This window comes from Nuphar pumila, chromosome 5 (assembly GCF_984573655.1).
Source record: "Nuphar pumila chromosome 5, dmNupPumi1.hap1.1, whole genome shotgun sequence".
In the NCBI taxonomy this organism is placed as follows: domain Eukaryota; kingdom Viridiplantae; phylum Streptophyta; class Magnoliopsida; order Nymphaeales; family Nymphaeaceae; genus Nuphar; species Nuphar pumila.
This window is the reverse complement of record NC_143253.1, coordinates 67,822,473-67,966,651: the sequence shown is the minus strand read 5'-3', so window position 1 is coordinate 67,966,651 and position 144,179 is coordinate 67,822,473. Positions and strand designations below refer to the sequence as shown.

General features: G+C 38.3%; 2 protein-coding genes across 6 annotated transcripts; both read right to left on the bottom strand.

Moving 5' to 3' along the window:
• Nucleotides 1-11,484: 11,484 nt before the first annotated feature.
• VIP4 (leo1-like family protein) lies at nucleotides 11,485-24,978 on the bottom strand. Its single transcript, XM_090006200.1, has 11 exons — nucleotides 24,785-24,978; nucleotides 22,403-22,761; nucleotides 20,898-21,012; nucleotides 20,518-20,703; nucleotides 19,430-19,606; nucleotides 18,621-18,752; nucleotides 18,144-18,323; nucleotides 16,397-16,528; nucleotides 15,726-15,836; nucleotides 15,358-15,636; nucleotides 11,485-11,839 (listed from the first exon to the last, which is right to left on the bottom strand). The coding sequence occupies exons 1-11, from the start codon at nucleotides 24,908-24,910 to the stop codon at nucleotides 11,705-11,707; spliced, it is 1,932 nt and encodes a 643-aa protein (XP_089862326.1). The 5' UTR covers nucleotides 24,911-24,978; the 3' UTR covers nucleotides 11,485-11,704.
• A 40,742-nt stretch (nucleotides 24,979-65,720) lies between these two features.
• Nucleotides 65,721-131,144, bottom strand: LOC149837744 (uncharacterized). 5 transcript variants are annotated; one of them, XM_090006196.1, is made up of 11 exons: nucleotides 131,031-131,144; nucleotides 129,755-129,844; nucleotides 98,406-98,552; nucleotides 98,058-98,309; nucleotides 95,049-97,963; nucleotides 94,801-94,949; nucleotides 92,488-94,611; nucleotides 92,243-92,291; nucleotides 91,889-92,136; nucleotides 91,631-91,738; nucleotides 65,721-66,101 (listed from the first exon to the last, which is right to left on the bottom strand). In XM_090006196.1, the coding sequence occupies exons 4-11, from the start codon at nucleotides 98,257-98,259 to the stop codon at nucleotides 65,816-65,818; spliced, it is 6,081 nt and encodes a 2,026-aa protein (XP_089862322.1). In that variant the 5' UTR covers nucleotides 98,260-98,309; nucleotides 98,406-98,552; nucleotides 129,755-129,844; nucleotides 131,031-131,144; the 3' UTR covers nucleotides 65,721-65,815. The 5 variants fall into 5 exon arrangements, with proteins under 5 accessions (XP_089862322.1, XP_089862324.1, XP_089862323.1 ...); XM_090006198.1 differs by having other exon boundaries at nucleotides 95,049-97,936; nucleotides 130,811-131,131; XM_090006197.1 differs by having other exon boundaries at nucleotides 130,811-131,130.
• Between the last annotated feature and the right edge of the window lie 13,035 nt (nucleotides 131,145-144,179).

Genomic DNA, 144,179 nt, shown 5'->3' with positions numbered 1-144,179 from the left:
CTCCAGTTCATATTATTTCACTACCAAAGACAAAGGTTTTGACTTCTTCAATCCCCAACCAAAACGGCACAAATTGAAAGAAATGGTTGGTACCATCCAGATCAAATAGCAAAAGTAAATACATGTATAGCCAATTTATGCAAGCAAATTAAGTGGGTAACAACTAGCTTTCTAGGCACTTAAGGTTAATCCCCTGCCTGTTTATTCCGAGAGAGAATATGTGTACATAAACTTTCTTATGAAACATCTATTGATGTAAGTCAGCAGGTTACACTTCAAATACATACACTCCACACGACCAAGTTCACAATTTGTCCGTCATATACCCCAAAAGAAAGAAGTGAAAAATGAATCACAGAAAAGCGAAGGGACTACTATAGGAAAATATAATAACAATAATAAAACACACACATGATAGCAAGATCATCAAAATCCTTCAAACCAACAAAGCAGTCCAAATTTCTAAAGTAATTAAGCCAACATGGACATGAAAAAATATACCCTTTTCTTCAAAAGAAACTCACGCTTAATCTTCCAATCCTCTTCAGCTAAAATGAAGCAAAAAGCCACAGTCACTCACCAATATTGGAAAAACACGCATACTTAAAGAAAAGAGACCACTAACCAAAAAAATAACAAAAAACCTGGAGTTTTTGCAGGTTTTATTGCTGCATTCTTTACTGTCAACGATCTTGAAGCTTCAGTTCTCTTCAGGAGAATCACTGAAGTTTTGCAACAATAAAATATGTGGCTGGGATTGGCAAAATGGGTATTGGAGCATGGAGCAAATGAGTGAGTTGAGATTTGGATAACATGCTTTGGGATCGGGCCATCGGCTCGCCGGAAATCGCAGAGGGGCCTGAGGGAAACAGAGAGGGGAGGGAAGAGGGAGCAGGCGCAGTGCGCACGACCGACGATGGTCGTTACGAGAGGTGAGGAGCACGGACGGCGATTGCCATTACGGGAGGTGAGGAGAGGAGCACGGTCGGCGATGGCCGTTACAGGAGGTGAGGAGCACGGCCGGCGTTACGAGAGGTGAGGAGCACGACCGGCGATGACCGTTACGAGAGACGAGAGGAGCACGGCTGACGATGGCCGTTACAGCCTACAGGAGGTGAGGAGGAAGAGGGAGGGCGGTGCAGGGAAAGGCATTGTCCCTTCCCCGTGACCCTACTCCCTTAACCCTATTGGGTTCTCGGATCCAGTTCGGGTCCGGACCCGACCCAGATCCGATACGAATTTTCAGGGTGGGCGACCACCCACCCCTGGCTCCGCCACTACTTTAATTTATGACGCACAGTTTTCTTTTTTGCCTTTTTATTTGTTCTGAAGGGAAGTTGTGTGATGAATACTATATGAAATCAGTGTGCATTTTTTCTGTTGATTTTTATGCTAGAAGCATTTCATTGATGCCTCTGTTTGGTGGTCTAATAGACATACTAAATGTTGGCTGCTTTTGTTTCTCAGATATCTGCTTTGTGGGACTTTTTTAGCTTTAATGTCAGTGGGGTAACTGCAGAACAATGTCGTGGAACACTCTGTCCTCTGCATGGTTGCAAAATCATCAAAAAAGATCTTTTGTTTTCACTTGCAAGAAATCATAGATATTGGCTTTGGACGCTGGGCAAAGGGGGGTCCTTTGCTTGCAAGAACTGCATGCATTGCACTGCAAAGATTGTCTGAAGAGGATAAAGAAAAAATAATGTCTAGTGGTGGCAGGTTCTTTAGGGTATTGCAGAATCTAGTTAATGGTTTTGGGCTACCAGAACACATCTGGTATGTAGCTGCAGAAAAAACCATCACTGCTATATATTCCATTCATTAGAGACCTGAGATTTTAGCTGCTGAAATTGTGAAAAAGGATCATAATTCTGTTTTTGGCTGCAATGGAGGTGATAATGGAAATCCTATGTCACATGGGTGCGGGTGCGGGTGCGGGTGCGACACGGGTGCGGCACAATTTTAAAATTTTTGGACACGGGGACTCGGCAAAAAAAAAAAAAAAATATATATATATATATATATATATATATATATATATATATATATATATATATATATATATATATATATATATATATATATATATATATATATATATATATATATATATTTTATTTTATTTTTAAAATGCCACAGCACAGTCTGTGTGACTGTGCACAGGCACAGTCCACAGCACTGTGACTGTGCACAGTCACAGTCACAGACTGTGCGACTGTGCACAGTCACACAGTCACAGACTGTGCACACTGCACAGCCTGTGACCGTGCACAGTCACAGTCTGTGCCTCTTAAATATAAAAAAATGATTTTTTAGGGACATTTTTGGACTCGGTCAAAGTTGACCGAGTCCAAAATGTGGACGGACTCGGCCTGGACTCGTTGACCGAGTCCGGGCCGAGTCCGAAGCCGCACCCGTGTCGGGGCGTGTCGACTCGGGTGCGGCACCTCCTTAGCCGAGTCCGTGTGACATAGTGGAAATCATGCTGAAAGCATGAGTTCAAATAGCCATAATTCAATATCGGCTCTTCAAGTTACAAAATTTAGCAGATTCCTTTTTATTGTAAGTCATGTGGCATTGAATCAGTTTGTTTACATTGAGTCTTGTGTTAGAAAAGTCCAGAAGCAGAAAAAGAAGAAAGAGAAGAAAGAGGTGTCCACGTCTGAATCACAAACTAACTTAAATGGACATGCAGTTGGTTTAGGAAAGCATGTTACATTGTGTCATTTGTTCTTTATTTATTGCAGTGCAGTAGCACAAGCTGTTTTCAAGATCAAAATAATTCATAGAAGAGTCAAAGGATTCGTATTTGAGTCAAATGGTACAGAGATGTTCATACTGTACAATGACATGAAGATTCTGGATTAGTCTATATGGGGTTTGTATGCATCAGTACATGTGAGGCAAACACATGAAGGGATCAGCATATATACAATATCTTTGGATTTATTTACAGTACATGGATGCACAAGCTTTGACAGAAAATATTTATGTTGGCATATGATGGGATATTCTTATTTTTGACATTTATCTAATCATGAAAACTATCATAATCTGGTAACTTTGTGTTTAGACAAAGTTGTTGCAGGAAAAGTTTTGCCGTTTTGCAACTCGTTTGGGTGATTTCTAATAAACTGTCCAGTACTGGAACAAAACATAGTTATATTTTTTGGCATACTTTGTGTGTGTGTGTGTGTGTGTTCAGATAAGGATTGGATTGTGCATTTTGGCTGATTTTTGGTTAGTGTGATATCTTTAGTAGAGACTCAACGTGTACAAATTTGTGCCAAGAGATTCCTTGTTTTTTATGTACTTTTGTTGTGTCAAAGTGAGGCTCAGAATAAGTATGTGTAATGTATTTTCTATTTGTTGCTAAGCTTGTAAAGTGTTCGATAATTTGTTTTTGAGTTTGTAATTGTAGTGTAGATTGGCCAAGTGTGGCCCATTGTGATCAAAAGGTCTCTAATTGATTAAATACAGTTGGTTTGTTTTGATTACTTCTTGAACTAAATTGGTAGTTGTTCTGATTCTGGTTCCTTTATTTCTAGAATACAATTGGTTTGTTTTTCAAAATGAGTAGCAAGTGATTTGCAATGATTATACTTCCTATGTAGGTGTTCTTCTATCCTGATTTTTTCATTGTTGCTGTGGAAGATTTTAGGTTTTCTTTTTTCACAGTAATAATCAAAGGGTCTCATGTTTGAATGGGGGTTAAAAAACTCACATTATCTCTTGTTAATATATATATATATATATATATATATAATATTTTGTTTTAGTTCTTCTACAATGATGTCTCTGTGTTGACCGACTCAGGCGGGGTCTCGCTCAGATTCGGGGTCGTTCTCTCTCTAATCATGACCCAAAAGAGGAAGAAGGCAGGAACCCTAAGTTTTTTTGGGCAAAAATTCATATTTAGAACAAAAATCTAATTCAAGATCTATATTCACAGCAAAAATTCATATTCGGGGCAAAAATCCAACTTGAGATCTATATTTAAATCAAAAATTCATATTTGGGGCAAAAATACAATTTGAGATCTATATTCGGGACAAAAAATCATATTTTGGGCAAAAATTCAATTCAAAATCTATATTCAGGCAAAAATTCAAGATTTTAGATATAATTTCGTAATTGGATTCATATCCAAGCAAAAAACCATAATAAACTTGTTAAAACATATAAAATGTACGGTTCAAAATTAAGTAATTCAACCCCTTTACCCTAAGGGTACATTTGATGGCTCTTCCCATGTTGCACAAAACCAAAAGGCATTGATAATATAATTTTTAACAAACATTGGACATGGCGTTCTTTAATGGTTTATCTAGACAAAACATTGGTTTTGTTCGTTCGGTAACAATTGTTTCAAGTCCAACGTTTGTTTGGACGATACTCAAATGCTCAAATGCTATGTTCCATGACGATGTGCAGACAACTTGAACAGTGAAAGAGAAAAGAAGGGCGAATATGAGGACGAAGTGGGAAGTAGCAGCGACGCGGGATTTCCTTCAATTCTTCCTCTTCATCGAGCAATCCTTCCTCTTCGATCGCATGGATTCTCCTTCGAGCAATCCATCAGAACAGAGAGAGAGAGAGAGAGGGCCTCGCCCTCCCCTCCCGAAACAGGGAGACAGGGTGCCCCTCCCCTGTCAAAAAGAGAGGGCCCTCCCCTGCCGCATCAGGGAGACGGAGGGGTTGTGCCCCTCCCATGTTGAAAGAGAGGACGGAGAGAGGGAAAAAGGGGGGTGCTCGGCACCCTCCCTCCGGCTCCGGCAAGAGGGGGTTGTTCCAGCTCCGACAAGAGGGGGAGGCGCAGGGAGACAGGGAGGGGCTGCACCCCTCCCCTCTCGAAAGAGAGGACAGAGAGAGGGAAAGAGGGGGGGGTGCTCGGCACCCTCCCTCGAGCTCCAGCAAGAGGGGGAGGCACAGGGAGACAGTCCCCTGTCGAAAGAGAAGACGGAGAGAGGGAAAGAGAGGGGTGCTCAGCACCCTCCCTCCGGCTCCGGCAAGAGGGGGCTGCTCCGCAAGAGGGGGAGGCGCAGAAAGACCTTGCCCGCCCTGCCACTGTGGTCGATCTGTAGAGGTGGATCGAGAGAGAGAGAGACAAGGTGCCCCTCGGTCGATGCATTTTTTTTATGTTTCAATTATTTTTGTAACGGGGGCAGGGTGGAGCAAAAATTACACATCAAAATGGACGTGACGGAAGCGCCGAAAGCCGTCCACCTTGAAAATCGTTGTTCCCAGCGTGATTCGGAGCGGCGCATCAAACATCAAACGTAAATGTTAAAAAAAGAACAGGAACGGAGGGAAAGATTAAGAAAAAAAAAACATCAACGGGCGCACCGTGCCCGTCGTTGCGTCTCTCTCTCTCTCTCCACATCGGCATCAAGAACGCCGAGCACCACAATAGGAGCAATTTATCGGCGAGGCGATGCCCTCCTTCTCCGAGCTTCTTAAGCGGGGACGACGAGTTCGAGACCGCTTCCGATAGGCCCTCCTTCGCTGAGCCCGAAGCCGAGAGTTGGGAGCTGCCCATGGACGCGGAGGATGGCGACGGGGTGTCATCCCGATTGTGAGGAGCGACGCCGGTTCTTCGTTTCTCGGCCGATTAATGGTGCCGATTGCAAAGGTGTCGGAGGAGAGCGAAGATGGTGAAGGTGGGGACGGAGTTTCGAGTGATTGGGGCGAGTGGTTTCTCCGTGTGGTTAGGGTTTCCACTGAACCAGGGAGTAGAGGGTTGGTGGGTGATCGGTTTGAAGAGATGGGTGTTGGGCAGGAGGGGAGTTTTGAATCGGAGGCAGTGGGTGGTCGGTTTTAGGAGGTGGGTGTTGGGCAGGAGGGGAGTTTGGAATCAGAGGCGGTGGGATCAGGGAAAAAAGAAAGAAGGAGAAGCTCGTATTGGAAAGTTGGTGTCAATTACTCACTCATCGTGACGGTGAATAAAATTTTCGGTTATTTGTTCCTTCTTTGCGAGGAATTTTCAGCACCCTTTTGGGTTACTCTTGGCTTTTTGTTAATTTTGCTTGTATATCTTATCATAATCTGAACTTAGCTCGGGTTTCTTTCTTTTCTGGAATAACTGTTGCCAATAAGAGTTTGTTGTCTTACGAGTTTTTTTTTTGAGAGGTCTCTGTTTTTAATTCGTAAATAGTATCATTTTTTTCCACACTAAATCCATGGATCTATGGTCTTAGATTTATGCTCTTAATGCAATTTCACTTATACACTTCTCGTTTAGGTTCTGTTTGAAGATTTATGTTCCCACTTTTTTTTTGTGTGTATTAGAAACTAGTTTTGGGGCACGATGCAAACAAAATTTATTTATTCTTTCCACAAGTGGCTGGTTAAAATCATGGTGATGAGTATCTCCAGTGTTTTTGAATGCATTGGGACAGTATTACAATATCTTGAAAGCCCGATGTTAGTGTGTCTGAAATCACGATAGATAGAGCTTGATATGATTACTGTGCAAATTGGCGAAGGAAGGACGCAGCAGCGGAGGAACGGACGAGGGAAGAGCGAGAGATAGCTTCTGAGTTCGGTCCTCACATCGTCATCAAACAACGGACATTGGAACATCGCTTTTGAGCATGGTCCAAACAAACGTTGGACTTGAAACAGTCGGGAATGAACAGAACTTTCTGTTCCATTTTTTTTTTGTTCATTTCGTTCAACCCTGGACAAACCATCAAACATACTCTAAGGAAGCAGTCCCCTTGGAGAACGGGACAGCTGAATTTGGTTGTGGATTTTGACCTGTAGGTACACTTTGAATTAAAGCCTTATCTTATATCACAACCACACGTGCTTGTTTGCATGTTCACGAGCACTAAAGACAGTTTGGGGCTTCGTTTGGGAATATGCATTTGGTAAGGACTTGGTCAAACTTCCTTGTTGGTGGTTGCTTAGGACATGTATCTGGAAAAGGAGGTGAAACCGACCCCTTTTTGTATTCACACTACTTAGTTTGGGAGATGGTAATTGAGCGAATTTGATTGAATGAGTTAGAGGGAAATAGTGAGAAATGAATTTAGAAAGAATGAGAGGAATTCATCTTATTTGGCAGCACTTTCAATTCTTTCAATAACTCTCTTTGTTTCTTTATCTTGTTTGGAGAAATCTTTTTGTTGATATAAAAATGAGTCGGTGAATAGTAAATTTTACCATTCTTATTATTTACTGGTTGAAAGTTTCCTATTTCAAGTGGTACTTCTATAAAAAGGATTTGACAAATACCTCCTCCCGAACTGAAATAAATAAAAAAATCAGAAATGACTGATTTATGTGCCTCTTGTTTTTAAGAGAAAATTCTATTTAGGAACCAACCTTCTGTCCCTATTTCAAATATGGCCTCATGTTTCTGAAATTTAGAATACGAAGAAAAAAATTAAAAAGTCAAATAAGGACCTTAGGTCAGCATCCATCGTATTGGAAAACATGAGTCTTTTTTTTATTTCTTTTAAAAATTGAAAAGTACTCATTTATCCTCATAAAATAAGAAACAGTAGACTTTGAACTCTTATGATAAAGAAGTTTAAACTCTTATGATAAAGGTCACTGTTGTAATTTGACTAATGATTTAAACTGAGTTTAAAGGACAATAATAAATGCAGGCCCTTGTTTCACAGATTCCAAAAAACAAGCGCTATATTTTAAAATACCAGAAACGTGTGCCCCATGTTTGGAATTAGAGCCAAAAGGTTAGCCCCTAGTGAAATTTTTCCTTTTTCTAAACAAATCTATCAGTCCCACCTTCTCAAACAGGTTAAGATGGCAATCTAAATCAGTCATTTCGCTCCAGTTGGTATCATTTCTCTGGGATTGCCATTTTCTATTCAAATTAAAAACTAGATTTGGTAACTACCTCATTCTAGAGGTAGTAGGCTAGTAGCTATGGCATCTACTACTTTTATAAGTGCATAAAGACACGTTTGGAAGTGAGAAAATAGTAGGAAAAAAAATACAATTTTTTGATCATTCCAAACTAGAGAAAAAATTAAGTTTTTATAGGTGGGGGAATCTCTCTCTCTCTCTCTCTCTCTCTCTCTCTCTCTCTCTCTCTCTCTCTCCCCGGTGTGGAAGTGCCAAGGCCAGTTTGCTGCCGGAGACATCGCCATGAATTCGAGGCCCATCATCGGGAAGATCGCCGAGATGAAGCTGATGGTGGTGATGGGCTAGGTGGCACCCGTCGACTACCATGCACTGCTGGGGCTCGGGTACAGCTGCACCCGATTGGAGCTCGAATGCACCCACCGGCTGCTCTGCCTCCAGCACGAGTCAGACCAGACAACTGGATTCATCAACCACTGCAAGTTCGCTGACGAGCGTGACTTCGATGCAGTGAGGGACTAGGTGAAGATGTCAGTAGTGCTGCTCTACAGGCTGATCCAGGAAACCTATACCCATGTCATGGCCACCATCATGGAGGATGAAGCCGTCTATGTGGGGCCTGCACTCGCTGGGTTTTGCCCATCAGGCGCACTATCTTCACGAAGCTCCGAGCTGCTGATGCTCGCCGTTTCTCTTTTTGTATAAAATTGGCTGATTGAACCACCACCACCACCGCGCACACACACACACACACCCCTCTCATTTTTCGTTCCTGCACAAACAAGTGAAAATTTTTCATTTAGAAAAATTATCATATCAAAACTTCTCATAGGTAAATTTTTTTTCCTGTAAAATTTTTTCTTGCTTCAGAACGTGCCCTAAAAGTCCCATCCCAGCTACCAGTCCCAAACAGAACCGTAATCCCGCAAGCAACCCCTTGAGACATGCATGTAAATTGTAACGCCTTGACCATTTGAACACCGTTATAGTAAATGTTTATTTTTCTAGGGACAGGTTTTATGCTTCATTTTTGCAACTTACCATGGATTTGGATTGCGTTCTTTTGCAAAATATTCTCTCTCTCTCTCTCTCTCTCTCTCTCTCTGTAACTTGGAACCAACTAGTGAGAAAAAAATGACATTATCAACAATATAAAGTCTTCACATGCTAAAAAAATCCTTTTTCTTTTTTAATAGTCAAGCTGAAGGCTGGGCCACATGGACACGGATGACAGATTCTAGACTTGGATGCATGGTTATGAAAAGTTGGACACGAGGACACATACTGTTTTAATATATAAAAATATAACTTTAATAGGTATAATTAAAAATACATTTGCTACTAAAAATATGGAAAATATAGAACATAATAAATATATTTAAAATTATTAAAAACATGTGATGTGTCACATGGCGTGTCTTGTGTTGCATCCCCTGGACACGCCCCAAATTGCATCACCTTATGCTTTGGTAAACTCTAATCTAATTTGACGGTTAGTCTGTTTTCTATTTGGATCTTTCTTGGAAATGGGTAGTGGACATCAGGTCAGGTACCAAGACCAAAAGACGTCCGGCTTGAGCAGCCTAAGCCTGACAAGAATCAGACGTTCCCCGTCCCAACTAGCTAAACGGAACCAACCCAAACTGAAAATTTTGAAGTGCCCAGTCTCGGCCCAACCTCTTTATAAACTTGGATCTTAATGTGGACAATGGACACTGATCCACTAAAGGCCAAAGTTGGACATGGATCAACCATGATCCATCCAAAAACATAGGAACAAAACTAAGGTACATGATTTGACACGAGTGGAAGATTTCTAATGTGTTTATAACTAATGGGACTGCTGAAGACTTGATTTGACAAGGGTTGCACTAATCAATTCTCTCACTAGAAAGTTGGTCAGCCAACTCTTGTTTTCTTCTAGGATTCTTTTTTGTGGGTCATCTGTGGCAGAGAAAAAGGAAAGCAACCGGAAAAAAGAGACACAGAGTTTGGCAACTTTAAGGGCATAACCCATATCTTTTAGGGTAAACAAATTACAATCTTAACGGAACGCATGTATTGTTACAGTTTACTATAAAAAAAAATACAGTACCTTTTCCAATTATGGCATTTATTGTGCATAAATTTAAATTTAATCACTATACATAAAAAAGATAGTTACTTTGTTCAAATACAAGGGAGATTCCACCAACTCCTAGCATTCTTACAATGCATGAATTCAGAATAAGAGACAGCTAACGTCCACAGTGGATTCTCTGTATAATTTAGCAGTAGGCAAAAGAGGACCATCTTTTCATGCAATACAGCCACATCAAACAAGTTTGCTTTGATCACGAGTGGGATGAGTAACCACAGTTATGAATCAAAAGCTGTGATTGTTGGTTACAAGGTCCAGTCATGCGACCAACTTTCACAGGATTTAAGGGAGATTCACAATCACAACTTGCACTTTCTCATGTTTCACTATACTTGAGAAAGTGCTGTGATTGTGATTTGCAATCACAGGAAGCTCAGAAAAAACAAGAACCACAGCACATTGCAAATGCCCTAACGTGTGGAATTCAAGAAGTATTAATAAACAATTTTCTTTACCCTTCCATGTTGCTGCAACATGCTCCTTCCAATTCTATTGTTCTGCACTAAATGAACTAAACCGTCCATCTGGGGCTAACCCATTTCAGATACACAAGCAGATAGTTCCTTCAAAAACTTGAAAGAGGAAAACCAAGAAAAAAAAAACACAAGCAGTTCAAATCATTCTCATCCAAACACATTCACATACATATGGGCATAACACACTCAGAAGCTCGAGTACATCCAAACTGAAAGGTGACAGAAAATCTTATGAATAAATCCAACATTGTTTATAAGAGACTATATCAAGCCAAATATGACAAAGGGAAATGACTACCTGCCTGTTGTATTTGAAAAGCCAGCCCCAATAGATGTTAGCTTTGATGCTCAAATTGCAAGAGCTTTTTTTATTTTTCCCTCTTTCTTCAAAATCCCCTTCCCTCCATAACTAGTTCCAAAGAATCGCCTTTTTTACAATGGCAACAGGCAACCCGGCTTGCTTATTAGATTCTCAAAAAGACCACCGAATCACTAATATAAGACAGTTTTCATGACATCTGTATTTCTTGGCATGATTTGGACCTTTTCATTGTTTGCCCCCAACATGATTAATCCTAGCTGGATGATAAATAACCTCCCCGTCTGTCACATGGATACTCCATTTTGGCCTCCATACATGTCCCCTAATGTACTAGTCGTATTGAAAACCTCATAAAAATGGCCTTATCTCCATATCCACAGCCATATCCATGTGGCTCTCGTACATATTGCAGGTGTGAGGAGGTTGGGTATTTTCAGGCCAAGCTCAACACAATCAGATGCAAAAGAATATCCATATCCACGTAACACTGGCATTCACAAGTTAGGCTCTGATATGACACATGACTGCATGCATGCAATACACTGGAGATAACCAGCTCATCTAGAAATTAAAAAGACATTATTAACATCAATAATGCAACCATGTATAGCTGCAATGACAAATTGCACGCATGGTCTAGCACAATCTTTTATCAGATAATGATCATATAGATAATAATAATCACTATATTACATCACACTAATGCCACCACCTTTTTATACCCAAAAATGCATTAAATCTGTAACAGTAAAGATTACCACAATAAAGAGAACGGACAGAGAAACGGGCAAATGAGCTGCCCATGTGCTGTACAACTTTACCGATGTATCATTGCAAAAGACAGAATAACAAAGATTTATGTTAACTAAAAGAGAGGGAAAATCAACCATAAAAATCCTCTTACAACTTAATTGCACGGCTCTGGTAAAGTTTCTAATCCTCTTCGTCACTGGTATCAATGATTCTCCGACGTGGTACTCTTTTTTGTTGAGACTCTTCATCATCTGACTCCTCATCCCTGCGCCCATGAAGACTATACCCCGACCCCTTACTCCTTTGTCTTGGTTCCTACACATCAGAGGCCAAAATAAGCACACAGCATATAATCATGCATGCCAATAAATACATAAACATACAAGAATAAGCAACCACAAAATACAGAAATTCACTGTCCATGGCACACACGTTTGTCCATCTAAAGATTTGTATGCATAAGTTAATGACTGCTATATCGATGATGCATGATTTGCATCTGATGGTGCAACAATGCCAACTGTACAAAATATGAACTATGAATGTCTACTAAATATTTGGTAGTCAAAAATATTCCTCAGGTTACTCAAATAGAATTATAGACACGAATAATAGGGGAAATTAGGCACATTCCATGTTCTTGAATGAAAAAATCTCCCAACATATAGAGAAAAAATTAGCCATCTGTCTAGCATTTGGCTCAGCCCTATGAACACCAAAAGAATTTTCTATATAAAGTGATGAATCTGTAGGGGCATTTATAGCTGAAGGCCAGTTACACAGCTAGCATTTTTCACTGGGTGGCACTAACGGGTGGTCAAGATTTGGCTTTCACTAGGCAAAGCTTGTCAATATCAAGATCATAGAGCTTTACTGGTCTCAAACAAGTCTCAGTTTGCAGCACAAGACAGTATAAAATAGTATAATTATGCCCACTCTTACAAGAAAAATTGAGTCTTCTCCACATGAAACTAGAGCAGTCATATAGATTTGATATTCTGGATTATTTGTATGCTCAAGTTTATCATCAAGCTATGCTACCTGGACACTCCTACCAACTAACCAAGTCTTTGTTTGACACTTGGTTCCTCCTAAAACAAGACCAACGCCTCTAGACACTTCATCTTCATTGACTGTTCAAGTCATTCGTCATCTACCAATGGGTGCTCTGCTTGTTTGGTAGGAGCTGTTAGTGTAGGTCACCTTGTGTTAGGACGTTACAAGTTCAAAACCCAATGGTGTGTTGTATAACTGGTGGGGGTCTACCAATTATTCTTTCAAAAAAAAAAAAAACTGGTGCGCGCCTACCGGTCTACCTAACCCCAGCTTGCCTATAAAAAAAAGTCATTTGTCATCTCTATAATCGCAGGTTTAGGCTTTGGATTTGAACATATTATAATTTTCTGGTTAATTCTGTTAAATTCATTTGCAAGCATTTAGATGACTTCATTTTGGCTGTATCTTCATGGTTTTATTCAAATCATTAAACAAAGAATTATTATTCAAATCATTAAACAAAGAATTATCATAAAATACAAGTATTTTTATTGATCATAAGTCCTATACATTGCATTACTACCTTTGGCACCTTCTCTTTTTATAGTTAAATGTTCAAACATGTGTTACCAGATACATATATAGGGCAACTCCGTACATTAAAAAAAATACTAAAACATGTCATGCATTCCCAAATTACAACTACTACATATGTTTTTCCCTCTCTATAAGATTATTTTAAAGCCAGTGGTGAAGAAACTAACTATAAAACCACTGACATTTCTGGATTGATAAAGTAAAAGAAGTGGTAAACTTCTTCACAAAGGACAAGTAAACCCCCACACACATGTATGTATTGTGTTTGGTCATTATTGCTAATGGTACTCAATAATGACACACATACAGGATGATCAAACAATTATTTGGATCTATCCACTTTTTTTTTTGGATAAAAGAATATATATATCTATCCTACTGTCATATTCTATTAGTACCTATTAAAGTTGAATCCGAGTAGATTGGTGCAGACTTGATTCGTTTAAAAAGAAATTAAATAGAAATCTTTTTGGTCATTATGTCATGTTTTTTGATGGATTGACATAACATGTCCATATTCTTTTTAGTATGACACCCGTGGTTAATAAAAGCTTGCTTATATCTTATGAAGCTTGCTTCCTGGGAAGCAGGCATCCAAGGACATTAGATTTTTGACACAAGAATTGCACTTCCATTAAGAGGCAATACATTCACACAAGTAATGAATTGCAATTCCCGTGACAAAGGAACCATGACTAAGCTATTCTAATTAGATTGAAGGATAACTAGTACATGACAATCAATTTTCTATAATTCCTTCAAAAACAAAAAAAAAGGTATTTGTTTCCATTAAACTCAGAACTTTTTAGGTTATCCATTCAAAACAATAGGTCAAGGCAAAAATAAATAGGAACCGATTAGTCTTGGCTCAGACAAGCTCTCACAGGCCAAGGGGAGAGAGAGAGAGAGAGATTCTTTCATAAGTGTCAGTTCTTTTAATAACTTAAGCGAGCCTACATCAAAAGCCTGCATATCATACTACCAGTCATCAGCTAAGATTTATGTTGTTTTAAATAAAAATTCAGGCCCTTTTTTCATGTATTTATATTTATTGTTCGAAAATAATAAATAGGAAAGTGTTTAAAAATTTTATAAACAGTAACGGAATCAGGTCATTGTTGCTTCCACAACAAACTTTTTCAAAGGACCTTTGAAAAATAAAATGTGCTGGGAGGCATATGGATTTGCATCCAGGCTGGATCTGCTTGGGTCAAACGAGATTACTAGATCTAAGATTCACACAACAAACCTAATATGGGTCTAAGAATGAGGATCTAAATCGAAAGTAACTGGTTTTCCTCAGATTTGATATTAAATGAGCTGAATTCAAATCTCTGTGTGGCTCCATTAGATTTAGGCATGGGAACGAGACAGGTTTGACCTGATCAAAACCCGGATCAGACCAATAGGACCTGGGTTCAAAACAAATGAAATAATCCAATTAGTTATTTGAGTTGGACTTGGAACCATGAATTCTGAGACATAATGGACCTAAGCCCAGTTTATGAAATTCCATACCAGACCTGGGTCCAACCTGAGTTTGCACAAATATCCAACGATTTCAATGTAAAAAGTTTAAAAAACTAACATTCTATGATATGTATTGTTGGGCTGTGATCTCGTTCTGCCCATGCTAGGTCCGGTTGGAGACACACTCAGATCCAATACACAGACATCTAACCAATTGGCATGACTAGTCAGATCCTATTTAAATTGATGCACCAACCAAATGAGTTAAGGTTAGGCCAAAAACTGAGGTGAGCTGTATATGACCACATTAGACATATTAGACCCATAAAATTGCATCTGGGCCATTTCATGGGATCATAGTGGTCTGGAATTGAATGGTTTTATGTCAATCCATGTTATTTTGTCTACTCTTAAACCAATTCCGAACGAAATTGAGTTGAATTTATGTTGATAACACAATTTAAAAAGAAAACACAAACATAAACTGAAGAAATGAACATCAACCCTGTTTATGATAATTGAGGTATTCTTGTTTCTTTTTTGTTTTTGTTTCTTAAACAGAAAAAATAAACGGTCTATCCAAACAACACCTGTCCTGTTTAAAATAAAAACAAACAGAAATAAGCATAAATTAAATACATTCAAACACGACTTTATTTTATTGTAGAACTTGAAGAACAAAAATTTGGGATTATTCCAAATATTTCTAAATGCGTGCGATACAATATTAACAAGACATTTATGCATTGAACTCGAAGGGAGAGACTTACCTCGTCAGCATCTTCCTCTAGGACCTGCTCAGCAGCTTCCTCTTCCTCTTCCTCTTCCTGATCTTGTTCTTCTTCCTCCTCCTCCTCCACCTCTTCTTCTTCTTCTTCAGGCTCTTCCTCTTCCACATGTTTACGTGTTGACATTGTATCATTTTCATTGTCATCACTTTCATATTCAGATGCTTCTCTTTCACTCTCTGAAGATTCTGCCTGGCGCCTAAGTGGACGAACAGTGCTTATAGATGGTTTTCGTGGAACAGGTCTTGGAATATGTGTAGGCTGTAATTAGCACCACAGAGTTCATGAGAAGCAAACAAAAAGGAAAAACAGCATCAGTAACATTTCATGATGAGAAAATGTTAACATACCCTCTTTGCATTGAGGATACGTCTCTCTGCACGCCCTTCTACTTCTAGCTCTTCCTCAAAGCGGCGAGCAGCAGATCGCCGTGTATCAGGGTAATCATCAGCCTCATCCTCCTGGGGAAAAAATTAACACAGAAGCATATTCAGAAATTAGAACACATTGCTTGGCAGAAGAAGAAGCAAAATACAAGGGAACCAAATATGTCTCAAGCTGCTTGCGTCATAGAGACCCAGTGTGGGCGTACAAAACTTGGATTGAGCAACCAGCTGCCATTGCCAGAATCTAGCTCACCTCATGCTTTGAGAGCACAAGGAAAACTTTATCAATTGAAAACCAAGATTGATACAAAAGCCTGTACAAATTTGTGCATTTCTGTGATGACGCATGTGTACCATGCACAGGGAAAGCATAAGGTCGAAAGGAGCACAGCTAGAGGAGTTTGACAGAAAGCAAGCTAGTCTGCCAGGGTACAAATATAGTATCACCACCATCCATAAATCTTCATGCAGTCACCATGAGATGCTAAGCAAACAAGCTGCAGTGTACATGTAAGCACACATGCAAGCATGTACAAAGGCATATTTTTTACTTTTTAATATGTATCTGCCTCAAAGGCCAAACTTCGTGCATGCTTATATGCCAAATAATAAAGACTGTTAAATCAGTTACAAACCTCTTCTAACGCCTCCTCCAAGTATCCTGGTGAAAGCTGTGGTTCCTTCTCTCGAGGTTGGACATACTTCCGAGCTATCTTCTCCTGCTTACGGAGTAGATCTTCCCTACTTCTGATAGTTTGATTTAATGCCTGGAGGGTAACAAAAAATTGTTGTTGTCACTAATTTATAAAAATAATTATTATTGTACAGAAAACTAAAAGAATAAATAATTAAAATCAGCTGCAAATTATCACCTATGCACTATAATTATGAACATTTTCCATTTGCTTAAAATGAGCCTCCCACCTTATCCAGACAACTTGATTATCTTTCTTTCTTTTTTGGCAATTGCACAAAAGATAAATTGAACCTTGTTTAGATTTCAAAAGTACACTTTTTGAAGGCTCTTTGGAGTACTGTAGATCATCGATTCTATGTGGTAAAGTTTTCATATTATTTTGTTGGTTGAGAAAGTAATTATGTCTCTGAAGTTTCAAAATCCTTGATATTTGGTTGATTCAGTTTAACATTTGCAGTTCATATATAGATTGAACAATAAACCTAGAGGATGCTTTCACTGTCAAGGATGCCAGGCAATGAGTTGATATATTTGAGGACTTCAATATTTCTTGGATACTGAGATTTGTCCGCCCACCTTATGGTAATTCTCTACTATATATGAAGGATAGACTAAACTCCGCCAGCATTTCTGCTAGCAACAGTTTTCAAGGTAGTGTAATAAAGTTGATGGCCATTAAAGAGGCTGAAATCTATATATTGAAACTTCTTTCTGATCACATTCTTCAAGTATGGTTTGTTGAGAACTTAATTTCTTTTTGCAGTTTTTGGGCTAACAATCCTCTATACAAGTGTGTCATACCAAAAGAAAGAAACAAAAAGGGAAAAAGAAAATAACAAAGAAAAAAAGACAAAAGTGATGCTGCCCTAACCACTATATTAGTACAGTCAATATATTGGTATAATCAATAAAATCGGAACAATTAAGTACCCTTGATAGTTGACCACCACATGTACTAAGAGAGATGAGATAAAATGAAGTAATAGTTTCATTTCCTAAAATAAAACAACTGAAAACCTCCTGTAGTTGCTTGAAAATGGAATAATTGGTAAGTCACAACACATAGGCCATCACTAGCCTGTTGATAATTAGTTTATGAGGTCTTCAACCAACCAGTTATAGGGCCCTAATCCCAATTCTTCAAGAAAATATAGAGGCGTAATTGAAAACTCAAGTACAAAGCAAGTCTAAATTGGCAGTTGGCAGTTTTCAACTAAAAGTTGTCCAAGTTCACACAAGAAGGTTGAAAAAAGCAACAGGAAAAGTCTGAAAGAATTGAGAGTCAAAGTGCAACCCCATAAAAACATCTCCAGAAATAGAACAAGGGTTCATTTATTTTGAATGCAGAGGTAATGAAATAGTGTCCTCAGACATCTCAATCAGTCAAATTCAGACCAATTGCATGTTCATTTGTTCTTCTCATAGCAGAAGATTTGATACAATAATGATAAGTTCCACACTGTTAGCCAGCAGGACATGTATGCAGACAATTTGCTGAAAAAAATATCTTGCAAAGGAAAACCAGTAAATATGGTAACCAACCCTGTGCAGAGACGAATATATGAAATGGAAAACAATGATGTGCTGATTCAGCCAATTACCCAGGGAAAAAGCTAATTGAGGCAGACAACTATGTCAATGACAAATTAACTAGAGACATCAAAGAGGGTTAAAATGTAGTTCACCTTTTCTTTTTCCTCCTTCTCTTTCTCAGGATCAATGTTTGTTATACAGTTTTTCACCTTGTAAACTTTCTTATGTCGTGAATCCACAAGTGCAGTCAACAGACGATGTGATTTTGAAGACAATGAGGAAGGCATAAATCTCATTTTGCGTAACAGCCTTCCTTGTGATTGTAGAATACCCTAAACCAGTAATCAAACAGCATAATTATAGTTATCAGTCAGCTTACAATTCCTTCATCAATCTATTTGAATTCAATCAAATATGGCAAATGCACTGGGAGTAAACATAGCTTTCTAAAACATAAAAAAAAGGACTTACAAGAATTTTTTTTCTTCCTTTTTACATATTTTACATATAATCTATGTTTAACTAGCAGAAGAAATCTAGTAATAAAAAGTTATAACTTGCAAGATATAAAAAACAATGAGCAACTGAAGCTTATGGAATTAAACATAACACATGATGCATGAAGCCACCTTTTCATGACGAAGAAAAAGATGTGCTTGGTCATGATGTGAGTCCTGCACAGATATGTCAAGAACCTCGTTGCCAATCAACAATTGAAGACTTCCATCTGACCACTTCACAAAACGCGCATTGCTTTCATACTGCAAAACAAAATGTGCCAGTTGCAAAACAATACTTCAGCTGGATATTAATATTCATACTTGGAACAAGAGAACTGAAAAGAAGTAAATGAATAAACAAAGATTATGTACAGAAAATCCATGAGAAATGCAAAAAGGAACTGCCATTTTGGAGAAGAATCACAGTTTACTGATCAATGAAGCTATCCGCATCATGGACTATTCCAGTCAATCTCAAGAATTGATGCAGGTAAGAATAATAATAAACAGGATCAAGGAGCAAACCAGATCATAGGATCCTTCTTGCTTGAATCTGCAATCTATCTTTATTTCTGAAATAGCTTTACCATTCACATTCATTTAAAACATAGAACACTAAAACAGTTTATTATACAGCTCTAATAAAGATTGTGCACCACTACGATATTTTCTAATAGATGTGATAGCTGAATGCAATAGGAATATCTGCAGAGAACAAGAACTAAATGATGTGCATTAATAAAAGATTTGCATGATCAAAGACCAAATGTACACTCAAGCTCAACCAACTCTATAAGTTCTTATTTTTCTTTTCACTTTCTTTGCAGATCACCTATGCCCAATACGAAACCACAAACCACATGGTAAGCTGCTAAATCTAATTCAAATGACCAACAAATGAAGGCGAAGTTAGCAATGCTACAGAAATCATCACTTACAGACATTGTACCATCACGATTCCGAACGCTCCTCCATCGCACAATGTTATCTTCTAAACGGATGCGTTTCTTTGAGCCAGATTCATCAGTTACAAATACATCCTCCTCCACATATGTTTTAGGGTCAAATGGCTTTGGCTCAATGCCCATGATGTTTGAAACTCTTATCATATTCATCTGCAACAAGACATCATCAGAAGAGATGGGGCAAGGGACAAGAAGATGATGCTAATATTAAATTCTAATTTGTAAGCTAATCGGGTGAAGGACCTAAATAGGTTCACAAAACATATGCCAGATCATCTCCTCGTTAAATGCTATAAAATACTTGCACTCCTAGTGAAACATATGGCAGTCATATCTTTCCGTTGGGAAAATGCCCTTGTCAGAAACTATAACAGATATATCAGAAATTTATGTTGGATAAGGAAATCCCCTAAATAAATGAAAAAAATTCACACAAAATAAACTCAGAGATAGGCTTCTCATGCTAAAAATCACAGAAGACCAAATTTTAATATGAAAAAAGGGAAACATACAGAACTACTGGTTTTGCTCTAATGAATTGATGCAGTATATGTGACACACACACACACACACACACACACACACACACACACACACACACACACACACACACACCTGCAGCTCTATATATCCTTCAAAGCCATAATTTAGAAACTAGTGAATAATGTAATATTGAAGATCTTTCAAGAACAGTGACAAGTAAAACTTCAGCCGATGCCTAAAAAAATTTTCAGTTGAAAATCTACACACATAAGCATGCACACACAGACACACAAACACACCTACATAGATACATATCCTTCAAAGCCATGAATTTAGAGACTATAGAATATACAAGTTAATGAAGATATTACATAAATTAGTGACAAGTAAAACTTCAGTCGAATACCAATTAGTAATCCACTTTAACATCCTGGAACTTTAAGGGAATAAATAAGCTTGAAAATGATAATAGTCCAAATTAATAAAATCAATATACAAGACCACTACTTGAGAGAAATCCAGAAATAAACCACATGTTTCTCATGCCACATATGGAAAGAGAGAAAATACAGAAACACCTTATCTGGCTGTGCAGGTGGAGGGCGGAGAGGAATCTCCAGGTCCAATGGTGGCCCAACAGGTTTCTCCTTCAGTTTCTGCTCAAAGTTGTCCTCTTCCGACCCAAAATGTTCATCTTCGTCAGGCACCATATCCTCTGGTCCTATGTCTCTATGATCACTTTCTTCATATTCAGCAGGGGATCTCTAATGATTGGAACAATACAAGTAATTTGTCCAAGAATAAGTAATATCAAACTGCAACAAGACAATGATAGATGCAACAGCTGAAGCAGAAACATTTCTATCATAGCCTAAATTCTCTTTCTTTAAGCAATTCAAGCATAGGAAGCATGACATTGGTTCCAAGCGACTTAGCAAACAACACATCTTAGACTTACATGTGAAGCATGATCTAGGTCCATCTGTGCTTCATAACCAGCTGGTTCATCTTCATCAGAGTCTCCAAAAACATCTCTCATCTCGGTTGCTGAGTTCATAACATGGTCGTCACCTCTGTGGGAGGATATTATCGTTCAGTACTTCTAGCCAAGGATTCTCAATATGCTTAACTATTGGAAAGGATGCTATAGGTGTAGGGCTTACAAACTACAATAATACTCAGACTGAAGCAGAAATATAGCATACATCAAATTTAGAGCTTCAGTTGAGGATAACATATACTGATAAGAAGTAAAGTGTCATGAGAAGACATTTTCTGCAAATTTTATATGCTAAATAACATAAATTATTCACTTTGAGCTCTAAATCTTGGAATAGCTTCAGAAATATAAAAAACATAAATTGCAGCGAAATGCATACATGAGCCTTAAAGGTTAAAAAGCAACAGAAAAGATATGAAAGATGGCAATCAGTATCCCAAATTGTTCCAATATATTCCATCCTCCAGGCTTCATGAAATGATTTTATCGATGATTATAAATAGCTTACTCTCAAGGTATATATACAGTGCCCACAGATTTTAACAGACATTAAAAGGCCTTCAAATTTTTCTGCCTAGTATTCTTGAAATAAATGGTGATGCCTTTTGTCAGCCATCATCAACATAGTATCTAAATAAACATAGAAATTATATACCAGATCTTCTAAATGAATTGTTAACATTCAAAGAGTATAAATCAGAAACATGATCTATATTTTCTATAAAATTACTAAAAACACTAGGTTGTACCAACCAACAAAAGAAAGAACAATGAATTTTTAAATATTGTTAGGAAGGAAACGGAATATTTAGCAAAACTTGTTACTGCCACTCAAAACTGTGTACATCAACAACTCATGCATGTGTGTGTGTGTGTCATAGTCATGGATATAGTCATTATTTTGAGAATATCAAGGTACTCAGGCTACAAAATAAATATTTAATTTTAAAGGAAAGATTTTGTGATACTCTGAAAATATCAGCACATTTAAAATATCATGACAATATCAGGAAATTCCCAGAATATAATGAAAACATCTTGGAAGTATACCTTTATCTCATAATGTTACAGATGCCATTCAAAATTTTTTATACTGTTTTTTTTTGGAAAAATACTAACAGGAGACATCTTACATCATTTTTCTTTTTTATTTTAAAATTTTCCATTTTACCAAGTTTTCCAGAGTTCTATAGAAAAAATGAATGTCCCAACAAACAAGATATGGCAGACTCACGCACACACATGCATATAAATGTACATAGCTATCCATGTATGCACATGAACACATATATACATAGTGTACATGTGTCTGCATGCATATGGTCTCCATTATGGATGCAGTTTGTAACTGTGCATGTGCGTGGTCTGCCTACATATGTAGTTTGTGCATATATGAGTGTTTGTCTCTTCCAAAATGAGCTAGCCACTTAAGCAGTTAAAAAGTTTGCAGGCTCGGAACCTACCTTTGCCTTACACCTTGCTCGACCTCTTCATCTTCATTTTCAACAGAATGGTTCTCCTCAGATCTTTCAGATCCGCTAGCTATTATCTCGCGCCGCCTGCTTGTTACAACTCTTTGAACATACTCTCCTTCATCGCTTTCTGCATCCTTCCCATCACTTTCTAGCCTCTCACCACTAATATCTCTTTCCTGAGAGCTCTGAACCCTTTCACCTTCACTCTCCAGTTGATCCGGGTAAATTTCTGGCCGTTCCCCTCCACTTTCACTATCTGCTTCACCTTGTCCCTCAGTTTCAGCCTCACCTTCCCCCTCAAGCTCAGCCTCACCTTCACCTTCACCTTCACCTTCACCTTCTTCATCCTAGAAGATAATACAAGAAGGAAAAGGATCAAGTTACAGAAGAATCCCTTAAAGCTACACCCTAAAATTTAAAACTTGTTTTAACAGCATAAGAATGTATTCAAGAAATGAAATGCAAAGGAGGAACTCCACATTTGCAAGCCAAATAGCAACAAAAAGGACTATACCAGCATGATCACCAAAACAAGCGATGTTGTGCCTTAACTCTGAAAGGTTATCCACTCCAAAACAAACTAGCCACATAAACTCTCTATTGAACCACAAACAAGGAGCAACATTGACTAGCACAATAATCACAAATTTGGCAACTTATAAATTAAACAAAAAGATGGGTGGCTTGGTAAATCTGTCAAAAGGAAACCAAATAATCAAGGCTTAACAACAATCTGTGATATGTGTAGCAGTGTTCTCAAAAAGAATCACGGTATGAAAAACTTCATGGGAAATCCCTGAACATTGATGGTGCAGGAGTATCCTATTCCCACCCTGTCTAGCCCATCTGCCCAAGATATGTGTATTCTAAACAATGAAATACACTGTCCCATAAATAAGTAGGCAATGATATATAAAAGATCACTATACAGATGAACTGCACTCAGAGTAAAATAGAAGATAATATTCAATTCAAATCTCAGTCTAATCCTTTTCTATCCTCATGCAATAAAACAAGGACTTGAAGAGAAGATTCTGTCATTTAATTGTATGTTCTCAAAATAATGCAAATACTGAAGGCATATGCTGCTACATGTTCACTTCACATAAACTATGTGAAACAAACTTGCTCTTGTAAGATAACCTAATCCACAGATATAGATTGCTAAAGGGCTTGATATTCTCTGCAGACTAATTGAGGATAATATACTGACTCCTTGCTTTCAAGATGAAAATCTTCATATTTATCTAGGGAATAATGCTCAAATACTTTTTATAGGTACACTCCTCAAAATAAGAAAAACTGGAAAACAACATCAAATCTGTTCATTAAATAAGATTTCAATATTAATAATTAAGTACATGAAAAATCAAATCTAAAAGAGGAAAAAAATCACAATAATGCATATTAACATCTTGGCATCAGTCAATTCAATAAATTAAACAAGACAATTTCAAATGCTCCTCTCGAGATGAAACCTGAATCCCTTCCAGTCATATCATCATTTTGTTCCTTTGAGCACGACCCTCCAGAAAAAAGGCGTAGCAGTCATAGTACCACCTCTTGTTACTCAACCTTCCTCTAATAACAACATAAAATCTGTGAATAGTGTGGCTAGTTCATGTTCAATCCCGTACACATCGCAAGGTGGTTATGTCATGTTTAAGTCCATATAGTTATAGCCTACTTTAGGCTGAAAGGGGACACTTCTTTCCTTTTAACGGGATCATTGCTCCATATACACACATACATGCTGAAACATTTTTTTTCACCTAAACAAGGTGATTGTTCCAATAATCCCAAATCTCCATTACAAAAACCAATAATCAAAGAAGACCCAGGATCACCAATTTCAATTACTGATGTATCCATGACCACAAATCTCCATGACAAAGATCAACAATCAAAAGTTACCAGGATCACTAACCGGACAGAGAATTGCTTATGCAACCATGTCTAGTTCATGTTTTCCGAAAAGGTCCCCAAGTCGGCTAGTCAGAACAAGAGAAGCATGTCTGCAACTTGTTCTATAGATTACCTTGTTCCGAACTGCCACAAGGAGCATGAATAAACGATAACAAAGGCTAAAAAATTATGCAATAACGTTATTTTTTGTCCAAATAACATAAAAAATTAACATATACGCGAAAAAACAAAACATGGGTATCTCAAATTTCTGCGTATTCGAACAATATAAAGTGATTTCAGTGCATAAAAAGTAAAAATTAGGAAAAGAAGAGGAAGGATGGCAATAAATTCCACAGAAATACTTGCATGCACGAAAAACTTGCAGCAATAGCGAATCAAATGAGAAAGAATACCACATAATAGCAAGAAAAAGAAATTGGGGAGGAAGGAGGGAGAAATTACAGATGGGTGATCGGATAGATGAAGGTTTTCATGGTCGGAGGCGACCTCCTCCTCTTCTTCTTCCTCCTCCGATTGATCCCCGAAGAGGTTCTGCATCATCTGGTGCCTCTTCTCCTCACCACCCATCTCTCTCTCTCTCTCTCTCTCTCTCTCTCTCTCTCTCTCTCTCTCTCTTGTAACCGGAAGACAGTAGCAAAGGGGGAAGGAAACAGGGAAGACAGGCGAGAATAAATTGGGGGTCGAGTAACAAATATTGCCGATATTTTGAAAATAACTTAGTTTTAACGCAAATGCTTTCAATAAACGACGTAATGTGTTGGACAAAATTGCTCGACGTTATTTACATGATTTTACCACGTTATTAATGCGTTATTATTTTTATTCATACTTATTATATGTAATTTTATACTTTTACATATATCAGTATTTCTTCTAGATTTTCCTTAAAACCCGTCATTTTTTTTAAAATATCGTGATATTTTCCCTCTCCCAGGGTTGTTTGAGAACGAAATTTGTCCCTTCATTTTGAGATTTTTCACCATCATGAAAGAGAGGGTGGTGTATGTTCTCCCCCGATGATTCACTGAATCCCACGTCTGTGTTCGAGGGGCGAATGAGTGCCACGTATTTATGCACATGGGGCTCGTATTCACATGTATGTTGACATAACTTTGCATCGAACTCTGGTGCTGTTGCAAAGACCTAAACACCCTTACTTGCTTTTCTTGCCCTGAAATGACGCTTTGAGGAAATGACAAAAATATCCTTCATTCAAAAGTTGTGAAACTACAGTTTGAGAAAAAAACAAAAAAGTCCTCCATCCAGAAAGTTTGATGTTAACTATTTAAGGTGTAGGCGTTCGTTATTCATTAAACTCTTGCGCCATCTGCTGTAACAGTAGCTCCTATTGTCAACGCAAGCTTTGCCTTCATCTCCAGTGGAGGTTTCCGCCTTGTTTTGTACAACACATTGTCGCCTTCTCGTGCCTGCCTTGTGTTACAAAACATTCTCATCTCTTCTCTTCATTTTTGTTGTCGTTAGGCATTATGGAAGAAATCAATGATGCACAAACATTCCAACCAGTGTCATTAATGCGTCGTGAGTAGTTTTTCATCTCATCATGCTATCGATGAAGAACGCATGTCGTCTTGTGTGCCATTAAGGCATTGTTTTGTTACTGCAGGTAGATCTTGTTCTTACGATGGTTGGAAACTTATTGATATTTGTAAGACGCTGGGACCTGTTGACAAGAATACTTGTTTACAAATGCTAGGAAGGACCTCCAACCCATCAGGTATCCTACATTCTCTCATTATATGCTTTGTATCTCAAACCACTGTATTAGTAACATACTACCGTATCGATTTGTAATTGTTAGTTAGTTAATATCGATATTGTTTTGTTAGTTAATATCAATTTGTTTGCTATTATCCTCAATTTCTTCTGTATCGATTTGTAATTTATTGTGCGATATATTTATCGACCCTTTAGATATTATGGTTTTGTATTGTCGATTTGTAAGTTATTATGTTGAACTGACGTATCGATTTGCAATATATTATTCGATATGTACATCGATTTGTAAGATATTATATGTTTTGTAATATGTATTCATAAGATATTTATACACAAACATTGAAAACGTATGCGTGCAGAAACTCATCATTACACGCATTCAAATCGCTGCTCTGTTAGCGTTTTGTATTGAACTCGTTTCACAGCCTCTTGGATCTACTGACAGTGTTATCGTCAACACACATGTACGACATTTCGTGTCTTTTATTGGCATGGTAAGTGACAACTCGATGCTCAGTATAAGCAGATATCAAACCGCAGTTGCTTTTATACTGTCATTCTTTAAATCGATTCTTTGACTTGATTACCCTTATTGGTATCCGTTGTTATATGCATCCTGATTAAATCGTAGTAAACGTATGCGCTTGCTAACGCAACATGATATATTGCTTACAAAACATTTCTGTGTCTTCTCTTCTTTTGCGTTGTCGTTAGGCATTACGGAAAAAAGCAATGACGCACAAACATTCCGACCAGTGCCATTAAAGCGTCATGAGTAGCTTTCCATCTCATCATGCTATCGATGAAGAACGCATGTAGTCTTGTGTGCCATTAAGGCATTGTTTTGTTACTGCAGATAGATCTTGTTCTTACGATGGTTGGAAACTTATAGATATTTGTAAAACGTTGGGACCTGTTGACAAGAATGCTTGTTTACAAATGCTAGGAAGGGCCTCCAACCCATCAGGTATCCTACATTCACTCATTATATGCTTTGTATCTCAAACCGTTATATTAGTAACATACTACCGATTTGTGAGATATTATTTTGTTAGTTAATATTGATTTGTTTGTTATTTTGCTGGCAACACAAACTAATATATTGCTTATAACATTGTTGAGCTTATCATCAGGTTGTAATGAAGACGATGTAGCTAAATCAATTGAAAGTTATGGAGAATTGAACATATGCACTAATGATGCACATGATAAGAAGGGTGTAGGCATTAGACCCACTCTTGACTTGAATGTTCCAGTAGAAGAAATGTAATTCAATAATGAGGTAGATTATCATGACAGTACACATAATAAAAGTGTAGGCACTGCGAATGAACATGGAAGTACACTTGACTATGTTTCGGTAGAAGGAATGCAATTTAATAATGAGGAAGTTGCATATAAATTTTACAATGATTATGCCCTAAAAGTTGGCTTCAGTGTGAGAAGGTTTTCTTGGTCAAAAAAATGCACAGGGTGTCGTGGTGAGAAAGACATATGTTTGTTCCAAGCAAGGTTGGAATAAATCAATGGGAAATCCAACAAGAAGCATGCCAGAATCAAGATGTGGATGTCAAGCGAGAATGGTTTTGAGAAGACATCTGAATGAGAAGTTTCTAGTTCGTACTTTAATCAGTGATCATAATCATGATTTATCTGCATCATTTATGACTCCTATGTTAAGGTCACATCGTAAAGTAATTGTAGCGCATGCTGCAATGGCTGAAATAGCCGATAGCGCTGGCATTGCACAAAGAAAGACATACAATTTGTTTGCCTACATAGACGGTGGTCGCGATAATGTGTCATTCACACCTTTCGATCTAAGAAATCACTTGAGAAGGAAGAGGACAGATAACATGAAGAATGGAGAAATATGTTCTTTGGTTGATTATTTACAGAAGAAATCAAGCAATGACCATAGTTTCTTTAGTGCAATGCAACTGGATGAAGATGGATATGCTGTGAATATGTTTTGGGCCGATTCAAAGTCAAGAGTAGATTATGAATGCTTCAATGATGTGTTTGTATTTGTCGGAGTGAACCATCACTCACAGAGTTGTATATTAGGCGGCGCGTTTTTGTATGACCAGACCAAGGAAAGCTTTGAATGGTTGTTTAGAGTATTTACACAGGCAATGAACGAGAAGCAACCTGGAGCTGTACTTACAGATGGTGATCACGCAATTGTGGTTGCAGTGCTTCATGTGTGGCCAGATGCACATCATCGGCTATGTTTGTGGCATATCTTTTAAAATACAGCAAAGAACATAGGACACATATTTAATCAGAAGACAGAGTTTGATAAAAAGTTTACTAGGTGTGTGCTTGAGAGCATAGACGAGATCACATTTATGTCTGATTGGGAGGAAATGATTCAGACATACGACCTTGAAGATTGTCTGTGGTTACAAAATTTATATGCAGAAAAAGAGAAGTGAGCATTGGCATATGGAAGACAATACTTTTGTGCTGGTATGATAAGCACACAAAGAGCTGAATTTATGCATGCCACTTTAAAGAAAACCTTGTATTCATGTTTAACAATGTTTCACTTCATGGAACAATATGAATTATTTATAGACGGTCTAAGACAGAATGAGCTTGAACAAGACGTGAAATGCTTCAATACACGACCTCCAACTTTTGGCATGAAAATATTGATGTGACCTGCAGATCTGTATACACTAACTGTATTTGAATGGATCAAGAAAGAGGTGTTTCATGTCATGAATTGCAATATTGAAGGACCCGTGCAAACCGAGAATATGCGCAAATACCATGTTTTATGGGAGGGCGAAAAGCATCACAAAAGACAAGAAGCACATATCACGTACAATGTGGACAATGGAAGAGTTGAATGTTCGTGCAAAATGTATGAATTCAAAGGTATTTTATGTTGGCATGCATTAAAGGCACTTAATCAAGAGAAGATATAAGAAATACCGGAGTATTATGTAATGCTAAGATGGAGAAGACAAGCAAAGATTGAAATGCTTGATATGGATAATGTGAGTAAATCTGGTGTTGACGAGAAGTGCCACATAGCCTTACGTTACCAACAACTGTGTAGGTCATTTGTGCATGTTGCTGATTTGACATCGAGAAGTGAAGAAGGCTATGTATGCATGAGAAAAGCGTCAAGGGAGTTACTTGAAAACATGCAGTTAATTAACCTTCAGTCTGTTGCAACGAATGAATACTAGTCGAAGATAATGAGATCGAACAGCGTAGGTGAAAATCATGCTTCGCTTGACACTCCGGAGAAGTTGCGTTGTAGCCTAAACATCATCTTCAACAAGTCGGTAGTAAATGTTGTTGATTATGATGGACATATTCATGAAGCGAAGGGTATCAAAAGAAAACCTGCCTCTGATCGCAGTTGTCGGAGGACAAGGGGTGCACTAGAATTGGTTGGCAAGAAAAGGTCTAAGAAACAACCAACCTCTAATCAAAAGCAACAAAGCCCTTCTCATGAACAGGTATGTAAGACATTATATTGCTTCTCATTACGTGAAGCTTGTCAATATCTAACTCGTGTAATGTCCAACATGCAACAATACCCTAAAGACGTAATACCCAACGTGCTAACCTTCATTCCTCCAGACCAGATTTCTGGCAACGATAGCTTCAGTTTTACAAGTCTTTTGGTATGTAATCAATGTTGGGATAAGGTTTGCATTTTCTGTGAAACTTAAGGCAGTGTTTTATATTTTGTGTTTCATGACAGGCTCTGATGAATTCGCAAGAGAAAACTTGTACAAGGAATCTCGTTTGGGCTATTAATTAAGTTGTCATGCCTCTTTGCATGACTCGATTACCACATTGTCGGATTTGTTAAGATTTTAGGGTTTTCAGCAGAGCTCGTTTACTGAGAAATTGTTGGGTTTTCCTTCTTATTCGGACCATAGCAGAACTCTTAGGACGTCCACTGATCTTGTCGAGGAAGTCTTTTGTAATCGCTGGATTTTGATTTGTCGGTGACGATTTGTGGTCCGTGGTTGGTGGTGCGTGAATCGATTTTGTATTCGTTGTATAGCAATTTTTGCAGTCATCCGGCTGTGATTTGTATGAGTAATCTATAACAGTCAGTCGTATACGCTTAATACATATTTACAATGATTCGTAGTTCAAATCATGTGCATTGATTTTATGAGAAATTTATAACAAAGTAACGATTTCAACACAAAAATCGATGTACGTACAACATAATACAATACAAATCGAGACGAAAATTGAACATGAATCCTCAACATGAAGCCTATAACATAAACCCTATACCCTAAACTGAGTGAACATCGGTGAACACATTTGCGATATATGCGATCAACACAGGCATGTAATCAACATTCGGAAATGATAAAAGTAAAGATCTATAAGAAATGATTGGCGTTCACAAATCGTTGTAATTCTCTACCTCCTGTACTAAAAATCGCAAAATAAATTTGCGTTGTATGCTGTAAAAAAAATATGGTAATGTTCCCCGTTGAATGATAATAGTCAGCAGCGATAAGGTACGTTTGCCGTTCAGAAATCGCAATTTTTATCGTCATCATTGAATGTAAATCGCAGGACACATATGCGATTCGTATGGTCAACATAGGATATAGTGGAAAATCTTTCATTGATCGTACATTGTTCATTGATCACGGTGGTTGAGCAGTAGATCTTTTAGCTCATAAATAGTCGCACAAGTACTGGACGATGTAATTATCTTCTACTTCGTGAACCAACAACAGTCAAACCGACGGTTCCTTTATAAACCTGGAGTTTCTCACTCGAATATCTAACCAGCTACATAGCAAATTGTGGTCGATGAGGCAGACGAAGACAGTTACACGACCAATAATGGCGAATCATGCGTATATTGTCTACATATCGTCTCCATTTTCATCAAAATCCGTCTCTTTCATGTCGTTTTTGAGATTTGTGTTGTGTACTATATAATGTAATTTCAATATCGTTCACTGCAAATTCCTTATTCATTTCAGTAGAACATCCACCGACGAAGTTGGGCGAAAACTTAGTCAATCACTCCTGGAGGACATCAAACGAATGCACGATGAATTCGCACAATGCAACATGATCAATAATTTTGTTTGTATGAAACTAGTAGGAGTTGTTTATATACGTAAGTCATGTGTACGTATGTTACCAATATCATATTTGTTGCAAACAGACTATATCTGATTTCGTCAGTTATATTAAAAGCAACGCAACAAGCAAAACTATAAGCATCGTTAGCCCGTATTTCATGGTATATCGGTTATATTTTATGTTGTTTTTGGTTATTGATTTAGTCCAGTTGAGTCGTATTTTAACATTGTTGTTAACAATGTTTTGGTTTGCAGACTATCTTACGTCGTTTGCCATACTCTAGTGGATTTAAAGACGGCCTACTTTACTGGGTTAACGGTAATCATTGCAGAGATCTTTTGTCAAGTGAAAAAGTAAGTAAACATTCCTAGAGTGCAAGGTTACAACATAACAGTGCTAACAACATTTTTACGATCCATTTGCAGATATGATATACGTTATCAGCTTGAAACGCAGATAAAGAGAGAGCTTGCTCTGTGGCCAAAATACTAGTTGTTCGACATTTACCACAAAAAATACAACATCAATTATAAGTCACATCCAAAAGAGCGGCACAAAACACTTAAAATGTTGACAAAATTGCAGTTAACAACTCCTAGGTGACGTAAAACTAAAGCAGAATATGCAACAAAGGATGAAGAGTTTGTTGCCACAATCATGTCTACCATCAAAAGCATCTAAGGAGAGGCAGGTGGCAGCGAACAAGAAGTTTGATTCATGTGCTTACTTTGAGGTTGTTGATAACCTTAATGATCAGATAGATGAAATTGGAGATGCGGCCACAGAGAATGTGGATGATAGAGGGGCGGAGGAGGCACCTCAACAATGAGAATGAGACAAGGCACCTTAGCAAGGGGAGGGGGAACCTTAGCTAGGGGATTGAGAGGAGGCACCTCAGCAAGGGGAGGATGCGGAGAAGAAACTGCAAGCTCCAAGGAACAGATCGAAGTAGGGAAGAAGGTTCAATGCTCTTGGACAGGTACTTTAGTCATTTATTATTTTGTATATAAATGTTTCTAAGATATTTGCAATCATTTTCTATTTTACATTCAACCATTTATTAAATTATCACATATATATAGTAGAAATCAAAAGGCGAGAAGAGTGATCATACAGGCTGCATGCACTAGTGATATTGTAGTTTCAAGCACATTAATAGTTCTTACCTCTATTAAAGGATGTGAAGGATAGGATTGATCGTGTGCATTTTCAAAAATTCTTAAAGATCACACCATGGAACATCAGTCACTCTCTCATAGAAGTTGTGTAATTCTAGAACATGGCAACCAACACATTCTAGTTCAAAGATATTCTGATGACCATCACGTCGAAGGACGTGGTACGAATCACTGAATTTAAGCGTCATGAAGAGCCAATGAGAGACATCAATAAAAAGATTTGAAAAACATGTGTGATTTGTATTTGAAAGAGAAATATAATGTTCCTAAGAGAAAGACTAAAATTATCATGCCATAAAAATCACTTTAACCCCAACAAGGCGAGGAGAATGAAGGAGAAACTACCGTGTGTTAGAGGGAAGACCGGTACTAGTAATATCTTGGATAAGGAACCGAGAACATTCTTGCTCTATTTCTTTGGCACATGTAATTTTATCGATACTGGTAGAAAGTTGATTCATATTATGTATATTGAATTGGTGAAAGACTTGAATTAAGTCGAGCAATACACATGTGGAGTTGTTACACTTGCACACCTTTATGCAAGTCTGAGTAGTGTGAGGACTAGAATAATAAACATCACTGGCATGTTGATGTTGTTGGAGGTAGTTATTTCTTTATTTATACCTAAATTATTGATTTAAATTAAAATATTATTTAATATTTTTATATAATTTTTTATGTATTAATATATGTTAATCCTTGTATGAATCCCTATAAGTTTTGATACAAAAGCACATATCTATTTTAAGGCCTATGAGACGTGACACTCTCCCTGAATTTCCACGTGTTTCAATATGGAGTCGGTCAAGCAACAAAGAAAAGACTGGTCAAAGAACGTCTGGTCATCACATGGACAATATCTGTTACTTAAATTTATTGTGAACAATGGCTGAGGTAAATATAAGTTTTTTTATAATATTTTATTATTTTTTATAAGTAATGCAATATAGGACTAATCATGAATGCATGTTTGTTATATAGGTAAAGTGGTGCCCCAAACAAGATGTGAAGCATGAAGAGGAGAATCAGTATATGGTTGTGCAAACAAAGGTCATCACAAAAATAAACATTTAGTTGCACAATACGAATGAAGTTGAGAGCCAAATGGCCTGTCGAGTGGTCTGACAATTTAGCTATATTCAGCAACCAACCTGTTGCCTTGATGTAGTTAGCAAAATAGTCCTACTGACAATAAAGGATAGGACAAAGGATTACACCATCCTACTCTTCTCTGAACTTGAAGATTGGTGTGACAACGATGAAGACATCAGCTTGTCTAACGCCCCAAAATTTTAACCTGAAAATATGCTTCAATTTTTTTTTAAACGTAGTGAATGATACAAGGCCCCATCGATGGTAATGCAATGCTGACTAAGTACTAAGGGGCTCGCTTGAGTGCATGTGTGAGCATATATTAGCTCACTAGAACCAACTCCACGAATAGAACAACAAAGGACAAGAGCCCTTTATAAAAAAAATATACAACTGAAACATTCATTTGGTTTTGGCTAGAATTTCGGGTGGGTTACAGGTATTATAACTCAAGATAAGGTTGAATCCATTCTCTATAACGGACTTAGATCCAAGTCTACTTCGTGGATCGAGTTCAATCAAGGAATCTAAAATCCAATATAGAAATAAACATTTACAATTCATAAACCAATTTAAATCATTCATCAATTAAATGATTTGTTTGCAAACATTGGACTTTAAAGCTCGAATATTATCAAAACAAATTAACCGGTATTCGTAAATCATAGACTATTATCCAAAACAAAATCCTAGATCTAAAATTGTTGGTTCTCGGCATCTCTCGTAACATCTTGCCATCTCTTCAGCTCATTCACTTATTACCTTAATGCATGTGATATAAGAGTCAGATTTACCAAGTCTTAGTAGAAACACAACAACAATGCATGTATATACAGAACCGAGTATACATATAATCATGCATCCTTTCAGAACATATACAATAATAATCATAATCATTATGTCATCAGAGGGACATGCAACATGCTACAAAACAAACATATATCCATGATTAAGCATTTGAATTATTAAGGCATAAATCAAGCACTCATTAATCTTAGAGAATATTAAGGTACATAAAGCAATTTAGATATGCTTGCAATCTCACATGATATATAAACTAATGCATAATGCATGAGATCATTTTTATCTTCATTTATGACACCCACCTTTGAATGCATGAACATGTTACTTGCAATCAGTTTAAGTTTTCTTCATATTGTGGGTATTGTTCACAGTAAAAATCAAAGAACAAGACAATACTCAGGGTATTTTTACCCACACACCATTTATATTTTATTAACTTGTTATGCACATGTTCCTCGGGCCACAATTAGGATCCACCACCTTAGATGGCCAATATCAGAGAATAATCACCCTAGACAGCCATCGTAAGAAAATCACCTCTAGATGACTTTGCTCGATATACTAAGACACTAATAGCTGAAGCCAACCATACCATTTCCAGTCTCAATGGTGGAAAACTCCTCTACAACCATTGTTGAGGACACGAGCCACCATATGAGGCTCTTGGAAAAAATAATACCACAAAGTTCAGTACTACAATGCCCTCTACGACAGTCATCCAAGGATTCCACCATCATAAGGAGGCAATCAAAGAGAAAATTAATACATTGTTTGGGTATCTTTTTACATCTTTAATTTTCATATATTCTTTTCACATAGAATGGTCTTAGATTCATAATATTCATAGCATGAAATCATGTCACAATATCTCTATATGTAGCTCAAAAGTGCATATCATCTTATGCAACATCTGATTGAGTAATCTCCTAACTCGGACACATAAGGATACCCATCATGTATCAATTGTGTGCAAATATATGTCATTCGTCATATGCGTCATGACATAATTTAAAGTTTGCATTCAATATATTTTTTTATGAAATATTACACTAGCACACAACCTAAATAGGCTCATATGTTGCTCAACAACATGCCACATATCATATTTATGCATTTATGGCACCACATTGGTTCTTTTAAATCACTTGCTCTTTCATGAGCATTCACATATACATGCATGCTTTTCATGTCTTATATCACATTATAATATCATGTTGCATATTATAATATCATGTTGCACATTAAAACATCATACTACATAACATAACATCATGACAAAATTTATATTTTTACATTAAAAAAATAATTTATAAAATATAGCATCATGCTTCAGTAGGCTCACATATTGTACATCAGTATGTCATATGTCCATCTTGTTCACTTTTGGAACCATCATATGTCCATCTAGTTCACTTATGAAACCATTTCATGTATTCAAACACAATCTCTCAATTTACGATTGATAACACAAAATTTACCCGTTATTGTAAATTCCACCATAAATCATCTAGAATGATTTAGACTCTGGGATTTAACAAAGGATTTTTACATATGTTATATGCATACAGGCAAAAATCCAGACTTTAACTCATTACAAAACAGAAATTAAATTTTTTGTAATACTGACTATTTTTTATTCATAGAACAGTTTTGTCCAATTTTGTCTTTTCAATGAAAAAACATTCATAAATCATAAAGAACGAATTAAATGTTGAAATTTTACTATAGGTGGCTTGATATGTTTTATTCAAGAACACAAAAACCCAAAATTAAATTCAATTCTAGCAAAGCGCTAAAAATCCTGTAAGATCTATTATTTTTGTTATTTAACATAACGTGTTTTAGAAAAACCCAAATTCTAGAGAAACTTCTCTAATTTTTTATTTTGAAACCATGAGTAATCAACCTATAAGATTTTAATTGTGTGTTCTTCCATATCTAGGCTAACACATCTTAAAATCTCAACCACATATTCTTGGTATTCTGGGAGATATGATTTTTACAAAAATATGCTATCTCCATAGACTTACTGTGAGGACAGGATTTTTGTGTTGACTTGTAGAGAACACATCTCTCAATCCATGACTCATCGATAACTATGATAAGGTCATCAAAGAGCAACGAGCACACCTGAGGAGCTACGAGTGTGCATATTCATTTATGAATAAATGAATGAATGTATGTACGAGTATGTTCAGTTTTTAATAGATGAATGAATGCATGTATAAGCATGTTTATTGTAGAATAAATAAATGAATGTATATATGCAAATTTGTTTTAGAATAAATGAATGCATGTATGCGCATGTTTATTTTCTAATAAATGTATGTATGTATGTATGTATGAGTATGTTCATTTTAGAATAAATAATGAATGCATGTATGAACAAGTTTATTTTTTAATAAATGAATGAATGTATGTATAAGCAGATTTATTTTTTAATAAATAAATAAATGTATATATGGGCAGGTTCATTTTTTAATAAATAAAAGAATGTATGTATATCAGGTTTATTTTTTAATAAATGAATGAATGCATGTAAGAACGTATTTATTTTAGAATAAATGAATGAATGTATGTAAGACCATGTTCATTTTAGAATAAATAAATGAATGTATGTATAATTAAATGTATGTAAGAGCAAGTTCATTTTAGAATGAATGAATATACATATGAGTATATTCATTTTTTAATAAATAAATGAATCTATGTAAGAGCAGGTTCATTTTAGAATAAATGAATATCATTATGAATATATTCATTTTTGAAATAATGATTGAATGTAAATATGTGCAGGTTCATTTTTAATAAATGAATGAATGTATGTATGAGCATATTCATTTTTGGGAACTCTGCAAACATAAGAAAATTTGCAACTTTTGTAAAATAGTTTTGCAAAATAAAATACTTTTTGAGAAATCTGCAATAAATTATTATGAGCAATAACGAATGTTTGTGATTTGAAAGAAAATCGGGACACACAAAAAAAGTGTTTTTTCTCATATGCAATTTTAATACAAGATATGTCATTTTAACCTAAGTGTTTCACAATAAGGACGGTGCGAGGATGCTGAACTCTGCAAAAATGTTTTGCAAACATAAGGAATTTTGTGACTTTTGCAAAATAGTTTTGCGAAATAAGAGTTGCATTTTTTAGAAAATATGCAACAAATTATTATGAACAATGACAAATAAATATTATTTTAAAGAAATTCAAGATATTTGCAACATAAAATAAACAAATTTTCTCAAATGTGATTTCAACACAAGATATGCAATTTTAACCTAGGTGTTTTGCAACAAGGATGGTGCGAGGAAGCGAAATTCCACAAAAAAGTTTTGTGAACATAAGAAATTTTGCAACTTTCGTAAAACAACTTTGTGAAATAAGAGTTGCAATTTTTTTGTGAAATCTACAACAAATGATTGCAAACAATGCCAAATATATGTGATTTTAAAGTAATTTGGGGCATTTACAACACAAAATAAGTGTTTTTTCTCATATGCGATTTCAATACAAGATATGTGATTTTAGCATGTGTTTCGCAACAAGGACGGTACGAGGATGTGAAACTTCGTAAAAAAGTTTTGCAAACATAAAGAAATTTTTTGACTTTTGCAAAATAGTTTTGTGAAATAAGAGTTACGATTTTTTGAAAAATCCACAACAAATGATTGCAAACAATGACAAATATATGCAGTTTTAAAGAAATTTAGGACATTTACAACACAAAATAAGCATTTTTTTCTCATATGTGATTTCAAAACAAGAAATGTTTTTGTGACCTAAGTGTTTTGCAACAAGGACGGTGTGAAGATGCGAAACTCCACAAAAAAGTTTTGCGAATATAAGGAATTTTGCGACTTTCGCAAAACAGTTTTGCAAAAAAGTGTTATGATTTTTTAGAAATTCATAACAAATGATTACGAACAATGACAAATATTTGCTATTTGAAAGAGATTATTGCATATTTTAACTTAAGATATGTGATTTTGGGAACAAAAAGAATTTTGCGAACAAATATGTAAACAATGACAATTATGCTAATTTCTTATATTTTGCATGTCATTTATAAATATGCAAAATTTATAGAACATTTATCCTGAAATATTTAAAGAATAATGATGAAACTCATAATTTACAACCTTAAAGTTTAACAATTCATAAAGTTTAACAAATTTAAACTCATTAAATATGAAAATTTTAGACTATAAAATAACATGAAAAATTTAATTAGCTATAAGTTTTGGCTTAGTTAAACAATTCATAAAGCTTGACAATTCAAAAATTAGAATATTAATCAATGAATAGTCTCCATAATTGCTCACAATTGAACAACATTCGTCTCTACAACATTTGTCTCTGCAACTTCTATTGTTTTCTACTATGGTCTTTTTGTGTTCTTTGCCTTAGCATTCTTCCTTATTTTCTTATAGAATGAGATCAAACGGTTCATGCAGTTTATGACATCATTCTAATTTTTTTTTTATTAAAACTGATATAGCTTACCTCTCATAAACATTATAAATAAAAACATATAAACATGTACCTGGGTGAGGTGAATTCCTTGTTTCTACCCAAGTATTGCATATACAAAAAGATAAATATACCACAATCATAGCCGTAACATAAATATTTCAAGTTAACATGTACAAAATATTAATTGAATTAAGAAACATATAAGCAAAGTAATTACTCATTTTCTTGCTAAGGAATACCATCTACAAGTGAGACCATCTATTCGGCATAACAATTGTAGCACATCCACGCTATTAAAAATTTAGCCTGCAACAAAACATTAAATCTATCGAGTATGAGAGAGAAATAAGATCATGTTTAAATAAGTAATCTTAACTTACTATGTTGCAGACATTGTTATATGCACAAGTTGTGTTATGAATTGAATTATACTTATTTAAACAACTTGAACTCATTTTTCTTCAGGTTTATTTATCAAATAACCCAATGATTGTTGTACCAATAGACAATAAATATGACCTGCAACATAAATTGAGTTTAATGCCGCTTTGAGCACCCCAAATTTATGCTTACTATATACACAATATTATCCAACAAATACCTTGTTAGCTTCAAACCAGATATAGGGCATATATATTGTCGTCAACATCCAAGTATCCAGTAGCCCCCTCTTCGTACCCTTTAGTTGTGAGCATTTGTTGTAATCACTAAATGTTTACAAGTTAGATTTTGTTAGTCGATAGTAAAACAATAGAAACATCAGTTTTTAGAATCACAAAAAATAAGGGGTAAGGTAAACGATCTTTGATAGATTATATCTTTTTTTATGTATCAATTGTGGGTTTTTTCAAGTCTTTCTATGAATCTTGCTAAATGCCACGTATATGGTACATTCATATTAAATTCATTTGAATATACATACAAGCATAACAAATAAACATGTAAGCCTATTACTTGCGTCACTTGCAATCAAAATATTCTACACCAACCTTTACAAGTATCTCAGACACCACAATTGCTTTCTTGCTATGGGCGGGGGATAGGGGTTTGAACAATTTTTTGTTGCATACAAGTATTCATAAAAAACCACCTAAGATATACATAGAAGATATAAGACATCATTAACTACCTACATAAAAAATAAATATGCATTACACCAATACAATCAACCTTAGCTCTATTACACCAACACAAAAACATCAAAAATTAAATAAAACATAAGACAAGCAAACAACTACACATGGGCCTAGATAGTGCTCATTTCTATAAAAACAAATTAGAATAAAAATAAAATAATATACATACATATATATATATATATATATATATATATATATATATATAGAAAGAGAGAGAGTAATATGTTGGTTCTGTAATGTTTTCTTGTTCTGCTCCACTAAGCCCCTTCAGAAAACATAGTTTTTTGTATTTTTTCTCACATCTAACACCGTAGATGTGATCTATAATTTTTGTTTACTGGGAACCAACTTTTGGATCATCAAAATCTGACTTGTATACAGGTTTTTTGGTGACCCAAAATCAGTGGCTATAAAGATGATCAATTTTTCCCAGCTCACAAAAATATATTTTTTCATCAAAAAAAATATTCCAAGAGTCGATTCCCACTAAATAGAGCATGCTAAACACATCTAACAATTCGGATTTATCATAAAACACTTTAAATTATGGAGCCTAATGGGGTAGAACGAGAAAAGAGTGCCTAATATGTTCAGTTCACACACACACACACACACACAAACACACACACACACACACACACACACACACACACACACATATATATATATATATATATATATATATATATAGAGAGAGAGAGAGAGAGAGAGAGAGAGAGAGAGAGTAAGGGGTAGGTGCCTGACATTTTTTATGCATGTCAGGTGCCTACCGAGCTTTGAAAAGATTGTTTCTATTTTTTCTAAAATCTAACCATACAAACGCACCTACATTTTCTCTCTCTCTCTCTCTCTCTCTATATATATATATATTATTTGTATGAAACTCACCTTTCAACCTAATCAAGGCCACAATCTTGTCGAAATGCAACAATGAAGTGTCAGCGATGAATCATAAAAAATAATTACTGGAAAAGTCACCAAATTTTTTTGTGAAAGATCAAGCAAGTTGGGGACCACAAGGAAACCTTAAAAAATGCAAAAATAATCCTGGGGTGCAGAGAAGAATCGCTTTTTATACCATAAAAAATTGCAAACATGAAAATCACATTCTATATACGATTTTGCTCTGGTATTTGCGAAGTTATGATCATAAGAAGGTCCACAAACTTGGTTTTGCGTGCTTCATGAATACCGCAAAAATATATATGCAGATATACATTTAAGTGAGGGTTAAATAAAAGAGAAAGGAGATTCACACAATTGCCTATAACTTTGGTATACAATATGCAGTTTTATTAAGTTATTTGAGATTTTATGATTAAGAGAGAGGACCACACATAATTTTTTTGCATGCTTCACGAGGTCTACAAAAATGTGCGGCCATCCTTTTAAATGAGACTTTGCAATACTCGACGAGCAGAGCGACATATCGCACGAATTTCGTGAGTTTCGCACATGCGAAGAGTAAAAAGGTCCTAATAAAGTTGGCTATTTGAAGTTTTGGTCATCAGGTGGATTTAGCAAATTGTGGGGTTTTTAGGGAAACACGTAATTTTTAGTGTACTGTGCAATTGTTTTTTGTTTATTTTTCTCCTTGTATTTTAAAAGCCTAATACATTAGGAAAATTGTGACACTTCCCTTGGACTGTATTATTCAATACTAGGGCTAGGTTTGGGTTCAGATAGTAAGAAGACACGGTAAAACATGTGATTTTTTTTGTTTTTTACATTATGAAATGCCATATCTTAATCATAACTCAGGTCGAATCTCAGGGTCTACTTCACAAACTGATAAACCAGACTCACTCAAGCAGACTTACCAATCTGGACTTCTGGGTCTGACTCAATTAATTACCAGACTCATTTTTATTAAATCCAAACCTAAATTTTATAGGACCCAATCTGGGTCAAATGGGTCAAGACCACCCATTGACAGGCCTTGGTATTTTAGCATGTCTAACACAAATCAAGCCTAGTTGAATGATGAAAGTGGCCCTCCTAGGGTTTCAACGGGTCAGGTAATGACCCAATCCTGACCTGTACCGAGCCCCGTAGGATTTTTTTTTTATAGGCAAGCTGGGGTTAGGCAGACCCCCACCAGTTATACAACATACCATTGGGATTTGAACTTGCAACGTCCCAACACAAGGTGACGTGCACTAACAGCTCTTAGCAAACAATCGGAGCCCCCGTTGGTATGATCATCCCATGTTAGCTGATAAACCACGGGTACGTATCCAAATTGATAAGTGCCACTGTTGAAATTTTCGGCAATGGTTAAAAGATACCTGTACACATGGAGGACATGTGAATCTAAGTAACTTGTTAGTTGTAATTTGTAAAGGCTTTATAAAACCAAATCGCTTAAAATATACCTTTCCTTTTTGGTAAATATTCTGAGATTTATCTTGTAGTTTTTTTTGCTCTTAGGACTCTCTCTCTCTCTCTCTCTCTCTATATATATATATATATATATATATATATATATATATATATATATCAATGCCTTCAAACAAGGGTCATTGCATTTCCAACTCGTAATAGTAAAATCCTACAATAAATATATGGTTTCTTAATGCATTTTAGTATTGAAGGACATTGGCAAAAATAAGTATCTACACCTGGGACTAATTTTATTTTTTCTTTGTTTAGCTATCATGAAATTTAAAGTTCATATTTACATGGCTTTCTTATTTCAAGTTATGGAAAATGGAGTTTGTTATTTCAAGTTATGGAAAATGGAGTTTGAAAAGGGCCAGGATGAGTGCATTAACACAAGGCTAATGGTATGGTTGAACCAAGATATATCACAATTTACTCGGTAGAATTTCTGAACTTAAAGTTAAGGCCCAGAATTGCATTCTTTCTTTCTTTTTTTGAATGAAAGGTCAAGAACTGCATCAAAATGAAACATTTGGAAGCAAGCTCATCAAAATTTGTCAAGCCTACAATTGACTGTAGCACAATGGAGCCAAAATGTCTAACTTCTGCTTCTATTAACTTCAAAGATACCCTATTCAAACTTACAACTCCTTGGCAGAAATGCTATCACCACACTGTCAACATGACCCAAAATACCATTTTCCCACTCTTTCAATAAACAAAACAGGAATGAAAACTATTGCCAATCCCACTATAAAACCCAAAATTGCTGCTATATATTCCCATACCACCCTCTGAACTTTTTCCTCAGCAATGACTGTAGGATGAGCATTATAGTCAACTGTAGAAGAGCGCTGTATCTTTAGAGGTGGTCCACAAAGGTCAGGGTTCCCTTCAAAGGAAGAAGCATTGAAGGTGCTGAATTGGTTTGCTTGAGGTATTCTTCCTTGGAGCTTGTATGTTAGGTCTAACTTGGAGAGAAATGTGAGTTTTGATGGCTCCTCTAGTATGTTTCCAGATAGATGGTTATGTGAAAGATCCAATGATTCCATTTGAAGCAGGTTTCATATAGACTTTGGAATATGACCCTTCAAATTGTTGCTAGACATAAGTGTGGTAAGTGGGTCTCATTTTCATGAAGTTTTCCACCAACCACAGTTTGTGTTGTGTGGTTAGTTCTCCATTTCAGCACAGCAGGTAGAAGGGGAGAGTCACTGTGGAACAGTTTTGTTTTTCTTTTGGCCTAAACTATTTCAAATTAGGAGGTTTATAAAATTTGCTTATGTAAGCAAATTCACATAATTTGATATAAGCAGGTGGTGGCAATTGCTTTATTACCCATAATAGAAGTCATTAGATTATCACATGGTGTGCTCATGAATTGATGATGGCGTGTAATTTTCTGTGAAGGTGTGTGAAACAGGATGGCAGATCAACAACATACAAAGCGATGTCAGGGTCAAGTCGCCGATTACTATAGACAAATGTTGACATAGGGATTGCTACAATAGGCAGGTCATTTCAGCTCAATCCTCTACTCAGGAAAAACGTTATCCAAGGAAGGATGATAACTTTAGGGATCGGTGATTTCTTGGCTTCTTAATTTTTTGGCCTGCATTTGAGGGTGCCAACGAGGATGTTTCCATCCTGACAGAGATTTTATTTACATAGTTTGTACCCTCAAGATTATATTATACCTTTCCCTATCAATAGTGGAGACGTTTTGCTGAGTGCCTAAGGGAAGCAGATCAGGTCATGCTGAACATGAGCATTTTTGCTCATGCCGACATCGTGGCCGTCTGTTTGCATTTTAGATGAATGCCACGTAACATCTAACTGTTTTGTTGAATTTTTAGCATAAAACGGATGGCCACTATGTGGGCATGAGCAAAAACGCTCATGTTCAGCATAACCTGATCTGCTTCCGTGCCTAAGGCCTTAACAGCTGAACCACGTTAACCCTTGTTCATCTTCTTTCCTTCTCTTTCTCATCTCCCCACCCCTCCCACCATAAGATGGTATCAGATCTGGGAACTTAGTTCCTATGTTTCGCTAATCAAGACTCCTTCCGGACACCAATCACCCATGTCTTGTGACCAAGGTTCTTAGCACACACCTCCACTCCAACACGATTCCACTACTCATAAAGTGGTGGTCCAGGAGCAGATGAATCCTAGCTTGAAGATCATGACTAGAACTTTGAACGACACCATCTGCATGCAATGGTCTAAGTCTGTTGCACCATTGCTGAGCAGTAAAGGAAAATTAGGGCACGTTAATGGGAAGAAGCCTGTACTCGAGTCTTCTGATCCTTTATTGAAAGAATGGGAGTTGACTGACCATCTGGTTATGTCCTGGCTTCTCAAGTCTATGGAGCTGAGGATTGTAGAGGGTTTTCTGCTTCTCAACATCGCCGAGGTGATTTGGTCAACCGCAAATAAAATAACATAGCTTGTGGATATCAACTCACATAAGACGGGGGCAGGTTATATGTTCCCCCCAACACGCACTGTAGCTACAGTGCATGTTCGGGGGAGAAGATGCAACACCGTCTCACATAAGACATCATAGAATTCAAGAAGCTCAACTGGCCCTTCAGCAAATATCTTGAGACCCGCAAATTCTTGGCACCTTTCACGGGATGTGGAACGAGCTCGATTGCTATACTCCCACATCCTATGACTCAAAAGCACTGACTTGATTACGAGGCAATAAGGGTCACCTCTCCTATCTGAATATTGTCTACAACCACTATCATGAGGGATGAAACTCGCCATGAACCTGACAAAGGATGATGGACAAGACCAACCAGAAAAATCAGCGCTTATTGCAGATCGCACGAGCTCTGATCAAAAGTTTAATTTGAGAGAGGACCCATCGAAATGAACAAGCAAGCTTACATGTTCATTCTATAAAAAGGATGGACACTTTGGGGACTGATGCTGAAAAATAACCAGCAAGATTGGCTCGTCCAAACCTGAGAGAGAAAAAAATAAATTTGACGCAAATGTTGCCCATGATGACAAAATCAAAACTCCTCTTACTGTTGAAAAGCTCACACAGGTTATACATGGTCTCGTCAAAAACATCGTTGGTATTATTGCATCCCAACCTCAAATCCAGCATAGACCCAGGTAGATCAGGTAATGGCTACTATCCTCTATCTACGTATGTTTGCAGCTCTTGGATTATCGAGTCTGGTACTATATATCATATGTTTGGAACCAAGAACAATACGACCAAAATTGAAATTACCCCTCTAAGGATACCAGTCACTATTGCTAATGGATCCCAAGTGGTTGTTGAGGGCATTGGGGAAGCTCAGTTTCAAGATAACAAGAACAAGATGTTCTCTATATGCCTTCACGCACTTCAAACCTCTTATCGGTAAACAAAATCACCATGACACAACTGTAACATTATATTTTTCCCTACTAATGTGATTTTCTAGTCACAGACTTAATTGGTGAAGGATGGGAAGTATGTGACTTATATCTGCTCAATTAAGTCTGTAAAGCCCTTACATCCAACACTGAATGCATTGATGGGAAGTTGTGGCGAGGGATGCATACGAGTCGGGCTTGAGCCGAGCGTGGCATGTACAAGCTCGGCTCGCCCAAAAAAACTCAATGTATAGGCTCAACTTGACATGGCCTCTTCAGGCTTGTCTCATGTCGAGCTCGGCCCTGTTCGTAAGCTTGTTCTGAGCTATGGGCATGCATAATGGAGCTTGGTCCGTTGCTTTTGGTGAGAATCTCATGTTGGGATAAAAGACCACGTTGGTGGTGGTTACCCACGATGTTGATAACCCTTCCCCACGGAAGGTGTTCTTTTCGTTAAAAGGGAACGGTTGCACAAACCGTTCTCACTCTGTGCCTATAAAGGGGTATCATGAGTGACCCCTTATCACGGCAGATTCAGAGGAAAAACAAGAGAGAAACAGGGGCCGTATCCCTTACCTTTCCATTCGGGAATTTTTTCATCCGGTGAGGGAACGGTGATTCTGCTCACTGACTGTATCCAGTGGTCTACGCTCGTGGATAGCAGCAGTCCGGTTGAGGAGTGAAGCCTTCCTCTACTCCATCCACCACCAGCGGCTTCGCCTGCTTCGTTCGCCACCACCAGCCATCGATCTCGGTTAACCGATGGCGACATCAGGTACGCCTTCCAGATGATTTTCTGTTTATGCACAGGCTGAATCCAACAATGGGCTATGGGCCCCTGATTCCAGCTGCGCCTATGCTCGTCCGACCGGTCTTCTCCGTCGGACGGGGCTTTATCCGCTACGCTTTCTCTCTTGCAAGGTGCTACTGGTCGGTCGCTGGGTTTGTCGTCGTCCATGGCCGACATTGCCTCCTTTTGTGGTGTACCGGGCTGCCAGAGGTAGGGCCTCTCCATCGCCGACCACAGATGGGTGGTGGAGGCTGCCGTCAACGACCATTTGTTTGTCGGACAGCCAGATCGGCGGCGACGCTCGCTGAGAAAGGGAGAAAGAGAGAGGAAGCGAAGACGATTTGGGGTTTTTCGAAACCCTAAATCGTAAAGAGAGTATTTATACTCTCGAGTCGGGTCTGGACCTAGCCCTTGCTCCGTTTGCATCGACCCATAAGAAATTGAATCGGGTCCAAGTTCGGATCTGGACCCTCCCCAACCAAACCGATCCATCAGGTAATCTGGATCGGATCCGATATTTGGGTGGGGACCCAGTTCTGTAAAGATCCATGACCCGCAGAGATTTGGGTCCAAATCGGGTCCATAAGTGGATTCGATCCATATTACCCAATCCATAAAAGTCTTTTTGGATTGGATCTAGCTCTCGGGTAATGGATCTCAAATCCTTTTGACCCTGACCCGTTATGTTTTTGGATTCGGGATGGGTCTATGAGATCTGTTTTGGATTTATGGAATCCTACGCGATCCACTAAGTTCCTTTTGGATTGGGTTGCGGTTCAGACCCAGATCTGATGACCCGTATCGACCCATGATATCGATCTGAGTCAGATCCAGATATAGATCTTCGGGTCTCAGATCTCGAATCTGAAAATCACTCTCTGGATTGGATCTGGGTTAGCCGGATCCAGTTCTTTCAGTGGCAGATCTAGAATCCGGTTAAAATCGGATTATACGGTTCTAGATTCGTCAGTCTGACAGAACCAGATCTGAATGATCTATAACAGGGTCTGAACCGGTTTAGTTGGTTTGACCAATTTCTGAACCGATCCTAGTCTCTCTGGAACTGGTTCTCAGACAACTGAGACAGATTCACTGTAGTAGAGACCAATTCAGAGTGTTACAGACCTGGTTTAGTGTATTCTAAACCGATTTAGAGCTTGTTTTGACTGGTTCATCCAGTTCTGGAACCGGTTCATGGGTCTTTGTGACTGGTTCATCCAGTTTTGGGACCGGTTCAGGGGTCTTTTTGATCGGTTCATCCAGTTTTGGGACCGGTTTGGGGGTCTATTTGGTTGATTCTTTCGGTTTTGAGACTGATTCAAGGGTTTATGTCATCGATTCAGAGGTTTTATATTCGGTTCATAAGGTTTGAGAATCGATTCAATAAATTGGTGATAGTTTCAAGCTTTTATTTCATCGGTTTACCAATTTTTGATATGGATATGGGCATAAGCATCAAGTTACAACTTGTTTAAAGTGTTAATTCATTATTTTTTATGAATATTCAATATTAGCATTAAGGATAGTAAGATGATTTAGTGTATTCATGTCACCAAAGTGACTGAATATACGTATGTTGTCGAAAAGTGTCAGTACTATCATACAATTTTTAACCAATATTAATATTGTACTTAGATTCGTGAAATGATAAATGACCCAAAGAAAGTTTTATCGTGTTTAAAATTTAAGTAGGGTAAAATAAGGTAAATGTGTCGAGATGCATCGCATACGTGTATCCAAAGGTACCTTGTGTTTATGGTCTAACTTCACAAGAACCTTAGTTTTATTAAATATGGTCGGTAGGCAAAGTGGTTTCGCATGTTGGAGATCTTGCCAAAGTAAGGCTTCAATGACCCCTTACACTCGTCTGGAAATAAGCATATTAAGGGTATTTATTTATTTGCTTTTTTTTATTAAGTTTTGTCTCGTACAAATGCATTTTCGATACATGTCCTTTGTCGTGCAATTTCTAGTCTTGTGATTTTAGATGGCTCTAGTTGTATTCTTTTTCTAGATGGATCGAACTTTAGTGATTGGAAAAAGACTGTTCTCTTTACATTAGGGTATATGGATTTAGATCTTGCCCTAAGGATATATGAACTTGTTGCCCTAACTGATCAAAGGACTGTTGAATAAAAGAGTGCTTTTAAGAAGTGGGAGCGCTCGAATAGACTTAGCCTGTTGCTTTTGCAATCTAAGGTGGCTAAAAATATTCGAAGTGTCATCCCGCAATACAGGACAGTGAGAGAATTCTTAAGTGCTATTAAAGTACAATTTGTGAGTTCAAACAAGGCCAGAGCCAGTATCCTGATGTCAAAGCTCATATCTATGAAATATACAAGAGAGGGAAACATTCACCAACATATTTTAAAGATGAGGAACATAGCATCTCTGCTGAATGACATGAAGCTGATCATTTTTTATTATTTCCTAGAGCATTTAGTTCTAGCATCCTTACCCTTGGAGTACGAACCTTTCAAAATCTCTTACAACACACATAATGATAAATGAACTTATGTCTAAGTGTGTTGAAGAAGAAGAGAGATTGAAAGGAGAGAAGGTACAGAGTGCACATATGGCTTCTCATGCACCCAAGATAGGACCAAAGAAGAATACATTTAAGAGAAATGCTAGGAAAAAGCCAGCAGAGGATAAGACATCCCAAGGCAAGCAATATGACTCTGCTCCCATAAAGTGCTTCTTTTGCAAGAAGAAGTGACACAGAAAGACAGATTGCATAAATTATAAGAAGTGGTTGGAAAAGAAAGGTAATTTGTCATTTGTTTCTCATGAATGTAACTTATTACAAATTTCTGAAAATATCTAGAGGATTGATTCTGGTGCTACTGTTCATATTTTCAACTGTCTAGAGTTGTTTCTAAGCAGAAGGGAACCAACAATGCATGAGAAGAGCATCTATTCGGGAAATAAGATGTGTTCTCATGTGAAGGGTGTTGGGACCTGCAAGATTACTTTAGCTACAGGCGTAGATTTAGATCTTCATGATGTCTTGTATATTCTATCATATAGTAGAAACTTAATTTCAATTTCAAAATTGGATAAAATTGGATATTGTTTTAAGTTTGAAAATTCCAAATTATTCATTTATAGAAATTCTATTGAAATTGGTTCTGTATTAGTTTATGATGGTTTGTATAAATTGAACGTGAATATCCAAACTCAGTAGTCTTTGACTTCTAAATACGCATTTGTTGAGAATAAACGTAGCATGATTAATGATAAATCCTACATACTTTGGTATCGAAGGTTGGGTCATATCTCTGAAAAGAGAATAAATAGACTCATAAATGAAGGGATCTTGAAATCTCTAGATTTTACCCACAATGACCCGTGTGTTGATTGCATAAGGGCTAAGCATACAAACACATATAAAGATGGTGTCAAACGTAGTAGTGAGGTATTGGAGATAGTCCATACGGATGTATATGGATTGTTTACCCCCGGTTACACTGGCAAAAAATATTTTGTCACATTTATTAATGACTATTCGCAATATATATATATATATATATATATATATATATATATATACTTGATTTTCGAAAAATCTGATGTTTTCAGATGTTTAAGGAATTTAAGAAAGAAATAGAGAAACAAACCGATAAAGTTATTAAGCTGGTCAGGTCTGATAGAGGTGGCGAATATTATGGTAGATATACTAAGATGGGGCAAAGGGAAAGACCATTAGCGCAATTTCTAAAAGAAGAAAGCATTGTGCCTCAGTATACCATGCATGGTAGTATCTATCAGAATGGTGTAGCTGAAAGAAGAAATCGAACGCTTAAAGAAATGGTCAGGGTCATATTGAATTATTCAACACTTCCCATGAAGCTGTGGAGTGAAGCCTTAAGGACAATTATGCATATTTTGAATAAGGTACCTACAAAATCTGTGCCTAAAACTCATTACGAGTTGTGGACAAGTAGGAAACCATTACTATCTTATATGCACATATGAGGATGTTCTGCAGAGGCTAAGTTATATAATCCCTATATTAAAGTCTTTGATCCAAGAACAACCAGTGGATATTTCATTGGTTATTCAGAGAGATTAAAAGGATACAGGTTTTACTGCCCATCTCATTCACCACGGATTGTTGAAACGGATAAGTCAAAATTTCTTGAAGATGGTTCAGCAGGATTAAGTGCACTTCAAAACCTTAACTTTAAGAAAATACAGAATTCAGTTTCATTACCTGTTAAGGAAAACATTGAGAGATACCACATTATTATCCCTAATATTGATGTGGTTGATCACTTGGTTGTTGATGCACAAATCCAAAGTGAACCTATTGTGGACATTGTAGATGAGCACGAACAGGTTCAATCTGAGCCTGAAGAACAACCTGTTTGGAGATCCACAAGAGTTAGAAAATCTGCCATACATCCTGATTATGTGGTATACCTTCAAGAGCTTGATGATTTCATAGATATATATGATGACCAATTGACTTTTATGAAAGCTATTGAAAACAAACAATCTTCGCACTGGATAAAAGTCATGAAAGAAGAGTTGGACTATATGGCTAAGAATCAAGTGTGGGATCTTGTTGAGTCACCTAAAGGAGTAAAACTCATAGGGTGTAAATGGGTCTTTAAGACCAAAAGAGACTCCAAAGGTAACATAGAGAGAGACATAAGGCAATATTGGATGCTAAAGGGTTCACCCAAATGAAGGGCATTGACTATAATGAGACATTTTTTCTTGTCTCAACTGAGGAGTCAATGAGGATAGTTTTGGCCCTTGTAGCTCATTATGACTTAGAGTTATATCAGATGGATGTGAAAACAATGTTCCTCAATGGGGATCTAAATAAATAGGTATACATGGAACAACCTCTTGGTTTCTCTGAAGATAATTGTTTGGTTTGCAAGCTTAACAAATCAATATATGGACTTAAACAAGGCTTCCGACAGTGGTATATTAAATTTTCTCAAGTCATTGTGACTTTCGGGTTTACAGAAAACATTATTGATCAATGTATATACCTTAAGGAAAGTGAGAGTAAGTTCATTATATTGATGTTGTATGTGGATGACATTTTGCTGACAACCAACGATATAAAGTTACTTTCAGAGATAAAATAGTTTCTTGCATCATATTTTGATATGAAAGATATGGGTGAGGCTGCTTATGTTCTTGGCATTGAGATCCGTCGAGACAGAGCAAAAGGTTTTTTAGGCCTCTCCCAAAGATCCTATATAAATAAAGTGTTAAAGCGATATGGGATGAATAATTATTCTCCTAGTTCAACACCCATATCAAAAGGTAACAAGTTGAGCCTAAAGGACTGTCCACAAGACGATGTCGACAAAGCACAAATAAGTGTTTATTCATATGCATCAGTTGTTGACAGCTTGCAATACACACATACTTGTTCTCGTTCAGATATCTCTTTCGCAGTAGGTGTGCTTGGTAGATTTCAGTCTAACCCAAACATACCCCATTGAAAAGATGCCAAGAAAGTCATGCAGTATTTGCAAGGGACAAAAGACTATATGTTGACGTATCATAAAGTTGATCACCTCGAGGTCATTGGCTATTCAGATGCGGACTTAGAAGGATGCCTTGATAATAGAAAGTCTACTACTGAGTACATCTTCTTACTTGCTGGGGGCGCAATCTCTTGGAAGAGTGGGAAGCAGACGACCACTGTTTCTCACACCATGGAGGCATTATTCATAGCAGTATACGAAACTATCTCGCATGCCATATGATTGAAGAACTTCATATCACAGTTAAAGGTGGTCGATTCTATTGAGAAGTCACTGAAGGTCTACTATGATAATGAAGTTGCGGTGTCATTTTCGAACAACAACAAAAGTACTACTTCATGCAAGCATATGGAGCTTAAGTATTTTGTTGTTAAAGGAAGGACAAAGAATCATCTAGTGCATATTGTCAATATTGGTACAAAAAAGATGATTGTTGATCCTCTTACTAAAGGGCTAGCACCGGGATTATATTCCGAACATGTGTTGAGGATGAGCTTGTTAAACTCTTTTTGACATATGCATATGAATAAAGTGATTACATTTAATTATTTGATTCTCGTTATTACTTGTTTGTTGTTAATCTCATAAGGATTGGAGATTCAACTAAGGATCTATAGAATAGATTATAAAGGCCAATCTATTCATCAAGTCATTCCCATAAAGTTTTATGGTTAAGGGTTTATCGTCAGAACAAGTGGGAGAATGTTGAGATAAACCACCACGTTGGTGGTAGTTATCCACGATGTGGATAGCCCTCCCCCATGGAAGGTGTTCTTTTCGTTAAACCCGCACAGAATCAGGGAGGAACGATTGCACAAACCGTTCACACTTTGTGCCTATAAACGGATATCATGAGTGACCCCCTTATCACAGCAGATACAAAGGAAAAACAGGAGAGAAATAGGGGTCATATCCCTTACCTTTTCATTCAGGATTTTTTCCATCCGGTGAAGGAACGGTGATCTTACTCATCGACTACATCCAGTGGCATGCGCTCATGGAAGGCAGCAGTCTGGTTGAGGAGTAAAGCCTTCCTCTACTCCATTCACCGCCAGCGGCTTCCCCTGCTCCGTTCGCCACCACCAGCCATCAATCTTGGTTTATCGATGGCAGCATCAGGTACGCCTTCCAGTTGGTTTTCTATTTATGCGCATGCTAAACCCAACATCACAATCTGCAACCTGTCTGTCTTCAGAAAGAAAGAGAGAAGGTGGCTGGAAAATGACCCTAGCAACCCTTTTTCTAGTCGAACAATGATATATATATATATATAGAGAGAGAGAGAGAGAGAAAGTGACTTATAACAACCTTCGAGAAATTGTCGTGCTTGCTGAAAAATGTTGATGAATAACAAGATAGCTTGAGACCAGGTTATACCCAAGGTTATGTTACACGAGGCATAAGGTGTGACTGCTGACTGGTGAGCGACTTCATGGCGATAAAGGAGAAGAGGGCGAAGGGATGCGTGGGAGATCGAAAAGAAAAAAAAAACCAAAATTGAAACTCTCAAGGGATAAAAGGGGCTGGGCGGCATAAAAAATACATAATATATATATTTTATTATTATTATTAACATGTACAGAAATCTAGTTTTATCAAGCCTACTTGAGCTCTGTAAGCTGACCAAGCTCGGCTTGTTTGGTCGTCTGAGCCTCAAAGCTATGCTTGAGTTAAGCTCATTTAAAGGGATGGACAAGCTTCGGGCTGAGCCCGGGTCAACTCAGTTTGTTGTGTATGCCTAGTTGTGGCACATGTTTGTCATTATGTTAAATTGATGTGTATGCCATTTTTTGAATTTGAAAGAGTGTTTAAGAGGCCCTTTGACCATGTTCACTTGCATGTTTGGGGCCATGCACCATTTGAGTTATATTAAAGATTTAGGCACTACGTCACATTCATTGATGACTACTCTAAAGCCACATGTGTTTATCTTATATCGGGTCATTTTAAAAAAAATTATGCCATGGTTGCTACCCAATTTGACTCTAAGATCAAAACTCTTAGAATTGACAATGAAATCGAATATATCAATCACCAATTTGATGAGTTTGAACACAGTCATGGGATCACTCATTAGACTACGTGTGTTGGAACCCCTCATTGCCAAAAGTTTATTATTTCAAATGAATATGCCCAAAGTTTTAGCGGTCCTAATAGCATGTTACCTCATAAATCACATCTCAAAGAAGAAACTCAATATGATGAAGTCTTCACTAGAGGTATTAAAAGAGAGAGAAATATCCCTCAACCACATGTATGTGCTTGTTCCCCCTCTTAGCTCCATTTCTTTTCACCAAGAGCTCAAGAATTTTAAAGAGGCCATGGAATCTCTTAAGCAGAGAAAAGCCATGAGGGAAGAATTATGGGCTCTTGACAAAAATCAAAATTAGGACATGGTTTCTTTGCCAAAAAAAAAAAAAAAGATCAGCCGGGTGTGTCGATGGACTAATAAGGTAAAATATAAGAGTGATGGTAGTCTTGAGCCACACAAGGAGAGACTGGTGGCCAATGGCATCACTCAGACTCAAGGAATTGACTACCAAAAAACTTTCACTCCTTTAGATCAAATGAGCACTTTAAAAGTCTTATTATCTGTTGCATGCAATTATAATAGGAACTTGTACCAATTAGACATAAAAAATGTCTTTCTATCAGGTGATATCGAGAATGAAGTCTATATAACCGGCCTCTGGGGCACCAACAAAAAGAAAACCCAAATATTGTTTGTAGGCTCAAGAAAGTCATGTATGGTCTAAAGCAATTCCCCCGCGCATGGTTCTCCAAGTTAAGCTCCATGCTCATTAAGAAAGACTTTCATAATACCATCGCTGGCAACACCCTGTTTGTCAAGAAGAACAAAGCATCTAGGTCACGATTCTTGTCTATATGGATGACATAACATAACCTCAATAATTATCTTCATAAGGTGTTCGACATTAACGATTTGAGAAAATTAGGGTACTTTCTGAGCATCAAAGTTGCACACTTAAAGAAAGGCTTATTTTTCTCTCAAAGAAAATATACCCTAAACCTTGTAAAAGAAACTGGCAAAACCACCCATCCACACCCATGTTGAACCCAATTACAAACTTGATAGTGAAGGAGAACCTCTCAAAGATGTTGAGAGTTATCAAAAACTTATTGGCAATCTCATCTACCTCATGTACCAGACCCGATATCACTCTTGTTGTAAGCTTTGTAATCCAATTCATGCATGCCCCAAAACTGCATTACATGAATGCAATGAAACACATACTAAGCTATATAAAAAAAACTCCCGACATGGAATATGGAAGAAAAGAAATAACCACCACGAAGTTGAGGGATACTGGGACACAGATTGGGTTGAAAGTGATAGAAAGTCCATGATTGGATATTGTGTGTTGGTCGGTGAAATCTAACTTTATGAAAAAGCAAGAAAGCCAAAGCAAAATATCTTGCAATGGCTACCACTGCATGCAAACCCATATGGATGAAATCTCTACTTAAAGGGATGGGATTTGAGGTTAACATATTAATGAAAATGCACTATGACATACAACAACCAATTCAATATTTTTATGAAACGACTAAGCACATAGAAATAAATTGTCACTATATAAGAAATAAAGTTCAAGCTAAGGAGATATGTACCAGCTCGCTGACATCCTCACAAAGGATGTTCTTAAAGCTCAACTTCAAGGCATTCTAGCCAAGTTGGGTTCAGTTTTTATCTTCACTCCAACTTGAGGGAGAATATTGGACATATCACACAGCTTAACTTATCTTCACCGTCTAAGATCTGTCCTTTATCCCAAGAAAGGCACTATCCAAGGAACTCTTGTAAAGTCTAAACAAATGTTGGACTTGGTATAGTTGGCTTTAAAGATCCTTGATTTCTTGGCTTTTTAATTTTCTGGCCAACCTTTGAGGGTGCCAACGAGGATGTTACTAACCTGAGATTTTATTTATGCTAAGAAGTTTTGCTGAGTGCCCAACTGTAGACATAGGCCTTAATAGCCGAACCATGTCAACCCTAGTTCTTTCCTTCTTCTCATTTCTCCTCTCTTTAACCTTATTAGCCCTCTCTTTGACCCTACTAGCCACTGACATGATTGATGAGTATACCAACAGTTGTAGGGTGTCAATGGGTCAGGTGTGGTTCGAACCCAGGTGGAACGAAACCTGACCCAGATTTTTGGGTATGGTATCGGGTCTAGATCCTCCATAAGAGAAACCATACCCAGACCCATTAAAAACTACATGAACATGACACAGTCCTTACCCGGTAAAATAATATATTTTTAGCATTTTTACATTAAAAATTTGTGGGTCTTAATCGGAACTCGGGTCGGGCCCTGGTATAAAATTTCACAAACTATACCAGGCTCCATGTATTAATCAGACCTTTAGGTCTGGCCTTGGTCTTAATTGGGCCTTCTTATTTATCACCATACCCGGACCCTATAGGGTTTGGTAAGAATCAGGTTCGGGTAAACCCAACCCATTGACACCCAAGAGAATGAAAGCATCATCACACGTAACGCAACAAAGTTAAGCACAATGTGAAACGAGGAACACTAAAAACAGCAAGGTCAACTAGCAACAAACACAGCACAAAGTCCACACAATCATTGGTTTCATATGGGTGTACGGGTTGTGAGTGGTAATTCTCCTATAAACATGATGCATGGAATGAAAACGACAATACAGACAAATCCCAACGACCACACAATGTTGCTCACACGTTAGGTGCTAAATGATACGTGCTAAATAGGTTTTTCTGCCCTTAAGGTGTTTTTTTAGCAGTTTTGACCTCATAAATGTGTTGGGCTGGGCATAGTTGGTGGAATCCACACCTGAATCATGTGTTCTAGTTGAAAAAAATGATATTTGGAGCTTCAAAATTTTACAAAGATTTTGGACGGTTGATTTTTTGAACCTAATAAAAACCCACGTGTCAGAATTGAACGTTTCAAGAGCTGATCTCTATAAAATCAAGTACATAGATCACATTTGCATGGTCAGAATTTATATATAAAATAAAAAAAAGACTGAAAAACCTTATTTAGCATGCTCTCTCTCTCTCTCTCTCTCTATATATATATATATATATATATATATATATATATCCGTTAAAGTCTATATTGAAATCTCGTGTTTTTTCATCAGTTTTGTGAATAAACCGCAATTAAAACAGCTCAATTTAAAGCCCACAAGTTTCATTTGAAGGAACTATAGCATAGTCAAAACTATTTTTAATTTTAACATGTTTTCTTCTTTTCTTTTTAAAAGACACGTTTAAGGCGCTTTTATTTATCTTGCCAAAGCAAGCAACTTTTTTTTTTTAAAGGCAAGTTGAGGTTAGGTAGACCCCTACCAGTTATACAACCATACCATTGGGTTTTGAACCTGCAATGTCCCAACATAAGGTGACGTGCCAAAGCCGTGTAGGTGAAGAAAGGACAGAATCCTTTCTCTCCACCATTGATATGACACTAAAAGTTTTCTGTTAAAAAAATCTTTTACAATAGCTAAGAGATAAGTGTCTGTAAAGATAACCACGGAAGTGAGGCTTCCCCTGGAGAACGCATTAAAACTTCTTGAAGCCTTAAAAGAGGATAGCTATTGGAAACTGCACATTCTTATCCAAAGTTCCCTTCGTAACCTTTTTCTTTATTTTAAATCCTTAAAATATCACTAACGGAATTTATATGCCTAAACTTCAGAGAGATAGGGTACACCCTAGCTCGAGCTCGGCTCATCAGCTCTTCACGAGCTGAGTTGAGCCTGAGCTTGGTGAGTCGATCACGAGTTGGCTCATTTTCTTTAAAAAAATATTTTAAGCTTGATATAATATATAAAAATATATATATCTATATATCTATAATGCATATAATAAATGTATATAAAACACACACACACACACATATATATATAATATATAATATATAATATATAATATATAATATATAATAGATAAGTATATAATATGTAAAACAAGGTTACGAACCGAGCTTTTCAGGTTAGTGCTTGGCTCGTTTACCTAAACAACCTGGCTCGCTGAGCTCAATTTCCAAGCCAAGCTGAGCTTCTCGTGAACCAAGCCAAGCCAAACAGTGAACTACTTGTCTCATTTCCCAGCCCTAACTAGGGCTGATAAACGAGCTGAATGAGCCATACTTGGCTCATTATGGCTCGTGACGAGAGGGGAGCCCGAGCTCATGACAACCAAACTTGGGGAGCCGATCATGAGTTGGATCATTTTCTTTAAAAAATTATCTTTAAGGGTTATTTAAGTTTGATAATATATAAAATATATAATACATGTAATGCCCAAAAATCTCAACTTGAAAAATCCTTAGATTTTTAGAGATTTTTTTTTATATTGCGCAAGCAGGAAAACCATAAGAAAAAAACAGTTGGAGATTTTAGGCGAGTCACAGAATGATCAACAAATAGAAACATTTCATTACTATGGTTTCACAAATGAGACAGAAGAAATTATACATCATTTCATTTACAAAATGTCTCTAAAAAACTAGAGATTTCCCCAAACCAACTATCAAGATCGCAGAAGTCTAAAGTCTTTGCCGCGTATCCATCGTGATCGCACCACTAGCAATCATCACCTGTATTCCCATAAAATGGGGTCAATACTCTTGCGAGTTGGTGAGATAATATCCACAACTATCCATTTAGGAAAAACATAAGCAGTAATAGCATGAATGCAAATATCAACATGGCTAACCATTATATCAACATAAGTAACTCTAGCATGATGGAACAGTAAGAAACATTTGCAATAATTAAACAAGTGCAACTGTAACAAGTAAAGAACATTAAGCAAGAAGAGCAATAGGCGACACTATTAAATAACTAGCATGCTGAGACAGTGAAATTAAGCAGTTAGACAACTAAGAATTGAACTACGACATAAGCATTAATTCACGAGTCAGTAGTTAGCAAGTTAGTTTAATTGTTTTGTCTTGATTACTCTTTCGAGTACACGAAAGAACCTCGCATTCTGTGAAAAATACTGTCGGTGTTTATTATTCTATGTTATGTGATAATCGGGGTACCTACAGACCGAGTAAACCTCATGCGACCGGCCCGTGGCCGAGAGAAAACCTCACATAGGTAACAGATTGCAATCCACACTACTGCAGTAGCTGAGGCATCTCAATAGGTCACCTTGACCTCTCTAACTCTGAGTGACTAGAGGTCAAAGAACGCCTTTGCTCCTTAAAACATGTCATAAAATTGATCGATCACTCATGGTTGTATCATTCATTCTCTCCAAGGTGAACCATTTTGTGAATGGGCAATCGGGTGGTTTATCTTTTTAGGGCTTCAATTAGTAACAATTCCTCTTTTTGAGTTACTTAGGCCCATCTGGCCTTGTGTTCTCGGCAGGACAACACGAACAACACAAGAAGGTCTAGCTCGCCCATTCATGTGCTCTAGCATAACAAGCCAAGTGGAGCACTTCGCAGGTGAAGGCAATATTCATCATCATCATTTTAAGTGGTGTATGACATTCTTAAACAAGTGACCTCAACTCACAAGGTGGGTCCATCGCCCACACATAACTCGCCATGGAGTTTCAACATTCAACAAGTCTCAAAAGACAGTTATTCCCCTACCATGTGCCCCAAGTCCCCTTTGCATTTTCAGGATGAATCAAGTGTCAAGTGTGCATCATGTGTCAAGTGTAAACATACATGAATCCATTTAAGCATTCATTGTATGCTAAGAAACATCGTTAAATATAAGACACTTGATTTATAAACATGCTCAATTCAACATATTTTAGTTCAGTGACATGATGCGCCAAGTGACAAGTGTTCATGCATGCTATAACATTGATATTTTCATGTCACATCATGCTCATCGGTATACTTGCAATCGTGTCAAGATGTGTGACAAGTGCACGTGACATAAGACATTTTATCACGCATATTGTGAAAAAGCTATAACACTTGAATGTCATGTTTAAAATCGAAAAATTCACAACCATGCCTAGAAATGAGCGTGATACATCATACTCAGGTTGCAATAACCTTCGTTTGGGCTCGAGTTACGCTATTTAAATAAAAGTGTAAACGCAGCCAAATGATGTCGTAGGTGTAGTGAATTTGCAGCAACTACCTATATTTATATATTGTCCAAGCTGTGATCTAACTGCCGCAACATTGGCAGCCAAGGTGCTACCCAAAAGCACCGGCGATGCATGAAAACTGCATCAGCTATAAGTTGCTAAGCGTGTGTGAATAGCATAGGAAAAACTGTAGCAACCCACTTGCTGCCATGCCTACGTATCTTCGCAACAGAGTGGCAGCATCCGAGGTACTGCCACAAACACCCATATGCTAGAAAGGAAGACAACAGGGTAGTGCTGCTAAAAAAAAATGCATCCGTGTGCAGGAGGAAAAATGCATCAAGCAAGTGCAGCCAACAAATGAAATTTCTGTAGGCACTTGGCGGCAAGCACATGTTGCTGCCGTACACATTCCAGCAGAAGGTGGGCAGCAAGCATTGCGCTGCCGCGACACATATTTCCTGCAGAAAATGGGCAGCAAGCGTGTGCTGCCACTAGTGAGCATTGTGCAGGAAAAGTCTGCAGCAAGAGGCTTGCTGCCAACCCTATGAGGATGTTGTCAAACGCATCAAGGGATTGACTGTCGTAATGCCCACTACCGCAGAACTTCTGCATCATATAAGGTGCTGGCAGGAAGTCTTTACTGCAGGAAAAAACCAGCACTTAAGGTGCTGTCACCTAGGTGCTCTCAATGCAAAAAATTGCAACTAGCGAAGGAGGCTGACCAAAAACTTGTTGGGCAAGTGCACCGTTCTTGCCCGTGCTGGGCAGGATTTTGCAGAAATGGCAACAGCAAGGTAAGTGTTGTGAAAACAAAAAAACCATAGGGTACTAAGGTTAGCTAGGTGCTGTTGTAAACTGGGCTTTCGCAGGAAAGGTGGGGCAAGCATACGTGGTCCAACACAGTGCTTTTTGTGTTGTGGCAAAGTGCTACCCACTAGGGGCTGCCGGGTGCCAAGCTAACGGAAAGGTGTAGCCGACTGGGCATCGGTTGGTACCATAACGGCTGCAGCCCACATGCAGCTAGGACTGCAGTGTTCTGCTGGGCACCAAGGAGAATGGAAGGAAAAGGCGGGGTTGGGTGCATCCGGGGTTTAAGGCAGGTGCCAGCAAAGTGCAACAGGGGCTGCGGGGCCGCACTAGGGCTTCCTGGGCTGCACCCAACTCGGCCTAGCCGAGTGGGTGCGCCTGCCATGCGGCAGCCGCCCAAAGGCCAAGAAAGGCACCCGGGTCTGACCCATACAAGGTCAGACCAAGGCCATGCTGGTGGTCAGACCGACCTGGTCTAAACCACATGGTTCAGACCTTGGTCTGGGTCTCCCAGCTGGAGCCCGAAATCTGGAAACAAAAGGAAAACCTACCAAAAAAAGATATGCGTTGTTTTTTTTGCAAGCTAGGGTGCAGAAAATGGGCAACCCTAGCACTCAAGGCTGAGAGGGTGCATTCCAACCACCCTCCACCGGTTTCACATCCATGGGCTTGAGGTCTACACGACCATAAAGAGGTTGTGGTCACCCAACCGTGGTGTGGGTCGAAACACAAAGATAAAGAGGAGCACAACATGAAGTAGGGATTGTGCGTGTGTGAGTCACTCATGTGCATTACATTCATCGAATGAAAAACAAAAGGATGCAACCATTTACATACCTAATCCACCATGTTTTCACAAAATGCATTGGAGGATACTACTTGCACATAGAGATACATTTTTTTTTAAAAAAAAATCAAAGTTATAGAAATTCTCACCTTGCTATTTCGAAGATCCGACGAAGGGAGATGAAAATGGGTCTTCAAAGGCTTGCCGTGTAGAGAGAGTCCCACGAGCACGGTACCCTCCGCTACACACCCAAGCTCAAAGAAGAAGAATGCAATGGAGGTACGGTTGGCGCACCAAGTGGAGCTCTAGGGTCCATGGTTTTCGGTTGGGAGGGTAAGAGAGAGGGGGGGGGGGGAGGAAGAAAGAAAAATTGCCCTTTTCTTTCTCTCTCTTTTCTCTTAAATGCTTAAGAAGGTAGGTCATTTATAAATGTGCGGCTGGGATTAGATTTCAAAAAAGGAATGGTTGGGATGTGTTTCACACCCACCTAGGCAATGACATACTTGAAATATCTCAAGTATGCCTCTCACGCCCCCTATAGGATTCTCTTATTTGAAATCCTTTAAAAACTTTTCAAAAATGCCATTAACTAAGGTTTCTTATGCCTTCTTGGTTTTTTTTTTTAAAAAATCAAAAGGTGTCCCAAGGCTGCCCCCCCCCCCCCCTATAACCAATAGGCATCTATCCTTCTTTCTTTTTTAGCTTTTCTTTCAAAACTGTCATAGGGTTGCCGCCCCTATGGCTAATGAGTTTCTTGCTCCTTTATAAAACATTATGGTAATTACAACTGGGCCACCGCCCAGCTGGTCAAACACGCCTAGTTGGGTTCTAGGTTCGAGCTCTCCGAGTCGAGCCCAAACAAACCCTAAAAAAAATAATCGATTTTTGTTCTATTAAAAATTACACTTAGAGTTATTATATTTTTTTTGAAATGCTCAATTTAAATTCTGGTAAAACTTAAGAATTTCTCAAACCTCAATTCTTTATCAAATTACGTAAAATGAAAGGCTTTTAAATCGTTTAAAATCTTTGATGTACAATTCAATTAATTTTATGTAATTTGAATAAAACTTAGGAATTTAGTATAATTATGGAGAATATATATATATATATATATATATATATATATATATATATATAGAGAGAGAGAGAGAGAGAGAGATAATTGCATTATGAAATTACATCTCGCATTGAATTTTTCTCAGAAAATTCCCAGGTCTTACAATACGTACAAGGGTAATCAAAATATGTAAACTGGTATGCACCGAGATTTTCATAGCTTTTTTTTTCTAAAATTTCACTGTACGGATGCGATCTAGATGCTTGGTTTTAGATAAAAAAAAACTATGAAAATCTCGGTTCATACCAGTTTACATATTTTGCTGGTTTACATATTCTAGTTTTTCATACATATAATATATATATATATAATAAATTTATAAAATACATATAATATGTATTATATATGTGTGTGTGTGTGTGTGTTATGTAAAATGAGCCTATACGAGCCAAGCCTGCCATGTTTGTGCTCATCTCGTTTCCCAGCCCTAACCTTGACCTAGCTGTCTTATTGAACCCATTTATTGAGAGTTCAGTAAGCTAGGGCTATCGCACCGAGCATCCCCTAGGCTAAGTTCTTCATTACCAAAACAAATCTTGTCCCCCTTGCAACCAAAGAGTGCATCCAGCTTCAGCCGTGCGGTAAGGGGTGCAAAGCATAGCCTTATGGTAAGGGATGCAGGGCTGGACGCAAGCTAAATTTGCTGGCTCAATTAACAACTTTTTTGAAATAAAGAAAACATGGGCCCTTAAGTTTAAGGATGTCAACGGGTTGAATGTAACCCGACATCCAACCCGGATTCGGCTGCCAAATTCAGATCCAATTAATAATTGGATTCGGGTTTGGTATTTAGTTTTGCTTTCAAACATAAATACAACTAAAACCCGGTCCGATCAAGTATCAGGTTTTAGGTTAGCAGATCCGGATCTGGTTTTATATGATTTCATGTAACTCTGAATTTTATTAGATCCCCAATTAGGTCGGACTGGGTAATGCCTAAATCTGACCCAAGTCCCACCACTTTACATCCCTAGCTAAGTTGGACTATGTGACTTCATTCATCTGGTTGACAAAGATCTTGAGTGTCTAACAGCAAGGCCCCAAGCTAATGGTGCAAATGGATCAGATTCGACTGGACCTCTAATCCAGGTATGGCAATTTTCTGAGATACAGTGATTAAGATAAGATCTGATTGTGTAATTGAAACGGATTTGGTGTTACAAGCTGTCATTTTTCAGACCTGGATATGGATAAATATTAATCCTTGTAAAATATATACCTAAATCAAAACATTTATAATTTGTTACATGTAAAATGCCCGTCTCCAAGCTTTTTATACTAGATCCAATATCATCATATAACATTAGGATCTAGATTCGATTTTACCTTGTCAGATCTTATTCAATCCAAATTCGCATTGAGGCCTATGTCTTGGGGGGCTCGGTTCAGATCTAAGCATTACTGTCTCCGATCGGGTTCAGGTTCGGATTTGGAGTCAGATGGAAAACAGCTATACTGCATCAGATTGGAGTAGCTAATCTCATATGTTTTAAATGTAATCAGATTTGGCTGGGGTTCGTTGCAAAACTGCAAATCAAACCTCAATCCCATCATTAATCAGATAGTACCTACTTTACCAAATCCACCTAATCAGATTCAAATTCGGACGTATTCAATCCCAATCTGATCCATCAACATCCACACTTTTGCTTAAAAATCCTAGTTCGATTCAGATCTGTCATGATCTGGACTATATTCAGATCAATCACCATGAGTATAGCCTAAAACTAAGCCCCAATGATGGCCCATATACCAGAGTTACACAAGAACATCTTTAACCAAAATAAACTTCTGGAAAAAGAAAAGAAAATTCTTATTCACCTTGTGCAAGGACAGGAGACTTTGCCCCAAGGGGTTGGCGTAGTGGGGTGGGGCCTTGGCTGTTAGACCGGGGCTGTCAAGGTTCGATTTCCATGGGCGTCACTCCTCTGCGCAAGCCAAAACATAGCATAGCCATCGGGGCCAGGGGTCCTAGCGTCGAAGTTTTATGCTGCCGGCACTTAGACCATAGGTATGGCAGGCTGAGCCAGCACAACCAGGTCTTCATCCCTAATGTGGTTTCTTCCGGTTATAAATCCAAAAAAAAGGAGACGGGACTTTTTTTTTCAAGTTTTTGAAGAAAAGCAAGAGAGGGGACTTATTTTACAGATGATTGGCTTGATGAGGAAGTTAATTTCGTTTTGGGCCCTATATATTTCTGCTGATTACCCTACACCCATTTTTTTTTAGAGCGCATCAGGTGACGCCGTTCAACCATTTGACGAACATCTCGTTTCTTTTTTGTTTCAGCCGTTCAATTTTTGTGCTGTAGATGCCCTTTGGCTCTCAAAAATTTTTGGGACCCATCTAAGAAACAACTTATACATCCATGGTTTTCTGGCTGCCGTTCATCAAATGGATGAATGGCATCGAAGGCAGATCTGATGGAACTAAATCGCATAGGCCATTCCTTGGATGTTTCTGTGGCAACCATTTAACGCCCAATATATAAGTTACAAGGGCTCCACGTTTCAAGTCTGTTATCCCATGTGAAAACAAACACTACCCAGCATGAAAAAGACATGCTCACCAGTCGAACATAAGAGGAACGTCGATGATCCCCACTCTGGAGGCAAACCAGCTTGTCGCATAAGTAAACCGACCAAGTACACCAGTTCATGCCCAAAATTACTCGGATTGACACCTGAATTTTCTGTATCAGAACATGCATCTGAATAACTCGAGCCTCAGCATGCCAACCTGGAAAAAGACCTATTCATCCTACACTGAGGATGAAGGGTGAGCTAGCATCGGCACCCAGTTGCCTCATAGTACACTAGAAGCTTCAAATCCTCAAGTCTATATTGAACCTAACACCAAGCCCCTCTCTGCTTGGTTAGATAGCAAAACTCAAACTGGTCTAAAACTTTCAAAACATATTTAAAAAAAACAAAAAACAAAAAACTACTACAGGCCTGAAGCATTTGAAAGGATTACACGAGGTTGGTAGTAACTCATTATTTTAATTTTCCTTTGATTCTATACCCACAAAGAGAGAGAGAGAGAGAGAGAGGGGAAAAAATCAATTAATTTAATGATTAAAGTGAGTGACATTGCAACCCCAAGGGAAGATTTCGTGGCATGGGGACAGCAATCACGTATCTCTGTGGGAATAACTTTCTGGGCACAACACCAACAGCATCAGAGGATGATGAAGACGAAGAAACAGCAGCAGGGGCAGGAGCGGAACTCTCTACAGACACTGTTGTTGCTCCCTCCGCTGGGCCCCTACCGTGGAACCTTGCAAAACGGTTGATGATGGAGAACCTTTCCAAATCCTGGCATTCCACTCTTATATCCAACACTGAAGGCCCCTTCCCAAACCTGAAATGTACCACCCCCCAACAATTAGAAAAGCATTTATTGCATTTGACTTGTTTTATTTGTCAACACACCTATGAAAATTCAAATGGGCAGGAGTTCAACTGAGAATCAAAAGAAACAAAATAACATGAATTCCATGTGTCCTTTGTATACTTTATGGTGTTCAGCAAATAATTCGGCAGGATGCATATGCATGCAACCCTGCAAATGCAATTGAATCCAAGTAGAGATTCTTCCCTGCCGATACACAATCCAAGTAGGGATGGCAGTGGACCGGGGGAAAGCGGGGCCTCGCCCCGTTTGGACCGGGGATGAAGGGTATGAAACGGGGATGGAGGCGGGGACGAAGGTTAAAATCCATCCCCGTCTGGGGGTGGAGGCGGGGATGGACGTGCACTTTTCCCCGCCCCACCCCATCCCCGCCACGATCCGCGCCTCATCCCCGCCTCAACCCCGCCCCGACCACTTTTCCCCGCAATATCCCCACCCCGCCCCGCCTCATCCCCGTTTAAACCGGGGATGGAGGACATGAAACGGGGATGAAGGCGGGGATGGAGGATAAAATCCATTCCCCGCCGGGGATGGAGTCGGGGGTGGAGGATAAAATCTTGAGGCGGGCTGGGGGTGGAGACCTTGTCCCCCACCCCACTGCCATCCCTAAATCCAAGTAGGTTCTCAAGAGCATTTGATTAAGTCACAATACAAATGACTTCAGCCTATTCACACCAATAACCAAGTCACTAAAAATGTGTGCTGAAAACCAACAATTGTGAAAAATTGTTGGAATAGATGCAGCAGCAACAGTTATCCATGGGCACAAAGATGAAATGACAGGTTTTTGTACTCGATCCTAATTTAGGATAATACAACCCTTAACCTCTGGGTAAAACATTTATCCCCTTATTTGAATAAACGTAAAATGTAACCTCATGACCATTTAAAATTTTAGCTGGAAGTCAGAAAGCTCGCACTAGGTGCCACACCATTGGCTCCAAAGGACCGTACAACGGAAAGCGTCTTATGAACAACTTGGCAGAAGGAAAGGGGCCTATCTATTTACATGACCCCTGCAGATTTGACCCTACTAAGGGAAGGCGGACAATTGAATTATCTTCTAGAATGGAAGTGATGAGGTGGACAAATGACAAGCTCGACTCCAGCTGAAGTTCAAAGTGATGCACCAGTCATGATGGATTGGAATTGATCCCACTCAAAGGTTCCTATCATTCCATTGACTTACTCGCTTTGTCTTAATGCTCTGTCAGTGCCTTAACTTTTGAAGCTTTCTAGATCCAACCATCGTGGCATAGATGAACACGCCTACAGCCACAAAATTCAACCATGAAACTCCATAAAAAATCCCCTTCAAGCACCGGCAGCAGAAAAATGATTGGCATTGAAGTAGGCCATGAGACAAGCATCTCCCATTTTCCCTCCCTTATGTGAGGATTGTTAAAAGTGACGATTCTTGGATCAAAATCAAGGCAGCCCCAAACATTATGTGCTTTTGGACTACATTGCTGCAGCCTCCCCAATGAGCACACCATGTGCTGCCTTCCATTCCAGAGTCTTCAAGGCATTCTGAAGACATAATGTCATCTCACCACACGGTTTGGCCTTCCCAAACCTGAAGCTGGTATTGCTAAAAACCTAGCAGTAACTACATCCCCTCTGCATTCATTTTCTAATTCTTCTCATTCTTCCAGGGGAGTTATTCTTGTTTTTTCAGTGTAGGAGAATAATAATAATAAGCATAATAAAAAAATAAACAACAATCCAGGTGGCTGGTCTTGCAGTGAGGAATCACCTGAACCTACATGCTGAGAGATGGGTAACATGTGACCTTGTCAGGAAACTATACATTCAAAAGTGTCTAAACTGCAGTTGCTCAGTAGGCATAACAATGAGACCAGACACGCGTTCAGTCGTGGCTCAATAACCCCTGCAACAAGAAGTCTAGAAATGCAGATTAGCAAAAAAAGGACCTAAGCCAATTCTGGTACCATCCTTTGTATGTGACTGTTCTGAAGCTTGGAATTTAACCCCAGCACAGGATGGAGCCCTACATGGACTCCAAGGCTTGTTCCGCTCAAAGGCATCTGCCAGAACCAAGAAGTTTGATAAAGAGGAGATAACATTGGTGTCAGTGGGGAGACACAGATAGTATATCAAAATTACAAGCAGTTGCAGATGAGGTCATGATGTGGCAGGAGGTGGTGTTACATCAAAGACAAAGACATTGGCAGCGAAAAGCTTGGGTTTGAAAACCAGCAATGGAGTTGAGGACTGGAAGTCTGGAACCTACAAAAGATTGAGACAATAACTGGACATGAAATTGTCATAAGCTGCCATGCTGTAGAGGACTTAAACTGATGAGGAACCTGTAATCAGGGCAAATAGAATATTTAGCCATTCCATCCACCTAGATATTCCTCCTGGGAGTGGGCAGGAATTTCACCATTTTTTCCTTAAAATATGAAGTCTTGGAATCAAGCAAGTTATTCCTGTTCTGCCCTCACCACAACTCCAAGAACCAACATGATGTCAACCACGGGGCCTGTCTTCCATCCATTTTCTAAAGCCTGGTTTGCCTGCTATTGGTCTCACCACAAAGACCCCAATGAACAAAATAAAGTCTGTTGCCGCATATGTTTTGCAACAAAAGTTTAACAATCCCTAATAATTTCTTTGAAGAATGAATTTCCAACCTACATATTTGCACAAGTTCATAACCCATCTTGCCCACTATACATTGAATGTGCTATATCTGGAGTCAGAGGTATTTCGTTTTCTTATCTTCCGTAGTCTTCTACCTGATACTGGATTTTGGTTGTCTTATAACGCATACCATGAGATGGCTATTTCCATGGACTTTTCCTCTAGGATATACATAAGACAATACAGCTAATGAAGCAAGACACCCACCTGACGCAGACTGGGACATTACTTTGTACAAAAAGATGACAAGCTTCACAATAATCAATTGTGAGGCCGACACACCTGGATTCAATCAAAGACAAGTGAACATATTGCTTGTCATAAACATTGGAATTTCTCCTTGCATAGACAATGGTATGTCTGCTGTTCTCAGGAACTCAGAATCATCAGTTATCATGAAATATGTTCACATCTCTTTTATCTAGGAGCCAAAGTCACACGTCATGAGAGGAGAAAATACTGCACGAAACCAACCAATGGATTACAAACCAGATTTACCGGAAGCTTCTTAGGTAGGTGGGAAGCACACTTCTTGGAAACTCGCTTTGGAAGCGTGATACTCCTCACTTCCTAAACTTCATGGGAATCTTGATTCTCCAATGCTTCTTCTATGCTTCCCACACACATGGTTTAGGTTTCCTATAAGATTTTCTCACGTTTCTTTTCATGTTTTTTATGTATTTCCTTTCACGCTTCTACTCACTTCTCATGTACTTTCTCTAAATTGGTAACCATCATTGTTATATTTTAACAAAAAATTAACTTTTACTGAAAAATCATGAAATATAAGAATAATCAATTATATTTTAGTTTTTATTTGCTTCTTGTTCGATTCCTATTCAGTTACCATATTGCTTCTTTTTTATTCCTATTTCACTTTCAAATTGATACTTCGCTTCCCACTTCCTATAAATTTTAGGATGCTTCACTTCTCGCTTCCGCTTACCATATCATTTCCGGCTTCCACTTCCTAGTTTGGCAACCTTGATAAAACTGTCTTGAAGGCTTTAACAGAAAAAAACATACTACATCATACAGACTACAATGATGAAATTGAGACACAGAAGTAAGCAATAATCATCTGAGTTCGAATTTTGCAAAAATCATTTGCAGAGATCTACTGAAATGCTGATCCTGTGGAGCAGTAAATGGTCCGATGGAATACAAAATTAATTCTACATCCACAATCTATTGAGCAGTGAGCAAACTATGAGTACTTGACCTAATACCACCGTATACTAACCAGGGCAAATAATGAAAGGAACTCATTGGCCTTAGATAAAATTCCCAATGTCCATATTACATTGATGTGCTATGTCACATACACATGGACACAAAGGACATGACATGGACATACTTAGCACGGTAGGGGAGTTTTGTAAAACTAGGACATCATGACATGGCTATATATATAGGGAAGGGGGACCATCCAACCAAAGGAAGGTCGAGAATCTACAACCGATGACAATCATGTTAAATTGTATCTCATATATATATATATATATATATATATATATATATATATATATATATATATATAGAGAGAGAGAGAGAGAGAGAGAGAGAGAGAGAGAGAGACATATATATATATCTTTGTAATACCCTCTAGGGGTAAAACTGTCTTTTCACATGTATCACGCATATTCACTTGAATATGCTTTTTCTTTTTCTTTTTCTTTTTTCTTTACTTTTCACTTTTCTTGTTTTTCTTATTGTTTGGAGGGGTCCACCATATAGACGTCTATATGGTGGACCCCTCCAACGGTCATAAATATGACAGTTGGAGGGGCCCCACCGTCTATATGAGAGCCCCTCCTTGGGTCCCTCGTAGCCTATAAATAAGGGGTGTTTCCCCATTGTATAACAATGCTTTGTAGTGTTCCCTCTCTCAATAAAAGATTACTTTTTTATGCCTTTTTGCATTTGTGCTCCTTTGTGAGTGTTTCCTTGTGCCTTTGTGCACTTATCCTCTTTGTGAATCTTGTGGGTTAATCAAGTTATCTTTGAACTTGATATTCTTGAAGATATTTTCACAAATCAATGGTGTTCCTTCTCTACTAATCGAGTTTCTCATCAATTGGACTTTACATATTGGATTTTTATCATTCATTTAGCGAGCGACATGTTTTAGTTATGAATTTTTGATGTTTAGATGTGTTTTTGAAAGCGCTAAAAATCAACGGCCCACAATACTTCGTACCGTAAAGTTTTAAATGCATTGTGAGTTGTCAAGTTTTCAAGTTTCAAAAAATATGTCTATATGTCGTAAAGTCTTCGTGTAAAGCAAGGTTGTAAGTATCACATCGTTACCCGTATCGGCCTGGCCCATAAAAAGATAAGTATTGTATCATATCATTAAAAAAATCATAATTTTTTAATAAATTTTTTCAAAAAATTCTAAAAAGTCGAGACAAATTAGCAAAAATTCTAAAAAATCATAACACATGAAACAATGATGAATTGCACAAAATACAACCATAAAATTGTTGAGAAACTATATTTTGATGACACACAATATGATACACTGTCATATTTGATTTAATATGATATGATGATATGTTTTCTTGAAAAATGTTATATTATGACTGGATATGCTTTGTCATGTATCTAATGAGTATTTGATGTAAGGATATCTCACCCAAAAAGGATGGAGACCTCCTGATTAAAGTACAACCTTGGTGCAATCATACTCCTTGAAGAAAAAGCTTGATGAGTCAATGCATTCTCAAAGATCATCTAAAGCAATCGGCTACTTCAAGATGAAGATTTTTTTCTTCTTTAGAGTCATATGTAACAGAACCTTCAGAAGCATGCATATTGCATACTTTATCATACAAGTCACTCATTCACAAAAGCTATGTTTCATAAAAGTATACGATATTTTCAAAAAGCACCTTTTTAAAAACCAATCATTGTACCTTCTTACAAACTTTTATGAGAAAGGTATTTTAGCTCATGATTTCAAAAAGCAATAATTGTACCTTCTATCATGTATTAAGACAACTTGAAAACAAATAAAAAGTAATGATTGCAAGTATGTAAGAAAAAGACAAAACATAGAAATCGACTAGTTGAACTAAACAAAGAAAAACTAAATATGTTTAGAAAAGACTTTAGTTACTTTTTACAACTCAAAGAATGTCGACTTGCTTAAAGTCTTTATTCTCTATGTAGACATTAAGTAGCACATAATAAAGTATTTTGAGATTTGACCATTTACAAATTAAAGGACTCAAAGCATTTATTGTACTTACACCCATTTAAGTAAAGAAGTGATGATTTCTAAATAAAATACTAAAGTACTACAAATCATTAATGTGAATAAAGACAAAACTACATGATAGTTTATAATCCAACGTTCAATGTACTATAAGTCATTTATTATGAGAAATGGACTTTTTACATAAAATATATCATACTTAAAATACTACAACGACTAGTGTACCCCATACACTACTTTTATAGAAAGAAGACTTTTTCGAAAATCCATAAATTGTTGTTTGAAATGACTTGACATCTCACATCCCAAAAAGACCATCATTTCAAAAAGGCAACGACTATTTTTCTAAGGCTATATAAACACAATCAAATAATTTATTCATATGGACATGTGAGCTTACAACGAGAAAAATTCCTAGTGATATTTGAAAAAGAGAGCCTAGAAAAAGAAAAAGAAAAAGTCAAGAACAGCTCTTTGACAAAGAGTATCTTCTGAGTGAAAAGAACAGAACATTCTGAGAATCCTTCATTTGTGCATTCATATCATTCTGAAGGTTCTATAAGAAGTATTGTAACTTTCTGTTATTCACTGTATTCCTTCTTTGTTGAAAGAAGTAGACCTATGTGAAAGAGGGTGTGTCCCTTCTCTGTTGAGAGAAGAAGACCTCTATGAAAGAGGGTGTTTTCCTTCTTTGTTGAAAGAAGTAGACCTCTGTGAAAGAGGGTGTTCCCCTTCTTTGTTGAGAGAAGACCTCTGAGGAAGAGGGTGTTGTACTATTTATCCGGTAACTCGGATGTTATAGTGGAAAGCTTAAGTGGTTTGCTTGGGGACTGGATGTAGGTCAGGGTTTTGACCGAACCAGTATAAACTCTGTGTTTTATGTGTTGTGCCTTATTGCATTCTGTTTTTAATTTATCGATCTCTTAAAGAATTTCACTATTCACCCCCCCTCTAGTGGAATTTCAAAAATCACATATGAAGCATTTATGTCTCTATGAGAAGCATAAAACATCATCGAACAATGATGAATTGCAAAAGATAAAATTATAATATTACATATCAAATGCTAAGAATGGCATGCATAAGACATCGAACAATAAATAATCAAGATATTTTGCTATAAATGGCATGTATATCTCACAAGAAAAAAGCAAACTATGAAATAATATGCATATTAAATAACGAATCTAACCTAATAAGTCACAAGATTCATAATAATGTGTTTACATAAACAAAAAAATCAGTGTTTTTTTAATGCTTAAAAATTTTACATAACTAATTTTTTAAAATTTCAAACAAAAATGAATTAAATAACGTCAATCATTGAGTATCATCAACATCATCTTGTTTTAAAAAAAAAAACTCTCTAAATCACTCTTAAGATCTTTTGGGATGAATACGAACTAGCCCCAAGGAGCCTTATATGTTTTAAAAAAAATGAAATAAGTGCATTAAAACTGCATTTATAAAGTATTGTAAGATACGCCCCCACATCGGAGTGTATCATAAGGTACAGGGGTGTAGCATATCGAAACACCCCATAGATACGATATGTATTGTAGCATATTGTACGATACACTATGATACTTACAACATTTGTGTATAACATATTTCTTAATAAATAAATTCTAAAAAATAAATATATGAGGTCCGAAACAAAGTTGTCAATCGGGAAAGCGATTCGAAAAGCAAAAACGGGAGGCGAGGCACTTTTAGGAAGCGGGAAGCGACTTAGAAGCGTACCAGAAATTGTCTCGGAAGCGACCTAGGAAGCGAAATGGAAGCGAATAAGGATTCGATGGGAAAACGAAGAGGGAAGCAATTAGGAATTGAAAGGGAAGCAAGAAGCGAAAGAGAAGCGAAAATGTATATTTTTCTAATTTATCAAAATATAAGATTTATATTATCATTGACAAAATAAAACATGACTAGATAACATTAAAATTGATCTATTAATCTCAAAACTGAATCATGTATTCCAGGCAACCATCTAACAAATGCATCATGTTGCAATCATTTAATAAATAATACATAAAAAATATGTATAATTCATATTCTTGTTGCAAGTTGCAACCATTTAATAAATGCAACCTGTTACAAGCAATTTCAACTAGCATTCAGGAGATGAAGAAGCTTCACAGTTTAACAAAGATGTTAACAATCCAAACTAGTGTTAAAATATGTATATATATATACATATACTTATATATATATACACATCCGTATATATATAAGTATATATATCCATATATGTATATATATATATTGTTTCTCTTTTAGTGAAATACCCGATAGGGGTATTCTTGTAAAACTGCAAATGTATTTTTTGTTTTTTACTTTTTCCTTTTTTCTTTTTCCTTTTTTACTTTTTCCTTTTTTATTTTTGTCTTTTTGTAAGACCACAAGGGGCCCCACTCTTGTAGTCGTTGGGGCCCCAACGGTCAGATTTCTGACCGTTGGGGCTCCCAACTACTACAAGGGAGCCCCCTTGTGGTCCCTTCTTTGAGCCTCCCTCTATAAATAGAGGAGGTGTTCTCCTCTTGTAGGTATGGGTTTTTCACCCTTCTCTTCCTTTCTTCAATAATATCCAACTTATGACTTTAAGTCATTTTCTATATTTGAGAATTTTGTGTGTGCACATTTGGTGTTTGTGTTCGTGGCTCTAGTGGTCACTCTTAAAGAGTGACTTTTGCTCTATTGGTGCTTCCGCCTCTTTTCATTACATGGTATCAGAGCTCGGTTGGTGATTGGGCTTTTCTTTGGAACGTGTGCCTCTCAATTTTTTGAAGAAAGGAAAGACTTTTTGGTGCCGATGGAACGTGACTCTAAAGTGGAGCTTTCTTTTAAGCTAAATGGGTCCAACTATCTCATGTGGGCCTCCGCTATGGAAAATCATCTTAGAGGTAAGAAACTTTGGGGTTTTGTTATGGGAACTACTCCTGAACCCTCTCTTGTTCTCACCAAAATTGAAAATGAAGTTAAAAAAGCTTTAGATGGCGATAAGCGCATCAAAGCTATTAATGATCATCAATCCAAAATTGAGGATTGGGAAAGCAACCATGCCAAAATTTTGGCATGGTTTATGAATAATGTAGACCTTAAAAATTGTGCTAATATTGCCAAATTTAGAAGGATCAATGAGGCTTGGTTTTTCCTTAAGGGTATGTATACCCAAAAGGATCTTGCTCGACAATTTTTTTGTCAAGAAAAAATCCGTTCCACCAAACAAATGGATATGAGTGTCTGGGACTATTTTAGCTCTCTAACTCCTCTTTGAGATGAACTTGCTCTTCTTGAGCCTAAGTGGGTGGCTCCGGAAGATATTGAATTAAGAAGGGAACAAATTGAAAAGGAACATTTTTTCCAATTTCTTCATGGTCTTCGCCCAGAATTTGAACAAATAAGGGCATCTCTTCTCCATAGAAGCAAAGCCCTACCTATTGAAGATGCCCTTGCCGAGATATGTCAAGAAAAAACTCGACTTGGCTTGAGCATTAAGAGTGATGAAGTTTTGGCCGTTACTAGGCCCAGATCGAATGTTAAAGCATATAGACCTCCCCATTTTACCAAAAATAGTAATGGGCCTAGAAAGGGAATAATATGCAATTATTGTAATGAACAGGGACACATTAGACCGGTTTGTCCAAAACTCAAAGGAAAGGTAGCCGCGGTTGGGGAAAATTCTCCAAAGAAGGAAGAAAGTACCAAAGAAGGAGATATCAAAGAAACTCTAAATCACATCTCCGAAGTTCTCCAACATCTTCTTAAGACTTCTCCTTCAACATCCGGAGCCGCCATCGCCTACTCTTCATCACCTCCAGGTATGTGGATACTAGACTCCGGTGCTTCTTTTCATATGACATCTCATAAAAACTCTCTTTCAAATGTTTTTTCCGAACCCATATCCTCTTGTGTTTCAACGGCCGATGGTACATCATTAAAAATTGAAAGTATTGGAACACTTGATTTTAAAGATTTTTTCGTTCTTAAAGTAAGAATCGTTCTTAAAATTAATTTAAACATTTTTTCCATTTCTCAAATCACCGATCATGGATGCCAAGTCTCTTTCTCACCTAAAGATTGCACCGTGCAGGATCTCCAGTCAGGGAAGCTGATTGGGCAAGGCCATAGAAGGGGTGACCTCTACTTTATGGATTTTTTGACTCTTCCATCTAAGTCATCTTGCGATCTTGTAAAAGACAAAAGTATTGGAATATGGCATGAGAGACTTGGCCATCCAAATTTTGTAAAAATGTCTCTTTTTCCGTTTTTGAACAATACTTGTAAAGACAATCACATGACTTGTAAAGATTGCATTTTTGGGAAATCTAAAGTTATTCCATTTCCACAAAGAAGTTACTTTACCACTCGGCCATTTGAACTTATTCATTCCGATGTGTGGGGACCTTCCCCCATTTTGTCTAAAGGAGGTTTTTCGTATTATGTGGTATTTATTGATGATTTTACTCGATTCACGTGGATTTACTTCCTAAGTCGCAAATCCAAAGTTTTCTCCTTCTTTAAAGAATTTCATGCAATGGTCAAAACCCAATTTTTGGGAAATCTATCTATTCTTAGGTCTGATTCGGGAGGCGAATATATGTCCAATGATTTTCAAAGCTATTTAAAAGAAAATGGAATTTGTCACCAACGTTCTTGCCCCAACACTCCGCAACAAAATGGTCTTGCGGAAAGAAAGCATAGATACATAATAGAAACTACAAGAACGTTATTAATTTCAAGAAATATTCCAAAATCCTTTTGGGCCGAAGCAGTTTTAACCTCTACATATCTTATCAATAGAACTTCATCCTCTTTGAAAAATCTTTCTCCATTTGAAAAACTTTACAATATGTCTCCCGATTATAAAAGACTAAGAATTTTTTGATGTAAATGTTTTGTTCTAACTCACAAAAATGATAAATTTTCTCCTATGGCTATTGAATGTATCTTTTTGGGATATGGCGAAAAACAAAAAGGTTATCGATGTTTTGACATTCTTAAGAACAAATTTTATATCTCTAAAGATGTCACATTCCTTGAAGAGGAAAATGGTTTTTCGCACCAACCAAATGAAAATATTGATTATTCATTCCTATTTGACTTGTTGCCTCAAAAAAACATCATAAATGATCATATTGATCCTAGTGAATCCCTTAGCGAAGATCATTCTGAACATCCAAGAGATGATCAAAACTTAGAAGAAAATGTTTCAAGACAAATTCAAGTCTATTCTAGAAGGAATGAAAGAAATCCTCCTTGTGCCCTTGAAAAATTTTCCCAAAGTGAGTCAATCGAAGAGACCTCTCAAAGAAGATCAAATCGGATTTCCAAAATACCAAATAGATTTGTTTCGTATGATTCATTTTCTCCTAACTTTCGAGCATGCCTACTTGCTCTTCACTCCTTTCATGAACCATCTCATTACAATGATGCTAAGCAATATGCTCATTGGAATGAAGCTATGGAACTTGAACTTAATGCTCTTAAAAAGGCACAAACTTGGGAAATCATTGATCCTCCCAATGGCAAGAAACTCATTGGATGTAGATGGGTTTTTAAAGTAAAAACTAAGAGTGATGGTTCATTGGAAAGATATAAGGCTAGGTTGGTTGCCAAGGGATATGCCCAAGAGTATGGGGTAGATTATGATGAAACTTTTGCCCCAGTTGCTCGAATGACTAGTGTTCGAGCTCTTATTGCTATAGCCTCAGTTAAAAAATGGTCAATCTTTCAACTTGATGTCAAAAATGCCTTTTTTGAATGGTAATTTAAATGAAGAAGTTTATATGGAACCGCCTCCAGGTATGAACTTAAATGGAAAAATTTTGAAATTAAAAAAAGCTTTATATGGACTTAAGCAAGCTCCTAAAGCTTGGTATGATAGGTTTAGTAACGTATTAATCAATTTAGGATTTTCTTCTTGCTATACTGACACTGCTCTTTTTGTTAAAAGGATAGGTGATTCCATTATTATGCTTCTACTGTATGTTGATGATATGATCATTATTGGGAATGACAAAAAGGGAGTAAATGATGTAAAGTCTATGTTAAAAGAAACTTTTGATATGTCTGACCTTGGTTATTTGAGATATTTTTTAGGGATTGAAGTGGCTTATTCCCCGCGAGGATGCATCCTATCTCAAATGAAATTAGCTGCAGAAATTTATACCAAATCAGGAATATCTGATGAAAAGAAAGTTGAGACTCCTGAAGTTATTAATGCAAAACTGAGACTTGGAGATGGTGTTCTTCTTGAGGATCCAACCCCCTACCATCAATTAATCGGATCTCTCACCTATCTATCAATCACACGTCCAGACATAGCTCATGCGGTTCATGCAGCAAGCCAGTTTCAGCATGCACCTACTTCGGTTCATATGGCAGCCGTAATGAGGATTGTGCGATATATCAAAAATACTATATCCAAGGGACTCTTCTTATCCTCTTTCTCATCTCTTGACTTAACTGCTTTTACTGATGCTGACTGGGGAGGAAATCCCAATGATCGTATCTCAATAACGGGTCTTTGTATTTTTTTAGGTGAATCCCTCATTTCGTGGAGATGCAAGAAGCAGCAGAAGGTTTCACTGTCATCCACTGAAGCTGAATATCGGGCCATGGCAATGACAACTATGGAAATCGTATGGCTCAGAAGTCTCCTTGCTGACATGGGCGTTCCCATTTCCACTCCCACCAAGCTCTGTTGTGATAACAAAAGTGCGATATACATTGCCAGCAATCACACCTTTCATGAGCGGAGCAAGCATATCGAAATGGATTGCCATTATGTTCGAGACGAATACCTCAGAGGGACTATCTCATTACCATATGTTACTTCAGAGTATCAACTAGCTGACTTCTTCACCAAGGCGCTCCCAACTCCACGATTTATGTTTCTTCTTAGCAAACTTTCGGTCTTCTCCCCGTAAAGTTTGAGGGGGCGTGTTAAAATATGTATATATATATATACATATATGTATATATATACTGTTTCTCTTTTAGTGAAATACCCGATAAGGGTATTCTTGTAAAACTGCAAATGTATTTTTTGTTTTTTACTTTTTTCTTTTTCCTTTTTTACTTTTTCCTTTTTTATTTTTGTCTTTTTGTAAGACCACAAGGGGCCCCACTCTTGTAGTCGTTGGGGCCCCAACAGTCAGATTTCTGACCTTTGGGGCTCCCAATGACTACAAGGGAGCCCCCTTGTGGTCCCTTCTTTGAGCCTCCCTCCTCTATAAATAGAGGAGGTGTTCTCCTCTTGTAGGTATGGGTTTTTCACCCTTCTCTTCCTTTCTTCAATAATATCCAACTTATGACTTTAAGTCATTTTCTATATTTGAGAGTTTTGTGTGTGCACATTTGGTGTTTGTGTTTGTTGCTCTAGTGGTCACTCTTAAAGAGTGACTTTTGCTCTATTGGTGCTTCTGCCTCTTTTCATTACAACTAGCACAAATGTGACCTCAATCTTCCAGCATAAACACAATACGATCAAGTGTTCAAAAATTAATCTAAACAGGTTCAACTAGAGACCTTCAAAGACAATACAAGTAGGAATATAGAGTCGGCAAGCTCTGCTGGCTGGTAGGATGCTGACATCAACTCTGGCAATGATGATGTTAGCCTAAAAGAAAGCCTGCAGATCTGATATCCAAAACTTATGACTCTGGATTTCCACAAAAATAGATAAGCAAAGAGCAGTGAAGACAAATATAAGTGTGGATTGGGTAAATTCAATAAAAGGAAAAAGATGGGTGAGATATTTTTTTAAAAACACAGTTCAAAGATGAGATAACAACAAATCAAAAAACAGAAGGAATAGGACTACAAGAGTATGAGAAAAACCATGGTTGTCAGTTGAGAAAGCGAGGCACCTTCAAAATTTTAGGAAGCGAGAAGCATGGGATGACTTAGGAGCGAATCAGTAATCGTCTCGAAAGCGACCTAGGAAGCGAACCAGAAGCAACCTAGGAAGCGAGGGGGAAACAAAAAAAGAGAAAAAAAATAAAAATACAAAAAATTTTGAAAAAAAATAGGGGAAGCGAGGGGGAAGCACGCTTCCCAAAAAATGGTGCTTCCCCACGCATTTCAGAAGAGCAACGTTTTGCGCTTTTGAAGTGTGCTTCCCCACTTACCTAGAAGTTTCCGGTAACTGAGAAAAACCAGTTTAGAAAACGAGAAAACAGCAAATTAAAGGATATACAAATTATAGTTACAAACAATGCCATGGAGATTAAAAAAAAGCACATATACAATCAGATTGATTAACTTGATAGACTGAAGTCCCTGAACCATTAACAATAATTGGCGCAAAATAGCAAATAAATTTATCAACAAAAACAAGTTACCATAAATACATAAATAATATGAAAAAAAACTGAAAAAACAGCCATTTTAAGTCAACCTAAGATAAAACAATATTACCAGCAATGTCTGAGAGTGAGAGTTTCTTTCAAGGAAAAAAAATTGTTAACTTGAGAGTGAGAGACAAAGACAGAGAGAGAAAGAGATGGAGAGAGAAAGAGAGAGAGAGAGATAGAAAGACCGAGAGACTGATAGAGTGAGAGACGAAGAAAGAGTGAGAGACAAAGATAGAGAAAGACAAAGATAGAGAAAGAGACAATGAGAGACGGAGAAAGTGTGTGAGAGAGAGGGAGAAAGTGTGAGAGATAAAGAAAGAGAGAGAGAGACAAAGACAGAGATAGAGACACAAAGAGAGATGGAGAAAGTGTGAGAGAGAGACAAAGATAGAGGGAGAGAGAGTGAGAGACAAAGAGTGAGGAGGGAGAGGGAGAGATAGAGAGACTGAGAGAGTAAGAAACAGAGAGCGAGAGAGAGAGAGAGAAGGAGACTCATAGAGAGAGAGAGACTGAGCAAGTGAGAGAAGGCTTGTACCTGAAAACAACCATCATCACCAGAGTTGGAGGTCGTCAGAAGTCGCTCACGTCGTCGAGGTTTGCCAGAGCCGAGCCCTAGGATCACCGGAGGTGGAGTTGAGAACGAGAGAGAAGAGAGAGAGAGAGAGAGGAAAGTCGAAAAGGGTTTTGACTTTCCCTTTTCAAATGACAAATGACCATTATAACCTTTTAAAAAAAAGTTTCTTTTTTATAAAATTACAAAGGAAAACACATGCATTACAGGGCAATGTGTGCTTCCCCTAAATGGGAAGTGTGCTTCCCATTTTAAACCTATGCTTCCCCCGACGTTTTGAAAGTGTCATGTTTTGCTCTTCCGAAGCGTGCTTCCCCATGTCTAGCATTGGAGAAAGGGAGTCATCTGATTGTGGTTGGTTGTAAATTTTAGACCTTTGGTTGGATGGTCCCTCTTTCCTATATATATATATATATATATATATATATATATATATATATATATATATATATATATATATATCGAGAGAGAGAGAGAGAGAAAGAGTGGTAGTTGCATGAACACTTTCGAACATGACCAAAATGAACTTCCATTGAGCGTCCATCGGGCATGATGGACACGGGTTTCCGCACTAAGACTTTTGTTGTTGTTAAAAGTCTCATTACTAACACCTTTAGTGGCAACAAAAGTCGTTGCTAAAGGTATTTGACCTTCTCGAAGGTATCAGTTTTTTTGCTCATAAAAACACTTTTTCATCAAAACATCATGATCCAAAAGTTGATTCTCACTAAATCGAGCATGCTAAACACATCTAATGGTTCAAATCTATCATAAGACACTTCAAAACTATAGGGTAGAATGGGGCAAAACAAGAAATGAGGCCTAATATGTTCATTTCTCATATATATATATATATATATATATATATATATATATATATATATATATATATATATATATATCGGATAACTTTAAAACTCTTATTTACATGTGTTTAATGCTTAATCCAAACCTGTAGATATGTTTATAATTGATTATTCTCTAAGCAACATGATTTGGACTGAATTAATTTAACAAGAAATAGATAATATTTTAAAAATAATAAATAGTTTTTTTTGTTATAATATTGTCAATTGAAAATATCACTAATTTATTGCAATATTTTCAAAATATGGGTGATATTTGTGACACGCACACACACGAATTAAAAAAGAAAGCATAGTTGTTGGTGTTTTTCCTAAATCCGAACATGAATGTATTGTAGATGCGTTTATCATGGCTTGTTACTAGAAAATATGCTTTGATATCGAATTAATTCAACCAAAACATTTGATTTTTTATCACAAAGTTTTGTTGCAATATAGACTGTTAATTTTAATTGGATCTCTTTAGAAACCCATTTAAACATAAAACTAAAGATACCTAATTTAATGCATGTTTTTCACTAAATAGACTATGAAGAATATATTTGCAGTTCAAGTTAAGTGAAAAAATATGTTATTTGCAGTTCAAGTTAAGTGAAAAAATATGTCTGCAGAGTGCAAACTCTGCACTTATATATATTTTTTATAATCCCATGCTTAGGAGTGGTCGCTTTGCATTAATGTTATTGTTATATATTTTTCTCGTACCTTTCGGTATTTATTTAAGTATTCCTACTATATTTTTTAGAACTTATTGTATATGTTATTGACCTTGCACTCAATATTATTAATCTTGATTGTGTGGATAATTGATTTTAATATAACATTTTTTTTGTTTTCAGGACAAAAATGACAGATAAAGAAAAAGGACTTACGTCATCCTCATCCGCACATGTGAGTTATGTTGTCAGTGTTGCTGGTAGTTGTAGCGGGTGTGTTGATTCAAGTTCTTTAGCAACATATGATGATGAGAGGCCACTATGAGCACATGTAGATAAACTTTCAAAAACTGAAGGAGGTGGTGGAAACAAGAGATTTCGATGCAAGCTCTGTGAAAGAGATTTTGTTGGGTCTTACACAAAAGTTAAGGCTCATGTGTTGAAGCTATTAAGACATGGCATTTCAGGATGCAGAAGAATTGATGAGGCAATGTGAAGACAATACAAGAAAATACAAGATGAATATGAGAAGAGGAAGATAATGAGTGCTTTTTGTGCAATTAGTGTACCATTTTTAAGCTACCAAGAAGATGCTAAAAAAAAGTACATGTAGAAGGTAGAAGAAAGAACAATACAAGCATCATTCAATACATATGGAAGGGAGGAGATTGATAGAAAAGTAGGAAGGTATTTTTATTCTAGTTCATTACCATTTAATGCAGCTAGAAATCCTTATTAGAAAGATTTAGTTACTTCTTTGGCAAATTGTAATTTGAGTGGCTATATACCTCCAAGCTCAAAAAAAACTACGAACTACACTTCTTGCAGAAGAAAGGGAAAATCTTGAGAGATTACTAGAGATTAAAAATTATTCATGAGAACAAAATGAAGTTTTCATTGTTTCTGATGGATGGACAGATATTCAAATTCATCCACTTAGTGACCCAGTATTCTTGAAAGCAGCTGATGTCTGGGGAATATAAAAATATTGATTTGAAGGGGATGTTTATAGAAGTAATAAAAGAAGTGATCAAAAAGTAGTAAAAATCATCACAAACAACGCTCCAGTTTGTAAAAGTGCAACATTGAGTTTGGAGATTGAGTATCCTCATATTTTTTGGACTCCTTGTATAGCACACAACTTAAATCTGGCCACCATAAAGAAGAAGAAAATTCACTAGCATATGTTATATGTTTATTGACTGAGGAATTAGAAAAAAATGTCAAAAACATTAAGAATTTTGTTGTCAACCACCATCATGGTAATGTTATATTTAATAGGCATTCTGACATAAAATTGTTGAAGGTCGTTGAAACACGTTTTGCGTCCATCATTGTGATGGTAAAGAGGATTAAGAAAGTGAAAAATGTTTTGGTTAGCATGGTAACTGATGAAAATTAAGCATTCTATCGTGTTGATGATGATGTCAAGGCTCAAGAAATTAAGAAATTCATTGTTGATACATTTTGGGACAGAGCTGTATATTTCCTTCAATTTATGCAACCTATTTAGAAAATGTTGAGAGAAGTTGATAAGAATGAGTAGTTTATGAAATGTGGGATAATATGATTGAAAAAATAAAAGTTGTAATTTTCAAGTATGAAGGAAAAAATCATGCATTGGATGATTCAGAGTTTTTTAACCATATTCATTCAATTTTAGTCAAAATATGGGATAAGAGCAACACTCCGTTGCATTGCATGACACATTCTCTTAATCCAAAATATTATGAAAAAAAATGGCAAAAAGGTGGTATTGGTCGTGTCCTTCCAAATTTAGACTCAGAGCTATCAAGACATAGAAATATGTGTATGACAAGACTTTATCCAGAATCACATGTTCTGAATTAAGTCACACAAGAGTGTAAAAAATTGCATCTTCGAGATTATATGGACAAGCATTACTAGCGAGAGAGGAGGAGAATATAGATTCTATCACATGGTGGTTAACATTTGAATCAGAAACACCTCTTCTCCAACGTCTTGTATTGAGATTGCTATCTCATCTTGCTAGTTCATCCTGTTGTGAAAGAAATTGGAGCACATATTCTTAAATCCACAACATGAAGAGACAAACTCACCAACAAGCGTGCAGAGGATTTAGCATATGTTCATTCTAATCTTCAACTACTTTCGCGAACCAATGATAAATACAAGTACTAATTGCTCTCTTAGTTATTTGACTATTTATTAGTTTTTTTATTTAAATATACTTGTATTTAACATTTTCAAATTAGGTTTGTAATGCAGACAATGATCATCCAAATTTTGGGATGTAAACCAAGAAGAGTGTGACTTAGAGAGAGAACATGATTTCAACATTACAAACATGGATTTATCTGAGTCAGTCTTCTTTCTTATGATACATTTGATGATGAAATAGAAAATTATTAGGATCCATTACCTCATCATCATATACATTGTGTAGGATATACTTTTGGAATGTAATTATGCATTGTTTGCTTCTTTTATTAGTATACTTTATAATTTACTTCTTTTCTGCTTTACTTATTTGATTGTTTCTATAATATATTTAGGTTGATTTAATTATGGTGTTAGTTTTTATGATGTAGAATAGAATTATAGATTGTTAATTGATTAATTGCATGCATGATGATGAATTGATTTGATGATATTATGATAATTGCTTTTTATTTCATTAGTGTTATTGTTGTTCATTGTTAAAACTTAAAAACTATATATATATATAATATTTTTTATACTTTTGCCCTCCCACACCCCCGCACCCAAGTTTTTTGAAAGTGTCGCATCGCCGCACCCACACCCATGTGACATAGCTACCCAACCTTACAGGTGTGACCTACATGGTTTAGTGGAAAACATGTTTTGGATCATGCAGTTGTGTAAGCCGGTTTCCTAAGTGCTTAAAAAATCAATGGTCCACATCACACTAAATTTTCATGAGCCGAAAAACATGTTTTTACATCAAAATGACAATCCAAGATAAAATCCCTACCACATAAACAATGTTGAATGCATCTATGATTTTGAACTAGAAAGATAGTGTGTGTGTGTGTGTGTGTGGTAGTTCTGAACCGCAATATTAGGAAGTGGAATACTCTTGTTTGCATGGATTTAGCCACCAAATGTTAAATCAAAACGTACATACGTATTTCATATGGTTTATTTAATATCTTAGGAGGTTTTATCATGTCTAATATAGCATAAGATTAAATTTTTTAGTTAGTGAAAATTCAATGGCTAACATTCATGAAGATAAAGATGATTTAGAAATACTCTAAGACATCATATTTGAACCAATTTTACCAAACGAAAATAGTAAATAGAACTTGATAAACATGATCCAAAGGTTGGTTTTTTTCAGCTTCTGAGCTTAAATTTGCAAATCAAAGAGTGTACCACCATAAGTTATGGCAGTTAAGTAGCATAGCCACCAATATCGCCGGTATTTTGAAAGTTGTGGGCTATATTATCAGCAATTTAAGGTAAGCCCATAATATAGCCAAAATATCATGATACCTTTGAAAAAAAAAGCTTATTTTTATATATTTTAAGCCTAGTTTTTGTAGTTTTTATTTATTTTGTATTTTAAAGACTTCAAACTTATTTCCTTATATTTTCACAAGAAAAATTATACAAAACCTCTTATTTTTCATCTTATTATTTTTTTTATTTTTTATTTTTTAAAACTCCCAAAATTTTCTCAAAGAAAAAACCACTTATTGAAAATCTCTCTTAGAAAATAATTACCTTCAATGATACAAATGACTATATATATACACACATATATATACCGATATCACCGATATATTGAAATATCACGATATTATCAGCTATCTCAAGGTAGCTGATAATATCGGGAATGTATCGCGATATTTTCAATATATCAGCAAATTATATTTATCGTGATAATATCGCGATAAGTATCCCTACAGAAAGGGAAAGAAGGAAGAGAAGAAAGGAAGGAAGGGGAAGAAGGAATGGAAAGGAAAGGAAAGGAAAAGAAGAAAGGGAGAAGGAAAAGAAGGAAGAGAAGAAAGGAAGAAGGGAAGGAAAGGAAAAGAAAAAAGGGAAGAAAGAAAAGGAAAGGAAGGGAAGTCTGGGAACAAATGATTGTTTCTTTTATTTTTCTATTTTCTATATTTTACTTATTTTTTAGAATTTTTATTTAATTTTGTATATATTGACGAGATATTCCTGAGATTTATCAAACTTTGAAAATCACTCCGAAAAATACACTGGCCGAGAAATTACCCTTAATGATAGAGATGACTATGATATATATATATATATATATAGAGAGAGAGAGAGATGATGGTCCACCCACCTGTCCTCACCTTAAAAATCCATGTGTTTTTTGACAAATCTGACGCATGTAACCACCATGGCCGAAAACCTATGAACGTTACAATCAAGTTTTTTTTATGTATAAATAGGATTTTACAACTATTTAAAATCAATGGTTCTGAAACTTCTCAAGCAAAAAAACGTTCAAAGTAGGTCTTTGGCCATGTAGATCATATCCACACGGTCAGATTTACCGAAAAACACATTTGCATAAGATTTTTAAAGTGAGGACAGGTAGGAGGACCACTCTCTCTCTCTCTCTCTCTCTCTCTCTCTCTCTCTATATATATATATATATATATATATATATATATATATATATATATATATATATATATATCATTGTCACCGATAATTTGAAAATATCGCGATATTATCAGCTATTTCAAGGTAGCTGATAATATCAAAAATATATTGTGATATTTTCAAAATATCGCGATAATATCATGAAATTTTTTAAGAATTTTTTTTTATTTTAAGTTTGCATTTCATATTTTTTTGTTTCTTTTATATTTTAAAACCATTAAAACATGTTTCTTTATATTTTTGAAAGAAAAATAATGCAAAACTTATTATTTTCTTAGCTTTTTTATTGTTATTTATATTTTCCCATTTTTTTATAATCCCGAGTTTTTTCCAGGATATTCTCAAAATTTATCAACTTTCGAAAATCTCTCCGAGAAATACCCTCGACGATGAATTACCTTTAACGATACAGGTGACCATGATATATATATATATATATATAGGGAAGGGAGACTGTCCAACCAAAGGAAGGTCCAAAATCTACAAGTGATGATAATCGACTGCATTCCTTCTCTAATGATCAAGTTTATCATCGATCAGACTTTACATATTGGACTTTTATCATTCATTTAGTAACCGACATGTTTTGAATTATGAACTTTTTATGTTTAGATGCATTTTTTAAAGCGGTAAAAATCAATGGCCCACAATAATTTGTATTATAAAGTTTTAAATGCATTGTGAGTGAACAATTTTTTATGTTTCGAAAAACATGCCTATATATCGTAAAGTCTTTGTGTAAAGCATATTTCTTCCTAAATAAATTATAAAGAACAAATATATGAGGTCCGATTGATGAGATGATCAAGCATTGGAGAAGGGGAGTCGTTCGATCATCGTTGGTTGTAGATTTTGGACCTTCCTTTGGTTGGACGGTCTCCCTTCCTATATATATATATATATATATATATATATATATATATATATATATATATATATATATATATATATATATATATATATATGAGTAATGTGTTCCTTAAGCCCCCTTTTTCGTTAGGTCTCGTTAGCCCCCTTCAAAAATCATAGTTTTAAGTATTTTTTTTATGTTTAACACCGTAGATGTGATCTATAGGTTTTGTTTAGTGGGAACCGGCTTTTGGATCGCCGAAATCTGACCTGTATACAGTTTTTTCTGGTGATCCAAAATCAATGGCAATGAAGGTACCAGTTTTTCTCGGCTCAGAAAAACATGTTTTTTTGTCGAAAAAACATGATCCAAGAGTCGATTCCCACTAAATCGAGCATGCTAAACACATCTAATGGTTCAGATCTATCATAAAACACTTAAAACCAATGGGGCAGAAAGATAAATGGGGCCTAATATGCTCTCTCTCTCTCTCTCTCTCTCTCTCTCTATATATATATATATATATATATATATATATATATATATATATATATATATATATATATATATATATACATATATATATATATATCGATGCACAAAACGTTGAATGACTCATTCGTCGATTTTGCACGATTTTGGGTCATTGTCAGGTCACAACCGCCACAAATGACCTGGGCGGAAAATCGGGCATTAGTGGTGGTCACGACCGCTGCTAATGCCTGATTTAACATGATTTTTTTTCCACCACTGATCAGCACGCGGTGAACAGCGGAAAAGTGTCCAATAACAGTGGACACTTTGTGAGTCCACTGTTACATGCTTCTTTTATATTTATATATATATATATATATATATATATATATATATATATATATGAGTCGTGAGTTTATAGATAATGTAGTTGAGGTCCGTAGGAAGGGTGATAGGATTTTACTTATTAAATTAGTATTAGGTACGGATATTATCAATATTATGTGTTTATGCACCTCAAGTAGGCTTACATGATTCCATTAAGCTTCATTTTTGGGAAGATTAAGATGGAGTAGTATAAGGGATATCTTACGGAGAAAAGTTTTTCATCGGCGGTGACCTTAATGGACATGTAGGCATTAGTAGGGACGGATTTGAGAGTATCCATGGAGGCTATGGTATAGGAGAAAGAAACGAAAGTGAAGAAAAGATTTTAGATTTTGGTTTGTCCTATGATATGATCTTAGCAAACACTTGGTTTAGGAAGAGGGAGTCTCACCTAGTAACATTTAAAAGTAGGGTTAATACGAGTCAGATAGATTTTTCCTACTTAGAAAGAGAGATAGGGGTTGTTGCATCGATTGTAAGGTTATACCGGGAGAAAGTGTAGCTACACAACATAGAGTCTTAATTGTAGATCTTAGAATTAGACAATGCCGCAAAAGGGATAGACATGGGATAGATCCTAGAATTAAGTGGTGGGCACTAAAATGAGCTAAACAAGGAATGTTTGTAGAGCAGGTAGTTAAGGAAGTTGATTGGTGTCTCGAGGAGGATTCAGAATCAATGTGGAATAAGACAGCGGGTGGCATGAGAAAGGTAGCTAAGGAGGTATTGGGTGAGTCTAAAGGCGGTGCACCGCTAGGTAAGGATATATCATGGTAGAACGAGGATGTCAAATTAGCTATTAAGGTTAAAAGAGAGTGTTATAGAAATCTAAGTAAGAGTCGTGATAATGAGAATTTGGAAAAGTATATAATAGCAAAGAAGGAAGCTAAAAAGGTAGTTCGAAACGCGAGGGATAAGGTATATAAGGAGGTTTATGACAAGTTGGATACCAAAGAGTGCGAGAAGGATATTTATAGGCTTGCAAAGATGAGAGACAAGAAATCGAGGGATCTGGGTATGGTTGGATGTATCAAAGATGAAACGCAAAGGGTTTTAGTCAAAGATGAGGAGCTTAAGGAGAGATGGAAAGATTATTTTGATAAGCTATTTAATGAAAGTCATGCTCAGGATCTTGGAGACTTCTCCATTCCTTTTCATGAGATGAATCGTGACTTCATGCGCAATATTCAAAAGAAAGAAATTGCTGAGGCTTTGAAAAAAATGAAATCAAGAAGGGCAGTTGGCCTGGATGGTATACCTATTGAGGTTTGGAAATGCTTAAGAGAGAAAGGTTTAGAATGGTTAACAAATCTTTTTAACAAGATTTGGCGGACAAATAAGATGCCTAATGAGTGGAGGAAGAGTACTTTGGTACCTCTATATAAGAATAAGGGTGATATACAAGATTGCACAAACTATCGTGGTATAAAACTCATGAGTCATACTATGAAACTTTGGAAGAGGGTGATTGAGTCTAGGTTGAGGAAGGTTATCATGATATCGGAGAATCAATTTGGTTTTATGCTTGGAAGATCAACTATGGAAGCTATACATAAGGTGTTTCTCTCAAATAGATTAGTATAATTAAAGATATGTATGAAGGAGTAGTAACCAATGTCCGCACTTGTAGAGGGGTGACAACCAATTTTCCTATAACGGTTGGGTTACATCAAGGATCTGCTTTAAGCCCTTTCCTATTTGCTATAGTGATGGATGAGCTTACGAGATCAATTCAAGAAAATGTGTCGTGGTGTATGTTGTTTGCTGATGATATTGTTTTGATTGATGAGTCTAGAGTTGGGGTTAATGCTAAGTTAGAATTATGGAGACAGACATTGGAAGCAAGAGGTTTTAAGTTGAGTAAGAGTAAGACAGAATATATGGAATGTCGGTTTAGTAAGCAACGAAGTAGTGATGAGAGTCTAGTGAAGCTTGGTGAGCAAGAAATACCGGTGGATGATTGTTTCAAATATTTGGGATCTATCATTCAAAAGTATGGAGAAATTGATGGAGATGTAAATCATAGGATAAAGGTTCGGTGGATGAAATGGAAAAGTGCAAGTGGAGTATTGTGTGATCGTAGAATACAATTGCGATTGAAGGAAAAGTTTTATAGGATGACTATTAGGCCCGCTTTACTATATGGTACGGAATGTTGGGCTGCCAAGAGACACCATATTCAAAAAATGAGTGTAGTTGAGATGTGTATGCTTAGATGGATGTGTGGAAATACAAGAAAAGATAAGATTCTGAACGATGAGATACGTAAGAAGGTAGGCGTTGCACCCATTAAAAATAAGATGAGAGAGAATCGTTTACGATGGTTTTGACATATTCGGCGAAGGCCGAATGATGCTCCAGTTAGAAGGATGGAGAAATGGAAAAATATATTAGTTAAAAGAGGTCGGGGTAGGCCTAGGAAGACATGGATGGAGATGATAGGAAAGGATACGAATGCTTTGAACCTCACCGAGGACATGATATTGGATAGAAATGATTGGAGGAGAAGGATTCATGTGGAAGACCCAGAATAATTTTCTTTTTTTGTTCATATTGCCGACCCCAATTGTTTTGGGATGAAGGCGTAATTGTTGTTGTTGTTGTATATATATGACAGTCACAAACAAGATAGGTTTTATCCAACCATGCTAATTTGCAATATTAGTAAAAACTGAAGCCATGGATTCCATGTAATGGTTATTAAATACTATCAAATAGAAGAGGAGAAACCAAATAATATGCCTAATGAGAACAATAATGAACTAGGTTGGTATTCTTGTAGTTGATAGTACCTCAAAAAATCAGTTTCCAGGTTCCTTGCTTTTTCAATATAGCCTTCCACAAATTTTGAGATAAACTGATCCCCTAGTCTTCTGAATGTCCTGGGCTTCACAGATGTCCTAGCAAAGGAAGAGAAAGAAACTTTAAAAACATCATGCCAGCATCAAATTTCGAGAGTTATAGAACCATATGACCTGCATCCCTATCCTCCATAACAGATTATTTAGAAGCAATTAGGTAAATAGCATATTTGCAATGAAGGTTCTTACGAGTTGTCCTTATCAGCATGTGCTTGAGAATCAGCCACCGAGGAGGAGACGAGGCTGCAAGCATCTCCTAATGACATTTTAGCAAGAATATAGGTTGTTGTCTCATACTCTGTACTTGCTTCTGCAGAGAGAACTGCTGCCGGTAAGGGACAAAATATTTGATGCATTAGCTGGGTGGTGAAGATTATCCTTCTTCTAGGTCCAGGAATTAGTGGGCCATCATAAATCAACTCGGTTTCATCATCAATCTGGAGAAAGAATGAAAGCAAAAGCAAGCAGCAATCAACATCACCTTGAATCTTCATGAGCACAGAGAAAATGCGGTAGTCCAAAACAAATTACCCAAGGACTAACCTTTTCTACTCTTCGCTTTGTGGCACGTGCCCACCGGAGCTCCGCCACACTGAAATAAATCACATGAATTCTAAGTAAACTATCATGAAGATAAGGTACTTCCGCTAATTCATAACTCAGATCTCAGCACACCAGATACAGATAAAGATAACAATAACTAACAATCCCGTTGCAGCTCGGTCATCTTGCAAATGCAAAAAAGTAGACACCATGCAAAAATGAAGATTTTTTCAAAGTGGCACCACCTTATACTCTGAAGCTTTCGGGTAGTTCGTGTGACCACTTTATTCCATGATAGCAGCTCCAAAGAAGCAACCTTACGCTTCTTATATCTTACAACTACCTGAGATTGAACATTAGCATCAGGCAATGATGAGCGAAGTGGAGAGAGGTGCTCCTTGGCTGCCATAACACTGGTTGTGACTTGTGTAGGTGTGATAGACCCAACTTGGTTCCCATCATTGACATTTCTTTGCTCAATGACTGTGTGCGGGTGCATGCTTTCAGAAACTCTTCCAAAAAAGAACTGTTGAACTGCCGTTTTTGCAGAGTTCTGTGGAACAGCAAATCTGTCAGACATGGTAACAAACTGTCCATTATTGTAGGTTCCAAGCTGTTCAAACCAAGAGGTGGCCATCTGAGGATTAGGATGGGAATGCTCAACTCCCCGTGTCAAAGTAAAATGGCCAGGAGGATGACTTTGTGGTTTGTTTTGCTCTAACATAGCCATACCCTGAGACTGTGCTGTGGCTAGAATATGACTGGACACATTTGCATTCCTATTTTTATTTTCCTGTAAGGGGAAATTTAGACTTTTGGCATCCGATATTGAATACGATGGATGTTGCAAAGTTCTTGGTGGATTTCCCATCAAGTCATTGCCTGAAGCACCATAGCCATGTAGAGTCTTTTGTCCCATCTGACCAGTCATATGTGAAACATCAGCATCATTCTCTCCTTTAAGCCTCTTCATTGCTTTCTTCGGATCAATCTCTGCACTCTTCATGGCTTGCATTTGTTGTAACAGTGAATAATTTAGTTGTGAACCAACTGCACTTTCTGGAGTCCTCTGAAAAGAGATATTGCTAGTTTTGGAAGCTAGATCATGATCCATCGCTTCTCTGTCAACACTACTATTCCTCTGATTTAGATGAAATCCTGTCGAACGTCCACGATCTAATGACTCTAGTGAAGAAGCACCACCATGTATGACAGCTCTGTCACAAGGGATTTGATGCAAGGGACTCTCTCTGATTTGTTGCTCGTCTCTGGATGGAAGATGATGCACGTTAGCTGAACTTGGACCAAGTTCTGAGCTACTACTTATCCCTCTACCACTCAGGTTGTGATCATTCACTGCCTGGAAAACCCAGGCTGTTGCAGGATTGGGTGAAGCCTTCTGTGGAACACCTGACATGCTTCTTTGGGCCGAGACATTAGACCACACATTATGCAACATTGTTGAGAAGCTACTCTGCTGTGACACACCTTGTTGACCAGAAACTTGACTAACTGGCACAAGTTCTGAGGCATGAACAACCTGACTCGAACTTCCTGTGCAGGGAGAGCTTGTACTAAAAGGCAACAACTGATGATTCATACCACTACTATCCCTAACAAACAAAGATGAAGCAGATGAGCCTGTAAAATTAGTCTCAGCACGTGGATTCAGGTCAAAAGATGCAACTTTGCCAGCAGTTTCCAACTGTAATGCCTGTGATGGTGGTTCGGCTGTATGTCCATCTTGAGAGCCCCGGCTCTGTCTAAAACCAGAATCAGACCTGCCTGGAGCTTGCCTTGCAAAAGGAAGGTTGACAGACTCTTCACCTACAGCTTGTCCACTTGTACCAGGGCTTTGTTGTTGTAACTGGTTTTGTAAGTAATGCACTTCTGCTGCAGACATTACTGTTTGATTTGCCTGAAAGTTTGAATTTCTATCCCTGTTGGCCATAGATGAGAATTCCTGCCCCATGACCGTCAAGCCAGACTTATTGTTCCAATCATCTCGTTGAGATGTTTCAGAAGTGTGCTGCAAAGTCTGCATAGAAGTCTGGGCATGCAACCATATCTTTCCTTTTTCTGAATTTTCCATATCAGTGTGCCTTGAATGCAGGTCAGTTTTGGCTTGTGAAGGGGCTTGGGATAAGAAAAAGTGCCTTGAAACTGCAGGTGAGCTCGATGGAGGGGCAAGATGTAAGCCAAAGCATTGTGAAGAAGATAAATGGTTGCTCTGCAGATGGTATGCAGTTGTATCAGATGTAGCTCCTTCAGACATCTCTGATGATGGGCTATGTTCAGAAGAGCCAAAGGACTTTACAGCATTCTCCCTTGATTGATCAACCTTGTTAAGAAGCTCAAGCATATTTTGACTGCAAGAATCAATATTTTTTTTGTTAACAATTATAATTGCAAATTTTCTTTAAGAATTCAAGACCATGCTAAATACTCCCCCACCCCCCACCCCCCACCCCCACCAAAAAAAAAACGGTCAGGAGAAGAAATGGATGAATTCTGAAATTGAAAGATGTGCTTTACAAATTCCGAATGTCACTTATTACCTGGTTTGGTCTCTCTCCTTTGATGGATAAAAGGTCATCTGCCCATCAAAGGAAGAAGCAGGAACCGAATCATAACCATGTGTAATACCTTTCGAAGGTGCATCCTCGGGTCCTTTTCCACTGTTTGGCAAATTTTTGTCCATGAAACCCTACAAAAGGAATATATGTCAATTTATGAATCATTTGTCAAAAAAGAATCTTAAATCACTGGCTGTTGCACAAGTGTATATACTAGATCATCAACTTACTTTTTCTGAATTAACAGCATTGTCAGCATACTTCAAGTGAGGCATATGCCCTAGTTCCAGATTTTTTTGTTCTCCAATTGCAGCTTGTTGTAATCCTTGGTAAAGCAAATCATGCTTCATGTTGCTAGCTTTCTGGATATTGAGTGCAAGCTCCCCCATGGGATGGTATAAAAATCTAGGAGTGCCTTTGGTAACACTGGTTTTGCGGCTAACATGCAATTTCTGGTTTTCAGCTGCTAAAGAATGTGAATCATTCTTGGCAGACCAAGTTTTCTCCCTCAGAAAACCTCCCATTGTTGCATGCTGACCATGATACAGATGATCAGAGGCGGGGCTGTCACTAGGACTTGCATTCAGGTAGCATCTCTCCCTACTATTTTCATGTGCTTCACATGATGCCTTATCAGAGTGATTTATGGATGACTCTACCACCTGTTGACGCTGATTCAAGTGGTGCTGATAATTCTCGACATTCTCACTCCCCTTGTTACTACTTAAAGAAGGATCAAACTGATGGTTATTCTGCATTCGTTTATTCCTTTCCTGATCAAGGTTCGAGATACTTGAACTAGGAGTAGGAATGAAACTATTTGCACAAGAGTCATCATTATGCACCTGAGGAACATTTGCAGAATTTCCTTGTTCAAATCTCCCACCCAAATTGGAGAAAGGCAACACAATGTGATTGACACTCTTTTGTACTCTGCCTTGTTCACCAGCTCCCCAAAATTTAACATCACGCCCCCTTCCTAGATGTATGGCACCCTTAGACTCATTGCTTTGAGATTGTTGCAACTTGTTTTCATTATCTTCCATGTCTCCATCAGGTGTCACTGATTCATTCATATTCCAAACATTCAATTTGCTGGTAGGTTGCCCATCTGTCTGATAAGTGATCATGCTTGGTTGCTGTTGGTGAGCCCACGAGGAACGCATGCTCAGTGCATCTAAGCTCATATGTGCAACACTGTTTGACTGATCATAGGCCTGACTTCTCCAAGCACCATCAGAAGCATTACCCAAAGCCAATGGCGCCTGAACACCCCCATCAACTATAGCAGTATCTTGAGGGGTCTGATCTAGCCATCTAGCTTTGGATGATTTTCCAAGTGATTCATAAGGACCATCATTGTGCACAAAACCTTGATTATCATGTATGTCATCCCCTGCTTTCCCACTTTGTGTCATCTGTTGAAATTGTGGCCCACTCTGGCCACTGGAGCTCATAGTGGCATCATCAAACAAATGAAAAGATCTCGATGGCAAGGAATTGGGAGTTTCTGCATTAGGATCATTCGACCTTGTATTCTGCCTCCTATTGTCATTTATGTCCGAAGGATTCCCAGTAGAAAGTTCAGCCTTTTGAAATCCCAAGCTACTCCAGTCATCCTGCATCCCAGTATCACTGCTAGAAGCTTCTGCTACAGCTGACTGCATGAGAGCGCTCCAGCTGCCACTTTGAATAGAGGGGAACATGTTGAAACCGTCAGATTCCAACTGATTACCCTGCATAAAACTTCCTGCATTCATGCTGCTCTGTCTACCAAAAGCATTTGACAAAGATTGGCCTCCATGAGTAGTACCATCCCAGACGTAATCATCACCACCATAGAGGATCTTTTCCTCCAAGGGATCTAAGTCTGTCAAACCAGGTGCAGGACTAGTATGAGAGGTTACCTTTTCCTCTACATTCCCTGGCCAACCAACATGCTCTGTCCTCCTATGCAATTCTGGCATTGGCAAGTTATTCGGTAAGGAGGACACCTGCTGAAAACTTCCTAAATGGATGTCATTATTTACTCTCTGCATGACATGAGGTACCTGACCAAACACATTTTTCCCATGAACATTCTGTTTAGAAACGGAGACACCATCATCTACAGAAACAAGACCAGAAAATGGAGCAGATTGATCACCATGAAAAGAACCAAAGGCATTAGACTGCACGAGTGCTTTCTGAGCCTGGTTCCCACTTGCTTTGGACAGAATATCAGAATTATCCTGAGTGCCCCACTGAATATTGGAATAGGGATTCACAAGGTTGCTGGAAGTCTCCCTTATGCCACCAAAAGAAGCACCATAGATGGACTGATCAAGCTGTTGAGGTATTAATCCCATCGAATGAAATGTTTGAGTTTGGTCCTGTGAAAGGACTGTGCCATTAGGAAAACTTTGAAGAGCCGGAGATCTAGTCCGAACCATACTTGGGTTGCCAAACATGAACATCTGGGAAGTATTCAGCATCTTAGGATCAACTCCAATCTGAGGTGCCCTCTCACTTGGCCACATGTATTTCGATGCATCATGAATTGGGGTGCCATTAACCACAGTAGGTACCTGGTCAGAAGCTGTTTGTTTAGCAAGTGCAGAAAACTGACTCTGTGAATTCTGTTGTCTTGATTCCTGATCAAGTTGTTGCAGTTGTCGCTGCCGTTGAAGTTCTTGCAATTGCTTGTATAAATACTGTTGGTGCAATAGCTGTGTATCAGTGAACCCTGACAATGGCCTCAGCCTAGGTTGCGCCAGGCCAGGCTGCTGACCCCTCATGAGAAGATGTTGGCCACCAATAAAATCAAAATTGACTGGAGCTTCTGCAGTTTCCAAACTTTCAGAGATCCTATTGTGGCCAGAACCATTTTCAGAAGCTTTCCCTTTCTGTAATTCAGCTCTGGTCAAATTCCTCAATCTAGAATTATGCCTGTCAGGTGCTGAATCTTCACCCAGAATCACTGCTTGATTGGACCTAGAATTGAAATTCTGAGGCCCTTGTAAAGATCCATTTAGATTTATAGACTGGTGCTTTGAAACCTCCGGATTCAAACTTAGTTGAGTGAGATCGCCACCTGACGGCATTTGTGAGGCGTGCCTCCCATCACCATTCTCAGAATCTCTCGTGATAAACACATAAACAAAATCTATTATATATCAGTAAGAGAGTTGGTTGTTGAAGGTGACCAATATCATGAAAAGAATCAAAGGACAGCAAGCATGGTAGCATTAACGTTATACCTTTTCCAGAGTCGGGTGGATGATCACTGCTAGGATTATGGGAATAGTGAGATGGTGTGTTCTGCCTCTGATTGTTCAGCCACTGAGTATTGATTAAAACAGGCCAATTCCCACCTATAAATTGAGATTGGTGTGCACCCAGGGACAAGGTGTCTTGCTCAAAGAAATTGTGGACCTTGTCATTAGCTTCCTCAACAGGCATAGATAAGCCTACTGAAAAATTATCCGTTCCTTTTGAAGATAAAAGTCCAGCTGGAAGGAATAAAAAGAAAAATAACAAATGAAATCCAAGCTCTGATGCATGTCAAAGTCAAACCTGGAAGCTCAATGAGAAAGAGATGACCAAACCTGCATAAGAAAGTAGCCCAAATTTTCACATCCATGCATTACAAGTTATCATTCAAAACTGAGACCCTATCAAAGATTCAAAAACGTTCTGCAGATCTCACTCCTTTTCTATACATGCCAAAAAAAATATCTCTAGAAGATGTCAACCTGCAACAAATTACATCATAAATGATGAGAAACAAATAACCATGCATGGCATGCACACACACAACACACAGATTCTTGATACACCAAACATGACAAATAGATGCAAATGGAAGGATTAGATGGCTTGACTAGTTCCACATGAGAAGGGCATGAGGACCTAGGGGTGTCAATCGGATTGGGTATGACCTGATTCCAACCCGTATCGGATCCTATAGGGTCAGGGTTTGGTTACAAAGAATGGGGACCGATTAACTATCCGGGTCGGACCCATGATGCCCAATTATTAAATGGATCAGGCATGGTTTTCATTTTAAACCAAACCCGGGTCCAACCCAAGTTCAAATTAAGATCTGCAATTTTTCATTGTAAAAAACTTAAAAAATATTATTTTACCGTGGGTCTGGTTTATGTAATTCTTATCGGATCCGGGTATGGTTTTTCTTATGAAAATCCAGTCAAACCCGAGTGTGGATCCCATACCCACATCACTTAATCGGATCCAGGTTTGGACCCACCTATTTTAGCGGGGTCCGACCCGTTGACACCCCTATGAGGCCCATTTGCATGACCCTTCGAAATAGATGTCTCGTTAGAAGCTGAAGCCAATCCACCATAAGTTAAAACCAAATCCACGCCCGATGGCCTCTGATCCATGAGATAGCCAATGTTTTAAGAAGTAGACCAGCAAGTACATCTTCCATTCTCAACATGTGGTGCAACGGCCATTACTTGAAACAACAGGCATCCTCAAGGCAACACCCAAACCTTCCTCCACCAACAAGACTAAACTCATGGTATGTGCAGTATCTGTTGGAACATACACTTGCCTCACATTTAAGCACGAACTCTTCCAAGCCTCTTGGTTTTTTGTCACCATAGTCCTCCACATGACACAACACCTGACAAGTTGCATGGAAAAGCCTGACATATTGACATGCCTTAAGAGCAAGCAAAGTCTGGGAATCTAATATACATCAATACAATATTTGGATACTACCACTGGTCTTGACAGAGGTAACCAGACTAGGAAGCGGAAGCAGGAAATGAAATGAGAAGTGGAAGCAAGAAGCAAGATTTTTTTTAATTTATAAGAACCGGGAAGCGAGGAATCAATTTATAAGCAAAATAGAAATAAATAAAGTGATATGGGATCGAGTAGGAAGCAAAATACTAATCAAAGGAGAAGAAAATAAAAATGACTTCTTAAATTTTGTAATTTTGTAGTGTAAGAATTAAATTTTTCTCAAAATCTAAAAATGATGGTTGCCAATTTAAAGAAAGTATATGAGACGGGTGTGGGAAACGTGAAAGTAAGCACATGAAAAACATGAAAAGAAGCGTGAGAGAAGCACATAGGAATCATATAGGAAACCAGGAAGCAACGTGTGGGAAGCATAGGAGAAGCATAGAAGAATTGAGATTCTTATCAAGTTTCAAAAACGAGGAGTTTAGCGCTTTTGAAGTGAGCTTTCGGGAAGCATACTTCCCACCTATCTATGAAGCTTTCGGTAACTCTGGTCTTGACTTATATAAAATTCATAAGATTATAGTTGATCATGCATATTTTATTCATAATTTTATATATTTTGTATGCATGATATTGTGCAGATTCAGTATTAAAAGCATGTGTTTAGTTTATTTTTTTTCATTGTCCTGCAGGGTTGTGTTTTATCGCAATTAAAGAAAAAAAATAAGCAATTTGGACCCACTTGTGTTTTAGTATCTTTTAGTTTTTTTCTAACAGGTTTTTAAAATTTATTTTTTTCAAATGAGACTTTCTAAAATTCTTGGAAATCATAATCTTTTAGAAAAAATTCTAAAAAGTCCCTCTCTACCCTAACCCCACTATTATAAATAATAGTTTTGAGATAATGGGGGCGTCTTCCCTCCTTGGAAATCACGCCCCCCACCCCTTCTCTCTCTCTCTCTCTCTCTCTCTCTCTCTCTCTCTCTCTCTCTCTCTCTCTCTCTTCCCTTCTTCTTGGATCTTTGTAATAGGTTTAGTGTGCTTTGTTTACTTTTTTTTAAGGCAATAAAGATTGTTTTATTTGGAGTACGAAGAGTTAAACCCATTCCCAGAGTTCGACCCGGACTTCACTATTCACCACTAGTGTGAACCGGTTATTTATAATTTGATACACGGTTTACACTGACAAATTTTTATTAAAAATATCTTTTAAAAATACTTTTGAGAAAAGTTGCATCAAATTTTTGGCGCCGTTGCTGGGAAATGATGATTTAAGACTAAGTACTCACTTTATTGCCTTTGTTTCACGTATATTTAGGACTACTAGTTTGCTTTCGCATTTTTTTTAAGATTGCTTAGTTTATTTTCTGTTGATATCTAGGATTGTTAGTTTGCTTTGGTTTATTAATTAGGACTGATAGAACAACGTTGAGTGTAAACCATAGAGCCAGCTTAATTTTTTTGCATGGCCTACCTACTAGGGTACCATCTTAGGTGATTCAGCATCTAGTTTGCTTTCAAGCTTTATACTTACATTTGGGTGGTAATTGTTTATTTTTGTACTGTTTTTTTGCTTGCTTCGTGGTGTGGTTGGATTACGATTGCACGCTAATTTAGATAAAAAGCCCCTAAGATGAGCAGTACACCAAGTCTCAACCCAACAGTGTATGCAAGGACGACGCTCTTCAGGCCCTGAACTTGTAGATCCTGTCGGGAACCCTAAATTAATCCTTAGGAGATCCCGTAGAATCAGACCCATGGCAAAAGATCTTGCCCAAGTCCGGTCTTTGAGGGAGTACTTCGTTCCTACGAAGTACAATCCCGTGTCCTGCATAGTGAGACCAAATGTAGAAGTCCCCCAGTACGAAATTTAGGCCAGTGTCATCCAAATGTTACTATCATTCTATGCCCTTATTAATGAGGACTCTTTTCGGCATCCCAATGAGTTTCTAGAGATCTGTTTTACTATTAGGATCAACAATTTTGGAGATGGCGTGCTTAGATTAACCTTGTTCTCATTCTCCCTCAAAGACAAAGCCAAGCACTGGCTAAAGTCTTTGGATACGGTTTAAATTACTACTTGGGATCATATGCAAAAAGAATTTTTAAAAAAATATTTCTCAATTGGTAAGATAAACCAATTCTGCAAGGCTATCAGTAGTTTCACTCAGATATTGGAAGAACAGTTTCATGAGACATGTAAGAGGATAAAATATCTTTTCCGAAAGTGCCCCCACCACCAAGTACCCAAATGGCAATTGGTGCAATACTTCTACGACGGGCTGACCAAGAAAAATAGGCAAATGGTTGATGCAGCCAGTGGGGGCACATTTATGCTCAAGAGTGAGGACGAAACATGGGCCTTGTTCAAAACCCTGAGTGAGAATTCTATGCATCATTCTTCGGCCTCAACAGCAGCAAGGGTAGCACCTGCTGCTTAGAGAGCGAAGAAATGTGGTATGTACGAAATGGGGACAAACCTTGAGTTGCAAAACAAGGTTGACCTTCTGACCCAAAAATTGGATCGGTTGTTGTTGAATCTCACCCCAGCTATGCAGGTGTACGCTGTGTGCTAGCCCAACACACCATGTTATTGATTGTCCTATCGCGTCACAGTAATCTGAATTTGTAGAAGAACAAGTTCAAGTGGCGCAAGGTTTCGCCAAGCTCGCAAATAACCCATTTTCCAATACCTATAACCCCGGCTGGCGAAACCATCCAAACTTTTCGTGGAGAAATCCACAACAACAACCCCCTGCACCTTCCCAGACCCAGGTTAGGTCAGGTAGCTATCAATTAAGCTACCAGAGAACCAGTTTCCCTCCTTTGAAGAGAAGATGCTTCAGGTCTTTGCAGACATAAAGGCAAATCCGAACTCCCACACATAGTCAATAGCAAAACTAGAGACTCAGATGGAACAGTAGCCAAGGCGTAGGGAGAAGACGCTACCTAGCCAACTCATGATCAATCCGAGGGAAAAAGAACCTATCCATAACTTGCATATGACTGACTCACACTAAGATTAGGCTAAGGCTATCACTACCCTTGGGAGTGGGAAGGAATTTCATGGTAACAAGGAGACAACTGAAGAGTTTCAGAGACAGCCGAGTGATCAGTCCGTCTCTTTAAATTTACCCCTGGAAAGTGGGAAGGCTTCACAACATGAGCCTTCCAGATCATATATACCCAAAGCCCCCTTTCCTGAAACACTTGAAAAGTTGTAATCTTTTGGCAAGCAAGAGGTGAAAATGCAAGAGATGCTTGAGATATTCAAGCACATTCAAATAAACCTCTCCTTGTTGGATGTTATTCAGCAGGTCCCTGCATATGCGAAGTTCTTGAAAGAACTTTGCACACAAAAGAGAAAGTTGATGTCCAATGTACCCAAAAATGTATACTTGACCGAGCAGGTAAGTGCGGTATTGCAATACTAAACTCCACCCAAGCTCAAGGACCCAGGGGCTCCTATTATCTCATGTGTCATTGGAGACATTATTGTTGAGCACGCTTTGCTCGACCTTGAAAAAAGTGTGAGCATCTTGCCGGGTTTCTTTTATGACGCATTCGGGTTAAAGGATATGAAACCTACACCTATGACCCTACAATTAGCTGATAGATCAATCAAGGTCTCGCGAGGGATTCTTGAAGATGTGTGGGTCAAGGTGGAGGATTTCTACTTCCCTGTTAACTTCATTATTCAAGATATGGAGGGAGATGACCATGTTAGGCAGACACCCATCATCTTGGTACGGCCCTTCTTAGCTACAGCCAATGCGTGCATCAATTGCCACACGGGAACAATGGACGTAACATTTGACAATAGGAAGATGAGGCTGAATATTTTTAATGTTGGCCAGATCGATTTGGTTCAAGACCTAGTAGAAACAGAGCCCCTTTGGATGTTGAGTGATCCACCTCAAGATGAGGATGATGAATCACTCATAGAAGATGGCTTGGGATTGATTGATAGATAGTCAGGTGAGCTGAATTGGACCTGGCATTTCGAACCCCTCCCGGATTTGGCAGGAGAATCCGCATGAGCTTGAGTTGAAGTCGTTACCAGCTTCTCTCAAGTATGCCTTTTTAGAAAAGGAGAAGACCTTGCTTGTCATTATTGCGGCAAACCTGACGAGCACTCAAGAATGTTAGCTTTTCCAAGTCTTGCAAGAGCACAAAGAAGCAATAGGATGGTCTCTGGCAGACATTAAGGGGATAGACCCTTCCTTTTGCATGCATTGGATCATCATGGAAGAGGGTGTTAAACCCTATAGAGAATTGCAAAGGAGGTTAAACCCTCACATGAAGAAGGCGGTGAAGAAGGAAGTAGTCAAGTGGTTAGACGCTGGGATTATATATCTGATCTCCGACAATCAGTGGGTGAGTTCAACTCAGTTCGTTTCTAAGAAATATGAGCTCACCGTGACCATTAATGATAAAGAAGAAAGTGTCCCCACAAGAACTATTACAGGGTGGCGAATGTGCATTGATTACCCGAAGTTGAACAATGCAACGCGAAATGACCATTTCCCGTAAGTCAGAGATATTTTTGTTTCTTGTATGGATATTCAGGATACAATCAAGTGACCGTTCACCCTCAGGACTAAGAGAAGACCATGTTCACTTGTTCATATGGCACCTTCGCTTTCAAGCGTATACCGTTCGGGCTCTGTAATACCCCGACAACTTTTCAGAGGTGCATAATGGTTATCTTCACGCATATGGTGGACGACGTCCTAGAAATTTTCATGAATAACTTCTCAGTGTATGGCTCATCTTTTAATGATTGTCTCCAAAAGTTATCGAGAGAGCTCAAACGATGCATGGAGACTAATCTTGTACTCAGTTGGGAGAAGAGTCATTTTATGGTTAAGCAAGAGATTGTTTTGGGACACATTATTCTGAGAAGGGGATTGAGGTTGACAAAACAAAAGTGGAGTCCATAGTCAAACTTTCTCTGCCGACCTCAGTGCGACAATTTAGATCATTTCTAGGGCATGCAGGCTTTTATAGGTGATTTATAAAGGATTTTAGCAAGATTTCACAACCGCTCTATAACTTGCTAGCAAAGGATCAGCCTTTCAAATTCGATGATGCCTGTATAAAGGCATTTCTTACTCTTAAGGAAGCCTAACCACAACACCTGTCTTGAGATCTCCTGACTGATCATTATCCTTTGAAATCATGTGTGACACTTCAGACTACGTGGTAGGAGTCATTTTAGGACAAAAGGTCGATCAAAAGTTGTACGTTATTTACTACGCCAGTAGAACCCTCTGATGCTCAAATGAATTACACTACTACAGAGAAGGAACTGTTGGTTGTGGTGTTTGCGTTGAAAAAGTTCTGATCCTATTTATTGGGCTCTAAGGTCTTTGTTTACTCAGATCATGCTGCCTTGTGGTACCTGATGAGTAAAAAGGATACCAAACAGCGACTTATCCGATGGATTCTGCTATTGCAAGAATTTGACCTTGAGATTCGAGATAAGAATGGATGCGAGAATCTTGTAGCAGATCATTTGTCCAAACTACAGTTGAGTCATCCATTGATCAGGGACAAATAGATGACTCATTCTCGGATGAGCAGATTTTGCATGTTAAGCGTCTTCCCTGGTTCGCTGACATTATTAACTATTTGGTCACTGAAAAGTTTCCTCTGTATTGGAATAAAAATGAGAAGGATCGGTTTTTGGAGCAGGTGAAGCACTATTTCTGGGAGGACCCAGAGTTGTTTAAGTTGTGCACTAACCAGATGGTATTGTGCACTAACCAGATGGTTCGTAGGTGTGTCCTAAAAGAGGAGAGCGAGTCAATCTTGGCCTTTTGCCACTCCCTAGCCTATGGAGGTCATTTTGCCAGTCGAAAGACCGCAGCCAAGGTCCTCCAATCAGGATTTTGGTGGCATAGATTGCATAGAAACTCGCACGAATTTTGCAAGCGATGATTACAGTGCCAACAAACAGGGAACATTTCCAAAAGAAATATGATGCCCCTACTCCCCATTTTTGTTGTTGAGATTTTTGACGTTTGGGGAATTCATTTTATAAGTCTCTTCCCACCATCAATTAGAAATGTTTATATTTTGGTGGCAGTTGATTATGTAGAGGTTGTAGCCACCCGGACCAACGATCATAAAGAAGTACTTAAGTTCATTAAGCATAATATCTTTAGCAGGTTCGGAGTCCCAAGAGCGATAATTAGTGATGGGAGTAAGCATTTCAAGAATGTACAAGTGTAAAACCCAGTGTTAAAAAAAAATCGGACCCGTGTCGGGTCTGGACCGGACCCGGATCCATACCCGAGCCAGCCCCAGCCCGTCGAACGAGCTTTCAGGGGCTGGCAAGAAGCGGCATACAGGGGGCCGCCCACCCGTTGCGCCCTCTACAAAAGGAGCGAGAGAGGGGGAGGAGAGGTGTTCGAGCCTCTCCCCCGACTCTCTCTCGTCTCTCGGCTCTCGTCTCTCTCCCCTCTGTCTTTGCTCTCCCTCCCCGACTCCATCTCTCTCTCTCTCTCGTCGCCGAACCGACGCCGGCGAGCCCTCTCCGTCGAGGCAGCCGGGCGACCTCCCACCTCCCCAGGCGACCTCTCTCCCTCCGGCAGCCCAGGTAACCCCCCCCCCCCCCTTCTCCTCTCTTTTTTCCCCCTTTTTCCTCTGGGTTCGCCGGAAGACCGGCACCCTGCCGTGCCTTCCTCTCCGCTTTTCCGACAGGCAAGGGGGCTCCGCCCCCCTTGCCTTCATCTCCTTTAGCAGGCAAAGGGCTCCGCCCCCTGCCCTCTTTACTGTTCTGGCAGGGGCCATGGCCCATGCCCTTCCCTTAAGAAAGGAAGCAGGATCCTTCGGCTCCTCCCTCGTTTCTTGGAAACACAGCAGGGGCCGATGGCCCCTGCCCCTCTCTAGATCGACAGGGGCCTGTGGCCCCTGTCCCGTGTTTTGTCGAGCAAAGCTCAGCAGGGACCATTTGGCCCCTGCCTCCTCATTTGGAAAGTCGCAGGGGGCCTTTGGCCCCTGCGCTCTCTCTCTCTCTCTGCTCATTTTTCAGGCAGAGGCCAAATGGCCCCTGCCGACTCATTTGGAAAGCGGCAGGGGGCCTTTGGCCCCTGCGCTCTCTCTCTCTGCTCATTTTTCTGCCCTTTCTCTTTCTGGTAGGGGTCGATGGCCCCTGCCCTTCCTTTAAAACTAAGCAGCAACCTTCGGCTCCTGCCTCCATTTTTAAAAACCCAGCAGGGGCTTCGGCCCCTGCCCCCTCTCTTATTTGTCTGGAAGGGGCTTCGGCCCATGCCCCTCTTTTTATAAACCCGACAGGGGCCGATGACCCCTGCACCTGTTTCCTTTTTCGGCATGGGTCATTGGATCCTACCCCGTTCTGTTTCAAGTCAGCAGGGACCGTTGAATCCCTGCCTTGTTTTGCAGAAAAGCCGAGACCCCAGTCCTTTGTTGTCGTTTTCCTTTTTCACTTAAATGCATGCTAATAACGTACCTTTGCAGCTTATGCAACGGAACCCGTTCGCGCCCCGCGAACCGAACCGGCGATTACCTACGCTCATAGACGACCTCTTTCTCGTAATACCCCGAGGTAGGGGAAATTGCACAAGGACTTAAATAACTGAAGCTAGCTTAAATAATTAAAGACCGAAACGACAAAAATATATATTTATAAGTATATAAGTATGTTTTTAGCTCAAGGACGCGGTTTCGCGATCCTTGTCCTTTATTTACGTATTTTCCTGCTTTCTGTCTTTAATTTGCCGCCGCGCTTTGCGCCCAGGCATTTACTTTCGTATTTCCTGCTTTCTGTCTTTAATTTGCCGTCGCGCTTGCGCCCAGGCTTTTACTTTCGTATTTCCTGCTTTTTGTCTTTAGCTCAAGGACGCGGTTTCGCGATCCTTGTCCTTTGCTTTCGCATTACTTGTTCTATGTTTGTCGTCGCGCTTTGCGCCCAGGCTTTTGCTTTCGTATTTGCTGCTTTCTGTCTTTAAAATTTACAACATCGATGGATGAAAGGAGTCTTTTTATATCGAACATACGGTTTTGCAAACAACGTTGGTTTTGAAGTATCACAGCAGGTCATCCTGAATCAAGCATTCAGAAGGAGTAGTTCCTCTACTCTAGTTCGCTTTTCTGACATAGCTCGAGATTACCCAACATCCGGGGCTCGAGCAAGCTTGTGAGCGTAATTTTCTCATGCGAAATTCGCTTTTACCGTTTATCGTTATCAGTGTCAAAATTTGTGTTGCATATTGACACTAGGATAATGAATGTGAGATTCGAGAAAATCACATGCCATAAGTTGGCACATGGTATTGGTCATTTCAAAAGTTTAGAATGATGACATTATATCTTTGCAAATCATATTGTTGAGACTCCTATTGAGGACCTAGAACCCTTCCTCGTAACGTTCTCATAGACATGCATGGCATGCGAGTAATACAACGGATGTTGAGACGGTCATTCGACCTCGACCAGTGCTATGAGCACATTGGTAAACCACATTACACATTGATTGATTATCGCCTTCACAGGTAAGATGCTCGATTGGGTCAAAAGGCCAGAACATGTAGAATGGGTCGTTGGTTAAGTAACCCCTGACACACCCATTCGTTTTCTTGTTGTCTGTCAAGGGAGAGGACGGATTGGTACACACACTTCGATGGACAGGTTGTTAACAACCATTCTACGAGCAAAGACTCGGTGTCCCCAGTCATCGGAGTTAGTGGATGAGACTACCAGATATTATCCTAGGTGGTAGATCTTTTGGACTTCTGCAGAAGTAGGATGCATCCGTAGCCACGAATGCCTTTGGGGAATCCTCTCTCGGATAACGGTTGTTCCCTTAGGAACGGACTCAACTAGCTATTCGGGTTATTCAAAATACATAGAATAATAGACGCCCAAACTAGTCTCAGTTGTTTCTACGAGTCGCGTCTGCGCGTACCCGCAGTCCAGTTAATGATGGAACATAAAGTAACTTGTGCACTCCACTTGATGAATCATAGAATTGTGTTTTATGCTCAGTGATTTCAATTCATTATTAAATGTTTTATTACATCGTGCAACATGTGCTAGTTAGACTTTTACTTATGCTAATAAACTGTTCATGTTAGTTCAGTAACTGTTTAGTTACTCGTCACACATAGTTAATTATTTGTGCTTCTTTCAGACTTTTCTGTCTACTTGTGCACCTACTAGTTTTTCACGAAACTAACCCATTTTATGGGTACAGGTGATGATTAGGTGCTTAGCAGGCGATGGTGCGATTGCGAGATGTCTTCAGGATCCACTGTTATCACTCGCAACTCTTGTCCTGATCGTTTTGGTTTTTGTTACAGATTTCTTAAGGAAATCCAAATTTTTTAGAACTTAAAAACTATTTATAATACGAATGTTTCCATCTAGATATTTGCAAGTTATGCCTTTGTCTTTTTGCTCTTTTAGCTAACGTGCCCAAGATTGTCGACTTGCCCTCTTTTCTTTTAAAAGAAATGCTTCCGCTGATTTTATAAATAAACTCTGAAATAAAAAGGATTTTCGAGCCTTTTAAACCATTTTAAAAAGGTTTACAAGTTCGAAATTTTGGGGCGTTACAACTTTTGGTATCAGAGCAGAAGTTATACAGTGATTCTTGGACATCTGGCATCCGCATCGCGCTGTAAGTAATCTTTTTTTTTATGTTTTTACTATTAAATTTAGCATACCTTACATGGGTAATTGGGATCTCTTAAAGAATATGAATCCTTCGGACGGTGCGGAGTACGTACCAGGCAGAGGCGCATGACGGATGTGTTGCCGTTCAAGAAGGGGAAGGAACCCTACGACTTTTCGTCACGACCGTGAAGGGTCCCGAGCTAAGTTTTGGGCAAGAAGGCCGAACCCCCCTACTTTTGCGGATCATTGGGGCTTTACGCTACCAAATGCTTCACCGCATTACACCCCTACGACCCCTCCTTACGATCAAGGAGTCCCGAATGAAGAATTGCATCATTTTTTCCCTCCGCGAGGGATCAGGCATACGGGTATTGTAAGAGAGTACTTGAAGAAGTACTCTCGTCGACCCTAAAGGATATAGAACTCGTTGTCTTTTCTCGATAATCGGTTTATCCTTTTGTTTATCAAGTAACTTTTTGCACCAGAGTTTGTGTACTCTGTTGATTTTTGTAAAATGTCTTTTTGTACCAGCATTGCTGGGTTTTTGTAACTTTGACACTTAGAAATACTACGATATTTTGGGTTCTTCACTATGTTTCTTTGAATCCTAACTTACGTATCTTTTTATATTAAGAATGGTGCAAGGTACGAACGAAGGTTCGTCTGATGATTGGTCAGATCAACGAGGATTTGTCATGGATTCTCTCGGTGCTTTGGCAGATGCAATTCGAGGCCAAATGCGCGCTCCTGCACCCTCCTCCGAGCCAAGCCATCATACGACGGTCTCATATGAGAAATTTCTGAAACTTGATCCGCCCATTTTCATTGGCAAAACCGATCCAGACTTGGCAGAAAACTGGATTAAAGAGGTAGAACGAGTTTTCTGAGTGCTGAATGTCCCAGACAACAAGAAGACTTTGTTTGGAACCTTCCGATTGAAGGATGACGCTCGCAATTGGTGGGACACGACCCAAGATATTTTGTTCCCAGATTCATCCGTGATTCCTTGGGAAGCCTTCAAAAAGGCGTTTTTGGAAAATTATTTTCCTTCTCATGCACGAGAGAAAAAGAAGGTCGAATTTTTGGAACTCTGCTAGGGAACCTCCAAATTGGCGGACTATATCGCCAATTTTCAAAGGTTGGAGCGTTATTGTCCCTGCCTGTTCGACGGTGATTGTGAACGGGCCGGCAAGTTCGTTCGAGGATTGAGGGAAGGACTCCGACCTAGGGTCCTCACCAGCATGCCCTCAACCTTCTCCGCGGCAGTTGCGGCTGCCACCCTCCTGAGCGAAGACTGGGAGCGCTCTAAGAGCACCCAGGCCAAGAAGTCACCTGTCGCAGGTGGAGAGCAAAAGAAGACCCCTTGCAACAGCCAAGCGGCCGCCCTTTTTTGTAAAAAGGGAAGGAGGCAGGCTCCTCCTCACAAGCGTCAGCGCCCTCAGGGTAACCCTCCAGTTAGGCAGCAAGCTAGTGATGCTTGCCCCCTGTGCTCGCGACCCCATCCTGGACAAGCATGCCCTCGTGAGATCGGTGGATGCTTATATTATGGCAAGATGGGCCACTACATCCGGGAATGCGGCAAGAACGCGATCGATGATCTCAAGCGAAACAACGGAGCACCTCTGTTTCCTCGACCACCACAGCAACCGCAACAACCACCACAGCAACCGCAATCCAACGGTCAGAAGAAGACGCAAGGACGCGTCTACACTGCCACGATCGAGCAGTTGACCAAGGGCGAGCTCGTGCAAGGTACCATTCTGATCGCTAACCGAGCAACTTTCGTACTCTTTGACTGTGGTGCCACTCATTCCTTTATTTCCGTAAAGTTTGCTAAACACTTGCACTTACCTGTTAGTCCTTTAAACAATGTTCTCGACGTGTATAATCCAATTGGGAAGAACACAGTTTGTGCGACCTACGTACCAGCTTTGGACATAGTCTTAGCCGATCAGCACTTGCCCGCTCGTGCTATCCTGCTTGAGATGACAGAATTCGACGTCATCCTAGGCATGGATTGGTTGCACAAGTACCATGACAAAATCTTTTGTCGGGATAGTAGAATTGTCTTGTCTCCACCAGGGATGCCTAAGGTGGAATTCAAGATCGTGAGACCGATTCGAGCTAGCAAGATAGTTTCTTCGCTAAAAGCGCAAAACTACCTAAGAAGGGGATGCACTGCCTTTTTAGTCAGTGTCGTCCAGTCTGAGTCATCGCAAGTTTCGATCAGAGATTTGGAGGTTGTTCGTGATTTTCTAGACGTCTTCCCAGAGGAGTTGTCAGGACTTCCCCCGCCTCGTGAAGTGGAATTCAACATCGAGTTGCTACCGGGTACCGCGCCGATTTCTAAAGCACCATACCGAATGGCCCCAGCTGAGCTCGAGGAACTCAAGAAGCAATTGCAGGAGTTGATGAATTTGGGTTTCATTCGCCCCAGTGTCTCGCCCTGAGGAGCACCTGTCCTATTTGTTAAAAAGAAGGATGGATCGTTGCGATTATGCATTGATTATCGAATGCTCAATCAGGCCACAATAAAGAATAAGTATCTGTTGCCTCGCATCGAGGATCTTTTCGATCAGCTAAGGAAGGCTAGGGTATTCTCTAAAGTCAACCTTAGATCTGGGTACCATCAACTCAGAATTAAGGGAGATGATATCTCCAAAACAGCTTTTCGAACCAGGTATGGGCATTACGAGTTTACTGTCATGCCTTTCGGACTCACCAACGCTCCTGCAGCCTTCATGGACCTCATGAACCGTGTGTTCAAACCCTTTTTGGACACCTTCGTAATTGTGTTCATCGATGACATCTTGGTGTACTCGGAGACCTGGGATCAACATCGTGAACACCTGATCATAATCTTGGAGACCCTGCGGAAGGAGTATTTGTTCGCTAAGTTCTCCAAAAGCGAGTTTTGGCTCAAGGAAGTTATGTTTTTGGGTCATGTTATATCTGAAAAAGGAGTATTCGTAGATCCTACCAAGGTGGAGGCCGTACTAAATTGGCAACAACCGAGGAATGTTCGTGACATCAGGAGTTTCCTTGGATTAGCTGGATATTATCGAAGATTTATCCAAGACTTTTCCAAAATCTCTCTACCTATGACAAAACTGCTAAAGAAGGAGGCTAAGTTTGTGTGGGACGATACGTGCGAAAACAGTTTTCAGATGTTGAAGGAGTGACTTACTACCACTCCTATCTTGGCCTTGCCTTCAGGACAAGGCGGCTTCGTGATCTATACGGACGCTTCGGGAACAGGCTTGGGATGTGTCCTGATGCAAAATGGGAAAGTAATCGCCTACGCCTCGCGCCAACTCAAAATTCATGAGAAGAATTACCCGACCCATGATTTGGAGTTAGCAGTCGTGGTCTTCGCTTTGAAGATATGGCGACACTATTTATACGGAGAACAGTTCGAGGCTTTTACGGATCACAAGAGCCTTAAGTACTTATTCTCGCAGAAAGAGCTGAACATGAGGCAACGACGTTGGTTAGAATTCTTAAAGGATTACGATTTCACCATTTCCTACCATCGAGGGAAGGCAAACGTCGTGGTTGACGCTCTCAGCCGCAAGGCTTCCGGTGTTTCTTTCAATCTATTATATGCTGATTGGAAGCTTTTTGAGGATCTGGTTTCTTGGAAACCATTTGCGGCCACGCAACATTCTATCAGACTTTTCAGTCTAGTGGCCCAACCGGAGCTTTTAGTAAAGATTTTTGTTGCGCAAAGGATTGATGCGCAATACGCAAAGCTGAAGGCTCAAGCACAGCAGCCTGATATCCCCTTTTGTCTGAAGGAAGAAGGAAGTTTATGGCGTAAGAATCGCCTTTGGGTCCCAAATGATCCTGTTTTGAGAGACGAGGTTCTCTCGGAAGCTCACAAGTCCAGATACACGATCCACCTGGGAGGCACAAAAATGTTCGAAGACCTGCAACGAGGTTATTGGTAGAGCGAAATGAAGTGAGACGTGGCCGAGTATATCGCCAAGTGTTTGACTTGTCAATTGATTAAGCTCGAGCATCAATGACCTGGCGAAGTAATGCAGCAGATTGAAATCCCACAATGAAAATGGAAAGACATCACTATGGACTTTATCGCCGGTTTGTCGAAGACTCGGAGAAAACATGATGTGATTTGGGTGATCGTCGATCGACTTACCAAATCGGCACATTTCCTTCCAATTCGCCTCAGTCAGTCACTCGACAGTCTGGTGGACCTCTATGTTCGGGAGATTGTAAGATTGCACGGTGTTCCAGTGTCCATCATCTTCGATCGCGACCCTAGGTTCACCTCAAGGTTTTGGGGACAATTACAGTTAGCCTTGGGTACAAAAATGAAGTTTAGCACCGCTTTCCACCCTGAGACCGATGGGCAGTCTGAACGCACGATTCAGACTTTGGAAGACATGCTACGTGCATGCATGTTGGATTGGAAAGGAGAATGGAATTCTCAAAACAGTCTGGCAGAATTCGCGTATAACAACAGTTATCACGCTAGCATCGGGATGGCCCCTTACGAGGCCTTGTACGGGAATCCCTGTCGGTCACCTCTCTACTGGGACAAGGTCGGCGAGCGAAGATTGGATTCTCCGATAGTGCTACAACACTACACTCAGCAAGTGCAGTTGATTCGGGAGCGACTCCGTACAGCCCAGAGCCGACAGAAAAGCTATGCGGATCGTCATCGTCGAGAGCTCACCTTCTCAATGGGAGATATGGTTTTTGTTAAGGTATCTCCCGCAAAAAGCATTTTCCGGTTCGGGAAAAAGGGGAAGCTAAGTCCCAGATTCGTCGGACCATTCGAGATCCTAGATCGAATTGGTGAAGCAGCTTACCGTGTGGCTTTACCTCCTCAATACGCTCAGATTCATAATGTCTTTCACGTATCCATGTTGAGAAAATATGTGCATGACCCGTCACACATCATCCATTATGATGATGTAGACATTCAGAAGGATTTATCTTTCGAGGAAAGACCAATCGAGATCGTGGATCGTCGAGATCAAGTGCTTAGGTCAAAGACGATATCCCTTGTCAAAGTGCATTGGCAGCACCATGGGATAAAAGAATGTACTTGGGAGCCAGATTCTGACATTAGGGAGAAATACCCTGACTTGTACTTGGAGCGATAATTCCAATCTAATTTCGAGGACAAAATTATTTTAAGGAAAGTAGGATGTAAAACCCAGAGTTAAAAAAAAAAATCGGACCCGGGTCGGGTCTGGACCCGGGTCGGGTCTGGACCCGACCCGGATCCATACCCAAGCCAGCCCCAGCCCGTCGAACGGGCTTTCAGGGGCTGGCAAGAAGTGGCATACAGGGGGCCGCCCACCCCCTGCGCCCTCTACAAAAGGAGCGAGAGAGGGGGAGGAGAAGTGTTCGAGCCTCTCCCCCGACTCTCTCTCGTCTCTCGTCTCTCGTCTCTCGTCTCTCGTCTCTCTCCCCTCTGTCTCTGCTCTCCCTCCCCGACTCCATCTCTCTCTCTCTCTCTCTCTCGTCGTTGAACCGACGTCGGCGAGCCCTCTCCGTCGAGGCAGCCCGGCGACCTCCCACCTCCCCAGGCGACCTCACTCCCTCCAGCAGCCCAGGTAACCCCCCCCCCCCTTTCTCCTCTCTTTTTCCCCCCTTCTTCCTCTGGGTTCGCCGGAAGACCGACACCCTGCCGTGCCTTCCTCTCCGCTTTTCCGACAAACAAGGGGGCTCCGCCCCCCTTGCCTTCATCTCCTTTAGCAGGCAGGGGGCTCCGCCCCCTGCCCTCTTTACTGTTCTGGCAGGGGCCATGGCCCCTGCCCTTCTCTTTCGAGTAGGGGTCGATGGCCCCTGCCCTTCCCTTAAGAAAGGAAGGCTCCTGCCTCGTTTCTTGGAAACACAACAGGGGCCGATGGCCCCTGCCCCTCTCTAGATCGACAGGGGCCTCTGGCCCCTGTCCCGTGTTTTGTCAAGCAAAGCTCGGCAGGGGCCATTTGGCCCCTGCTTCCTCATTTGGAAAGCCGCAGGGGGCCTTTGGCCCCTGTGCTCTCTCTCTCTGCTCATTTTTCTGCCCTTTCTCTTTCTGGTAGGGGTCGATGGCTCCTGCCCTTCCTTTAAAACTAAGCAGCAACCTTCAGCTCCTGCCCCCTCTCTTATTTGTCTGGCAGGGGCTTCGGCCCCTGCCCCTCTTTTTATAAACACGGCAGGGGCCGATGACCCCTGCACCTGTTTCCTTTTTCGACATGGGTCATTGGACCCTACCCCATTCTGTTTCAAGTCAGCAGGGACCGTTGATCCCTGCCTTGTTTTGCAGAAAAGCCGAGACCCCAGTCCTTTGTTGCCGTTTTCCTTTTCACTTAAATGCATGTTAATAACATACTTTTGCAGCTTACGCAACGGAGCCCGTTCGCGCCCCGCGAACCGAACCGACGATTACCTACGCTCGTAGACGACCTCTTTCTCCCAATACCCCGAGGTAGGGGAAATTGCACAAGGACTTAAATAACTGAAGCTAGCTTAAATAATTAAAGACCGAAAGGACAAAAATATATATTTATAAGTATATAAGTATGCTTTTAGCTCAAGGACGCGGTTTCGCGATCATTGTCCTTTATTTACGTATTTTCCTGCTTTCTGTCTTTAATTTGCCGCCGCGCTTTGCGCCCAGGCTTTTACTTTCGTATTTCCTGCTTTCTGTCTTTAATTTGCCGTCGCGCTTGCGCCCAAGCTTTTACTTTCATATTTTCTGCTTTCTGTCTTTAGCTCAAGGACGCGGTTTCGTGATCCTTGTCCTTTGCTTTCGCATTACTTGTTCTATGTTTGTCGTCGCGCTTTGCGCTCAGGCTTTTGCTTTCGCATTTGCTGCTTTCTGTCTTTAAAATTTGCAACCTCAATGGATGAAAGGAGTCTTTTTATATCGAACATACGGTTTTGCAAACAACGTTGGTTTTGAAGTATCACAGCGGGTCATCCTGAATCAAGCATTCAGAAGGAGTAGTTCCTCTACTCTAGTTCGCTTTTCTGACATAGCTTAAGATTACCCGACATCCGGGGCTCGAGCAAGCTTGTGAGAGTTATTTTCTCATGTGAAATCCGCATTTACCGTTTATCGTTATCAGTGTAAAAATTTGTGTTGCATATTGACACTACGATAATGAATGTGAGATTCGAGAAAATCACATGCCATAAGTTGGCACATGGTATTGGTTATTTCAAAAGTTTAGAATGATGACATTATATCTTTGCAAATCATGTTGTTGAGACTCCTATTGAGGACCTAGAACCCTTCTTCGTAACGTTCTCATAGACATGCATGGCATGCGAGTAATACAACGGATGTTGAGACGGTTATTCGACCTCGACCAGTGAGCATGTAGAATGGGTCGTTGGTTAAGTAACCCCTGACACACCCATTCGTTTTCTTGTTGTCTGTCAAGGGAGAGGACGGATTGGTACACACACTTCGATGGACAGGTTGTTAACAACCATTCTACGAGCAAAGACTCGGTGTCCCCAGTCATCGGAGTTAGTGGATGAGACTACCAGATATTATCCTAGGTGGTAGATCTTTTGGACTTCTGCAGAAGTAGGATGCATCCGTAGCCACGAATGCCTTTGGGGAATCCTCTCTCGGATAACGGTTGTCCCCTTAGGAACGGACTCAACTAGCTATTCGGGTTATTCAAAATACATAGAATAATAGACGACCAAACTAGTCTCAGTTGTTTCTACGAGTCGCGTCTGCGCGTACCCGCAGTCCAGTTAATGATGGAACATAAAGTAACTTGTGCACTCCACTTGATGAATCATAGAATTGTGTTTTATGCTCAGTGATTTCAATTCATTATTAAATGTTTTATTACATCGTGCAACATGTGCTAGTTAGACTTTTACTTATGCTAATAAATTGTTCATGTTAGTTCAGTAACTGTTTAGTTACTCGTCACACATAGTTAATTATTTGTGCTTCTTTCAGACTTTTCTGTCTACTTGTGCACCTACTAGTTTTTCACGAAACTAACCCATTTTATGGGTACAGGTGATGATTAGGTGCTTAGCAGGCGATGGTGCGATTGCGAGATGTCTTCAGGATCCACTGTTACCACTCGCAACTCTTGTCCTGATCGTTTTGGGTTTTTGTTACGGATTTCTTAAGGAAATCCAAATTTTTTAGAACTTAAAAACTATTTATAATACGAATGTTTCCATCTAGATATTTGCAAGTTATGCCTTTGTCTTTTTGCTCTTTTAGCTAACGTGCCCAAGATTGTCGACTTGCCCTCTTTTCTTTTAAAAGAAATGCTTCCGCTGATTTTATAAATAAACTCTGAAATAAAAAGGATTTTCGAGCCTTTTAAACCATTTTAAAAAGGTTTACAAGTTCGAAATTTTGGGGCGTTACAACAAGTTTCTTCCTTAAGAAGTACTTAGTACATCATAGGATTGCTACACCTTACCATCCACAGACCAGTGACCAGGTCGAGGTCTCTAATAGAGTGGCCTACATTGCATAGAGACTCGCACGAATTTTGCAAGCGATGATTGCAGTGCCAACAAACAGGGAACATTTCCAAAAGAAATATGATGCCCCTACTCCCCATTTTTGTTGTTGAGATTTTTTACATTTGGGGCATTGATTTTATAAGTCTCTTCCCACCATCAATTAGAAATGTTTATATTTTGGTGGCAGTTGATTATGTGTCTAAATGGGTCGAGGCTGTAGCCACCCGGACCAACGATCATAAAGAAGTACTTAAGTTCATTAAGCATAATATCTTTAGCAAGTTCGGAGTCCCAAGAGCGATAATTAGTGATGGGAGTAAGCATTTCAAGAATGTACAAGTCTCTTCCTTAAGAAGTACTTAGTACATCATAGGATTGTTACACCTTACCATCCACAGACCAGTGGCCAAGTCGAGGTTTCTAATAGAGAGATCAAGGGGATTTTGGAAAATACAGTCATACCAGACCACAAGGATTGGTCTCAGCGCTTAGATATCGCTTTATGGGCGTAAAGGACTGCCTTCAAGAACCCTATTTGCATGTCTCCCTACCAGTTGGTATTCGAGAAGCCATGTCACCTCCCTGTTGAGTTGGAACATAAGGCCTATTGGGCTATAAAGAAATTCAATTTCGACATGGGCCAAGCCGGCACAGAACGCAAGCTTCAGTTGAGCGAGCTCGAGGAGTTACGAAATGATGCGTACAAGAGTGCCAAACTTTGTAAAACTCGAACCAAGAACTTTCATGACAAGCATATCTTGAGAAAGCAGTTTGAGCCTAGACAGAAAGTTCAGCTATTTAATTCGTGACTCCAACTTTTCTAAGGGAAGCTTAAATTAAGATGTGATAACATGTTTATAGTTCAGGAGGTATTTTCACACGGAGCAGTCGATAACCTGGATCCTAGAACGAGCGGGAGATTCAAGGTCAACGGGCAGAGGCTGAAGCCCTGTATTTCAAATGTTGCAGTGAACCAGGACATTGGGGTTATTGACCTCGTTGATGTATAGAGTAGCGCGCATTATTTGTATATTATGTTAGGATTAGGGTGCATTTTTTTTGTAGCTAAGTAGTTCTTGATGCATATTTGTTTATTTCTTTTTATTTTATGAGCAAGAATGACAGATCATGTATACATTTCACTTCTTGGTTAAGGAGCAACTACAGAGCCACTTGAACAGAAAATCATGCATCTACGTGTGCGTGGTGGTGATGTACTAATGAGGCATAAATCAACGCATGTGGGGTTCCATCGCATACATCAGGTGGTATCTATCATTTCTCTCATGTTTATTTTATTCTCTAGTGTGCATTTCATTCAGTTGCATATAAGCATGCGGGAGTGCCGTTGAGGACAGTGTCATTCAAGTACGGTAGAGAGTATAGTATGCACACTCAAATTTTTTTGTCCATGTATTTGTTCTCGAAAAAAAAATAATAATAATAATAAGGCTTTGAGAAAACAAGTTTAGCATTATATTAGTGAATTTTGCAAAGACATGACATCGTAGAGGATTTTTTTAGCCCCATGTGAATTTTTTTTCCAAAACCAATCTAGAACTAGTCATTATTTATGTAGATTTTAACGAAAAAAAATGTATATAAATGTTAAAGTTTGTTTTGAATCGCATGTATGAATACACACAGAAAAAAAAAAGAACAATGGGTATATAAAGAAAAGAAAAGAGCACACATGTAGTTTGTTTTGATTTTCTTAGTTGTTGTTCCTTCCTTAATAACCGGGTTCAGACACAAGTTGAAGTCTCTACGATCACGCGAATAGGATGACTAAGATGGTCAAACTTATTGTCTAGTCTACACCTGTGGCCTTTTGAGTTTGAGCAATTAAGCCCAAGGTGTGTTTGTTAAAAATAGTATGTAATCCCTAATATACGTACATTTATAAATATACGTATATTAGGGGCATTTTGGTCACTCCATGTATTATACTTTAGCACAATTCATTAGGGACAGAAAATTCATTTATTTTGTTTTATTAAATGAATTTACTGTAGCCGTTGGGGGGCTGACAGTCCAACGCCTGTTGGACTGCCCTCCTTTGTCCCCTTCTTGTAATGAATGCACTTTGAAGCATTTTCTGTGTGAATATATAAAAACCTCTTTTATTAGGATGTGAGCCTTGTTCTATTTCTGAAAGTGATATTCAGTATCCCCTTTGTGAGATTGTTGTTGGTCTATTAGAGACCATTTGATATTTGTGAACTTGTGTAGCCTTTCATTGGCATTGTAATAGTGCATTATTGTTTCATTTCATGGTATCAAAGCATAGGTCTTTGAAAAAGCTTCCTTAGTGATCCTTCTTGTGGTAGTGCTCGCCACACTCGTGTTAGTCATTCATCTATTCAAATCTTTGCAATTCATTATGGGAGAAAGAGATTATGCCTCCGTCATCACATACAAGCTAAATGAGAACTATTTGTTGTGGGCGACAACTATAGAGAATCACATCAAAGGCAAAAAGCTATGGAGCTATGTTAGTGGCTCCACTAACGAGCCCCAACTCAAATTAATTAGAAGAGAAGAAGATCAAGTCAAAGTGTTGCAAGAAGAAGAAAAGAAAAAGACTTTACAAGAATACCAAGATAAGTTGAAAGATTGAGAAGCAAGCAACGCTCAAATTCTCTCATGGTTTATGAATACCATGAAATTTAAGATTGCCACCAACATCATCAAGTTCAAGAAGGCATGTGATGCATGGATCTTCTTAAAGAACTCCTTCATTCAAAAGGATATGGCTAGACTATATTATCTCCAAGACAAGGTCTGTAATGCAAAACAAGGAGGCAAAAGCGTCAAAGATTTCTATGGGGTTTTATCTCCTATTAGGGATGAATTAGCCATGTTAGAACCTAAATGGGAAGGTTCGACTATTGAAATGAGAAAAGCTCAAATAGAAAGAGAAAACCTTTTCTCTTTCCTTTATGACCACTAGCCAGAATTTGAACAAGTTAGGTCATCTTTACTTCATAGGACCACAATTCCTTCTATAAGTGATGCTCTTATGCAAATTTGCCAAGAGGAAACAAGATTTGGCATGCATAAATCAAATGATGAGGTCCTTACCATGGCAAGACCCGAAAACTTTGTAAAAACATATAAACTTTCTCATTTTGAGAGGAAAAACAATGGGGAAGGACATCACGGAGGATACAAGGGTGGATAAAGGGTAAAATCATTTGTCATCATTGTAAAGAACCGAAACACATAAGACCGAATTGCCCCAAATTTAAGAAGGTAGCCACTCTAAATGAAGAAACTCAAGATATCAAGAAAGAAGACAATTTCAATGATTTGACAATTGCTCAAATAGCAGAGGTCGCTTCACACATCCTTAAAGTTACTCCTACATCGAGTGTTGTCATCTCTTCCTCTTCTTCTCCAGGTAAGTCCACTTGGATTTTTTATTCGGGAGTGTCTTTTCATATGATATATAATGAATCTCTATTATCTGATTGCACAAATTCATACTTTTCATGTGTGTCAACCGCCGATGGCACTTCTTTAAAAGTCAAAAGTATATGAAATCTTAAAAACACTTCAAAAAACTTTTTTGTTTCAAACGTAAGGGTTATTCCAAAATTAGATTTAAACCTTTTTTTAGTTTCTTAAATTTCTGATAAAGGGTGCAAAGTCTTCTTCTCAACTAAGGCTTGTTGGGTGCAAGATCTCCAATCAGGGAAGCTGATTGGGCAAGGCCATAGAAGAGAATATCTCTACTATATGGATTTTTTATGTCTACCCAAAAACTCTTTTTGTAATCATTTAGATATTTAGCATAAAAGATTAGGACACCCAAGTATATCAAAAGTATCTCATTTTTTATTTTTGGAAAAATTTTATAAAGATAAAGATTTTGTATGTGAAGACTGTATACTTAGAAAAATACAAATGATTCCTTTTTTATCAAGAACCTCTTCATCTAGTGAAATTTTTGAATTAGTGCATTATTCGGATGTATGGGGTCCTAGGCCTGTCATGTGAAAAGGAGGATACTCATATTATGTTACATTCATAGATGATTTCAGTAGACATACTTGGATTTTCTTCCTCAAGCTTAAATCAGAAGTTTTTCCGTGTTTTAAAAATTTTCATAACCTTGTTAAAAACCAATTTAAAACAAAGATTAAAGTCTTCCGCTTGAACTCAGGGGGAGAGTTTCTTTCGAATGAATTTCAAGCATATCTAAAAACTCATGGTATTATACACCAACGATATTATCCAAGGACTCCTCAACAAAATGGTATTTCCGAAAGAAAGCATCATCACATTATTGAGACTGCTAGAACCCTTCTTATTTCAAAGGATATTCCAAAACAATTTTGGACCAAAGTTGCACTTACCGCAGTATACCTAATAAATAGAATGCCTTCTCAAGTCTCGAAAAACAAATCTCCATCTGAAAAACTTTTTAAAATTTCTCCTGACTTGAAAAGACTAAGGGTATTTGAATGTAAGTGTTTTGTGGTTCTTGAAAAATATAACAAACTCTCTCCCAAAGCCATAAAATGTGTCTTTCTTGGATATGTCGAGAATAAAAAAGGTTGTTGATGTTATGATCAAACAAATGGCAAACTTTATGTTTCTAGAAATGTTACTGTTCTTGAAAAAGAAAACAAATTTGATTTTGAAAACCCCAAGGAAGAAACCGAGTATGTATTTTTATTTAATTTATTACCTAAATCAAATAATGAAAATGTTAATGACATCAAAAAATTTGAGTCCATCAATGACTCTAGTGAAGAAAGAGAACCATCCCAAAATCTCTTACGATATTTTAGACGAGATAATAGGGAGCATCCAAGTACCTTTAAAAGATATAATCTATCAACAAATATTGAGGAAACTAGTGTTAGGAGATCTAAACGAATCCATAGGCCTCCAACTAGATTTGTGTCATGTGAATCTTTTACTCCAAACTATAAGGCTTGTCTTCTAAATATCCATTCATATCACGAACCATCTAACTACAATGAAGCTAAAAACATATACGAGTGGGTAGAAGCCATGAAGATAGAATTAGATTCAATGCATAAAGCTGAAACCTGGACAATTCAACATCTTCTCAAAAGAAAGAACACTAAAAAGTGTAGATAGGTCTTTAAAATCAAAACAAAAAGTGATGGGTCCCTAGAAAGGTATAAAGCATGATTAGTTGCAAAAGGATACTTCCAGAAATATGGAATGGATTATGAGGAGACATTTGCCCCAGTAGCTCGTATGATTACAGTTATGACTCTAGTTGCAGTAGTGTCCATTAGAAAATGGCCTATTTATCAATTAGATAGACGTTAAAAATGCATTACTAACTCCTCCCGGTTTGACTATTGAAAAGGGTATGGTTCTTCAACTTCAAAAGGCTTTGTATGGGCTTAAGCAAGCCCCTAAAGCATGATATAATCGATTTAGTAATACTATATTGAACTTTGGTTTTAAATCTTATTAGACAGCCACTGCTTTGTTTGTAAGATCTACAGGTACCTCACTTATTATTATTCTTTTGTCTGTTGATGATATGATCATCACTGACAATGATCAAAAGGAAATTGAAGAAATTAAAGTTATGCTTAAAAGGTCTTTTGATATGACTGACCATGGTTTTTTGAGATATTTTCTAAAAATTGAAGTAGCTTACTCGCCAAGGGGATACATTTTATCTCAAATCAAGTTTGCAGCAAAGATTGTTGCACGTTCGGGAATCAATGACACAAAGTGTGCGGACACACCTGAGATGATAAATGCAAAAATGAGAGTCGAATATGGAGTACTATTAGATGATCCAACTCCTTATAGGCAACTTATCGGATCGCTAATGTATCTTACTATTTCTAAACCTGACATTGCGAATGTTGTACACAATGCCAACCAGTTTCAACATGCGCCGACATCAGTTTACATGAGTTCTGTGCCGAGAATAATTCAATACATCTAGAAAACTATTTCTAAAGGGCTATTTTTATCCTCTTCCTCATCTTTAAATCTTATTCCTTATACTGATTCTGACTGGGGAGGAGATCACAATAACCGTCACTCAATTACTGATTTTTGTGTCTTTTTAGGTGATTCCCTCATTTCTTGGCGATGCAAGAAACAACAAAAGATATCTTTATCATCCACTAAAGCTGAGTATAGGGCAATGGTTACAACAACCACCGAAGTTGTGTGGATGTGAGCATTACCTTCAGTTATAGGAGTTTATATTTCAGAGCCTTCAAAATTATGCTGCGACAACAAAAGTGCCATATACATTGCCAGCAATTATACCTTTCATGAGCGAACAAAATATATTGAAATGGATTGTCATTACGTTCCTGAAGAGTATTTGAAGGGAACAATTATTTTACCCTATGTTCAGTCTGAGTTTCAGATTGCAGATTTCTTCACCAAAGCCCTTACTCTACCAAGATTCTTGTATCTTCTTAGCAAACCTTTGGTGATCTCATCGTAAGTTTGAGGAGGAGTGTTAAAAATAGTATGTAATCATTGATATACGTATATTTATAAATATATGTATATCAAGAGCATTTTGGTCATTCCATGTATTATATTTTAGCATAGTCCATTAGGGACTAAAAAATCTTTTTTATTTTTTATTTTTTGTTTTATTAAATGAATTTACTGTAGCCGTTGGGGGGCTGACAGTCCAACGCCTGCTGGACTGCCTTCCTTTGTAAGCAAGTGAGGCTCTATAAATAGAGCCTCACCCCTTCTTGTAATGAATGCTCTTTAAAGCATTTTTTGTATGAATATATAAAAACCACTTTTATTAAGCTTTGAGTCTTGTTCTATTGTGAAAGTGATATTCGGTATCGCCTTTATGAGATTGTTGTTGGTCCATTAGTCACCATTTGATATTTGTGCACTTGTAAAGCCTTTCATTGGCATTATAATAGTGCATTATTGTTTTATTTCAGTGTTCTACACCTGGTGCCCTAAAGCCACTTGGTTTGGGAGCCACTGGCCCAAAGCTCGTTATATGGACCCATTAGAAAGCTTAAGAGGTGTAGGCATCACACATGGCAGGGAGAAAACTATACGTAGCTATGAAAATCTAGGGCCTAGTGACTCGAGTAATTAAGTTTGAGGGATAATCTTTATCTAGTCACCTAAGGTCGTCTAGTCTGGGAGTCATTAACCCAAAGCTCGATACATGAGTCACGAAAGCTTGAAAATTAACATAGTACTAAAAAAAAAGAAAAAAAAAAAGAGAAGAAAAGAAGAGCCTAATGAAAATGCATTGTTGAGGAAAACTTATAAACATCTGTGAAAATAACATATATCTCATAAATGGGCAATAATATGAATATGCATGATTTTCTAAGAAAGAAACATAAATACTTGTTAATTTTAGAAAGGTAGAAAGAAAAAATTTACTGATTTGGTGGCGTGATTTGATTCTAATTTGCCATGAGACTGCAATTTCATAAAATATGTGTTTAAACTATCTTTCTTTCTTGAATGCCGATTATTTTTTTTAAATGATTGAATGTATAAATGATAGAGATGTTTTTGGGTAGCATCACTACAAACCCTCACGAGACATCACTCGTCCACTGGGGTAACCCAAGGGTTTAAAGGGCTTATTGCATATGCTAAATGCAACAGTGATTCCTACGAAAGTGAGTTAGGTGTTGCATAATAATTTTTGCATTTAGGTTATTGATTTACATGTTTTGCTTTACTTTTGCTAAGAATAAAGTTTGGACGAGGACTAGCAAACGATAGGCATGGGGGAATTTGATCATGCATATTTTATTCATGATTTTATATATTTTGTATACGTGATATCGCAGAATCGATATTAAAAGCCTGTGTTTAGTTGATTTTGCAGGGTTGCGTTTTATCGCAATTAAAGAAAACAAATAAGTGATTTGGACCCACTTGTGTTTTAGTATCTTTTAGTTTTTTTCTAACAAGTTTTTAAAATTATTTTTTTTAAAGGAGACTTTCTGAAATTCTTGGAAATCATAATATCTTTTAGAAAAAATTCTAAAAAGTCCCTTTCTACCCTAACCCCACTACTATAAATAATAGTTTTGAGATAGGGGGCATCTTCCCTCCTTGGAAATCATGCCCCCCACCCCTTCTCTCTCTCTCCTTCCCTCTCTCTCTCTCCTCTTCTCTTTCCTCTTTCTTCTTTTGTTCTTCTTTCTCTTCTTCTTCTTCTTCTTCTTTCTCCTCTCTTCGATCGGAGGTGTGTGACACATTGATAGAAGAGGAAAGTCCGCTCTGCTCTCCCCAGTCCGTCAGAGGCGAACCCCAAGTAAGCCTCTTCTCTCCCTTTTCTTTGTATTTTCTGAATATAGATTAATTTTTCTGAGTTTATGCATGCATAGAACGTAGTTTTTATAATTGTTGCATATAGATTAACTCGATTCTTTTTGCCAGTCGTTTTAGCATCATAGTTCTGTTTTTCTTTTAAGAAAACACAAAAAAATATATTTCTGATTTTGCAGTCAGATCCGTCGATCTGATCTCCTGATCAGATCTGACCAGATCAAATCTGACCATATCAGATCAAGCTTGCCATCGGTGTGCAGAACCGATCTGCCAGCCCAGATCGATTACACAGATCGGGGGCACTTAATTCTGCTAGCCGCAGTTCAACAGGACTGATCAGATCAGCCTGATCAGGCCTGTTGAGCAACTGTTTGACCTGATCTGCAATCAGCAGACCAGGTCTGGCACTCAGCTCAGTTCGGCTAGCCTGATTACCCCATTAGATCTGCTAGCATAGACGATCAGGCCAACTTGTCGAGCAACAGCCCCGATCTGCGGTCAGACCTATTGACCAGATCGGCCAGCAGGCCTGTCAGACCAGCCCAATCACTCACCTTGATTGGCTGATTAGATTTTGAAAGGGGCACGGCTAAGTGGACTGTGTGCTTTAGTTTTTACTCATTTTCATTAGTTTAGTAATAGGTAGTAGTTTATTAAATTTATTTTTTTTATATTAAATAGTAGTCGTACGGTTTGCTACATATTGAGATATTGAAAAAAAAATCCATTTTGGAAATCATGCTTTGGCAAACCGTGAGCTAAACAAATTCTTGAGTTTAGATTTTTCTTTTCCTTAGATTTAGAAAAATATAGATTTTAGTTTTTTTTTAGATTTAATTAACTGGAGTGCTGTGCGATCGTAGAATGCCATTGCGGTTGAAGGGAAAGTTTTATAGGACGACTATTAGACCCGCTTTACTATATGGTACGGAATGTTGGGCTGCCAAGAGACATCATATTCAAAAAATGAGTGTAGCTGAGATGCGGATGCTTAGATGGATGTGTGGAAATACAATAAAAGATAAGATTCGGAACGAAGAGATACGTAAGAAGGTAGGTGTTGCACCCATTGAAAATAAGATGCGAGAGAATCGTTTACGGTGGTTTGGACATATTCGGCGAAGGCCTAATGATGCTCCAGTTAGAAGGTTGGAGAAATGGGAAAATATATTAGTTAAAAGAGGTCGGGGTAGGCCTAGGAAGACTTGGATGGAGATGATAGGAAAGGATATGAATGCTTTGAACCTCACCGAGGACATGGCGTTGGATAGAAATGATTGGAGGAAAAGGATTCATGTGGAAGACCCAAAATGAATTTCTTTTTTGGTTCATATCGCTGACCCCAATTGTTTTGGGATGAAGGCGTAGTTGTTGTTGTTGTTGTTTGAATTAACTGTTATTTTATTGTAACTAACCTTAACTAGATTAGATAATCTAGTTGTTTTCGTTCTTGTCTTGGTTTTGAGTTTTGCAGGTGGGTGCGAGCTTCTTGATTTCCAGAGAAACACAACAGCAACAAGCATACCAGGGTCGTACACGTGCGGACAACAGGAGTTAGATCACGAGCAAACGAAGCCCTGCAATTTTTTATTTTCTTTATTTTCATTTTTTGTAAGGCCTTAGGCCATTTATTTAATTTGGGTTGTAATAATTTTATTTCTGCTCGGACCCTTGTAATAGGTTTAGTGCGCTTTCTTTACTTTTTTTTAAGGCAATAAAGATTATTTTATTTGGAGTACGAGGTGTTAAACTCGTTCCCTGAGTTCGACCCGAACTTCACCACTGGTGTGAACTGGTTATTTATAATTTGATCCATGGTTGACACTGACAAATTTTTATTAAAAATATCTTTAAAAAAAAAATTAAGAAAAGTTGCATCAATAGTCGAAGGATATGACCAACCATATTTTACTTTTTCCATTTCAAGAAAATCATATCATATGCAACACAGGAAAACACCCTTCCCTTTTGTCATCCCTGCAGCATCCCAGAGGCAAGTCTTTTTTGCATGGCATAGCTAGGACCCTTCCAATCTTTGAGCCTATGTTCCAACCAAACCCACGAAATAATGCCAGATAAGGGAAAGGGAATGCTTCCCCCAATAAAGGAAAGGTTCGATGAGGATCGCAAATCTCAAGTTTGTCTATGAAGAGCTGATCTAATTGTATTAGTGTCTATAATTGATTTCTTTTGTGTAATACTAATTGATAGGACCTCATTGGTAAGTGCTACAAGATCTCGTGAGTTTGTTGACACAGTCATGCTAAGCATTTAGCTACAATTTGAAGTCCACAATGTGCAATCAAGGTTGCCAAACTGAGGAGCGGAAGCGGGAGGAGAAAATGATACAGGAAGCAAAAGACACAAACAAGGTATTTCAAAATATTTACGAAGCGATAAACTTGGAAGCAAAACGAGAAACAAAGTATCAAATTGAAAGTGAAAGGGGAATCAAACTGGAGCTCAAAGGGTATCAAATGAGAAACAAAATACAAGCAAAATCAAAAGAGAAACATGAAAGGAATTAGAGGTAAAAATGAATGAAATGAAACAAATACATGTTACATTTCTTTAATAAATTAAAAATATGATCCATGTTGCTCTTGTGATATGAAATTAATGGTTATGATCTTTAAAGTTAAAACTTAACATTAAAAGTACATACACTATAATACTAGAAAACACTAGATTTTAACTTTTAAATGACAAGAAAACCCTTTGATGATGTGTTTTATCTTTTCTTCATGAGTGCATTGCCAATCATAAAATACTTTACCATCAAGCTAAGTAAACCACTAGTATTCATGAAGTTGGTAGAGTTTTACATGAAAGAATGAACGCATAAACGATTGGATGCCTAGAATAGAGAAGGGAAAGAAAGGGGGATGAAAAGTAGAACCATAAATTGATTTTACTCTTTAATATTTTAAACTTGTTTTCTAAAACATGTGACAACTTTCTTTAAAAAACCAAAAATAAAAGGTATGCTCTTGAAAACCATGACTTTTATTGTAGGAATTATGATTTCAAAACCTAGGAATCATGGTCACCAGTTTACGAGAAGCATACGGGAAGCATGGGAGAAATATGAGGGGAACATGATTCACATCATGTTTCAAAGCAAGATGTCCCACACGCTTTAAGTGAGGGAAGCACGCTTCCAACCTCCATATGCCGCTTCTCTCTCTCTCTCTCTCTCTCTCTCTCTCTCTCTCTCTCTCTCTCTCTCTCTCTCTCTCTCTCTCTCTCTCTCTCTCTCTCTCTCTCTCTATATATATATATATATATATATATATATATATATATATATATATATATATCACATAATTTGTAAATCCTAGAGTTTGATCTCTTTTTCCATTTAGTTAGAATAGTTAAGAAGTCATTACAAGATGAACGTCAATTATGTGTTCACTCTGTTTATTCGCACGAAGCCCTCAAGTGCCTAAAGGGCCTGGTATGCCAGCGTTTGCAGGTTGCTTTAAGTCATCAGACCTAATACAGTATGAAATTTCAAATGAGAAACAGATGTACACAATAGTGCTATATGTGTTTATGCCTCAGGATCATGATTCATGTATATAACCGATGTACTAACAAGGCACAAAAGACCCATGTAGCAGCAGGGCAGGAAACAGAGGGAAAAGGCTCTCGCCAAAGGTAAAGAACCCAGTTGTCATTGTTTCGAGCAGCATAAGACAATATTTCAAGTACGGTAAATGAGACAAACATCGGGCGTGCATCATCTGACATGTGGGAGAAGAGAAAAAACACTAAACTGAAAAATACTATAAGATGTTTTGGGTTAGGAAAGCATACTTACATTTCATTCAACAGGTAACCAATGTTCACAACATGTATTTATAGCCTGGTCAGGTGACAATGCAGTTGCACAACCCTCAGCTATGCTGCCCTAAACAAGTAAAATAAGATAACAAAATATCAGCACATCCCCACAAACAGAAAACAGCAATTTATTAATAGGTGCATATTTAGCAAATATCATCAACAATACCATGCAATTAGTAACACAATAAGGAACGAATTGAATGCTCACGAGCATCAAAACCACCAAATCATTCATAATTACGCTACCACGGAAAGAACCAAGAAAACCTGAGATGCAGTGATCTCACTGGAAATTAATCAAATGTTACAACAATTAACTCTTTCACAAGAAAAAATTATGATGTTCACAACATAAAAACCACTACTTGACTAGAAACCTTGCCAATTTGATTCTACGAAGCAAGAAAATGACCCGAAAACAAACATGAAAGTATCAAACACCAAAGAAACATACTTGAGTCAATTTTTTTTTCATCAATCTTCACGTACTCCTCTAGTTTTCTAGTTGCACACAAAAACTTGGAATTTACCAGCTACGAGTTCAGAAAATTTGTGAAAAAAATGAATTAGAAGCCCGAAAAACCAATTCCCAGTTTTGTGGAGTATATTCATCAATGTTCCCTGATTTGATCAACAAAAAAGGACAATAATAAAACCAAAAAATGCAAACCTTTGATCTCGAGTTTATGTTTCGTAAGTATAGGATCATCCATGAAATCTACCAAAGTTAAAGGAAATCATACTACGACGGTAACGAGAAACGAAAACCGAAAACAAAGAGAAAAGTAAGAAGCAATCGAAGCGCATTCCATACCCCAAACTATGCCGTACAATTCCCTATCCAAATTCCAAAAAGAAACTTCAAAATTTCAACAAAACCACCTAATCACATACCATAACCCACAACCCTAGCTCAAACCAAACAATAACCAGAAAATCACTCTCACTGCTAGGCCCTAACCAAAACCCTAACCCTAGCTCCCGACAAAGGGGCGAGAAAAGGAAAACAAAAATTAACGCCACGACCCACCGTCCCACTCGACCTCAGGCCGGATCAACGCGAATCCGGCGAGAATTGCGGCCGGTCGACCGCGAAACCAGGACGAGGACGGTCGGAGCCTCGCCGGAAATTGCCGTTAGGGCACTCAGAATCCGGAGAGAGAGCGAGATCGCGATCGAAGAGAAGTGCCAAAGGGGAAGGAACCCAGGAAAATGAATTTCAAAAAAGAAATTTTGATTTTTAAGCTTACTTGAAGGAGCGTGGAGGGAAGGCGGGAGGTCGCTCGCCGGCAGCGAGGGTATTTTCGGAATACGAAAAAAGGGAGAGGAAGAGAAAGAAAGGGATACTGCAGTTCAGAGTTGATACCGAGGGGCAAAGATAAAGGCAGAAATAAAAAAAGGAAGATTTATTAAAAATGGCACCTGAATTTAAGTATAATCAATAAATGCGCTTAACTTTTATAAATTTTTCAAAAAGCTCCCAAGTATTTTCTTGTGTAAGTATAAAACAAACCTTTTTTAAAAATTAACCACAATTACTATGGATATGCTCATAATGTTCCCACGGCTAGCTTTATTATAATTATTTAATGGCAAGTTCTTCCAAGTTCCACCCCTTTTTCTTTTTTCATTCTCTATCTTTTTTCCCTTTTTTTTTCTTCTTTCACTTGAACCTTCTAACTTTGTAAACACCAATTAGGCTCTGTTGGGAGCTGGTTTTGAGAGGAAGACCAGAATGGAGATGGGTCAGCTGCTGATGGGAGCGGAGTTCATGAGTTCTAGAGGATCGTATTTGATATTTTAGCAAAAAATTAAAAATCTGTGTTGTTTTACTAATTATGATAAAGTTTGGCGTAGTTTTTTGAAAACGATCGAAAATTTTGAGTGTTATTGAATTCTACCGAAAATATTGGCGCCGAATAGAAATGTACTAAAAAAGAAAAGAAAGTAGGGGGGCGAACTTTTTAACGGAGGGAAGGAGCTCTAGGCCGTGGCGGTTTTGGGAAGACATAGAATTACTTATATACCTTTAATATTTTAGTTATTTACGCAAGTGTTGCAATCTTGTCGCGGTTTTTTATTACCGGTGTGTGCTTTTTTTTAGGCGGTATTGACGGATGTGTCCTCGTCGAGCCCAAACCCCAACAGTGACCGTTAAGAACAACCAGGTGGCTCGAACCAACCTACGTCAAGGTTCGAAACGTGAGCGGTTCCGTAGTGCAGAGCTAATAAAGTCTTGAAGTTTGACCGATTCTTCTTTGGAGGTTGACGTTGACTCAAAGTGGGTTTGAGTTGAGTCACTCTAACCAACAAGTGCGAACCAATGATAACAGTACCGGTTAGTATCACCCTGTATCAGCATAATTTCGATATGATTCACCCTGAATCGGCTATTTTTTAAATAAATACTAAAAATATTTTTTATTATTATTTTAATACTATTTTAATAGTTGTAACACGTGTCACATCATGGTTGATACATAATATTTTATTATTATTTTCTGATCGATAGTATCGGTATCAGTCCGGTGGCCCAACAATTCAGGGCCGATACAGATGCTGACAACATTGGTTCAAACCTTGTCCCTTGTTGGCTTTGCCTGGTTCCATAAATGGTTGTTCATAGCTACATTTCGATGGTTAACTGCCTTGCCTCTAGACTCTACCAAGTTCGGTTTACGAACCTACGCGGACTACAACATTGTGAGTCAACAGAGTACGATCAAACCTAGGCAAGTTTTTTTTTTTTAAGCCAAGTAGGGGTTAGGCAGATCCCCACCAGTTATTATTCAATGTACCGCTGGGGTTTGAACCTACAACGTCCCACCACAAGGAAACGTGCACTGATAGCTCTTACCAACTACGTGGAGACCGGTTGGTAAACCTAGGCAAGCTTATCGCCAATTGAAGAGTGGAAAGTCTTCCAAGGTTTAAACAAGTCGAGTCAAAACTCAATCCTCAAAGTTGACTCAATACATGTTTTGAGTCCACCCGACTTGGCTCATTGATATAGAGTACACTAACTTGGAAGACCAAGTTATTGAAGCCTAGGTTCAGTCAAAGCTCATCCACCTTAAATGGACAAGCATAGTAAGTGTTATTTAGTCTTGGGGTTTGGGACCACCAAACCAAGCCAGACCTTAGTCCTAAGTCAGAGGGTTCAAACTCCATTGACTAGGGCATCTTTAGAAGGTTAAGTTGACATGTGAAGTAAATGTACTGGCAGATATGAAAACTCCAACTATTCAATGGTAGGAAAAATGCAAGTAGGAAAGAAAAAATGATAACTTTTCCAACCATTCCAAATGAAAGATAATTTTAGAAAGAAAAGTTTTTCTAAAAAAAGTGTGATTTTTGATAAAAAAAAAAAAAAGTTTTTCACTCGAAGGGGTGAAGAAAATTTTTCTATAAAAAATACTTTTTGATTAGGGCAACCATTCACCCACAATGCATCTCATCCCATGAACTGCCACAGGAGCTTCCTCCATCTTTGCCTTCATCCTACCGACCATTATTTTCTCTCTCTCTCTCTCTCTCTCTCTCTCTCTCTCTCTCTCTCTCTCTCTCTCTCTCTCTCTCTCTCTCTCTCTCTCTCTCTCTCTCTCTCTCCAGGGTGTGGTCAACCAAAAGAGGTTGATCGACCCCTTTCATTTTTTTCACATTTATTATTTTATTTTTCTCGTGCTCTATGAAGCAAACAAGTCAAATTTTTTTATTTAAAATACTATCATATCAAAACTTTTTATTCGCAAAATTTTTTTTTCCTGTCAACCCAATTTTCTTAACTAATTAACAAAAGTATCTGGAAAATGCTCTCCGAGAAAGGGGAAAAAATGTGTCTCTGCATCTGTAGAAGCTAAAGTCAGAAGCGGCCTCAGACGTTTTTCGTAAACTTTAGGGGTCTTTTGGTAATTTGTCTTTTCTTCGGACCCGACTTTCACACGTATCTTAATAAGGGTATTTTGGTTTATTAGAAATTGTGACAGGTTTTACGCGAAGTCGTTCTCTACCATCTCTCGATAGAAAAAGGCCATGTATTCTTCGATAATTACCTTTATGTTGATTTCGACGTGTTTTCGAAGATGTCCTCACAATAATTAAGGGAGGTAATCGGGTCATACTCGGTTCGAATGTAGGCACCAATGAATCCAAGCTAATAAGATTTTGAGTTGGATTTAGATCCGAATAGAGAAAGCTGATACTTCCAACTAGCCTAAATAGCTAATGGGATATATATTTTTCATGTAATGGAAATAAGTGGTCTGTTGGATATGGGACATTGAGTCTGAATTCAATTGATAGATTCAGGTTCTATTGGATCTCTGACCCAAATTCGAACCTTGACAATGTAGAATTCACCGAATACAAGCACCCAAAGCAAAAGCAATTTAGTAGTTCCTAGTAAGACAAAGGGTAATTTACATTTTGCTCAATTTAGACGAGTTTCAAAAATGTCATTGTTTTTCCCGTTAGCCCTTAAGGGCCGGATCTGGAAGGATCCATAAGCCAGGCCACTAACTAGACCCCCCCCCCCCCAAGCTTGCTAGTCCAATCTATTTGGGTTAGTTTGAATCTCTTGGATCTTGAACCAGAGGCCTATTTCCTCTAAGATTCAACAATCTCTGGTCCTATCATCCCAACTCGCCTCCTCCTCTCCATCAAACTAGAGATCCATGGATTTGGAGGCATTTTAGTCTAAAGCAGGGATCTCATATCCATGGAACTGAGAGACCCTGCGTTTGAGAGAAATCGAATCAAGGTGTGGGTTTAACACCTTGATCCACGTGTCTGTGGATTTTGTTTAAAGATCCAAAGCATGCAAATGCCATGCACCCAGAAATAGATACCATATATGAAGTGGGCCATTCTTGAAGGCGCGTTGGGAATTCCGGGTCTGATCCAGACCCGGGCCATTGGCAGGAGGGGGAATACCCAAGTTTGGGGTGTCCTGGCATCAAAACCCGTTACCGTCAAAGTTCGTACTTGGGAGTTTAATGTCTTTTATTAGGTGTAAATTCATAATTTAGTTCTAAGGTTGCCAAAATAAACATGCTGCTTTGGTGTGACCTGCCGCTACGGTAAAGAGACGGTGATGATGGAGACGTTGACGGAAGAAGTGGTGGTGGGTTAAGGGCCGTTAGGTCACCATTATTGCGCAACCAGAAGCTACTGTTTCAACTAACCAAGGGAGGGCCATTGGGACCAGGACCTCTCAATGCGTCGGATCCTGACCCAAAATTTGTCCCCTGAAGCCCAGGCCTTGAAAGCTAGGTGGCTAGGATAGAGATGAAAACGGGTTAGATATTGTCTGGAACATGGTGGATCATAACAAGTTCAAATCTTAATCTCAGTCTAAATTTTAGCCAGCAATTAGGAGAAATTTTTCAAATTCGGACTAGGTCAAATGTAGCAGAATTGGATTTCGCTCCAAATTTTATGTGGTAGTATTGGGTTCAGCAAGCAAGGTTTTCCATTTAAAGAAGAGTGGTGTAACTGTGTAAGTGTAACGCCCTAACTTTTTATAGTAAAAATTTTGGAGTAAATTTTTTTTTTTTGCGGAAGTGCGAAAAACACAAGTCGGGCGCATTACAGGGTAAAACAGAGAAGTACTAAACATATCATTCATTAATTAAAACATTAATGTCATTAATTACATCCCATAACAGAAATGTAAGTCTACTAATCAGAGTTCAAACATAAAATACTGAATAAATGAGATCTCTTGGCTTTATCCAAAATGACACCCCGATGCTCCAATTAGTTGCTACCTGAAAAACATTTAAAGCAGAAGGGTGAGACTCCCCTGTCTGCGTAAGAAGCATTATATTTATATGTGGTGCTCAGTGACCTGTGTACAAATATGTGCAAGTACTGCAGATATAACTAGCATGAAAGTTTATAACATTCTAAGAAGATGATTATGCTTTCTAATTCATGATACAATGCAAAAGATGACTGAACTAGAGGTATATTTATCCACATTAGTACAAGTTGTAGATTCCACAAGTTTTACTAAAGTTAACTCAACAGAATGTAATTCTTCAGAGATAAGTTTCTAGTCAACTTAAAATATTTAATATTTATCTTACTCTTACCCTGTAGGTACGCACAGGCATAGACCTCGTAGCGGACCGAGACCATACGAGGGTCTATTATTTAATAACCCGTATGACTTGCCGTACGAATATCCAAAGAGGACGGTCAATGATCGAGAGAGAACTCCCCAGTGGCTAGAACAAAAATTTGGATGCACCCTGTACTTCTGCAGAAGACTTGGATCTACCACCTATGACATACTGGTAGTCCTGGTCTCCTAACTTTGTGGACTGGGGACCGGGTGAGACGCCTAGCTCTCACAAGAATAAGAATGTCCACGAAGCTTGTACCACCTACCCTCTCCAAGGTAGACCATGGGTCCAGTAACATACATCATCTTTCAGGTGTACCCAGAGCCTTGGGAAACCAGTAACATATACCATTTTCAGGTATACCCAGAATCCAACATATTTAATTTATATGTGTATAAATTTTCATTCTTGTTTGTTTGGATCCAGTAACATACATCTTTTTTTCAGATGTACCTAGAACCCTGGAAAACCAGTAACATATACCATCTTTCAGGTATACCCAGAATCCCATATTTAATTTATATGTGTATAAATTTTCATTCTTTTTTGTTTGGATCCAGTAACATACATCTTCTTTCAGATGTACCCAGAACCCTGGGAAACCAGTAACATATACCATCTTTCAGGTATACCCAGAATCCCATATTTAGGTTATGTGTGTATATTTTTAATTTTATTTATTCTTATATGCAAGTCATTGCACCACAGGGGATTTTCAAAACCCCAACTCATACTCAGGTTGATCTTAGTATATGCACATTACCCATCGAATGCCTCAAAGGCACCAACCACAATTTCTCATAATTCTGGTTCAACTTTGTGTCGAGTACTTAAACATTCGGCATTTTCAGGTTTGTTTATGAGCTCGAGTGTACGTTTCGTACCCCCATTGGTTATGCCGCAACATGGCATTATCCAACTTTATCATGTGTGTTCCATGTATTGGACATAATCCTAAAGTCCATATGTGAATCACATATTTAGTTTACCATTGAAACTATTTCCTTCATCGATATTTCAGTTGCATTTTACCTAAAAAGTCTTTAGAAAATTTTCTAAAAGAACCCTTCATGAAAATCATTTTAGAAAACTCTTTACTCAATTTTTTCATGTTTATTAGTCGACCAATAGGCTCACCGGTCGACCAACCTTTTTGGCTTCAAATCTTCTAAGCAAAACGTTATTTTTTTTGTAAAATTAGTCGACCGAAGAATTTATCAGTCAACCGGACAGAATGTCTGTTTTCTGGAAAAATTTAGCAGCAGTCGACTGAAGGGTTTATCAATCGACTGATCATAAAATTAGTCGACCGAAAGTTTTATTAATCGACCGGACAGAATGTCCGTTTTCTGGAAATATTTAGCAGCAGTCGACTGAAGGGTTTATCAGAATGTCTATTTTCTGAAAGTTTTGGCATCAATCGACTGATCAGAATGTCTGTTTTCTGAAAATTTTAGCAGCAGTCGACTGAAGGTTTTATCAGTCGACTGAACATATTATCAGTCGACTAATTTTGTTGTTTTTCTGTAACTTTTAAAAGGGTGTATCTTTATATTTTTCAAACATTTTGATCATTCTAAATGAACTGTTTTGCCCCCCTTTCATCCCCAATGTATGGAATATTTCAACTATAGATATGAGTGCATTCCACACTCAAAAACATCAAATCCAATCGAATTACCCAATAGGAATGATATATCTTTATTTTACCATGATGTGAAATAGCAATCACGTATACATAACTTCAGACTTGATTAAAACCATTTAATCTACAAAGTATGAAAGGTGTATTGAACAAGAAATTACAACCAAACAATAATTTTATGAATAATAATCCGAGATACTTAAGGTTACACGCCATTCGCCTACTTTATTTTGTTTCGATCTTGAATCTGTCATGGCTAACGCCCACACCAAAAATATATGCATTTCCCTACATAGATTCGAACTGTAGGTTTTGATATGAGTACTACATATCACCAGGCATACACATAGGAACATAATGCCCTTACAAAGAACACCACAGTGCCCCAACGTTGGCCAAGGGTGAGAACCATTGGTTGAACCACTACATATTGACCTATTGGCGAGTAGGTGTTTCAACTCATGCCACCTGGGTCTCAAGGCCCTAAACATACCTACATATAGGTGGTGCTTGTCGCGTAAACTCTATGATATTACAACATAGATGTGCAACAAGGCATCAACCACTTACATACAAATAGCAATGCTCCTTACCTCTTGTTGGAGCGTCAAGCGAACGAAGCAACACTTCTTCCTTCGTTGGAGTAGCACACTACATTTGTCAATGGAAGTCCAGTCATGCAGCAATAGAAAACTCCACCACCAACTATGAAGGTCGACCACCACCGTGAGAGAGAGAGAGAGAGAGAGAGACGTCTAGTCTAACTCCTTACCAAAATCTCTCATTTAACTCCTCTAATTAGGGGGAAGTTACTAAATTTTCAAAGCATTAAATCTTCACCCAAATCTCACATTTTTGGTGGGTGATGTCTATTTCCAACAATGCCCCCTCCTCTCTTTGGCATGATTTCCTCTAACTTCCCTCACTATTTGCTTTATGGGTACCCCTCTTCCATGTCACATGGGATTCTCCTCAATCCTTGGTAGAGCTAGATGAAAAAGCCAAAAATTTAGGCTTAACTTAATCTCAAGTTTTTACCCTTTTCACCAAGGTAGAAATCATCACTTTCTTGTAAAAAAAATAATTTATGCACAGGGGGTTTTGAACTTGGGTGGGGGTATCACACACCGTGTGTCCTACCACAACACCACACCATCACTTGGTGTTTACTTTTGCAGAAAATTCTCTTTATGTCACAATGAAACATTTTTCCTTGTTGATGGATTTCTTTCGTTTTCACATAGATTTTTCACCCGTTTGGTCTAAACTTGCACTCGCTTACTCTAATCGTGTTTCAGATCTCACACTATCATTCTGAAACCATCAGTTTTCCCCTTGGGCCCCGTAAGTCGGGTCGGATCATCGGATCTCGCCAAGATTCGGATCCAAAACCACTTGTGAGAGTTTGTTATCGGTTTTGTTCTAGAAATCACAAGTCATAAAAATTGTACTGCCTAACTTAAAATCTTACTATTTCACATAACTGCTCCCTTTTATTCATTTAGAATTTCATAAATTTCACGGGTTTTACAGTAAGCGGTTTGGATTTGATATGGATCTGAATGTGGATCGGACTATGATCACATATGTCCATATCGAATCTGAATGAGCATGTGAAGTTTACTTCAAAATATCTACATCAGAAAACAATGATCTGGATTTGGGTCGGATATCCATCCAAACCCAATCGATTAGTATCCACACAATCTATATCACAAAGACACAAACACGAGTAAGCCCGATGTGCAAATGCGAGTATGACATTGTGAATTCGTCATTTTTTTTAGATAAAAAAATGCGCATTTTTTTTTGGCAAAAAAGCTAGTTTTCATAGCTTAATACATAATAAATGCATTTTTAATGAAATATTATGAAAAACATTAAAATATATGAAAATAATATCTATGTGTGTCAATCTTTGTGTGATCACGTGTCTATGCATGTGGGCGGTGTCACCAGGCCATGCTATCAAAATACAATTAGGTGGTAACTGATTAATGACTTGAGGAAGCTTGGCAATAGGGTGAGGTACGAAGCTTGAAGGCCTGACCTGGTTAATTAAGGTTGTCTATGGATACGTGTCAATGTGAAGACAACCCGATCTTTTATGCCCTATTAGCTTAGGTTTCAAGTCATGCTAGTTTGTAATTGGACTCAGATTCACATAGGATTGAATCATCTACTAGCATACTTCATGATGGCATATCGTAGAAATACAAAGATTGCAATATGAGCAAGAGACTAAGGGGGCGTTTGCTTGTCACGAAAAATCTTCTTTTCTCCGAAAATCCATCGACGAGCATGTGTTTCACAGGGCCCAAAATGTCGAAACAAATATGGGACCACCAATTTGCATTAACGGGCATGCCAAAATGCATGTTGAACTCCTTTTTTCCGTGGAAAGTGTTCCGGGGGGGTTCCAATTCTGTTTTCGCAGCAGAGAAATCCACGAAAAGGGTGTCGCGACACTCCATTCCGTGACTAGCAAACGCACAGAAACACTTACCAGAGAAAATGGGGTCTAGCGTGCATTTTGGCATGCTTGTTGATTCAAATCAGTGGTCCCATGTTTGTTTGGGCATTTTTGGCTCCGCGAAAACACATGCAACGTCCCTAAACGAGAGGGATAAAAAGATATATATATAGAGAGAATATTTATTTATTTTTACCATAGATATATTAAAATAGACTAAATAGTCATCTAAAGTAAAAGTATAACACTAAGTGACGTCGTATATAATACTAGCATGATATCTTATCACACATTTGTACTCGATACCATACCCCCAAAATAGGGGCCAGGTCTGGTTCCAGTTGGGTCTGAATCACACCCGACCCGTTGACACCCAATCATGACTATCAAATGTTAGATCTAGTATTTAGGATCTCTCTCCTACATGGTTTGTTTGCTTAGAATATGCAAGGGTGAGATCACTGAGATGTGGTTAGCAGACCTTGCTAATTACAATATCTAATGGCATCAGGTGGTTTATCCTATTGCTATCTATGATAGCCATCCTTGCAAGTAAGGGTGGACAGCGACCGTAAGTACCGCAGACAGAGCCAGAGCGACTAAGTCTATGATCCTGGGTGATTTATCCGAGTAAAAATAAATAAAAAAAATATGGGTGGGCAACTGGTTGAGCAAGCCTGGCCCACCATGAGCTGGCTTTGCCTCAGGGTTTTAGGTCTTGACTTGTTATTTACTGGGTCAAAATCTAGCCCATTATATAGATGGTCAAGCCTGGGTCAGCCCACATGCTACCAAACTGACCCCATAAGCTTGAGCTACCAATTAATTGCTTTAGTAATATGTGAACTAAAGCTAATAGATGCATTAATTATATTGAAACTAATACAAAATTGTGAATTTTATGATTTTATTTTTTATTAATTCATTGCTTTTGAAATTAATTTGTTATCTTAATTTTCAAAATAACTTACAAACAGGTTTGGGCGGGTTGAATTGATTCATTTAAAATTTGGCACATGGGCCAATGGGCCAGGTCATGGGTTGCCTTTCAAAACCTAAGCCCACTAAGAACTTTGCCAAAACCCCGTTCATCAATAAATAGGCAGGACTGTTTTCGGGCTCAGTCACACTCAAAACCCGATGGGCCGAGCTCCAAATGGGCTTAGGCCAGACCAGGCCAGCCCGATGGCCACACTACTTGCAAGTCTTGGTGCAATTCAGTTATTTTTATTTGCAACAATGCATTCTAGATTTTTGAAGCTTAAAAAATCCTTGTCTATTAAGTATATATAACGGTCCTGTAGATATCCTGCAAGATGATTCCAATAGGATTTGGCTAGTTGTTGGGACCGTGAATTTTTGTCTTCACACCCCAGAGGGACGAGTGTGTCCCATCGTTGGTGGGCCCCATGTTCCACATCGAACATGGGACATAGGAGTCCCACCAAAGCTGGAGGCATTCGTAATGACACACTTGTTTGAATGAGTGTATCCAGGACAGGGGGATCCTGCGTGCAAACAGACCCTAAACTATTAATTTTCCTCGTACATTGTAATCAAATGGCTTGTGTTTTGGCATAAATGACCATAATTAAAAGTAAAGTCTTATTGGAACTTGGAAGGATGAGCAGAGGGATTGGCATCCTAGGGTGCCTTTTATCCAATGGACAAATACCACCTGGACACACCAGGTGGCGATTGTCTAGGACCTGGGAGTCATAGGTCCTATGGCACCCTTTTAAAATATGAAGGAGCTGAACAAAGCGGTCCCTGCCAAGGACTATTTTGTCTCCACGTATCAAATACAGGACAACACCCTGTTTGTCCCTTTGGTCAATGCAACAAGGGATGCACAACTTTTATGTCCTTCACTTGAACGCCTTAAGTTGACCCACCTAGCTAGGCATGCGGAATCCATGTGGGCAATACACTATGGTTTCTTGATAAAGGAAATGCCAAACATTTATAGATAATGTTATCGATAAGACTGGTAATCTACCTAAGAGCAATGGCTTGAATCCAATTTAAAGGTCTAGCCGTGGAGGCGTGGTTGTGTGTTCGAAGCAGAACACTTATAAAGTGTGGGAGGGACTGTTTGCCCGAACACTGGATCTGCTCACCGAGATGTGTGGGACAATTTATGAACACATGGCCAATATAAAGTGAAGAATATTCCCAATTCTCTAAAGCAAAGACTACTCATGTTGAGGTGCACTTTGGCCCAACATACCTAATGGTTGCGCCAACTAAAAAATCTTGCAAAGCAGGTAACCTTTTCCCTTTTTTTTTAAAAAAAATGTAACATAGAGAAACTATTCTCATGTTTCAGACGTCCATACAGGCTGGGAGGTGTCACGTTGGTCGGTGTCCATGGTGTAAAACTCCATGATTACACCAAGATAGTTTCCCATTAATCTTAGGCCTTGCGGCAAAGGATGGGCACCTGGGTATCAAACTATCGACCTCCTTCAACTTGAAAGCCTTAAGCCCACCTGCACTAGCTTATACTTGCTATCGAATTGCTCGAATGAAGACAAAACATACTCCAAGTGCGTTTCATGTGCATAAGAACACACTTCTTTATAAATTCCTTAGAAATTTCTGCCTTGAATTTGAGAACATCTATCAGTCGGACCATCCTTGATTATACCAATTATCCTTCTTGAAGAGCACATTGATTGTGAGTACTGCAGGAAGGAGCTTTTGTGCAGACCTATCTAACTTTAGAAGTTTCTCATTAAGATTCCCTTTAGGACTCTCATCCACCATCTGATCACTATTCTCATCAGGAGAGTCAGCTCACAACCTCTCCAAATTAACCTCCCAAATAAGAAAGTGCATCATTTCCTGCCATATTAAAAAATTGATGCAAATTAGGAAAGGCCACCTCATCAACCTTCTCTTCATCAAAACCATTTCCTTGACTAACACACTGCTTGGAGCTAACAACAAAAATGTCTTTACCAAGCGAATCATTAGGATTATAATTCATCAAATCAATATCTTTCACCAAGTCCACAAAACCTTGCTGTTGTGACAAAGAACCATTATCTCTTGAAATAACTTGTCCAATAATGGAATGAACATTAAAAATCTTGAAGACCAACATCCTTCATAGTTGTACTCCTTGGGTTGTGAGGTTGAAATTTGCACCTTTCCCAACTGTATTAACCTTAATAAGAATGAAAAAGTCGTTCTCTCTTAGCAGGAAGTTATTTCCTCACCTAGACTTTCTTAACCTTTTTATCAATCTCTTGCCAACCAACATTAAGCAGTTGCTCCGAGTTTACATTTTGCGGGAAACGGTCATTAGAATGGAATCTAGATTGGCATCGAGAGCAAATCTTCAATGAAGACTCCAACTCAAGGTTCAAAACACCATTATGCTCATCTCTGAATGAAATATAAATATTATCATGTAAATCAACATATTAACTGGGAACTTGTAAACACCCCAAATTTTCACCCTCATTCAGTGTTTACACTTCATGTCTCATTGCATATCATTGTATGCATTTAGCATATCATTTCATTGCATTTTATGGTACACTATAAGAAATCTGTGAATTAGCGACGACCCTACTCCGTCACTAATCCGGTGCTAATCCGTCGCTAAAGTGTTTAGCGACGGATTAGCGTCGGAGTAACGATGGATAGCTTTCATTGCAAAATTATAGTCGCTAAGTAGCGACAGAAACTATATGTTCCCCGTTCTGTTGCTAATTTACGATGACTTAGTGAACGATAAGTTTCGTCGCAAAGTTGTCATTATTATACGAAGATTTTTGTTTTGCGACAGATTAATATTTGTCACTAATATAGCGATGAACTCAACGACAAACTAAGATCCCTCGTAAAAACATTTACCAGCTAGTAAATAGCGACGAATTAAATCCGTCCCTAATTTATCACTACATCTCATGGTGGTACCAAATAGCGACGGATATTTCCGTAGCTAATCTGTCGCAAAAAAAAAATATTTAAAACATAAATATAGAAAAAAAAATTCTTGTAATACAATTTATATTTCCTGTATAATTTATATTTCCTGTGAATAAAATACAAAGTGCACATCAAAACACATATAAAAGGAAACTAAAACAATTCGATCCACTATAAAATTCGCAAGTTCTAATTATTTACAATTGAACAT

Coding starts and splice junctions, on each gene's coding strand:
- VIP4 (XM_090006200.1), bottom strand. CDS start 24,910: ATGGGTGGTGAGGAGAAGAGGCACCAGATGATGCAGAACCTCTTCGGG. Junction 22,762..24,784: donor ATCTATCCGATCACCCATCT/GTAATTTCTCCC, acceptor ATTATCTTCTAG/GATGAAGAAGGTGAAGGTGA. Junction 19,607..20,517: donor CACCTGCACAGCCAGATAAG/GTGTTTCTGTAT, acceptor GTCTTGTTGCAG/ATGAATATGATAAGAGTTTC.
- LOC149837744 (XM_090006194.1), bottom strand. Junction 94,950..95,048: donor ATGCTGTTAATTCAGAAAAA/GTAAGTTGATGA, acceptor TTCCTTTTGTAG/GGTTTCATGGACAAAAATTT. Junction 91,739..91,888: donor CATGCTGATAAGGACAACTC/GTAAGAACCTTC, acceptor TTCCTTTGCTAG/GACATCTGTGAAGCCCAGGA.